The sequence below is a fragment of the Taudactylus pleione genome, unplaced genomic scaffold, assembly GCF_031769625.1.
Source record: "Taudactylus pleione unplaced genomic scaffold, aTauple2 ptg001515l, whole genome shotgun sequence".
Lineage (NCBI taxonomy): Eukaryota > Metazoa > Chordata > Amphibia > Anura > Myobatrachidae > Taudactylus > Taudactylus pleione.
The window spans coordinates 31462-175640 of NW_028285913.1; the positions used below are offsets into that span (position 1 = coordinate 31462).

The 144179-nt window shown below is 45.5% G+C and overlaps 1 protein-coding gene across 1 annotated transcript; it reads left to right on the forward strand.

Moving 5' to 3' along the window:
- The first annotated feature begins 18736 nt into the window (after positions 1–18736).
- Positions 18737–115347, forward strand: LOC148442442 (MAP/microtubule affinity-regulating kinase 4-like). The gene is made up of 14 exons (XM_088463934.1): positions 18737–18782; positions 18863–18928; positions 28155–28225; positions 36101–36157; positions 36267–36503; positions 44529–44648; positions 44733–44832; positions 50573–50682; positions 50766–50916; positions 87786–87997; positions 105134–105237; positions 112597–112833; positions 114138–114217; positions 115307–115347. Exons 1-14 carry the CDS (start codon positions 18755–18757, stop codon positions 115345–115347), a joined length of 1614 nt encoding a protein of 537 aa, XP_088320060.1. The 5' UTR covers positions 18737–18754.
- The last annotated feature ends 28832 nt before the right edge of the window (positions 115348–144179 follow it).

The window sequence follows — 144179 nt, forward strand, 5'->3', positions numbered from 1 at the left end:
AACAGGCAGTGAATCCTGAGGCTGCCTGGTGCTGAATGGGGTCCTACTGCATTGTGGGAGTTCAGCCAGGTAGTGTCTGATCTGAAGAGCGGTGCTGCAGGACGGCACTGACTATCACAGGTAAAGGTAAGTAGGGGGAGGGGGGGAGAGATGGAGGGGGAAATGTAGGAGCATAGCACAGTCTTTATATTTCTTTTTTAAATACTTATTACGTTATTTTGCCCCAACTACTTAAAAACCGGGACTTAGGCTTAGGGGTGCCTTGAAAAAATGATGTTAACCCTAAAGGTGCCTCGACTTGAGAAAGTTTGGCAACCACGGCTTCTGGCCGGAGCCCTACCACACGTGGCTAAAATGGCCGCCACAAAACTGAAGGGGTTAATCCTTGTACGCAGGGCGCCAATTTGAAATGTTATTAGCAGCGCCAGATGTTTAAACAAATGTATCATGAGGTGTGTGCAGCACTGAGCCAGGAGAGAAGACCCTAGCTTCAGTGCCGCATTCTGCAGGGCACAGGCTCAGTGTATGTATGCTCACATTTAATGTATTTAAAATGTGGATGAATACTTTAAATGTGCTTAACCTTTGTTTCCCTTGAAGTCCAGGGGATCTAGATCTCTCTGTGCATGGGGAGCTGGCCAGTGAGCTCATTATTGTCAGGGAACTCCGAAGAGCTTCCCCTCTGTGCCCAGGAGACTGCTGGCTGGGATCTTGTCTGGTTTGTTTTGGAGCACAGATTCGGGTAGAGGAGGCAGTTAGCAGATTCCTGGAAGTACGTTTTGGAGGGAACTTTTTTATTTTTCCATCCCAGGCATTGCCGGTGCCTGGGCGGGAACAAGCCCCGCGGGTGGGCTCAGGCACAGAGGAGTAACCACTTCCCTCTGTCCATTAGGCACAATGTTAAAGGTGAGCATGTCTTGTGCATGCTGGGCGCATTCACTTAACTTGATGGGGTAAGTTCGCCCTGTGCTTTTTACCCAATGTGGTATTGTGTATTGGATTAAGATAAAAGAAAAGAAATTGTGTATCTTTTTGGACATCAAGAAGGAATGAACTGCTGTAACATCTGTATGCTGTGATACCCCCAAGGGTAAGAGTCTTTTTGACCAATAAACATTTTGCCTTTAAGACTACTGCATCTGAATCCTGCGACAGCAGAATTTCACCAAACGATATTCCGTTCTCCAACTGGGATTAGGCCCAGTGTCTCCAAGCTCAAGTCCTCTGCCAGCTACAGTACAGGGCCGGGTCTATTGTGAAGGATCAGTGAGTATCCGCCGACACCAGTCAGGAGGTCTGGCCACAGCTTGTCTATGCATACGCAGCAGAGGCGATTCCAGGTGCCGACGTAGGCGCCTGAGATAAGTAGTTCCAACTGCTAGTGTAGGAGCCTGGGTAGAAATAAGCTGTCCCAAGTGCCGGTGAAGGAACTTGGTGCTGTCAACGGATATGGAGTAAGCAGGGTGCCCAGTAAGTAGTGACCAGGATATGGAGTAAGCGGGGTGCCCAGTAAGTAGTGACCAGGATATGGAGTAAGCAGGGTGCCCAGTAAGTAGTGACCAGGATATGGAGTAAGCAGGGTGCCCAGTAACAGTAAGTAGTGACCAGGATATGGAGTAAGCAGGGTGCCCAGTAACAGTAAGTAGTGACCAGGACATGGAGTAGGCAGGGTGCCCAGTAACAGTAAGTAGTGACCAGGACATGGAGTAAGCAGGGTGCCCAGTAACAGTAAGTAGTGACCAGGACATGGAGTAAGCGGGGTGCCCAGTAACAGTAAGTAGTGACCAGGATATGGAGTAAGCGGGGTGCCCAGTAACAGTAAGTAGTGACCAGGACATGGAGTAAGCAGGGTGCCCAGTAACAGTAAGTAGTGACCAGGATATGGAGTAAGCAGGGTGCCCAGTAAGTAGTGACCAGGATATGGAGTAATCAGGGTGCCCAGTAACAGTAAGTAGTGACCAGGACATGGAGTAGGCAGGGTGCCCAGTAACAGTAAGTAGTGACCAGGATATGGAGTAAGCGGGGTGCCCAGTAACAGTAAGTAGTGACCAGGACATGGAGTAAGCAGGGTGCCCAGTAACAGTAAGTAGTGACCAGGACATGGAGTAAGCAGGGTGCCCAGTAACAGTAAGTAGTGACCAGGACATGGAGTAAGCAGGGTGCCCAGTAACAGTAAGTAGTGACCAGGATATGGAGTAAGCAGGGTGCCCAGTAACAGTAAGTAGTGACCAGGACATGGAGTAAGCAGGGTGCCCAGTAACAGTAAGTAGTGACCAGGATATGGAGTAAGCGGGGTGCCCAGTAACAGTAAGTAGTGACCAGGACATGGAGTAATCGGGGTGCCCAGTAACAGTAAGTAGTGACCAGGACATGGAGTAATCGGGGTGCCCAGTAACAGTAAGTAGTGACCAGGACATGGAGTAAGCAGGGTGCCCAGTAACAGTAAGTAGTGACCAGGACATGGAGTAAGCGGGGTGCCCAGTAACAGTAAGTAGTGACCAGGATATGGAGTAAGCGGGGTGCCCAGTAACAGTAAGTAGTGACCAGGACATGGAGTAAGCGGGGTGCCCAGTAACAGTAAGTAGTGACCAGGATATGGAGTAAGCGGGGTGCCCAGTAACAGTAAGTAGTGACCAGGACATGGAGTAAGCGGGGTGCCCAGTAACAGTAAGTAGTGACCAGGATATGGAGTAAGCAGGGTGCCCAGTAACAGTAAGTAGTGACCAGGACATGGAGTAAGCGGGGTGCCCAGGAACAGTAAGTAGTGACCAGGATATGGAGTAAGCAGGGTGCCCAGTAAGTAGTGACCAGGATATGGAGTAAGCGGGGTGCCCAGTAACAGTAAGTAGTGACCAGGATATGGAGTAAGCAGGGTGCCCAGTAACAGTAAGTAGTGACCAGGATATGGAGTAAGCGGGGTGCCCAGTAACAGTAAGTAGTGACCAGGATATGGAGTAATCAGGGTGCCCAGTAAGTAGTGACCAGGATATGGAGTAAGCGGGGTGCCCAGTAACAGTAAGTAGTGACCAGGATATGGAGTAAGCGGGGTGCCCAGTAAGTAGTGACCAGGATATGGAGTAAGCGGGGTGCCCAGTAACAGTAAGTAGTGACCAGGACATGGAGTAAGCAGGGTGCCCAGTAACAGTAAGTAGTGACCAGGACATGGAGTAAGCGGGGTGCCCAGTAACAGTAAGTAGTGACCAGGACATGGAGTAAGCAGGGTGCCCAGTAACAGTAAGTAGTGACCAGGATATGGAGTAGGCAGGGTGCCCAGTAAGTAGTGACCAGGATATGCAGTAATCAGGGTGCCCAGTAACAGTAAGTAGTGACCAGGATATGCAGTAATCAGGGTGCCCAGTAACAGTAAGTAGTGACCAGGATATGGAGTAAGCGGGGTGCCCAGTAACAGTAAGTAGTGACCAGGACATGGAGTAAGCGGGGTGCCCAGTAACAGTAAGTAGTGACCAGGATATGGAGTAAGCGGGGTGCCCAGTAACAGTAAGTAGTGACCAGGACATGGAGTAAGCAGGGTGCCCAGTAACAGTAAGTAGTGACCAGGACATGGAGTAAGCGGGGTGCCCAGTAACAGTAAGTAGTGACCAGGATATGGAGTAATCAGGGTGCCCAGTAACAGTAAGTAGTGACCAGGATATGGAGTAAGCAGGGTGCCCAGTAACAGTAAGTAGTGACCAGGACATGGAGTAAGCGGGGTGCCCAGTAACAGTAAGTAGTGACCAGGATATGGAGTAATCGGGGTGCCCAGTAACAGTAAGTAGTGACCAGGACATGGAGTAAGCGGGGTGCCCAGTAACAGTAAGTAGTGACCAGGATATGGAGTAAGCAGGGTGCCCAGTAACAGTAAGTAGTGACCAGGATATGGAGTAGGCAGGGTGCCCAGTAACAGTAAGTAGTGACCAGGACATGGAGTAAGCAGGGTGCCCAGTAACAGTAAGTAGTGACCAGGATATGGAGTAAGCAGGGTGCCCAGTAACAGTAAGTAGTGACCAGGATATGGAGTAGGCAGGGTGCCCAGTAACAGTAAGTAGTGACCAGGACATGGAGTAAGCAGGGTGCCCAGTAACAGTAAGTAGTGACCAGGACATGGAGTAGGCAGGGTGCCCAGTAACAGTAAGTAGTGACCAGGACATGGAGTAAGCAGGGTGCCCAGTAACAGTAAGTAGTGACCAGGACATGGAGTAAGCGGGGTGCCCAGTAACAGTAAGTAGTGACCAGGACATGGAGTAAGCAGGGTGCCCAGTAACAGTAAGTAGTGACCAGGATATGGAGTAAGCAGGGTGCCCAGTAACAGTAAGTAGTGACCAGGACATGGAGTAAGCGGGGTGCCCAGTAACAGTAAGTAGTGACCAGGACATGGAGTAAGCGGGGTGCCCAGTAACAGTAAGTAGTGACCAGGACATGGAGTAAGCGGGGTGCCCAGTAACAGTAAGTAGTGACCAGGACATGGAGTAAGCAGGGTGCCCAGTAAGTAGTGACCAGGACATGGAGTAAGCAGGGTGCCCAGTAACAGTAAGTAGTGACCAGGATATGGAGTAATCGGGGTGCCCAGTAACAGTAAGTAGTGACCAGGATATGGAGTAATCGGGGTGCCCAGTAACAGTAAGTAGTGACCAGGACATGGAGTAATCAGGGTGCCCAGTAACAGTAAGTAGTGACCAGGATATGGAGTAATCGGGGTGCCCAGTAACAGTAAGTAGTGACCAGGATATGGAGTAAGCGGGGTGCCCAGTAACAGTAAGTAGTGACCAGGATATGGAGTAAGCAGGGTGCCCAGTAACAGTAATTAGTGACCAGGACATGGAGTAAGCAGGGTGCCCAGTAACAGTAAGTAGTGACCAGGACATGGAGTAAGCAGGGTGCCCAGTAACAGTAAGTAGTGACCAGGATATGGAGTAATCGGGGTGCCTAGTAACAGTAAGTAGTGACCAGGATATGCAGTAATCAGGGTGCCCAGTAACAGTAAGTAGTGACCAGGATATGCAGTAATCAGGGTGCCCAGTAACAGTAAGTAGTGACCAGGATATGCAGTAATCAGGGTGCCCAGTAACAGTAAGTAGTGACCAGGATATGGAGTAAGCGGGGTGCCCAGTAACAGTAAGTAGTGACCAGGACATGGAGTAAGCGGGGTGCCCAGTAACAGTAAGTAGTGACCAGGATATGGAGTAAGCGGGGTGCCCAGTAACAGTAAGTAGTGACCAGGACATGGAGTAAGCGGGGTGCCCAGTAACAGTAAGTAGTGACCAGGACATGGAGTAAGCGGGGTGCCCAGTAACAGTAAGTAGTGACCAGGACATGGAGTAAGCAGGGTGCCCAGTAACAGTAAGTAGTGACCAGGACATGGAGTAAGCGGGGTGCCCAGTAACAGTAAGTAGTGACCAGGATATGGAGTAAGCAGGGTGCCCAGTAAGTAGTGACCAGGATATGCAGTAATCAGGGTGCCCAGTAACAGTAAGTAGTGACCAGGACATGGAGTAAGCAGGGTGCCCAGTAACAGTAAGTAGTGACCAGGACATGGAGTAAGCGGGGTGCCCAGTAACAGTAAGTAGTGACCAGGATATGGAGTAATCGGGGTGCCCAGTAACAGTAAGTAGTGACCAGGACATGGAGTAATCGGGGTGCCCAGTAACAGTAAGTAGTGACCAGGACATGGAGTAAGCGGGGTGCCCAGTAACAGTAAGTAGTGACCAGGACATGGAGTAAGCAGGGTGCCCAGTAACAGTAAGTAGTGACCAGGACATGGAGTAAGCGGGGTGCCCAGTAACAGTAAGTAGTGACCAGGACATGGAGTAAGCGGGGTGCCCAGTAACAGTAAGTAGTGACCAGGATATGGAGTAAGTAGTGACCAGGATATGGAGTAGGCAGGGTGCCCAGTAACAGTAAGTAGTGACCAGGACATGGAGTAGGCAGGGTGCCCAGTAACAGTAAGTAGTGACCAGGACATGGAGTAAGCAGGGTGCCCAGTAACAGTAAGTAGTGACCAGGACATGGAGTAAGCGGGGTGCCCAGTAACAGTAAGTAGTGACCAGGACATGGAGTAAGCAGGGTGCCCAGTAACAGTAAGTAGTGACCAGGATATGGAGTAAGCAGGGTGCCCAGTAACAGTAAGTAGTGACCAGGACATGGAGTAAGCGGGGTGCCCAGTAACAGTAAGTAGTGACCAGGACATGGAGTAAGCGGGGTGCCCAGTAACAGTAAGTAGTGACCAGGACATGGAGTAAGCAGGGTGCCCAGTAAGTAGTGACCAGGACATGGAGTAAGCAGGGTGCCCAGTAACAGTAAGTAGTGACCAGGATATGGAGTAATCGGGGTGCCCAGTAACAGTAAGTAGTGACCAGGATATGGAGTAATCGGGGTGCCCAGTAACAGTAAGTAGTGACCAGGACATGGAGTAATCGGGGTGCCCAGTAACAGTAAGTAGTGACCAGGATATGGAGTAAGCGGGGTGCCCAGTAACAGTAAGTAGTGACCAGGATATGGAGTAAGCAGGGTGCCCAGTAACAGTAATTAGTGACCAGGACATGGAGTAAGCAGGGTGCCCAGTAACAGTTAGTAGTGACCAGGACATGGAGTAAGCAGGGTGCCCAGTAACAGTAAGTAGTGACCAGGATATGGAGTAATCGGGGTGCCTAGTAACAGTAAGTAGTGACCAGGATATGCAGTAATCAGGGTGCCCAGTAACAGTAAGTAGTGACCAGGATATGCAGTAATCAGGGTGCCCAGTAACAGTAAGTAGTGACCAGGATATGCAGTAATCAGGGTGCCCAGTAACAGTAAGTAGTGACCAGGATATGCAGTAATCAGGGTGCCCAGTAACAGTAAGTAGTGACCAGGACATGGAGTAAGCGGGGTGCCCAGTAACAGTAAGTAGTGACCAGGATATGGAGTAAGCAGGGTGCCCAGTAACAGTAAGTAGTGACCAGGACATGGAGTAAGCGGGGTGCCCAGTAACAGTAAGTAGTGACCAGGACATGGAGTAGGCAGGGTGCCCAGTAACAGTAAGTAGTGACCAGGACATGGAGTAAGTAGGGTGCCCAGTAACAGTAAGTAGTGACCAGGACATGGAGTAAGCGGGGTGCCCAGTAACAGTAAGTAGTGACCAGGACATGGAGTAAGCAGGGTGCCCAGTAACAGTAAGTAGTGACCAGGATATGGAGTAAGCAGGGTGCCCAGTAACAGTAAGTAGTGACCAGGACATGGAGTAAGCGGGGTGCCCAGTAACAGTAAGTAGTGACCAGGACATGGAGTAAGCGGGGTGCCCAGTAACAGTAAGTAGTGACCAGGACATGGAGTAAGCGGGGTGCCCAGTAACAGTAAGTAGTGACCAGGACATGGAGTAAGCAGGGTGCCCAGTAATTAGTGACCAGGACATGGAGTAAGCAGGGTGCCCAGTAACAGTTAGTAGTGACCAGGACATGGAGTAAGCAGGGTGCCCAGTAACAGTAAGTAGTGACCAGGATATGGAGTAATCGGGGTGCCTAGTAACAGTAAGTAGTGACCAGGATATGCAGTAATCAGGGTGCCCAGTAACAGTAAGTAGTGACCAGGATATGCAGTAATCAGGGTGCCCAGTAACAGTAAGTAGTGACCAGGATATGCAGTAATCAGGGTGCCCAGTAACAGTAAGTAGTGACCAGGATATGCAGTAATCAGGGTGCCCAGTAACAGTAAGTAGTGACCAGGACATGGAGTAAGCGGGGTGCCCAGTAACAGTAAGTAGTGACCAGGATATGGAGTAAGCAGGGTGCCCAGTAACAGTAAGTAGTGACCAGGACATGGAGTAAGCGGGGTGCCCAGTAACAGTAAGTAGTGACCAGGACATGGAGTAGGCAGGGTGCCCAGTAACAGTAAGTAGTGACCAGGACATGGAGTAAGTAGGGTGCCCAGTAACAGTAAGTAGTGACCAGGACATGGAGTAAGCGGGGTGCCCAGTAACAGTAAGTAGTGACCAGGACATGGAGTAAGCAGGGTGCCCAGTAACAGTAAGTAGTGACCAGGATATGGAGTAAGCAGGGTGCCCAGTAACAGTAAGTAGTGACCAGGACATGGAGTAAGCGGGGTGCCCAGTAACAGTAAGTAGTGACCAGGACATGGAGTAAGCGGGGTGCCCAGTAACAGTAAGTAGTGACCAGGACATGGAGTAAGCGGGGTGCCCAGTAACAGTAAGTAGTGACCAGGACATGGAGTAAGCAGGGTGCCCAGTAAGTAGTGACCAGGACATGGAGTAAGCAGGGTGCCCAGTAACAGTAAGTAGTGACCAGGATATGGAGTAATCGGGGTGCCCAGTAACAGTAAGTAGTGACCAGGATATGGAGTAATCGGGGTGCCCAGTAACAGTAAGTAGTGACCAGGACATGGAGTAATCAGGGTGCCCAGTAACAGTAAGTAGTGACCAGGATATGGAGTAATCGGGGTGCCCAGTAACAGTAAGTAGTGACCAGGATATGGAGTAAGCGGGGTGCCCAGTAACAGTAAGTAGTGACCAGGATATGGAGTAAGCAGGGTGCCCAGTAACAGTAATTAGTGACCAGGACATGGAGTAAGCAGGGTGCCCAGTAACAGTAAGTAGTGACCAGGACATGGAGTAAGCAGGGTGCCCAGTAACAGTAAGTAGTGACCAGGACATGGAGTAAGCGGGGTGCCCAGTAACAGTAAGTAGTGACCAGGACATGGAGAATACAGATGTTTGTATTGGAGAGAGGCCAAAGCGCAGTAGTTTTACAGTACAGGGTGAGTCTCCCATATCCATAATGCTTGGGACCAGGGGTATTTTGGATATCGGAATTTTCCTTAATTTGGAATATTTGCATGCTATAATGAGAGATCTTGGGAATGGGACCTAAATCAAAACACAGAATGCATTCATGTGTCACCTTTTACACACAGCCTGCAGGTAATTTTATGCAATATTTTCAATAATTTTGTGCCTTACACAAAGGGAATCTGTATGATTGGTTGGAATCCTGACACCAGACTAATGTTCCGGAGGGGGGGGTGGGTGCCTAACCCTAAGTCCCCCCTGGGAACCCTAATCCGCGCCCAGCGTCCCTTCAATCGGGATGCCGGACGTCGGGCTCCCGGCGTATGTCTAATGACAGCCGTCGGCATTTCGACGCCTGTCTTTAGACCCTTGCCGGAATATGACAGTCCGGAAGCCGGCTTCCCGACTGTATACCAAACAAAGTTTATGTACATTGAAGCATCAAAAATCAAAGGTGTTATTATCTCAGTCATGCTATAAAAAAAATCTGTATTTCGGAATATTTGGATATGGGAGAAAACCTGTAGTAGAGATTTCTATTTAAATTTAAGAACACTTTGGGAAAAAAAAAAACAACAATTATTCTAATATAAAAAAACTCTGGTTCACATATGTCAGGTGCACAAGTGATGTCACAGCAGCTCAAATGACAGATGTCACAGCAGCTCAAATGACTGATGTCACAGCTTTCTGACCTGAATTAGGAGCGTTTCATCTGTGTAAATTGCAGTTAGGATATGTCTCAGTGTTCATAACAAAAATAACAATTCAGAAAAGAACTGGTTGTTCTAACACACACACACACACACACACACACACACACACACACACACACACACACACACACACACACACACACACACACACACACACTACAATCACGTGCATGGTAAAAAGTATAATAAATTACCTTTGGTATTTAGGCTTCATAACATATCGGAACTGGTCACGATCGCTGTCTGACACTACACAAAGCGAGTGCATATCAGTTTCACCATTGCCTCCAGTGTTCACAAACACTTCATATCTGCACAATAATAGTGGAGTTACATGAGAGAGGTCATTCATACAGTACACTATTATGCATGGATTTCTTTAGATGCATCAACGAACATTATGCTAACGCTGGATACAATGGGGACAAGATGCATTCATTTTACACTCATTGTTCCCTGACCTCTGTACAGTACATACGAGCCCTACCACAGACACACAGGGTGAGTGACAAATACAGTGTACCATACACTCATTGTTCCCTGACCTCTGTACAGTACATACGAGCCCTACCACAGACACACAGGGTGAGTGACAAATACAGTGTACCATACACTCATTGTTCCCTGACCTCTGTACAGTACATACGAGCCCTACCACAGACACACAGGGTGAGTGACAAATACAGTGTACCATACACTCATTGTTCCCTGACCTCTGTACAGTACATACGAGCCCTACTACAGACACACAGGGTGAGTGACAAATACAGTGTACCATACACCATCCTGTCACTGAACGAACCTTTTCCATGGTGATCCATAAATAATCTCTCTGCCCTTACGCTTTACACATTTATAGGACACAGCTGCCACTAAAGAAGATCTATCAGTCTTATTGCAACAGGTTCCTTTAAATGTACGTTAGTGTTGGACAGGAAAATGTTACAGCAAGTGAAAATGCCGTTCTTACAGAGAGCTGTATTGATGACACCCATGCTGGTTGTATCCGTTCTGTGGGCCTGATTCACTAAGGATCGCTATTCTGCTGATAAACACGCAGCGCAGTTACTAATATCAGCGGTGATATGTAAATTTGTCCATTCACATTGCGATCGCAGCCTGACATAAGGACGCCCACTTCCCATTACTCACATCCGTATAATAGGGGAACATAGCGAAACAATCGGTAACATCGGACCCATACGCACAGGTCAGGCAGCTCAGACCTCACTCAGGAATTGTCAGCGCACGCTATGAGACCTCAGGCGGTGTCTGCTATCGCAGTGGTTAATTTATGCACGCCCATGCAACGTCGTTGAAACGCACTGGCAAGCCTGCATTCACCCGACCACCCCGCCTCCCCCACCCCCGTCACCTCCCACAAACGGCACTTCCTGTCTACCATTCTGCTCTGGGTCTGCGTAACCTCTGAAGTTCCTATAGCAATTACTTCTGCGCGCACCAGCAATGCGAATTTATCGACTGATTGTATGCGTATTAGCAACTGCGTTCCTTGGTGAACCAGGCTCTGAGTCTTCATCCTGCACAACACTTAAAGATATGTTTATCCAAGGTCCATTTATATTATATAGCAGGTATCTGCAGTAAGGTGAGGTGTAGTAGGAGCGGGGTCCTGTAGTGTATTATATAGGAGCAGGTATCTGGTGTAAGGTGCGGTGTAGTAGGAGCGGGGTCCTGTAGTGTATTATATAGGAGCAGGTGTCTGGTGTAAGGTGCGGTGTAGTAGGAGCGGGGTCCTGTAGTGTATTATATAGGAGCAGGTGTCTGGAGTAAGTTGAGGTGTAGTAGGAGCGGGGTCCTGTAGTGTATTATATAGGAGCAGGTATCTGGAGTAAGGTGCGGTGTAGTAGGAGCGGGGTCCTGTAGTGTATTATATAGGAGCAGGTATCTGGAGTAAGGTGCGGTGTAGTAGGAGCGGGGTCCTGTAGTGTATTATATAGGAGTAGGTATCTGGAGTAAGGTGAGGTGTAGTAGGTGCAGGGTCCTGTAGTGTATTATATAGGAGCAGGTGTCTGGAGTAAGGTGCGGTGTAGTAGGAGTGGGGTCCTGTAGTGTATTATATAGGAGCAGGTGTCTGGAGTAAGGTGAGGTGTAGTAGGAGCGGCGTCCTGTAGTGTATTATATAGGAGTAGGTATCTGGTGTAAGGTGCGGTGTAGTAGGAGCGGGGTCCTGTAGTGTATTATATAGGAGCAGGTATCTGGAGTAGGGTGCGGTGTAGTAGGAGCGGGGTCCTGTAGTGTATTATATAGGAGCAGGTATCTGGTGTAAGGTGAGGTGTAGTAGGAGCGGGGTCCTGTAATGTATTATATAGGAGCAGGTATCTGGAGTAAGGTGCGGTGTAGTAGGAGCGGGGTCCTGTAGTGTATTATATAGGAGCAGGTGTCTGGTGTAAGGTGCTGTGTAGTAGGAGTCGGGTCCTGTAATGTATTATATAGGGGCAGGTGTCTGATGTAATGTGAGGTGTAGTAGGAGCGGGGTCCTGTAGTGTATTATATAGGAGCAGGTATCTGGAGTAAGGTGAGGTGTAGTAGGAGCAGGGTCCTGTAGTATATTATATAGGAGCAGGTATCTGGTGTAAGGTGAGGTGTAGTAGGAGCGGGGTCCTGTAGTGTATTATATAGGAGTAGGTATCTGGAGTAAGGTGAGGTATAGTAGGAGCGGGGTCCTGTAGTGTATTATATAGGAGCAGGTATCTGGAGTAAGGTGAGGTGTAGTAGGAACGGGGTCCTGTAGTGTATTATATAGGAGCAGGTGTCTAGTGTAAGGTGAGGTGTAGTAGGAGCGGGGTCCTGTAATGTATTATATAGGAGCAGGTGTCTGGTGTAAGGTGCGGTGTAGTAGGAGCCGGGTCCTGTAGTGTATTATATAGGAGCAGGTATCTGGAGTAAGGTGCGGTGTAGTAGGAGCGGGGTCCTGTAGTGTATTATATAGGAGCAGGTATCTGGAGTAAGGTGAGGTGTAGTAGGAGCAGGGTCCTGTAGTGTATTATATAGGAGCAGGTATCTGGAGTAAGGTGAGGTGTAGTAGGAGCGGGGTCCTGTAATGTATTATATAGGAGCAGGTGTCTGGTGTAAGGTGCGGTGTAGTAGGAGCCGGGTCCTGTAGTGTATTATATAGGAGCAGGTATCTGGAGTAAGGTGCGGTGTAGTAGGAGCGGGGTCCTGTAGTGTATTATATAGGAGCAGGTATCTGGTGTAAGGTGAGGTGTAGTAGGAGCGGGGTCCTGTAGTGTATTATATAGGAGCAGGTATCTGGAGTAAGGTGAGGTGTAGTAGGAGCGGGGTCCTGTAGTGTATTATTTAGGAGCAGGTGTCTGGAGTAAGGTGAGGTGTAGTAGGAGCCGGGTCCTGTAGTGTATTATATAGGAGCAGGTATCTGGAGTAAGGTGAGGTGTATTCGGAGCAGGGTATTGTAGTGTATTATATAGGAGCAGGTATCTGGAGTAAGGTGAGGTGTAGTAGGAGCGGGGTCCTGTAGTGTATTATATAGGAGTAGGTATCTGGTGTAAGGTGAGGTGTAGTAGGAGCGGGGTCCTGTAGTGTATTATATAGGAGCAGGAATCTGGTGTACGGTGCGGTGTAGTAGCAGCGGGGTCCTGTAGTGTATTATATAGGAGCAGGTATCTGGAGTACGGTGCGGTGTAGTAGGAGCGGGGTCCTGTAATGTATTATATAGGAGCAGGTATCTGGAGTAAGGTTAGGTGTAGTAGGAGCGGGGTCCTGTAATGTATTATATAGGAGCAGGTATCTGGAGTAAGGTGAGGTGTAGTAGGAGCGGGGTCCTGTAGTGTATTATATAGGAGCAGGTATCTGGAGTAAGGTGAGGTGTAGTAGGAGCGGGGTCCTGTAATATGTTATATAGGAGCAGGTGTCTAGTGTAAGGTGCGGTGTAGTAGGAGCGGGGTCCTGTAGTGTATTATATAGGAGCAGGTATCTGGAGTAAGGTGCGGTGTAGTAGGAGCTGGGTCCTGTAGTGTATTATATAGGAGCAGGTATCTGGAGTAAGGTGAGGTGTAGTAGGAGCGGGGTCCTGTAGTGTATTATATAGGAGCAGGTGTCTGGAGTAAGGTGCGATGTAGTAGAAGCGGGGTCCTGTAGTGTATTATATAGGAGCAGGTATCTGGAGTAAGGTGCGGTGTCCTAGGAGCGGGGTCCTGTAGTGTATTATATAGGAGCAGGTGTCTGGAGTAAGGTGAGGTGTAGTAGGAGCGGGGTCCTGTAATGTATTATATAGGAGCAGGTATCTGGAGTAAGGTGCGGTGTAGTAGGAGCCGGGTCCTGTAGTATATTATATAGGAGCAGGTATCTGTTGTAAGGTGCGGTGTAGTAGGAGCGGGGTCCTGTAGTGTATTATATAGGAGCAGGTATCTGGAGTAAGGTGCGGTGTAGTAGGAGCTGGGTCCTGTAGTATATTATTTAGGAGCAGGTATCTGGTGTACGGTGAGGTGTAGTAGGAGCTGGGTCCTGTAGAGTATTATATAGGAGCAGATATCTGGAGTAAGGTGAGGTGTAGTAGGAGCGGGGTCCTGTAGTGTATTATATAGGAGCAGGTATCTGGAGTAGGGTGCGGTGTATTCGGAGCATGGTATTGTAGTGTATTATATAGGAGTAGGTATCTGGAGTAAGGTGAGGTGTAGTAGGAGCGGGGTCTTGTAGTGTATTATATAGGAGCAGGTATCTGGAGGAAGGTGCGGTGTAGTAGGAGCCGGGTCCTGTAGTGTTTTATATAGGAGCAGGTATCTGGTGTAAGGTGAGGTGTAGTTGGAGCGGGGTCCTGTAATGTATTATATAGGGGCAGGTATCTGGAGTAGGGTGCGGTGTGTTCGGAGCAAGGTATTGTAGTGTATTATATAGGAGCAGGTATCTGGAGTAAGGTGAGGTGTCTTAGGAGCGGGGTCCTGCAGTATTATATAGGAGCAGGTATCTGGAGTAAGGTGAGGTGTAGTAGGAGCGGGGTCCTGTAGTGTATTATATAGGAGCAGGTATCTGGAGTAAGGTGAGGTGTAGTTGGTGCAGGGTCCTGTAGTGTATTATATAGGAGTAGGTATCTGGAGTAGGGTGTGGTGTATTCGGAGCAGGGTATTGTAATGTATTATATAGGAGTAGGTATCTGGAGTAAGGTGCGGTGTAGTAAGTGCAGGGTCCTGTAGTGTATTATATAGGAGCAGGTATCTGGAGTAGGGTGCGGTGTATTCGGAGCAGGGTATTGTAGTGTATTATATAGGAGTAGGTATCTGGAGTAAGGTGAGGTGTAGTAGGAGCGGGGTCCTGTAATGTATTATATAGGAGCAGGTATCTGGAGTAGGGTGCGGTGTAGTAGGAGCGGGGTCCTGTAGTGTATTATATAGGAGCAGGTATCTGGTGTAAGGTGATGTGTAGTAGGAGCGGGGTCCTGTAGTGTATTATATAGGAGTAGGTATCTGGAGTAAGGTGAGGTGTAGTAGGAGCGGGTTCCTGTAATGTATTATATAGGAGCAGGTATCTGGAGTAAGGTGAGGTGTAGTAGGAGCCGGGTCCTGTAGTGTATTATATAGGAGCAGGTATCTGGAGTATGGTGAGGTTTATTCGGAGCAGGGTATTGTAGTGTAATTTATAGGAGCAGGTATCTGGAGTAAGGTGAGGTGTAGTAGGAGCCGGGTCCTGTAATGTATTATATAGGAGCAGGTATCTGGTGTAAGGTGAGGTGTAGTAGGAGCTGGGTCCTGTAGTGTATTATATAGGAGCAGGTATCTGGAGTAAGGTGCGGTGTAGTAGGAGCGGGGTCCTGTAGTATATTATATAGGAGCAGGTATCTGGTGTAAGGTGCGGTGTAGTAGGTGCAGGGTCCTGTAGTGTATTATATAGGAGCAGGTGTCTGGTGTAAGGTGAGGTGTAGTAGGAGCGGTGTCCTGTAGTGTATTATATAGGAGCAGGTATCTGGAGTAAGGGGAGGTGTAGTAGGAGCTGGGTCTGTAGTGTATTATATAGGAGCAGGTATCTGGAGTAAGGTGCGGTGTAGTAGGAGCGGGGTCCTGTAGTGTATTATATAGGAGCAGGTATCTGGAGTAAGGGGAGGTGTAGTAGGAGCTGGGTCTGTAGTGTATTATATAGGAGTAGGTATCTGGAGTAAGGTGAGGTGTAGTAGGAGCGGGGTCCTGTAGTGTATTATATAGGAGTAGGTATCTGGAGTAGGGTGCGGTGTATTCGGAGCAGGGTATTGTAGTGTATTATATAGGAGTAGGTATCTGGTGTAAGGTGCAGTGTATTCGGAGCTAGGTCCTGTAGTGTATTATATAGGAGTAGGTATCTGGAGTAGGGTGAGGTGTAGTAGGAGCGGGGTCCTGTAGTGTATTATATAGGAGTAGGTATCTGGAGTAGGGTGCGGTGTATTCGGAGCAGGGTATTGTAGTGTATTATATAGGAGCAGGTATCTGGTGTAAGGTGAGGTGTAGTAGGAGCCGGGTCCTGTAGTGTATTATATAGGAGTAGGTATCTGGAGTAGGGTGCGGTGTATTCGGAGCATGGTATTGTAGTGTATTATATAGGAGTAGGTATCTGGTGTAAGGTGAGGTGTAGTAGGAGCGGGGTCCTGTAGTGTATTATATAGGAGCAGGTATCTGGTGTACGGTGAGGTGTAGTAGGAGCCGGGTCCTGTAGTGTATTATATAGGAGCAGGTGTCTGGAGTAGGGTGCGGTGTAGTAGGAGCGGGGTCCTGTAGTGTATTATATAGGAGCAAGTATCTGGAGTGTAGTGTAGTAGGAGCGGGGTCCTGTAGTGTATTATATAGGAGCAGGTATCTGGAGTAAGGTGAGGTGTATTCGGAGCAGGGTATTGTAGTGTATTATATAGGAGCAGGTATCTGGAGTAAGGTGAGGTGTAGTAGGAGCGGGGTCCTGTAGTGTATTATATTGGAGCAGGTATCTGGTGTAAGGTGCGGTGTAGTAGGAGCGGGGTCCTGTAGTGTATTATATTGGAGCAGGTATCTGGTGTAAGGTGCGGTGTAGTAGGAGCGGGGTCCTGTAGTGTATTATATAGGAGCAGGTATCTGGAGTAAGGTGCGGTGTATTCGGAGCAGGGTATTGTAGTGTATTATATTGGAGCAGGTATCTGGTGTAAGGTGCGGTGTAGTAGGTGCAGGGTCCTGTAGTGTATTATATAGGAGTAGGTATCTGGAGTAAGGTGCGGTGTATTCGGAGCAGGGTATTGTAGTGTATTATATAGGAGTAGGTATCTGGATTAAGGTGAGGTGTAGTAGGAGCGGGGTCCTGTAGTGTATTATATAGGAGCAGGTGTCTGGAGTAAGGTGCTTTGTAGTAGGAGTCGGGTCCTGTAATGTATTATATAGGAGCAGGTGTCTGGAGTAAGGTGAGGTGTAGTAGGAGCGGGGTCCTGTAATGTATTATATAGGAGCAGGTATCTGGAGTAAGGTGCGGTGTAGTAGGAGCGGGGTCCTGTAGTGTAATATATAGGAGCAGGTGTCTGGAGTAAGGTGCTGTGTAGTAGGAGTCGGGTCCTGTAATGTATTATATAGGGGCAGGTGTCTGATGTAATGTGAGGTGTAGTTGGAGCGGGGTCCTGTAGTGTATTATATAGGAGCAGGTATCTGGAGTAAGGTGCGGTGTAGTAGGTGCAGGGTCCTGTAGTGTATTATATAGGAGTAGGTATCTGGAGTAGGGTGTGGTGTATTCGGAGCAGGGTATTGTAGTTTATTATATAGTAGCAGGTATCTGATCTAGGCCTAGAAACGCACCTTACTCCACACATTTACTAATCTGTTTTTGTGTAACTCTCAGCAAATCCGTCGTTGTGTGAATCAGGCGCAGTGTCTAGTAGCTGATTTGCTAAAGTAATTAGGTCCTAGCGCTGGGATCAGAGAAATATTGGGCCTGATCAGAGGTGGATGGATTGCAGAGCTGCACAAATGGTGTTAGATGCATTTGCGATCCCAGTACTGCGACCGACGTTGCAGGCTGGGATCTCCATTGCAACGTGATGGTTGCTCCTTTGGTGAGGCTGCTGGAGCTGAAGCCTCCTGCAGCCTGACCGGGTGCTGGCCATGTAATAGGCCTGGAATCTGCCTCCGCCGTTGCAGACCCTAGCCTCGTCCCTCCCGGGTTAGCGTATATATGAATCAGGCCCTTTGTCATTAGAGACCTAGGAAAGTCGTCTCATCTAAGGAAGCGGGAAAATCCGATTGTGTGTACATCCAAATCTTATATATAAAAGTCATTGGTCTGTTTGTCTGTCTGTCCGTTATGCATTCAGATACCCCTGCACAGATTGGGATGAAATCAACACCAGGTGGTCCAGTTGGGTCCTGGCCAGGTTTTAAGGGGGATTAGGGTCCCAGTCGGACCTCCCGTTGGCGTACGCTGGGCAGATCTGTGACCCGGGGATTCTGGGCAGATCCGTGACCCGGGGATTCTGGGCAGATCCGTGACCCGGGGATTCTGGGCAGATCCGTGACCCGGGGATTCTGGGCAGATCCGTGACCCGGGGATTCTGGGCAGATCCGTGACCCGGGGAGCCTGTACTGAGCCTTCCACTGTATAGATTTGGATAAATACAGAGGGGTGGCATTTGGCCTGAGATGCCTAATGGAGTGGTTGGGGTCCCGGTCGGACCTCACGGCGGAGTGCGCTGTGACCCAGGGAGCCTGTTCTGGACCTTCCACTGGATGGGTTTGGATGACATCACAACAAAACTTAATAACTTGAAGCTTTAAAACCAGGCAACGCCGGATACTTCAGCTAGTAGATAATATAGAGTAGCCGCACATTGCATTAAATCAAATGTTCTGTGGTAAATAGTTGAAAACTGAACCAATGGCTGCAAGATCCTCAATGTGTATGTGTACGTCTTGCAGATATGTGCATTAATCTTAATTGGATTAAAGAGGCTGAGGTTGGTTTACCGCCTGCTGTATTGTTCTCATACTGTACAAACAAAGGCTCTACGAGTCTGCTCTCCAGTGGTCCTGAGTTGAGCACAATGTCTCCGAACCCACCCTCTGCCCACTACCAAGCGCAGCAGTGGTCCCACGGTAAGCATCCTGTGTGACAACACATACTCCAACATAAGCTGATGTTACTAATAGTGTGAGGGGAGTAACCCCATCTGGGCACTGGTGGCTTCTCTATAAGTCCATGGCATGTATATATGCTACAGGTTATCACTGGCTAGTCTGTGTAACATTGTGATCGGTCACAACAATGTTTGACTTTCATTATTTTTCCACAGCTCTTCCGTGAAGTACGAATCATGAAAGGACTCAACCACCCAAACATAGGTGAGAGAATGATATGTGTAATGTGTGTGTTTCTGCATATTGTCAGCTGTCTCCATGGTCATGCTCTTTCTGTCCCACAGTAAAGCTGTTCGAGGTGATCGAGACGGAGAAAACTCTATATCTTATAATGGAGTATGCTAGTGGAGGTAAAGTCACACCTGTCACTCTCATCTCTCTCTCTCTCTGTGTATCGCACCTGTCACTCACATCTCTCTCTCTCTGTGTATCGCACCTGTCACTCACATCTCTCTCTCTCTCTCTGTGTATCGCACCTGTCACTCACATCTCTCTCTCTCTGCGTCACACCTGTCACTCACATCTCTCTCTCTCTGCGTCACACCTGTCACTCACATCTCTCTCTCTCTGCGTCACACCTGTCACTCACATCTCTCTCTCTCTCTGTGTATCGCACCTGTCACTCACATCTCTCTCTCTCTGCGTCACACCTGTCACTCACATCTCTCTCTCTCTGCGTCACACCTGTCACTCACATCTCTCTCTGCGTCACACCTGTCACTCACATCTCTCTCTCTCTGTGTGTATCGCACCTGTCACTCACATCTCTCTCTCTCTGCGTCACACCTGTCACTCACATCTCTCTCTCTCTGCGTCACACCTGTCACTCACATCTCTCTCTCTCTGTGTATCGCACCTGTCACTCACATCTCTCTCTCTCTGCGTCACACCTGTCACTCACATCTCTCTCTCTCTGCGTCACACCTGTCACTCACATCTCTCTCTGCGTCACACCTGTCACTCACATCTCTCTCTGCGTCACACCTGTCACTCACATCTCTCTCTCTCTGCGTCACACCTGTCACTCACATCTCTCTCTCCCTCTCTCTGCGTCACACCTGTCACTCACATCTCTCTCTCTCTGCGTCACACCTGTCACTCACATCTCTCCCTCTCTGCTTCACACCTGTCACTCACATCTCTCTCTCTCTGCGTCACACCTGTCACTCACATCTCTCTCTCCCTCTCTCTGCGTCACACCTGTCACTCACATCTCTCTCTCTCTGCATCACACCTGTCACTCACATCTCTCTCTCCCTCTCTGCGTCACACCTGTCACTCACATCTCTCTCTCTCTCTGCGTCACACCTGTCACTCACATCTCTCTCTCTCTCTGCGTCACACCTGTCACTCACATCTCTCTCTCTCTCCCTCTCTCTGCATCACACCTGTCACTCACATCTCTCTCTCCCTCTCTCTGCGTCACACCTGTCACTCACATCTCTCTCTCTCTCCCTCTCTGTGTATCGCACCTGTCACTCACATCTCTCTCTCCCTCTCTCTGCGTCGCACCTGTCACTCACATCTCTCTCTCCCTCTCTCTGCGTCACACCTGTCACTCACATCTCTCTCTCTCCCTCTCTCTGCGTCACACCTGTCACTCACATCTCTCTCTCTCTCCCTCTCTATGTGTATCGCACCTGTCACTCACATCTCTCTCTCTCTCCCTCTCTCTGCGTCACACCTGTCACTCACATCTCTCTCTCTCTGTGTATCACACCTGTCACTGACATCTCTCTCTCTCTGCGTCACACCTGTCACTCACATCTCTCTCTCTCTGCGTCACACCTGTCACTGACATCTCTCATCTCTCTGTGTATCGCACCTGTCACTCACATCTCTCATCTCTCTGTGTATCGCACCTGTCACTCACATCTCTCTCTCTCTCCCTCTCTCTGCGTCACACCTGTCACTGACATCTCTCTGTGTATCGCACCTGTCACTCACATCTCTCTCTCTCTGTGTATCACACCTGTCACTCACATCTCTCTCTCTCTGCGTCACACCTGTCACTCACATCTCTCTCTCTCTGCGTCACACCTGTCACTGACATCTCTCATCTCTGTGTATCGCACCTGTCACTCACATCTCCCTCTCTCTCCCTCTCTCTGTGTATCACACCTGTCACTCACATCTCCCTCTCTCTCCCTCTCTCTGCATCACACCTGTCACTGACATCTCTCATCTCTCTGTGTATCGCACCTGTCACTCACATCTCCCTCTCTCTGTGTATCGCACCTGTCAGTCATATCTCTCTCTCTGTGTATTGCACCTGTCACTCACATCTCTCTCTCTCTGCGTCACACCTGTCACTCACATCTCTCTCTCTCTCTCCCTCTCTCTGCGTCACACCTGTCACTCACATCTCTCTCTCCCTCTCTCTGCGTCACACCTGTCACTCACATCTCTCTCTCCCTCTCTCTGCGTCACACCTGTCACTGACATCTCTCATCTCTCTGCGTCACACCTGTCACTCACATCTCTCTCTCTCTCCCTCTCTGTGTGTATCACACCTGTCACTCACATCTCCCTCTCTCTGCGTCACACCTGTCACTGACATCTCTCATCTCTCTGTGTATCGCACCTGTCACTCACATCTCTCTCTCTCTGTGTATCACACCTGTCACTCACATCTCCCTCTCTCTGCGTCACACCTGTCACTGACATCTCTCATCTCTCTGTGTATCGCACCTGTCACTCACATCTCCGTGTATCGCACCTGTCAGTCATATCTCTCTCTCTGTGTATCGCACCTGTCACTTACATCTCTCTCTCTCTGTGTATCACACCTGTCACTCACATCTCTCTCTCTCTGCGTCACACCTGTCACTCGCATCTCTGATCTCTCTCCCTCTCTCTCCCTCTCTCTGCGTCACACCTGTCACTCACATCTCTCATCTCTCTGTGTATCGCACCTGTCACTCACATCTCTCTCTCTCTCTCTCTCTCTCTCTGCGTCACACCTGTTACTCACATCTCTCTCTCTGCGTCACACCTGTCACTCACATCTCTCTCTCTCTGCGTCACACCTGTTACTCACATCTCTCTCTCTCTGCGTCACACCTGTCACTCACATCTCTCTCTCCCTCTCTCTGCGTCACACCTGTCACTGACATCTCTCTCTCTCTGCGTCACACCTGTCACTCACATCTCTCTCTCTCTGCGTCACACCTGTCACTCACATCTCTCTCTCTCTGCGTCACACCTGTCACTCACCTCTCTCTCTCTCTGCGTCACACCTGTCACTCACATCTCTCATCTCTGTGTATCGCACCTGTCACTCACATCTCTCTCTCTCTGCGTCACACCTGTCACTCACATCTCTCTCTCTCTGTGTATCGCACCTGTCACTCACATCTCTCTCTCTGAGTCACACCTGTCACTCACATCTCTCATCTCTGTGTATCGCACCTGTCACTCACATCTCTCTCTCTCTGCGTCACACCTGTCACTCACATCTCTCTCTCTCATCTCTCTGTGTATCGCACCTGTCACTCACATCTCTCTCTCTCTGCGTCACACCTGTCACTCACATCTCTCTCTCTCTGCGTCGCACCTGTCACTCACATCTCTCTCTCTCATCTCTCTGTGTATCGCACCTGTCACTCACATCTCTCTCTCTCTGCGTCACACCTGTCACTCACATTTCTCTCTCTGCGTCACAGCTGTCACTCACATTTCTCTCTCTGCGTCACACCTGTCACTCACATCTCTCTCTCTGCGTCACACCTGTCACTCACATCTCTCTCTCTCTCTGCGTCATACCTGTCACTCACATCTCTCTCTCTCTCTGCGTCGCACCTGTCACTGACATATCTCTCTCTCTGCGTCGCACCTGTCACTCACATCTCTCTCTCTCATCTCTCTGTGTATCGCACCTGTCACTCACATCTCTCTCTCTCATCTCTCTGTGTATCGCACCTGTCACTCACATCTCTCTCTCTCTGTGTCACACCTGTCACTCACATCTCTCTCTCTGCGTCGCACCTGTCACTCACATCTCTCTCTCTCATCTCTCTGTGTATCGCACCTGTCACTCACATCTCTCTCTCTCTGCGTCGCACCTGTCACTCACATCTCTCTCTCTCATCTCTCTGTGTATCGCACCTGTCACTCACATCTCTCTCTCTCTGTGTCACACCTGTCACTCACATCTCTCTCTCTGCGTCGCACCTGTCACTCACATCTCTCTCTCTCTCTCTCTGCGTCACACCTGTCACTCACATCTCTCTCTCCCTCTCTCTGCGTCACACCTCACTCACTTCTCTCTCTCTCTGCGTCACACCTGTCACTGACATCTCTCTCCCTCTCTCTGCGTCACACCTCACTCACATCTCTCTCTGCGTCACACCTGTCACTCACATCTCTCTCTCTCTGCGTCACACCTGGTACTCACATCTCTCTCTCTGCGTCACACCTGTCACTCACATCTCTCTCTCTCTCTCTCTCTGCGTCACACCTCACTCACATCTCTCTCTCTCTGCGTCACACCTGGTACTCACATCTCTCTCTCTGCGTCACACCTGTCACTCACATCTCTCTCTCTCTCTCTCTCTCTCTGCGTCACACCTCACTCACATCTCTCTCTCTCTGCGTCACACCTGTCACTGACATCTCTCTCTCTCTGCGTCACACCTGTCACTCACATCTCTCTCTCTGCGTCACACCTGTCACTCACATCTCTCTCTGCGTCACACCTGTCACTCACATCTCTCTCTCCCTCTGTCTGCGTCACACCTGTCACTCACATCTCTCTCTCTCTCTCTGCGTCACACCTGTCACTCACATCTCTCTCTCTCTGCGTCACTCCTGTCACTCACATCTCTCTCTCCCTCTCTCTGCGTCACACCTGTCACTCACATCTCTCTCTCCCTCTCTCTGCGTCACACCTCACTCACATCTCTCTCTCTCTGCGTCACACCTGTCACTGACATCTCTCTCCCTCTCTCTCTGCGTCACACCTGTCACTCCCATCTCTCTCTCTCTCTGCGTCACACCTGTCACTCACATCTCTCTCTCTCTGCGTCACATCTGTCACTCACATCTCTCTCTCTCTCTCTCTCTCTCTCTGCATCACACCTGTCACTCACATCTCTCTCTCTCTCTCTCTGCGTCACACCTGCCACTCACATCTCTCTCTCTCTCTGCGTCACACCTGTCACTCACATCTCTCTCTCTCTGCGTCACACCTGTCACTCACATCTCTCTCTCTCTCTCTGCGTCACACCTGTCACTCACATCTCTCCCTCTCTCTTAGTAACGCCCGTCACTCACCTCTCTCCCTCTCTCTCTTAGTATGTAACACCCGTCACTCACCTCTCTCCCTCTCTCTCTTAGTATGTATCGCCCGTCACTCACCTCTCTCCCTCTCTCTTAGTAACGCCCGTCACTCACCTCTCTCCCTCTCTCTTAGTAACGCCCGTCACTCACCTCTCTCTTAGTAACGCCCGTCACTCACATCTCTCCCTCTCTCTCTTAGTAACGCCCGTCACTCACCTCTCTCCCTCTCTCTCTCAGTATGTAACATCCGTCACTCACCTCTCTCCCTCTCTCTTAGTAACGCCCGTCACTCACATCTCTCCCTCTCTCTCTTAGTAACGCCCGTCACTCACCTCTCTCCCTCTCTCTCTCAGTATGTAACATCCGTCACTCACCTCTCTCCCTCTCTCTCTTAGTAACGCCCGTCACTCACCTCTCTCCCTCTCTCTTAGTAACGCCCGTCACTCACCTCTCTCCCTCTCTCTCTTAGTAACGCCCGTCACTCACCTCTCTCCCTCTCTCTTAGTAACGCCCGTCACTCACCTCTCTCCCTCTCTCTCTTAGTAACGCCCGTCACTCACATCTCTACCTCTCTCTCTTAGTAACGCCCGTCACTCACCTCTCTCCCTCTCTCTCTTAGTAACGCCCGTCACTCACATCTCTACCTCTCTCTCTTAGTAACGCCCGTCACTCACCTCTCTCCCTCTCTCTCTTAGTATGTAACGCCCGTCACTCACCTCTCTCCCTCTCTCTCTTAGTAACGCCCGTCACTCACCTCTCTCCCTCTCTCTTAGTAACGCCCGTCACTCACATCTCTCCCTCTCTCTCTTAGTAACGCCCGTCACTCACATCTCTCTCTCTGCGTCACTCCTGTTCCTCACATCTCTCTCTCCCTCTCTCTGCGTCACACCTGTCACTGACATCTCTCTCTCTCTGCGTCACACCTGTCACTGACATCTCTCTCTCTCTGCGTCACACCTGTCACTCACATCTCTCTCTCTCTGCGTCACACCTGTCACTCACATCTCTCTCTCTCTGCGTCACACCTGTCACTCACCTCTCTCTCTCTCTGCGTCACACCTGTCACTCACATCTCTCATCTCTGTGTATCGCACCTGTCACTCACATCTCTCTCTCTCTGCGTCACACCTGTCACTCACATCTCTCTCTCTCTGTGTATCGCACCTGTCACTCACATCTCTCTCTCTGAGTCACACCTGTCACTCACATCTCTCATCTCTGTGTATCGCACCTGTCACTCACATCTCTCTCTCTCTGCGTCACACCTGTCACTCACATCTCTCTCTCTCATCTCTCTGTGTATCGCACCTGTCACTCACATCTCTCTCTCTCTGCGTCACACCTGTCACTCACATCTCTCTCTCTCTGCGTCGCACCTGTCACTCACATCTCTCTCTCTCATCTCTCTGTGTATCGCACCTGTCACTCACATCTCTCTCTCTCTGCGTCACACCTGTCACTCAAATTTCTCTCTCTGCGTCACAGCTGTCACTCACATTTCTCTCTCTGCGTCACACCTGTCACTCACATCTCTCTCTCTCTCTGCGTCACACCTGTCACTCACATCTCTCTCTCTCTCTGCGTCATACCTGTCACTCACATCTCTCTCTCTCTGTGTCGCACCTGTCACTGACATATCTCTCTCTCTGCGTCGCACCTGTCACTCACATCTCTCTCTCTCATCTCTCTGTGTATCGCACCTGTCACTCACATCTCTCTCTCTCATCTCTCTGTGTATCGCACCTGTCACTCACATCTCTCTCTCTCTGTGTCACACCTGTCACTCACATCTCTCTCTCTGCGTCGCACCTGTCACTCACATCTCTCTCATCTCTCTGTGTATCGCACCTGTCACTCACATCTCTCTCTCTCTGCGTCGCACCTGTCACTCACATCTCTCTCTCTCATCTCTCTGTGTATCGCACCTGTCACTCACATCTCTCTCTCTCTGTGTCACACCTGTCACTCACATCTCTCTCTCTGCGTCGCACCTGTCACTCACATTTCTCTCTCTCTCTCTCTCTCTGCGTCACACCTGTCACTCACATCTCTCTCTCCCTCTCTCTGCGTCACACCTCACTCACATCTCTCTCTCTCTGCGTCACACCTGTCACTGACATCTCTCTCCCTCTCTCTGCGTCACACCTCACTCACATCTCTCTCTCTCTGCGTCACACCTGTCACTCACATCTCTCTCTCTCTGCGTCACACCTGGTACTCACATCTCTCTCTGCGTCACACCTGTCACTCACATCTCTCTCTCTCTCTCTCTCTCTCTCTCTCTGCGTCACACCTCACTCACATCTCTCTCTCTCTGCGTCACACCTGTCACTGACATCTCTCTCTCTCTGCGTCACACCTGTCACTCACATCTCTCTCTCTGCGTCACACCTGTCACTCACATCTCTCTCTGCGTCACACCTGTCACTCACATCTCTCTCTCCCTCTTTCTGCGTCACACCTGTCACTCACATCTCTCTCTCTCTCTCTGCGTCACACCTGTCACTCACATCTCTCTCTCTCTGCGTCACTCCTGTCACTCACATCTCTCTCTCCCTCTCTCTGCGTCACACCTGTCACTCACATCTCTCTCTCCCTCTCTCTGCTTCACACCTCACTCACATCTCTCTCTCTCTGCGTCACACCTGTCACTGACATCTCTCTCCCTCTCTCTCTGCGTCACACCTGTCACTCACATCTCTCTCTCTCTCTCTCTCTGCGTCACACCTGTCACTCACATCTCTCTCTCTCTGCGTCACATCTGTCACTCACATCTCTCTCTCTCTCTCTCTCTCTGCATCACACCTGTCACTCACATCTCTCTCTCTCTCTCTCTGCGTCACACCTGCCACTCACATCTCTCTCTCTGCGTCACACCTGTCACTCACATCTCTCTCTCTCTGCGTCACACCTGTCACTTACATCTCTCTCTCTCTCTCTCTCTGCGTCACACCTGTCACTCACATCTCTCCCTCTCTCTTAGTAACGCCCGTCACTCACCTCTCTCCCTCTCTCTCTTAGTATGTAACACCCGTCACTCACCTCTCTCCCTCTCTCTCTTAGTATGTAACGCCCGTCACTCACCTCTCTCCCTCTCTCTTAGTAACGCCCGTCACTCACCTCTCTCCCTCTCTCTTAGTAACGCCCGTCACTCACCTCTCTCTTAGTAACGCCCGTCACTCACATCTCTCCCTCTCTCTCTTAGTAACGCCCGTCACTCACCTCTCTCCCTCTCTCTCTCAGTATGTAACATCCGTCACTCACCTCTCTCCCTCTCTCTTAGTAACGCCCGTCACTCACATCTCTCCCTCTCTCTCTTAGTAACGCCCGTCACTCACCTCTCTCCCTCTCTCTCTCAGTATGTAACATCCGTCACTCACCTCTCTCCCTCTCTCTCTTAGTAACGCCCGTCACTCACCTCTCTCCCTCTCTCTTAGTAATGCCCGTCACTCACCTCTCTCCCTCTCTCTTAGTAACGCCCGTCACTCACCTCTCTCCCTCTCTCTCTTAGTAACGCCCGTCACTCACCTCTCTCCCTCTCTCTTAGTAACGCCCGTCACTCACCTCTCTCCCTCTCTCTCTTAGTAACGCCCGTCACTCACATCTCTACCTCTCTCTCTTAGTAACGCCCGTCACTCACCTCTCTCCCTCTCTCTCTTAGTAACGCCCGTCACTCACATCTCTACCTCTCTCTCTTAGTAACGCCCGTCACTCACCTCTCTCCCTCTCTCTCTTAGTATGTAACGCCCGTCACTCACCTCTCTCCCTCTCTCTTAGTAACGCCCGTCACTCACCTCTCTCCCTCTCTCTCTTAGTAACACCCATCACTCACCTCTCTCCCTCTCTCTTAGTAACGCCCGTCACTCACATCTCTCCCTCTCTCTCTCAGTATGTAACATCCGTCACTCACCTCTCTCCCTCTCTCTCTTAGTAACGCCCGTCACTCACTCTCTCCCTCTCTCTCTTAGTAACGCCCGTCACTCACCTCTCTCCCTCTCTCTTAGTAACGCCCGTCACTCACCTCTCTCCCTCTCTCTCTTAGTAACGCCCGTCACTCACCTCTCTCCCTCTCTCTTAGTAACGCCCGTCACTTACCTCTCTCCCTCTCTCTTAGTAACGCCCGTCATCACCTCTCTACCTCTCTCTCTTAGTAACGCCCGTCACTCACCTCTCTCCCTCTCTCTCTTAGTAACGCCCGTCACTCACCTCTCTCCCTCTCTCTTAGTAACGCCCGTCATCACCTCTCTACCTCTCTCTCTTAGTAACGCCCGTCACTCACCTCTCTCCCTCTCTCAGGTGAGGTATTTGATTACCTGGTATCTCACGGTCGTATGAAAGAGAAAGAAGCACGTTCCAAGTTTCGGCAGGTGAGCAAGTCTCTTTTCCACAGTTCCTCACTCTCATTCTGTCTACTTTAGGGCTACAGCTCTACTAATGTCTGTGGCTACAGTGGCCCTGGAATTGGAGCGCTGGTGGTACGCTGTGTGTCCCTGAAATCACTGTGGCTCCCTGTGTGTGTAATATATGTGGCTGCAGAGGCCCTGGAATTGGAGCGCTGGTGGTACGCTGTGTGTCTCTGAAATCACTGTGGCTCCCTTTGTGTATCGCAAATTTCTACTTCAGGGTCCATAGGGGGTCCACAGGGTTGACCTTGGGGTATAGCTGGATCTGGATCCACGGGCACCACGCAGTTAAAGCTTTAGCTGCTCCCAGGATGCATTTGGGTCCGTCCTCCTCTTTACCCCGCCCCCGAGCCACAGGCACCTCAGTTTGAGTTGGTGCCCGGCCGGAGTCGGGTCACCTGCGCAGGGGGGGCTGCAGGAGCAGCCCCCAAAAGCTTTTTATTTTCAAAAAAAATAAAAAAAATGAGCCTGTTAGATTTTTTAAACAGAGGCTCTAGTGTGGCAGCGACGGTCTGTCTATGCAGACGCCCACGCTGCCGCTCTCCTTCCCCGCTGGCGCCGCGACGCCAGTACTGCACTGGGGATCGCGGCGGGAGGCCAGAGTCCGTACTAACCGGACTCTGGGTACCTCCCTGGACTGCTGCCGGAGTCGCCGGGGATAAGGTAAGCCGCGAGTCACCGATTAGCGGCGGCTTGCTGGTATTGCCTGCAAATGCAGTCCTTTGCCCCCGGTCCTAGGGGACAGACCGGGGGCTGCTAGCGGTGGCGGCGGGCTCCCCCTCTGAGGAGGAATACCCCGTGGGACCACTAGACCACCAGGGATATATTGGCAAGCGGGAAGCCGGCAAGCCCTGGGGTTAATAGGCTAGCCAGGGGAAGAAGCCTTCCCTGTCTTGCGGCTCCTCCCCTCAGCTCAGCGCGCCTTTCAGCACGCAGTCTGGCGTCGCTGAGCTGCAGACTCTTCGGCCACTACTCCTCTGAGGTCTCTGGGGGCCATTTTCTTTGTGGCAACGCAGATCTCAGGGAGCACGCGGACCGGTCCCCCTGTGTACCTCTCCCCTGATGTAAGGACAATGTATACAGCACTATAGCCCTCCCAGACACTGAATCTGGGAGGTGATTGTAGTGTAAAGGTGCAGTGAGTATATCTTCCTGCATGGTATGTGACTTTTGCTAGTGCTGCCTGTCTGTGCTAATTTTCCGGTTACTGTCAGCTTATACCTATCCCTTTACTTCTCCTACAAGCCCTACAGGTGTGTGGGGGAGGGGCGTTTCTACAGACCTCACCTATATAAATCACGTATTTGTGAGGTTCGTCACATACAGTTGTGTGCTACACAGTGCCATATTGTGGGCTGTTGTTCAGCACACCGGTGAGTGCGTTTACTTCTGCCCTGTTGCCAGATAGATTTTTTGTCTATATAATATATTCTGTCATGTCAGACGAGGAGGTTGAGCGCTCAGTGGCTCCGGTGTTGGCCTCCTGCGGACGCTGTTCTGCAGGAGTGGATAGGGAGGATTTGTCATGTGGCCTGCAGGATGGCCTGTGTAGTCGGTGCCAGGTGGCTCCTGGCCCATCCAGACCTTCTCTGACGCAGGAACCACCGTGGGCGATGTTTTCTCAAGTGCTGGTGTCTATTGCCGACCGTCTGTCGGTCCCAACTGCTCTCCCTACTAGGGCGTTACCCCAGCTGACCATCCCCCATTCCCCGGGTGTCACGCAGTTGTTGTGGAGTCCTCCTGGGTCTCAGTCTGTGGGTACATATGCAGGGTTGCCTATGTATATACAGGCTTCCCCTGTGCCGCAGCAGCCTGTGGTACCTTTTCAGGTCCCTATGGCGACTCCTCCACCCTGGGTGGATGTGCTCTCCAACTCTGTGCAAAATTTGGCGGCCGCATCCTCGGCTTTTCAGTCAATGTTGCAGACTGACATGCCTTCTAGGGTTTCAAAACGCCCACTCATGGCGCGGGCGGCTCAGGTATCGGACTCAGAGGGTTCCTCAGATGATGGGGAGGTCCCTGATGACACTGACTCGGACGCCTCGGTCCCGGAAATGGATACCAAGTCGTCCATTAATGTGCGAGCACTGGTTAGGGCGGTGCGAGCCATTCTTCTTATAGAGGATGAGGCACCGGCTCCTAAGTCGAAGTATCCTAGTTTAAAAAAATCTAAGGTGGCTTCTGCGGTGTTTCCCCTGTCGGATCCGTTGACGGATCATATGGCGGTAGTTTGGCAGGCGCCCAGTAAGAGATTCCTTCCTCAGAAGCGGTTGGCTTCTAATTACCCCTTCCCTGAGGCACATTGTAAAAAATGGGAAACTCCACCGGCGGTGGATTCCCATGTCACCCGTTTAACTCGGGGCGCTACCTTACCATTACCGTCTATATCCTCGCTGAAGGATCCCACGGACACGAAAGTTGAGACTTGCTTAAAGTCTATTTACTCCCTCTCCGGGGCGGTGGCCCGACCGTCCATGGCCATCTCCTGGGTGGCCAAGGCCATTGAGGGGTGGGCCAATGCATTGGAAAATACTTTCCCGGACGATGCTCCGGATGTCCAGAGGGCGTTGTTGGGACAGATGAGGGACGCTGCTTCTTACATTGGGGAAGCATCTTTAGATGCTAGTCTGCTGACTTCGCGGGTATCAGCTGCATCGGTGTCTGCCCGCCGATCCTTATGGTTGCGGTCCTGGAGAGCGGACTCTGATTCAAAGAAAGGCCTGGAGGCCTTACCTTTCAATGGGGAATTACTATTTGGTCCGGACTTGGACAAAATAGTGGATACCCTGGCTAAATCCAAGTCGGCTTTCCTCCCGTCGGCGGCACTGCCTGCTAAGGTTCGGAGTTCGGCTTTTCGTTCCTTTCGGGTTCAGGGTAAGGCAAAAGGTCAGTCCTTCCCGAGACGGTCGACGAGTAAGACTGCCTCTAAACCCAAGAAGCAAGCCTGGAGTGCTCGGCGCCCTTCTTCCAAGCAGGAAGATAAACCTGCGGCCTGATGGGACGGGCCTCCCTCTGAGGGACCTCAGAGTGGGAGGCCGACTTCTTCTATTTGCCCAGTGCTGGCACAATACCACCACGGATGCCTGGGTTCGAGAAGTGGTCTCCCAGGGGTACGCCCTGTCCTTTCGGCACAGACCACCTCACCAGTTTTTCTGCACGAGTCCTTCTCTGGACAAGACCAAGGCGTTACAGATTCAGGAGGCTATAGAGTCCTTGCTGAAAGCAGGGGTCATTGTTTCCGTTCCTCAATCACAACGAGGGACGGGGTATTATTCGTCTCTGTTTCTGGTGCAGAAACCCAATGGTTCTCATCGCCCTATCCTCAACTTGAAGTCTCTGAACAAATTCCTCAGAGTTCCCAAGTTCAGGATGGAAACGTTATGTTCCATCATTCTGGCGATGGAACTGGGGGATTATATGGTCTCCCTCGATATCCAGGACGCCTACCTCCATGTTCCGATAGCACCTTCGCACCAGCGGTATCTGAGGTTCGCTATCCTTCAACACCACTATCAGTTCCGGGCGCTACCCTTTGGTCTCTCCACGGCACCGAGGGTGTTCACGAAGATTATGGCGGTCATGGCCGCACATCTTCGGAACCAGAATGTACGGCTGCTGACGTATCTGGACGACCTCCTGTTGCTGGCGAGCTCCCCGGAGGTACTGCTTCAACATCTCCACCTGACGATCGCTTGCCTGCAAGCGCACGGGTGGTTGATAAATTGGAAAAAGTCCTCCCTGATTCCATCACAGCGGATGGTTCATTTGGGAGCCCTGCTGGATTCGCATCAGCAAAGGATCTTCCTGATTCGGCTATGAGAGTTCTGGGGTCCATGGTGTCGTCATTCGACATGGTGGAATTTACCCAGTTCCATTCCCGGCCCCTGCAGTGGCTGATTCTATCGGAATGGAACGTGTTACCTCACCGGATCCGCTCTCAGATGCTGGTGTTGTCCCCGGAGGTTCGACAGTCTTTGGCTTGGTGGCTTCAGACAGCTCATCTGGTCGAGGGGCGCCCCTTTTGGATCCTGGACTGGGTCCTGCTCACGACGGATGCCAGTCTCCGGGGTTGGGGGGCAGTGACCGGCTCATTGTCACTTCAGGGTCGTTGGTCAGCGGAAGAAGCACTTCTCCCCATCAACATCCTGGAACTGCGGGCAGTATACAGGGCCCTGCAGTCGTCCGGTCCCGCTCTTCAAGGAAGGGCGGTACAGGTGCAGCCCGACAACGCCACCACGGTGGCGTATATCAACCACCAAGGAGGAACTCGCAGTCGGGCAGCGATGTCGGAGGTGTCTCGCATCCTGACTTGGGCGGAGTGTCACATTCCAGCGATCTCAGCGGTCTTCATCCCCGGAGTCCTCAATTGGGAAGCGGACTTCCTCAGCCGTCACGACGTGCATCCCGGGGAATGGTCGCTTCACCCAGAGGTGTTTCAGCTATGGACCCCCTATGGACCCTGAAGTAGAAAACAAGAGAGATGGTAAGAACTTTGTTATCTCTGTTTCTACGAAGTCCATAGGGTCCACAGGGCGCCCGCCCTGACGCACCTGGCTTCAAATGGGCTGTGTGGCTGGTCACCGGTTTTCCGTCTCCCATTTCTGTGAGTGTGGTTTCTTGTGTGTTCCAGTCTTCCTTCTCTCTGTTTAGTCTCCTCCTCCGGCCTGGGCTGCTTACCAACTGAGGTGCTGTGGCTCGGGGGCGGGGTATAGAGGAGGACGGACCCAAGTGCATCCTGGTAGCAGCTAAAGCTTTAACTGCGTGGTGCCCGTGGATCCAGATCCAGCTATACCCCAAGGTCAACCCTGTGGACCCTATGGACTTCGTAGAAACAGAGATAACAAAGGTAAGTTCTTATCATATCTCTTGTTATCTGTGGCTACAGTGGCCCTGGAATTGGAGCGCTGGTGGTACTCTGTGTGTCCCTGAAATCACTGTGGCTCCCTTTGTGTATCGCGAATATCTGTGGCTGCAGTGGCCCTGGAATTGGAGCACTGGTGGTACGCTGTGTGTCTCTGAAATCACTGTGGCTCCCTTTGTGTATTGGGAATATCTGTGGCTGCAGTGGCCCTGGAATTGGAGCGCTGGTGGTACGCTGTGTGTCCCTGAAATCACTGTGGCTCCCTTTGTGTATCGCGAATATCTATGGCTGCAGTGGCCCTGGAATTGGAGCGCTGGTGGCTCCTGACTTTTTTCCAATATAAATTAGTTTTGAACCCACCAGTATGATCACTTATAATTGTCTTTTCCTTACAGCAGCTTACTGACCAGTTCTAGACCTCCGTACACAGGTTCCACCAATTACATAGTCTGACGGTAGAGATGAAAATAACATATAATAATTTATGCCATATATACTCCTTGATCTGCTATATACAGTCAGGTGCATAAATATTGGGACATTGACAGAATTTTCATATTTTGGCCTCTATTCACCACCACAATGGCTTTGAAATGAAACAAACAAGATGTGCTTTACCTGCAGACTTTCAGATTTAATTTGAGGGTAATTACATCCAAATCAGGTGAACGGTGTAGGAATTACAACGGTTTCTATATGTGCCTCCCACTTTTTAAGGGGCCAAAAGTAATGGGACAAACTAAACAATCCTAAATCTAACTTTCACTTTTTAATAATTTGTTGAAAATCCTTTGCAGGCAATTACAGCCTGAAGTCTGGAACGCATAGACATCACCAGACGCTGGGTTTCATCCCTGGTGATGCTCTGCCAGGCCTCTACTGCAAATGACTTCAGTTCCTGCTTGTTCTTGGGGCATTTTCCCTTCAGTTTTGTCTTCATCAAGTGAAATGCATGCTCAATCGGATTCAGGTCAGGGGATTGACTTGGCCATTGCATAACATTCCACTTTTTAGCCTTAAAAAACTCTTTGGTTGCTTTTGCAGTATGCTTCGGGTCATTGTCCATCTGCACCTTGAAGCGCCGTCCAATGATTTCTAAAACATTTGACTGAATATGAGCATATAATATTGCCCGAAACACTTCAGAATTAATTCTGCTGCTTTTGTCAGCAGTCACATCATCAATAAATACAAGGGAACCAGTTCCATTGGCAGCCATACATGCCCATGCCATGACACTACCACCACCATGCTTCACTGATGAGGTGGTATGTTTTGGATCATGAGCAGTTCCTTTCCTTCTCCATACTCTTCTCTTCCCATCACTCTGGTACAAGTTGATCTTTGTCTCATCTGTCCATAGGATGTTGTTCCAGAACTGTAATGGCTTTTTTAGATGTTGTTTGGCAAACTCTAATCTGGTCTTCCTGTTTTGTGGCTCACCAATGGTTTACATCTTGTGGTGAACCCTCTATATTCACTCTTGTGAAGTCTTCTCTTGATTGTAGACTTTGACACAAATACACCTACCTCCTGGAGAGTGTTCTTGATTTGGCCAACTGTTGTGAAGGGGTTTTTCTTCACCAGGGAAATAATTCTTCTGTCATCCACCACAGTTGTTTTCCGTGGTCTTCCGGGTCTTTTGGTGTTGCTGAGCTCTCCGGTGCGTTCTTTCTTTTTAAGAATGTTCCAAACAGTTGATTTGGCCACACCTAATGTTTTTGCTATCTCTCTGATGGGTTTGTTTTGATTTCTCAGCCTAATGATGGCTTGCTTCACTGATAGTGACAGCTCTTTGGATCTCATATTGAGAGTCGACAGCAACTGATTCCAAATGCAAATGTCACACCTAGAATCAACTCCAGACCTTTTACCTGCTTAATTGATAATGAAATAACGAGGGAATAGCCCACACCTGTCCATGAAATAGCTTTTGAGTTGATAGTCCCCTTAAAAAGTGGGAGGCACATATAGAAACCGTTGTAATTCCTACACCGTTCACCTGATTTGGATGTAATTACCCTCAAATTAAATCTGAAGGTCTGCAGGTAAAGCACATCTTGTTTGTTTCATTTCAAAGCCATTGTGGTGGTGAATAGAGGCCAAAATCTGAAAATTCTGTCACTGTCCCAATATTTATGCACCTGACTGTACTCTTATTAAATAATGCTGTAATGGCAGGTTATATAATCCATTTCTCATGGGGTTTTTTGTATCCAGCTGAATATGAGTGATCATTAAGGCTAGAGACCCACTTGAGAATCCACTAGTGGCTGTAATGGCCAATCTGACAATAACCACATTCCCATCAACTGTTGACCACTATTGGTTTCCACCCCAGACCACAATGACCTCCTTATACAGGTTGAGTCTCCCATATCCAAATATTCTGAAATACGGAATATTCCGAAATACGGAATATTTTTAGGATGACTGAAATAGTGAAAACTTTGATATTTGATGGTTCAATGCACACAAACTTTGTTTAAGGCACAAATGAATTAAAACTAAAGTATAAAATGACCTATAGGCTGTGTGTATAAAGTGTATATGACAAATAAATTTCATGTATGTACCCACACTTTGTTTGAGGCACAAAATTATTGAAAATATTGTATTAAATTACCTTCAGGCTGTGTTTAGATTTGTATATAAATCATAAATGCATTCTGTGTTTAGATTTGGGCCCTATACCTAAGACATTTAAATATGGTATGCAATTATTCCAAAATACGGAATATTCCGATATCCAAAATACCCTTGGTCCCAAGCATTTTGGATATGGGAGACTCAACCTGTATGTACATTTCATGCCGTGGTCGATGTCCATAACCTGATATTCGCCATTTCCCTCCTGACCTGCGCAGTGGGGGGAGAGACTACTGGAAAATAATACTGAGTCTCTTTCCGACCATATCGTACCAGGATTATTAAATGTGGACAATGATTAGATTCTTTTTTTCCCTATATTCTCCCAGATTGTTTCTGCTGTGCATTACTGTCACCAGAAGAACATTGTTCATAGAGATCTGAAGGTGAGAATGTAACTTTCTACAGTAGTGTCTCTCCAATACCACCCTCTGTATAATCCCCTCTCATTGTATAAAGGTCCTGGTTCCATCCATTTTCTCAATGTATCTGCAGGCTGAGAATCTTCTCCTGGACTCTGAGGCCAATATAAAAATTGCTGACTTTGGGTTCAGTAATGAGTTTACACCTGGTGGAAAGTTAGACACGTTTTGCGGGAGCCCACCCTATGCCGCTCCTGAGTTATTTCAGGGTAAGAGGTACAATGGGCCTGAGGTGGACGTCTGGAGCCTGGGGGTCATTCTTTACACGCTGGTCAGTGGATCCCTACCCTTCGACGGGCAGAACCTCAAGGTAAAGCTCTTAAATTTAAGGTTGGCAGGAAATGTGACACAATAGATCTCAGTAAGGCGACCATTTATCTCTACAAGGAAAGGATATTTATCATTCCTACTATTTTGTGGAGGACAATGGCCCTCATTCAGACCCACTCGCAAGCGGGCGCACGTACGTTAGGCGTACGTACAAAAATATTTAAATTCAATGGCTCGCTCGTATTTTCGTTCGCATCTAAAATTCCTCCCTAAACTCTGACGACCCCTCCTCTAACTAACGAGCGTACGAAATAGCGAGCGTACATCCCCGAAATGGCTTGAAAGGAACGCACGCACACGTATAAACAGGAAGTGGCCTTGTCAGATGTCGATTACCTGCTCCTTTATTCTGCCTACCTCCATCAATCGTATCATGCCAATCAATGTATCAATTACCTTAATTGTTTGTTTTTTTTCAACACAATGCAAGAAACTTTACTCTTGTCCGTGTTTGTGTTTACCCGCAGAATACGTACGGATGAAACATTCGCTTTTATTGTTCAAAAAACATGTGAACCACAATTAAACAATTGTACTATTGCTGTGGATCCCCGCATATTTCCCTGGGTTCATTTCTTTATTTAAATTTGCTTACGCATGTCACTGCATCAAGCCTATCATAACTCTCCAGAGATTTCTGGCCCTGTCGAACACATGACTCATACACTAACCAATAAAATTGCTCCTGTTAATTTCCAAAATACATTAGCCAATCAGAAAATTGGGCCACACTTTATCAAAAATGATTTTTAAGAAAAACACCATTGCCATCATGAGAGCCTCCGCATTCACCAGGCGCGAGCTGCTGGTGCTTACGGAGGTCATGGATCGCCGGATCACCAGCCAGCCTCAACCCATGACCAACCGGCAGAAGCGCTCCGCGTATGCGGAGGTACGGTCCCGCCTGCGGTCCTTCGGCTCACGCCGCAACATCGGGCAGCTGGAGCGCAGGTGGTCCGACCTGCAACGGCGAACGCCCCGCTTGCTGGCATGCTTTCGCATGCAGATCCTGGCAAGTAAGTGTTATGTATTGTGGTGTTAATGTTTGTGTTTGTGGGGCAAACTGCGTGTGCATGTTTTCCTGTCTGTTCTATTTATTATTTGTACTCATATCTGCGTCTGCATGTTTTCCTGTCTGTTCTATTTATTATTTGTACTCATATCTGCGTCTGCATGTTTTCCTGTCTGTTCTATTTATTATTTGTACTCATATCTGCGTGTGCATGTTTTCCTGTCTGTTCTATTTATTATTTGTACTCCTATCTGCGTGTGCATGTTTTCCTGTCTGTTCTATTTATTATTTGTACTCCTATCTGCGTGTGCATGTTTTCCTGTCTGTTCTATTTATTATTTGTACTCCTATCTGCGTGTGCATGTTTTCCTGTCTGTTCTATTTATTATTTGTACTCATATCTGCGTGTGCATGTTTTCCTGTCTGTCCTATTTATTATTTGTACTCATATCTGCGTCTGCATGTTTCCCCTCTATTTCTGATTTTTTAATTCTACTGCTATTTTTTTTTTTTTTTTTTTTTGTTTGGTTGCCCGGATTTGTCCATAAACTAAACGCAATTTCTTTGACATATTTTAGGGGGACAGCCAAGACTCCGCCGTCAACGTCCGTCCAGACGGCGTTCCCGCCCACTCTCCCCAACCCCCAGCCAACACTCCACCCCAAATCTTTCCCCTATTCCCCACTCCTCCCCATCCTTCCCAGACCCTCTCCCGGAAATGTCGGGCCTCCTTCCCCTCCGTCCCACTTCCCCCTCTCCTCCACCCACCCCTCTTCCAATTACCCCCTCCCCGGAGTCCAGCATAACTCCTCCCCATTCTTTGGGTAATGACGGATCCTCCGAGGAGGATCATGGAGGTTTGGCCGGAGCTCCCGATTTGTCTCCCGGTATGTTTTTTTTTTTTTTTTTTTAAATCACAAACTGTTTGTATGTAATCATGTGTCGTGCCTTTCTTCGTGTTTTTGTGGCTTGACTTTTGTTGATTGTGAAGGTTTGCCTTTACCTCTTCCTGGTGATTTAAACATACACATATCATACCTGTGGGAATTTGTACCTAGGCCTTGTATTTTTGCCAGCCCACCCTTTTTATTTTTGTTTTTGGGTTTAGGAGTGATTTTTTTTTTTTTTTTTAATTTTTCTGTGGATTCCCTATTGTTGTATTAACCCACACACTTTTCTCACCCACAGAGGAACAGAGGCGTCGGCAAGAGGTGGCGGATGTTGTGGGGCAGATGCGCCAACATGTAATCGGCCTTCTGGTGGCCCTCGACCGGCTGTCTGGCCTCCTTTGCCAGTAGTTTTTTTTTTTTGGTTCTATTTTCCAAATAAATTTATTCAGACAAATATCCGTTGTGGCTCATTTTTAAAAACCAAAACCAAGATAGTTTAGCATGACATAAGTAGACTGTTCCTGCAAGGATTTCCCTTTTTTAAAAGTTAGATTGTGTTTTGTCTTTGTATGTCAAACAGACACAAGAAACACATAACAGTAACAATGTCATTTCCCTTTTTGGGTGTAGTGTCAATTACAGATTTCTACATTTTCCAGGTTCCTACTTGGTGCGCAAGCTGCTTAGGCCAATCTTACAAATCCCAAGGTTGGGCCAGGCTTCCTTTTGGTGTGGATTGGGAAGCTGAAAACATATTTCAGTTGTGCTCAACTGGCGTCAGTACTGGTTTACCCCTTAGTCAAATGTAACTTGTGTTAACCTGGTTACACTTGCTGTTAACGTCCCAAAAAAGGAAGACCATTTCACTCTTCAAACATTTATTCACAACATAACAGAGAAAACAAAGTGGTCACTCCCAAAAAAAATACACAGTGATAAATTCAAATACAACACATACCAAGAAATAATTAAATAAAAACACAAAATCAAGAACTGGTTGACGAAGGACCATGCCAACATGATTCCACAAACATGGCGTTGCGATATGGGTTCCAGAATATATGCCCAAAAGGACCAGATCCAGGTTTGGTAAGGGTAGCAGGAAGTAGTGAGCGTTGGAGTGCCAAAGATTATGTGAACAAACAGAAGATGGTGAGAAAAATAAAAATAAATTAGATGTTCGCCAAAAAACACAAACACATTAGGTATAAACACTGGAGTTTTGTTCAAACTTACCTAAAAAATCTGGCCACCACATCATCGCGTATGGCCCCCCCACATACTGACCTTCGACCAACCTCGGGGGGGCCATCCTCAGGTAAGGCATCCTCTGGCTGCATTGGGACACCACTCCTTATGGCAATGTTGTGAAATATCCCACACAGGACCACAATTTTCGACACCATATCCGGCACATACATGAGCTCGCCACCAGAGTGGTGGAGGCATCTGAATCGGCCTTTTAAAAGGCCGATACAGCGCTCCACCACTTGCCTGGTGGCTGTAAGTGCGGAATTATACGCACTTTGTGGCCCTGGTGTGGGAGCCAAATAAGGAGTGAGCAGCCAGGACATGCAAGGGTATCCACTGTCTCCTGTGAACAAAAATAGACCACATCAGGAACACTGTGTATCAAGCTTAACATTGTTATGTACTAAAGGTCTCCACTTACCCAGAAGCCACGCATCACCAGCTTGTAGGTTGGTTAATTTCTGCCATATCCCTGATTGCCGGATGACGAAGGAGTCATGAGCACTTCCGGGTAATTTAGCATTCAGGGACAGGATCTGGAGGGAGGCATCACATACCACCATTACATTCAGGGAGTGATAGTGTTTCCTGTTTCTAAATATGGCCTCCAGCCGTGCTGGAGGCTGAAGTGGTATGTGAGTACCATCCACAACCCCTATGATGTGTGGGAAGCCAGCTATTTGGTAAAAATTGGCCTTGGCCACACTAAGGGCACCCATATCCAAAGGCATTTTAATAAAATGATGGAGGTGCTTGAAAAGTGCCTCCATCACTGCCCTCAGGATCCGGGAAAAGGAGGATTGGGAGATGCCCGCCACTATTCCCACCGTTGTTTGAAACGATCCTGAGGCACAGAAATGTAACACCGCCATAAATTGCGTCAGTGGTGGTATTGCTGTTGGACTGTCAATTTGCCGCTCAAGATCACTTTCTATTAATGAGAGAGTGTCTATGATGATTTTGGGAGGTAGACGGTAGCGTCTTAAAACCTCATCTTCGGGCATTCCAAAAAGGGTGACACGTGTTCGAAATATCTGGGGCCTTGCATGCCTACGATGCCTACGCCTGGGACGAGTTTGAGGTTGGTCGTCTTCCGGGAGCAGGGCCAGAACAATTCGCCCCAGATCTACCTGAAATTCAAAGTTTACAATGTAAGGCTTTTGACCCACCCCAAAAGTAACAAAAAACAACTTAGCTTTCTGATACCATCCATAGCTGCTTACATGCCGGGGTATTGTCATGATACGTATAAACTGTAAAAAAGCCAACAATGAGACTTCAAAAATTTAGAGGGTGTTTTTTTTGTTTACAAATTGTTGCAAGCCAACACAGAAAATAGCGGAAACACACATTTGGCCATCGATGAAAACGACATTGCACACCGTACGTCAAATAGGGTTCAAATGGACCCAAAAAATGGAAAAGGGAAAAGCAAAACTGGATTATATGATGAATAAGCCGTCAAAAATGCGGTAATTAATTCGCAAATGCAAGTCGCTACACCAACAGTCAAAAATGCGGTAATTAATTCGCAAATGCAAGTCGCTACACCAACAGTCAAAAATGCGGTAATTAATTCGCAAATGCAAGTCGCTACACCAACAGTCAAAAATGCGGTAATTAATTCGCAAATGCAAGTCGCTACACCAACAGTCAAAAATGCGGTAATTAATTCGCAAATGCAAGTCGCTACACCAACAGTCAAAAATGCGGTAATTAATTCGCAAATGCAAGTCGCTACACCAACAGTCAAAAATGCGGTAATTAATTCGCAAATGCAAGTCGCTACACCAACAGTCAAAAATGCGGTAATTAATTCGCAAATGCAAGTCGCTACACCAACAGTCAAAAATGCGGTAATTAATTCGCAAATGCAAGACAAAAAATGGACTTACCCAACTCGAATATATAAGATTTCCACAAAAAACTTCTTTGGGTCCGAAAACCAAAAAAAACTAAAAAAGATGAAATGAGTGTTAAACAAATTAACGAACCACAAAACAGAAGAATACACCAATTGGACACAAATTTGAATGCACAAAACTTACCAAATCAGGAAAGGATGTGGAAAAAATGAAAAAAATGCGAACGGAAAAACCAAAGAAATGTAGCAAAAACAAACAAAAAAACAACTCTGCCAAATCCTCCAAACGCAACCAACCAAATCCAAACCACTTAACCGACAACACTCCAACAACCCCACCTCGACTCCACACACACCAAGCCATAAATAGTGTTTATTTTCCCGCACAAATTAAGGATGAATCATAGGGACGCACAATCAATGATGCGGCCGCAAACTAAGGACGCATGTATAAATACGTCACGAAATCACATAGAATTTCTGGATGATTTCATGCTGGAAGCAGAGACATGGCTTCAGACCAGGGAAACAATGGCCAAAAATCCGGCGGTAAGGCCTTCATGCATTTTGGCTCAATGATTATTTTAAAACAAATATATTGGGCAAGTTGTGAAGTGGCTAAATCTGCATATTTACCCAAATAGGTGAGGAGGATGACATGGAAGAGACTGCTGGCCCCAGTCAACCCGCCAAAGCTGGCAAAAAAAAAAGGCAGCCACATTTCACAAGCAAGGAGATGGAGGTTTTGATCCAGAAGTGCGTTGACATCCTGCCCCAGGCAGCCAGGAATATGAGCCAAAGCCAGAAGTGGAGAATGTGGGAGGAGGTCGCCGTTGCTGTCAATAGGGTGGGTGATTATGTCCGTCTAGCCCGGGATGTCAAACGGCGGTAAGTAAACACTTTCCCATCCTATAAACAAACCCCATTGTAAAAAAAAGGATAATGGTTCCAATTTCATTCCACAGATGGGCAGACTTCAAATATCGTCTCAAACAAAAACTTGCCGACAGGGCTAGGCATGCAAGGGGGACAGGTGGGGGTCCCACCCCTGTGTCATTGGAGTTGACAGACTTAGAAGAGATGGCACAGGGGTGTGTGCAGGCTGTGGAGGTGTTTGGCGTGTCCAACATGGATACGGACATGCCAGACTTTGCGGCTCCTCATGTTGGCCAAGGTAAGTCTTGTGATGTCACCAACTCAGAAATGCTATTGTGCCAATATGTAGATTCTAATGTGAGTCTTTTCTCCAATTTCCTAACAGAGACAGAGGCGGATGAGTCTGCTCCAGAGGGGAGCCTTGGGCGCAGAATTTCTGCTGGCTCTGCAGGGGAGGAACCAGTACATCCGGCTGAGGACCCTGCAGAAGCCAGTCCAGGGCGTGCCCCCTCGCAGGCAGTGGGCCTCCTCACAGAACTCAATTTTAAATTGGATTGCCATACGGAGATTCTGCAGAGGATGGACGCCAGTCTGCTACGGGTGGCTGAGGCCCTGGAGCAAAATGCTGCGGCCAACGTGACCATTGGTCAGGCCCTGGCGGCAAATACCAGGGCCAACATCCGCATCGCCGATGCCCTGGAGCAGCTCGTTCGCCAGCACATGGTGGAGCCAACCTCCCTTCCTGCCGGAACATCCGGATCCTCCACCTCTGGCACAACATCAGCCAATCCTCCAAATGTGCCTAGCCCTGTGCCTAGTCCAGAGGCCACAACATCTGCCTCTGGACAGGCCAGCCCGATGGCATCCCGGACCCGGTCTGGCGCCCACCCTCACCCAGCCAAACGGGCGAGAAAACGGTGACAGCAATGGCGACTTTTCCCACACTCCTTCTGTGCTTGGCTCATATTCCTTTCTGGTCAAAACTTCCCTCTCCTTTCTTGTGAAATGTTTTTAAATTTTGGTATTTACGTTGATGTTACCAGTTATGGCTTTTTTTTTTTTTGGATCAAATATCTTGGCCACAAAAAAAGGCAACAAAATATTAGGCCAATTTGTTTGTGTGTAAACAATAAATTAAAAACAAAACACTGACATTGTATTGTGACATTATTGTACAAATGGGTTACATTTAATCCTGGCCTTAAACGCAAAAACTGACCCTCTTTTAAAAAAAAAAGGCCTCTTTAAGGAACGTTTAAAAAATCACATAGCGATGCAAATTCCACAGTAAACCAAAAAAAAGGGGAGCTAATTAAAAGATGATGACATTATTGTTACAATAGGCCATAACCACCAAATTGTGGCCAAAATAAAACACCAAAAATGTACGCTAATTGATTATGTAATCATGACATTAGCAGCTCTGATTTCCACCTGCGTACGCTTTTGTGCTATCCCAATAAACTGCTTTCCAAACACATACCAAGCCGGATTTCAATCCAACACTAATTACTTTACTGACCAGCCGCGATTAATCGCTGCACCATCGTGGAGTCCCGGGACGGAGGAGAAGGCCATCGCCAATGTGGTCGAGTAATCCTGACCCTAAGCTGTGCGAGCATTTTGAAGGGAAAGCGGATGTTTCAGTGACGTATGAGACGGTCCGAACACATTTGACGTTCGCATCTGCTAATGTATGTACGCCCCGAAAACGCCTCGCCACGCCTGCGTTTTTTCATCTCCACCCCCGTCAACACCCAAAAACGCCCTGTTCTGTCAATCACATTTGACATGTCACTTCCTGTACGCTATTTTAGGAACGAGAGAAAAAAAGCTCGCAATCTGCCGTACGCACATGCGCAGTGTAACACCGACGCATGCGCGGTTAGTCAACATCGGAACGCAACGAGCGTACTGTTGTTAACGTGCGGCTCTGAATGAGGGCCAATGTCCACAGCACACAGACAGCCGCCTAACGCTGCTCTCGCCCTGTTCAATAGATGTGGATTTTCTTCTGGTAAAGGTAGTGAGGTTAGTTAGATGATGATGATGATGGGAAGATGTAGGACAAAGATATAGAATGATAATTGGTGACCTGTCCACATTTCACAGGAGCTGAGGGAACGTGTCCTACGTGGCAAATACAGAGTACCTTTCTATATGAGCACGGACTGTGAGAGTGTCCTTCGGCGGTTCCTGGTGCTAAATCCCACCAAACGGTGCACTCTCGAGGTGAAGACAATGCTTTCTCCTCTGTCTCTTTTCTACTGTCTGACTGTCTTTTCTGCACTTTCTGACTCTCACCATCTTTCTCAGCAAATAATGAATGACAAGTGGATGAACATTGGATTTGAAAGTGATGATCTGAAACCATACAAAGAGCCAGAAGAAGACCACGCAGATCCCAAACGTATTGGTGAGGATGGAAACAGAATCTGATAGATGTATTCAGTAATCATCTTATAACCTGTGAGCAGCATCTGAAAGGACCTATGTATAACAGAGACCCCTCCTGTCCTATACTGACTGTGTGCTGCGCAGCAAGACCCCTCCTGTCCTATACTTACTGTGTGCTATGCAGCAAGACCCCCCCTGTCCTATACTTACTGTGTGCTGCGCAGCAAGACCCCCCCCTGTCCTATACTTACTGTGTGCTGCGCAGCAAGACCCCCTCCTGTCCTATACTGACTGTGTGCTGTGCAGCAAGACCCCTCCTGTCCTATACTTACTGTGTGCTGCGTAGCAAGACCCCTCCTGTCCTATACTGACTGTGTGCTGCGCAGCAAGACCCCCTCCTGTCCTATACTGACTGTGTGCTGCGCAGCAAGACCCCCTCCTGTCCTATACTGACTGTGTGCTGCGTAGCAAGACCCCCTCCTGTCCTATACTGACTGTGTGCTGCGCAGCAAGACCCCTCCTGTCCTATACTGACTGTGTGCTGTGCAGCAAGACCCCCTCCTGTCCTATACTGACTGTGTGCTGCGTAGCAAGACGCCCTCCTGTCCTATACTGACTGTGTGCTGCGCAGCAAGACCCCCCGTCCTATACTTACTGTGTGCTGCGCAGCAAGACCCCCCCCTGTCCTATACTTACTGTGTGCTGTGCAGCAAGACCCCCTCCTGTCCTATACTGACTGTGTGCTGCGTAGCAAGACCCCCTCCTGTCCTATACTGAATGTGTGCTGCGTAGCAAGACCACCCCTGTCCTATACTTACTGTGTGCTGCGCAGCAAGACCCCTCCTGTCCTATACTGACTGTGTGCTGCGTAGCAAGACCCCTCCTGTCCTATACTGACTGTGTGCTGCGTAGCAATACCCCTCCTGTCCTATTCTTACTGTGTGCTGCGTAGCAAGACCCCCCCCTGTCCTATACTTACTGTGTGCTGCGCAGCAAGATCCCCCCTGTCCTATACTTACTGTGTGCTGCGCAGCAAGACCCCCCCCTGTCCTATACTTACTGTGTGTTGCGCAGCAAGACCCCTCCTGTCCTATACTGACTGTGTGCTGCGCAGCAAGACCCCTCCTGTCCTATACTGACTGTGTGCTGTGCAGCAAGACCCCCCCTGTCCTATACTGACTGTGTGCTGCGCAGCAAGACCCCTCCTGTCCTATACTTACTGTGTGCTGCGCAGCAAGACCCCCCCTGTCCTATACTTACTGTGTGCTGTGCAGCAAGACCCCCCCTGTCCTATACTTACTGTGTGCTGTGCAGCAAGACCCCTCCTGTCCTATACTTACTGTGTGCTGTGCAGCAAGACCCCTCCTGTCCTATACTTACTGTGTGCTGTGCAGCAAGACCCCTCCTGTCCTATACTGACTGTGTGCTGCGCAGCAAGACCCCCTCCTGTCCTATACTGACTGCGTGCTGCGCAGCAAGACCCCTCCTGTCCTATACTTACTGTGTGCTGCGCAGCAAGACCCCTCCTGTCCTATACTTACTGTGTGCTGCGCAGCAAGACCCCTCCTATCCTATACTTACTGTGTGCTGCGCAGCAAGACCCCTCCTTTCCTATACTGACTGTGTGCTGCGCAGCAAGACCCCCCCTGTCCTATACTGACTGTGTGCTGCGCATCAAGACCCCTCCTATCCTATACTTACTGTGTGCTGCGCAGCAAGACCCCTCCTATCCTATACTTACTGTGTGCTGCGCAGCAAGACCCCTCCTTTCCTATACTGACTGTGTGCTGCGCAGCAAGACCCCCCCTGTCCTATACTGACTGTGTGCTGCGCAGCAAGACCCCCCCCTGTCCTATACTTACTGTGTGCTGTGCAGCAAGACCCCCTCCTGTCCTATACTGACTGTGTGCTGCGTAGCAAGACCCCCTCCTGTCCTATACTGAATGTGTGCTGCGTAGCAAGACCACCCCTGTCCTATACTTACTGTGTGCTGCGCAGCAAGACCCCTCCTGTCCTATACTGACTGTGTGCTGCGTAGCAAGACCCCTCCTGTCCTATACTGACTGTGTGCTGCGTAGCAATACCCCTCCTGTCCTATTCTTACTGTGTGCTGCGTAGCAAGACCCCCCCCTGTCCTATACTTACTGTGTGCTGCGCAGCAAGATCCCCCCTGTCCTATACTTACTGTGTGCTGCGCAGCAAGACCCCCCCCTGTCCTATACTTACTGTGTGTTGCGCAGCAAGACCCCTCCTGTCCTATACTGACTGTGTGCTGCGCAGCAAGACCCCTCCTGTCCTATACTGACTGTGTGCTGTGCAGCAAGACCCCCCCTGTCCTATACTGACTGTGTGCTGCGCAGCAAGACCCCTCCTGTCCTATACTTACTGTGTGCTGCGCAGCAAGACCCCCCCTGTCCTATACTTACTGTGTGCTGTGCAGCAAGACCCCCCCTGTCCTATACTTACTGTGTGCTGTGCAGCAAGACCCCTCCTGTCCTATACTTACTGTGTGCTGTGCAGCAAGACCCCTCCTGTCCTATACTTACTGTGTGCTGTGCAGCAAGACCCCTCCTGTCCTATACTGACTGTGTGCTGCGCAGCAAGACCCCCTCCTGTCCTATACTGACTGCGTGCTGCGCAGCAAGACCCCTCCTGTCCTATACTTACTGTGTGCTGCGCAGCAAGACCCCTCCTGTCCTATACTTACTGTGTGCTGCGCAGCAAGACCCCTCCTATCCTATACTTACTGTGTGCTGCGCAGCAAGACCCCTCCTTTCCTATACTGACTGTGTGCTGCGCAGCAAGACCCCCCCTGTCCTATACTGACTGTGTGCTGCGCATCAAGACCCCCCCTGTCCTATACTGACTGTGTGCTGCGCAGCAAGACCCCTCCTGTCCTATACTGACTGTGTGCTGCGCAGCAAGATCCCCCCTGTCCTATACTTACTGTGTGCTGTGCAGGAAGACCCCTCCTGTCCTATACTGACTGTGTGTTGCGCAGCTAGACCCCTCCCTTAAAATGTGTTCTAATATATTATTGATGCACTTGCGCCAAACATTTCTTCTCGGTGCTCCAGGTCTCGTCTGACTCGACTAACGATGAGCATCTTTTTCTACCGTAAATGTGTATTTGTTGCAAAGTGATGCACCGACCACTTCCTGAGACTGCACTGATTAATGTGATATGTGACACCGAGGCTGAATCTGTATGCGCAGTCCTACATTGTGCTTCCTATACAGACTCAGGAGCACACAGATATACAGGTGTCACATATCACATTACTCAGCACAGTCTCCATATACAGACTCAGGAGCACACAGATATACAGGTGTCACATATCACATTACTCAGCGCAGTCTCCCATATACAGACACAGGAGCACACAGATATACAGGTGTCACATATCACATTACTCAGCGCAGTCTCCCATATACAGACTCAGGAGCACACAGATATACAGGTGTCACATATCACATTACTCAGCGCAGTCTCTCATATACAGACTCAGGAGCACACAGATATACAGGTGTCACATATCACATTACTCAGCGCAGTCTCCATATACAGACTCAGGAGCACACAGATATACAGGTGTCACATATCACATTACTCAGCGCAGTCTCTCATATACAGACTCAGGAGCACACAGATATACAGGTGTCACATATCACATTACTCAGCACAGTCTCCTATATACAGACTCAGGAGCACACAGATATACAGGTGTCACATATCACATTACTCAGCACAGTCTCCTATATACAGACTCAGGAGCACACAGATATACATGTGTCACATATCACATTACTCAGCACAGTCTCCATATACAGACTCAGGAGCACACAGATATACAGGTGTCACATATCACATTACTCAGTGCAGTCTCCTATATACAGACTCAGGAGCACACAGATATACAGGTGTCACATATCACATTACTCAGCGCAGTCTCCTATATACAGACTCAGGAGCACACAGATATACAGGTGTCACATATCACATTACTCAGCACAGTCTCCCATATACAGACTCAGGAGCACACAGATATACAGGTGTCACATATCTCATTACTCAGCGCAGTCTCCCATATACAGACTCAGGAGCACACAGATATACAGGTGTCACATATCACATTACTCAGCGCAGTCTCCTATATACAGACTCAGGAGCACACAGATATACAGGTGTCACATATCACATTACTCATCACAGTCTCCTATATACAGACTCAGGAGCACACAGATATACAGGTGTCACATATCACATTACTCATCACAGTCTCCTATATACAGACTCAGGAGCACACAGATATACAGGTGTCACATATCACATTACTCATCACAGTCTCCTATATACAGACTCAGGAGCACACAGATATACAGGTGTCACATATCACATTACTCAGCACAGTCTCCCATATACAGACTCAGGAGCACACAGATATACAGGTGTCACATATCACATTACTCAGCGCAGTCTCCCATATACAGGCTCAGGAGCACACAGATATACAGGTGTCACATATCACATTACTCAGCGCAGTCTCCTATATACAGACTCAGGAGCACACAGATATACAGGTGTCACATATCACATTACTCAGCGCAGTCTCCTATATACAGACTCAGGAGCACACAGATATACAGGTGTCACATATCACATTACTCAGAGCAGTCTCCTATATACAGACTCAGGAGCACACAGATATACAGGTGTCACATATCACATTACTCAGCGCAGTCTCCCATATACAGACTCAGGAGCACACAGATATACAGGTGTCACATATCACATTACTCAGCACAGTCTCCTATATACAGACTCAGGAGCACACAGATATACAGGTGTCACATATCACATTACTCAGAGCAGTCTCCCATATACAGACTCAGGAGCACACAGATATACAGGTGTCACATATCACATTACTCATCACAGTCTCCTATATACAGACTCAGGAGCACACAGATATACAGGTGTCACATATCACATTACTCAGCGCAGTCTCCTATATACAGACTCAGGAGCACACAGATATACAGGTGTCACATATCACATTACTCAGCGCAGTCTCCCATATACAGACTCAGGAGCACACAGATATACAGGTGTCACATATCACATTACTTAGCTCGGTCTCGGGGAGCGTTTGTTGCATCCGTTTGCGACGAAGATGCAATTTTGGGCAAAAATAAATGGTCGGATGAAGCTGACTCAGACCGGAACTGGTGACTTACGCCAGGCATCTTGTGCCGTATGTCGTATTAAGGCTGATAACTATGTTAATGGTTATATGTTTATTGAGCTGATTCATTGTTATGATCCAAAACAGAATATATCTTCCATTGTACGTGACCAAGCGCCTGATTCAGCGTTGTACGTAGACCTGATGGAGAGTGGACTGAGCTTGCACATACTGAGTCCTGTGAGATCGCATTCAGTCCCCCAAGCCGCAGCATGATTGACAGGTTGCGGATGTTTCGGGACGGGGCAGTGCTTTCCCAGAAATCGGGGGCGTGTTGGTCCCGTTATCTCTGAGTGCAGAGATCAGTGTCTGCGTCTTCCCATGCAGATTTATTGGCCTCGCAAGCGGACAGGAGTTGGCTATTCCAAATAAGCCTTGGCTTTCTCAGATGGCGGCAGCAAGCGATCTCACATCCTGCGCTCTCAGCTGCGGCCTCTGTGAATCAGGCCCCAAGGCTGCCATGATGCTTTATGTGAGCTCCGTTATTGATCTTCCTTATTGTCTTTCCTCTAGAGGTCATGTTGGACATGGGGTACTCACGTGAGGAAATTAAAGATGCGCTAAGCTCCAATAAGTATAATGAAGTTATGGCCACGTACCTGCTCCTGGGAAGGAAAGCTGAGGTCGGTGCATTTCCCCATCCCTGTCGTTCGCTGTAATATCACCGTGAGAGACCCCTCATTACTCTGTCTGGCTCTTGTTATAGAACGAAGGAGGGGAGTCTCGTTCCGATAGCACGCTCACACTTTCTCGGTCTCGAGTCACATCCGATGTCACTAATGGCTCCACCAAGTCCTCATCAACCCACAACAAGAACCAGCGAGGTTATCAGAGGCAAAGGAGGCACAGTGATTTCTGTGAGTATGGCACACTGAGCAGGTAGGTGGCTAGTTTCCACGGTGCGTCTGAAGACGCTCCGAGACGGATAACCGCCGCTTCCAGCGGGCAGCTCTGTAGGACAATCATCGATCGCGGCATTGTAGCATGCACATCTCAATCAGGACCCTAATGTGTATTATAGCCCATAATTACAAGATCCCTATATTGGTGGCAGATCCTTTATTAAAGTATAATCTGTATTACGCACAGTGGCACACAGAACATAGGCATGCTGCATATCATTTTATTCAGTAGAAGCTGCTCGTACCTTCTAGTCGCACAAAAAGACGCTACCGAGTCACGCCACGGCAAGTCGTGCCTAAAACATCTTTTTCTCCTTCAGGGTCCATAGGGGTCCACAGGTTGACCTTGGGTATAGCTGGATCCTGGATCCTCGGGCACCACGGAGTTAAAGCTTTTAGCTGCTCCCAGGATGCACTTGGGTCCATCCTCCCCTATACCCCGCCCCCGAGCCACAGGCACCTCAGTTTAAGATGGTGCCCGGCCGGAGTCGGGTCACCCGGCGGGGGGGGGGGGGGGGGTTGCAGGAGCAGCCCCCTAAAGTTTTTTTAACTTAGTTAAATTTATTTATTTTTTTGATTATAGTTTTTTTCTCCAGAGCGGCAGCGATGGGCTGTCTGTACAGATGCCCACGCTGCCGCTCCCTCTACCTGCTGGCACCGCGACGCCAGCACTGAACTGGGGATCGCGGCGGGGGAAGCCAGAGTCTGTACTAGCCGGACTCTGGTTTCCCCCGGGACTGCTGCCTGAGACGCCGGGGAGATCAAGGTAAGCCGCGCACCGCTGATTAGCGGCGGTGCGCGGGTTCCTTTTAAATGCAGTCCCATGCCCCCGGTCTGTCCCGCTAGCGGTGGCGGCGGGCTCCCCCTCCAGTGGAGGCATACCCCGCCAGCCAACTAGACCACCAGGGTGAATAACGCGGCAAGCGGGATGCCGGCAACCCGGGGGTTAATATGCTAGCCATGGGAGGAAGCCTTCCCTGTCTAGCAGCTCCTCCCTTCAGCTCAGCGCGCCTTTCAGCTAGTAGTCTGGCGTCGCTGAGCTGGAAATACTCGGCCACTCCTCCTCTGAGGTCTCCAGCGGCCATTTTCTCTGTGGCAGCGCAGATACTCTCAGGGAGCACGCGGTTGCCAATGTATATACAGTCCACCCCTGTGGCGCAGCCGGCTGTGGTGCCGTTTCAGGCTCCTGTGGCAGCTCCTCCACCCTGGGTGGATGCGCTTTCCCACACTGTCCAAGATTTGGCGGCAGCATCTTCGGCTTTTCAGTCGATGTTGCGCAGTGACGTGCCCTCCAGGGCGTCTAAACGCACAGTTATGGCGCAGGCTGCGCATTTTTCGGACTCTGAAGGGTCCTCGGATGATGGTGAGGTGCAGGATGACTCAGCCTCAGATGCCTCAGTCCAGGAGGTAGACACTAAGTCTTCCATCAATGTGCGGGCTCTGGTTAGGGCGGTGCGGGCCATTCTTCTGATTGAGGATGAGGCACCCGCTCCCAAGTTGAGGTATCCTAGTTTTAAAAAAGCTAAGGTTACTTCTGCAGCGTTCCCCTTGTCTGATCAGTTGACGGATCACATGGCGGAGGCCTGGCAGATGCCCAGTAAGCGATTCCTGCCACAGAAGCGGTTGGCGTCCAATTATCCGTTTCCGGAGGCGCATTGTAAGAAATGGGAAACTCCGCCTGCGATTCCCATGTCACACGCCTCATCAGGAGTGCTACTTTGCCATTGCCGTCTATATCCTCGCTGAAGGATCCTACGGACAGGAAGGTGGAGACTTGTCTAAAGTCTATTTACTCTCTCTCAGGGGGCTGTAGCTCGGCCGGCCATGGCCATCTCCTGGGTGGCCAAGGCCATTGAGGGTTGGGCCAACACCTTGGAGGATACGTTTACGGATGAAGCTCCGGATGTCCAGAGGGCGTTGTTAGGACAGATGAGAGATGCCGCTTCCTACATTGGAGAAGCATCTTTGGATGCTAGCCTGCTGACCTCTAGGGTTTCGAAGGGCCGTTCAGGTGCAGTTAGACAACACCACCACGGTGGCGTACATCAATCTCCAGGGAGGGACTCGCAGTCGAGCTGCGATGTCGGAGATGTCCCGCGTCCTGGCTTGGGCCGAGCGCTATCTTCCAGATCTCTCGGCAGTCTTCATCCCGGGAGTCCTCAATTGGGAGGCAGACTTCCTCAGCCGTTACGACGTGCATCCCGGGGAATGGTCGCTTCATCCAGAGGTATTCCAACTGCTCGTGGACAAGTGGGGGCTGCCAGAGCTGGACCTGATGGCGTCCCGTCGCAATCACAAGCTGCCCGTGTACAGGACAAGGGACGCAGGCGCAAGTCTGATAGACGCGCTGTCGGTGAAATGGCTGTTTCACCTGGCTTACTTTTTCCCTCTGATATCTCTGCTTCCTCGGGTCCTGCGCAAGTTCAAGCAGGACGGAGGCACACTCATCCTGGTGGACCCAGCGTGGCCCAGAAGGCCGTGGTACTCTGCGGAGCCTGTCCATCGACGCTCCGTACCTCCTGCCTCAATGGCGGGACCTGTTGTCTCAGGGGCCCTGTCTTCACCTGGATCTGGGTCGACTATCTTTGACGGCGTCGCTCTTGAGACAGCCGTCCTGAGGTCATACAGCACGTACCAGTGCCTAATCACCTATATATACACATACAGCACGTACCAGTGCCTAATCACCTATATATACACATACAGCACGTACCAGTGCCTAATCACCTATATATACACATACAGCACGTACCAGTGCCTAATCACCTATATATACACATACAGCACGTACCAGTGCCTAATCACCTATATATACACATACAGCACGTACCAGTGCCTAATCACCTATATATACACATACAGCACATACCAGTGCCTAATATCCTATATATACACATACAGCACGTACCAGTGCCTAATCACCTATATATACACATACAGCACGTACCAGTGCCTAATCACCTATATATACACATACAGCACGTACCAGTGCCTAATCACCTATATACACACATACAGCACGTACCAGTGCCTAATCACATATATATACACATACAGCACGTACCAGTGCCTAATCACCTATATATACACATACAGCACGTACCAGTGCCTAATCACCTATATATACACATACAGCACGTACCAGTGCCTAATCACCTATATATACACATACAGCACGTACCAGTGCCTAATCACCTATATATACACATACAGCACGTACCAGTGCCTAATCACATATATATACACATACAGCACGTACCAGTGCCTAATATCCTATATATACACATACAGCACGTACCAGTGCCTAATCACCTATATATACACATACAGCACGTACCAGTGCCTAATCACCTATATATACACATACAGCACGTACCAGTGCCTAATCACCTATATATACACATACAGCACGTACCAGTGCCTAATCACCTATATATACACATACAGCACGTACCAGTGCCTAATCACCTATATATACACATACAGCACGTACCAGTGCCTAATCACCTATATATATACACATACAGCACGTACCAGTGCCTAATCACCTATATATACACATACAGCACGTACCAGTGCCTAATATCCTATATATACACATACAGCACGTACCAGTGCCTAATATCCTATATATACACATACAGCACGTACCAGTGCCTAATCACCTATATATACACATACAGCACGTACCAGTGCCTAATCACCTATATATACACATACAGCACGTACCAGTGCCTAATCACCTATATATACACATACAGCACGTACCAGTGCCTAATCACCTATATATACACATACAGCACGTACCAGTGCCTAATCACCTATATATACACATACAGCACGTACCAGTGCCTAATCACCTATATATATACACATACAGCACGTACCAGTGCCTAATCACCTATATATACACATACAGCACGTACCAGTGCCTAATATCCTATATATACACATACAGCACGTACCAGTGCCTAATCACATATATATATATATATATACAGCACGTACCAGTGCCTAATCACCTATATATGCACATACAGCACGTACCAGTGCCTAATATCCTATATATACACATACAGCACGTACCAGTGCCTAATCACCTATATATACACATACAGCACGTACCAGTGCCTAATCACCTATATATACACATACAGCACGTACCAGTGCCTAATCACCTATATATACACATACAGCACGTACCAGTGCCTAATATCCTATATATACACATACAGCACGTACCAGTGCCTAATCACATATATATATATACACATACAGCACGTACCAGTGCCTAATCACCTATATATACACATACAGCACGTACCAGTGCCTAATCACCTATATATACACATACAGCACGTACCAGTGCCTAATCACCTATATATACACATACAGCACGTACCAGTGCCTAATATCCTATATATACACATACAGCACGTACCAGTGCCTAATCACATATATATACACATACAGCACGTACCAGTGCCTAATCACCTATATATACACATACAGCACGTACCAGTGCCTAATATCCTATATATACACATACAGCACGTACCAGTGCCTAATCACCTATATATATACACATACAGCACATACCAGTGCCTAATCACCTATATATACACATACAGCACGTACCAGTGCCTAATCACATATATATACACATACAGCATGTACCAGTGCCTAATCACATATATATACACATACAGCACGTACCAGTGCCTAATCACATATATATACACATACAGCACGTACCAGTGCCTAATCACCTATATATACACATACAGCACGTACCAGTGCCTAATCACCTATATATACACATACAGCACGTACCAGTGCCTAATATCCTATATATACACATACAGCACGTACCAGTGCCTAATCACATATATATACACATACAGCACGTACCAGTGCCTAATCACCTATATATACACATACAGCACGTACCAGTGCCTAATCACCTATATATACACATACAGCATGTACCAGTGCCTAATCACATATATATACACATACAGCATGTACCAGTGCCTAATCACATATATATATACATACAGCACGTACCAGTGCCTAATATCCTATATATACACATACAGCACGTACCAGTGCCTAATCACCTATATATACACATACAGCACGTACCAGTGCCTAATATCCTATATATACACATACAGCACCTACCAGTGCCTAATCACATATATATATATACAGCACGTACCAGTGCCTAATCACATATATATACACATACAGCACGTACCAGTGCCTAATATCCTATATATACACATACAGCACCTACCAGTGCCTAATCACCTATATATACACATACAGCACGTACCAGTGCCTAATCACCTATATATACACATACAGCACGTACCAGTGCCTAATCACATATATATACACATACAGCACGTACCAGTGCCTAATATCCTATATATACACATACAGCACGTACCAGTGCCTAATATCCTATATATACACATACAGCACGTACCAGTGCCTAATATCCTATATATACACATACAGCACGTACCAGTGCCTAATCACCTATATATACACATACAGCACGTACCAGTGCCTAATATCCTATATATACACATACAGCACGTACCAGTGCCTAATCACCTATATATACACATACAGCACATACCAGTGCCTAATCACCTATATATACACATACAGCACGTACCAGTGCCTAATCACCTATATATACACATACAGCACGTACCAGTGCCTAATCACCTATATATACACATACAGCACGTACCAGTGCCTAATCACCTATATTTCTACTTCAGGGTCCATAGGGGGTCCACAGGGTTGACCTTGGGGTATAGGTTGGGAACCAAATCCGGGCACCACGCAGTTAAAGCTTTTAGCTCCCAGGATGCACTTGGGTCCACTCTCCCTATAACCCCGCCCCCCAGCCAGAGGCACCTCAGTTTAAGTTGGTGCCCGGCCGGAGTCGGGTCACCGTTACTGCAGGGGGGCTGCTTAGCAGCCTCTAAGCTTAAAAGAGTTTTGTTTTATTATTTTTTTACTACTCTTCAGAGCGGCAGCATCAGACTGTCCAATGGACGTCTGAGCTGCCGCTCCTACACCCCGCCGGCGCTGCGACGCCAGTACAGATCTGGGGATCGCAGCGGGACCCCAGAGTCTGTACTAGCCGGGCTCTGGAGGAATCCCTGGGCTGCTGCCGGATCGACGGGGACAGGTAAGTCGCGTGGTCACCGCTTGCGGTGACCCGCGTGTACATGCAGCCTTATGCCTCCGGTCTCTGGGGACAGACCGGAGGCGCTAGCGGTGGCGGCGGGCTCCCCCTCCATGGAGGCATACCCCGCGTGTCCACAGCCCACCAGGGATTATAGCGGCAGCGGGAGCCGGCATCCCGGGGGGTTAATTGCTAGCCAGGGGAGGAAGCCTTCCCTGTCTAGCGGCTCCTCCCCTCAGCTCAGCGCGCCTTTCAATACTACAGTCTGGCGTCGCTGAGCTGCTTCCTCCGCGGGCCACGCTTCTTCTGAGGTCTCCAGCGGCCATTTTCTCTCTGTGGTGCTGCAGAACTCTTAGGATGTCAGTGAGCCCAGTCCCCCTGCGTACCTGGCCATTTTGGGTCAGTGTACACAGCGCTGTAGCCTTCCCAGACACTGAATCTGGGCAGTTGAATGTAGCGACATTGTGCAGTATATTATATGTCATGCTTATGTATGTATATATATTTTTCTGCATTGTATGTGACTTATGCTAGTGCTGACTGTCTGCTTTTTCTCTCACCTGTCAGTGTATATCTATCCCTTTTCTTTATCTGCCCTAATACAGGTGTACCTGGGGTGGTTCTGAGACCTCACATATATATATTTGTTAATATCTGTGAGGTTTGTCACATACTGTTGCGTGCTGCACGTTGCCATATTTTAGATGGAACTGTGAGTTGCGTACGCTGATAATGGGTTCCTGCAGCTAATCTTAGCGTCAGTCAGGACCGGTATGGCGCTGCTTAATATTTCCGTCAAGATAGTCAGATATATCTGACCAGGAGATTGCACACGATACTGCACCCATTATTGCTATCCTGCAAGTCATAGCCTGCAGGAATTAGTGCGGAGGATTTTAACTCAGAAAGGTTTACGTATGCGGCACCATCTGGTGCCGGGCCCCTTGCACGACCCCCTTAAAGGGCGTTGTTTCTCAGGATCCTCTCCTTTGAGGATCGCCGGGCGGGCCCCATTGTCGTCACTCGCTTGGAGTTACTTCACCATACTGCCCTTTTGAACTCGGGGTATCTCGCAATTTCTTGCAATTTACCCCTGTGTCACAGACTATCGCTCCCTGCCGGGGTTTTTCACAGTACATGAATTACCTCCGATACCACATCGGTCTGTCATTCCCCTTGCAGGGATTACCACAACGGCCACCCTGGTGGATGTCGTTTTATACGAAATACTAATTGGCGTGATATACGCCCTGTGGTTACTGACCAGTGGCTCTGCCGTGAACTGGATGGTATATTCGGCTCTTTCCCTCTCACATGGGGGGGAGCCGATCTCAAGTATTATTATCCCTGCTTTGGGGCTGGTAGCCAGGCTCATTCTGGATATAGAGAATGTCGATCCTGCACCTGTATCATACATCTCCCGTTTTCTGCCCAGCGGGTGGATCTCATAGCGGGAGTCTGGCTGTCCCCAGATACGAGGAGTCACAAAGGCCTCCTGTTTCCCATTCCCTGAGGGTCCTCACAAGTAATGGAAATCCCCTTCTGGGATGGATTTGTATGTTAATCATCGGGTTACAGGCATTAATACGCCTCCCATCCCGGCCTGGACGGATTTTACGGATCCGTAGGTGGTAACTTTGCCTGAAATCAATGTACTCGTTTTCAGGGCCTGTTGCCCGTCCTACCATGGCCATCGCATGGTGATGCTTTTGTGACGTTTTTCCCCTCCAACACGTCTGAGGTTCAAATATCTTTTTGCCGCTCACAAAATATGCAGTGGTCATATGTGGGATTACCTCATGGGATGCCGGTCTTCTAACTTTCAGGGTTTCGGCGGCATCTGTATCCGCCGCAGTACCCTATGGCTGCGTTATGGGAAAGCAGAGGTGCACACTCCTTCCAGGGGGAAGTTCTTGTTTGGTCCCGACCTTGACAAGATCGTTGCATCATTGGCAGTATCACTAATGGGGAGATACCGTCTTTAGCTACTCCCACTACATTCGGACTAACTCTGTTAAGTCTTTTTGTCCTCAGGGTCAGCCTAAAGGCCTGTTTTTTCCTAGGCTGTCGGCCTCCACGGGGGCCACCATATCCAGTACCGAGCAGTCCTGGACTTCCGGACGACCCTGTTTCTACACCTGAGGATATACCCTCAGCCTGACGGGACAGGTCTACATCTGGGGAATTTCCAGAGTGAGGTACTGATTCTCAACGGCCTCTCATTGCTCATGCAGCCTCCTCACAGGCATTGGTACACGGGCCCTTCTTCAGAACTGATCAGGGCCTTACAATCCCAGAAAGCTATACAGTCTTTGTGGTAAGCAGAGCTATTTCGGCCAACCTCACTATCTCAGTGAGGGACTGGTTGTTCTACTTTCTTTTTGGGGCGGTGACCGACTGGTCCTCCTTTGCCTATACTCTGTCTCAAATCCCTGAATCAGATTCCAACGGTGCCTTGACTCAGGTGGAATCGTCCATGCTCCATCATCCGATGTTTGGAACCTGGGGATTTTATGGTATATCCGAGTATTCAGGATACGTACCTACGGGTACATACAGAGCCCTCTCATCAGCATGGGTTCAGGTTTGCTGTGCCACAGCAACACTTGTAAGTTTCGGGCTCTGCCTTTTGGGGCTGTCCTCAACTCCACCGGGGTTTACCAGCTTTATGGATTTTCTGACAGTTCACCTGTTCAGTGTATCCGAATGCTCCTTTCTCTGGACGGTCTCCTACTTTTAGCAGGATCACCAAGGTACTTTACCGCCAGGTCAGGATAACCGGGGCTTCTTCTCGTCACAGAAAAGTCCTCCCTGCATCCCTCACAGGGTTTTCTTCATCTGGGAGCACTGCTGGATTCTCAGAATCTGAGAATTTTTCTGGCGTAAGACAAGATCTCCACTCTTCAACTTCGAGGGTGCGGATATCTACGCAGTCGACATATGTCATTACTCTTTGTGATGCGCGGTCTACCAGAGTGTCTACCTTTTGGTAGGGTGGAATGTGCTCAGTTCCATTCCAGGCCTTGCCATAATTGACTCCCCTCCAGATGGATCGAGTTTTTTCCATCGGATCACTGTTCGAACGATGATACTTTCTACGGAGGCGAGTTGGTCTCTGTCCGGGTGGCTATGGCCATCTCGTCCAGGGTGTTCTTTGCTAAAGACAGTGTCTGGTCCGCATTCATTTCGGGGCAGTTGGACGTCTGTCGCTTCTGCCCTGCCACTTACCTTGTTGATACTTTAAGCTGTCTTGGACTTTCACTCTGGCCTAACCCATTTGTCACGGTTAACCTGAATAGGTTCAGTCCGACAGTGTCACAACAGTGGCTTCCATCTAGGCAACACTGGTAGTTGGGTGGCAATGTTAGGAATGTCACCCATTCTGACATAGTCCAAGGGTCTTCTCCTGGCCAACTCTGCGGTGTTTATTCCCGGAGCTCTCCATTGGGAAGCGGGCTTCCTCAGCCGTCACGGCGTGCATCCCGGGGACTAGTCTCTTCTCCAAGAGAGGTTTCAACTCCTGGTGAGCAGAGGGGGCCTCCCTGAGGGGATTGATCCCCATGGCCTTCTGACTCGATCACACATTACCGGTGTTACAGTCCAGCTCTAGGAGTACTGAAGCTACCTTCAGTGACTCTTTGTCAGTGAAGTGGTCCTTCCACTTTGTGTACCTGTGTCCTCCGGTCTCCCTTCTTCCTCGAGGTCTTCGGAAGTTTAATTCGAGACGGAGGGGCTTTCCTTCTGGGGGCTCCAGGTCGTCCCAGACATCACTGGTACTAAGATTTTCGGAGTCTCCTCCTCGATGCTCCGTTCCTACTGCTTCACTATCTGGACCTGTTGTCTCAGGGTCCTTGTTTTTCCCTGGATCTGGATCGCTTGTCTTTAACTGCGCCCCTACTGTGGTCCTCGGGCTTCCCTGGCTCTGTCTTCATTGAGATGTTTAGAGCAGATAGGCCAGACTTTGCTGGGATCTGCCACGGACTGTGGCATACATAATTCTTATGGTATCGTACCTGTCGATACGATCCTCCGGTGTCCAGGATTTCCAGATATTCTGGCATTCCTTCCAGCTGGCTTGGGTTTCACCCTTGGCCTGGCCTTCCTGACAGTGCGGATCTCTACACTGTCGGTATGGTTAAGATATGGAATTGCTCCGCTCTGGTATCCAGTTCATCCTTTGGAGTGTTTTCTGGATTATGTCTCCACTTATCCTCCCTAGGGACTCCTGGGGAGTTAGTAGTGGTTCTTTGTTCCCTCCGGGGACAGTCCATGGAACCGCTGGTTGTGATAGCCATTACATGGTCTATTGTTTAAGCTCTCTCTCTCTCTCTCTCTCAGGGTGTTTAAATCAACCAGGAGAGTGTCTGAATGGGGAGCGTTCTCATGTGGCTCCCTCTTCTGGAGGGCATCATGTCAGGGTGTGAGTTGCTCTCGCCCTGTGTTTCTTCTTAAAGTGGTTTTTAGGTTCCATATTATTCTGGAACTTATGGTATGGCCATTCAGTTCCCAGTCCTCTCGGCTGTTGTGGCCTCATGGACTGTGGTCCGGCCTCTTTGGCTTTATGTGATCCGTTCAAGTTCCTTATGGTAAGCGGACTCCTTATTGGTGGTCTGCGGTTTCTGGTTTTAACAGGAAACGATGGCCGGCCTATAATGAAATGTTGACTGGATGGCCTCGTATGTCTTCCTCAGGGGCCTACCCATGGGTGGGCATTTCTGTCATTGAGGCTTGTTTATTTCTCGGGCCGTGTAACCCTCGTGGGCGGCTCGTCGTGGCGCCTCGGCTGTTTTGCCTTACTAGGTGTCCACGTGGTCTTCTGTCCATACCTTTTTAAGGTTCTAGGCATTGGTTTCCTTTGCCTCTCAGGATGCTTCCTTTTTGGCGACGGATTCTCCTCTCAGCACAGGAGCGTCCCCACCCTTGGTTGAACTGCTTTGGGACATCCCCAAGGTCAACCCTGTGGACCCCCTATGGACCCTGAAGTAGAAAACAAGAGATATGGTAAGAACTTACCTTTGTTATCTCTGTTTCTACGAAGTCCATAGGGTCCACAGGGCGCCCGCCCTGACGCACCTGGCTTCATATGGGCTGTGTTACTGGTCACCGGCTTCCCGTCTCCTTTTCTGTGAGTATGGTTCTAGAGTGTTCCAGTTTTCTCTCTCTTTTTCTCTCCTCCTCCGGCCTTTGGCTACTTACAATCTGAGGTGCCTCTGGCTGGGGGGCGGGGTTATAGGGAGAGTGGACCCAAGTGCATCCTGGGAGCTAAAAGCTTTAACTGCGTGGTGCCCGGATTTGGTTCCCAACCTATACCCCAAGGTCAACCCTGTGGACCCTATGGACTTCGTAGAAACAGAGATAACAAAGGTAAGTTCTTACCATATCTCTTGTTATACACATACAGCACGTACCAGTGCCTAATATCCTATATATATACACATACAGCACATACCAGTGCCTAATATCCTATATATACACATACAGCACGTACCAGTGCCTAATCACCTATATATATACATACAGCACATACCAGTGCCTAATCACCTATATATACACATACAGCACGTACCAGTGCCTAATCACCTATATATACACATACAGCACGTACCAGTGCCTAATCACCTATATATACACATACAGCACATACCAGTGCCTAATCACCTATATATACACATACAGCACATACCAGTGCCTAATCACCTATATATACACATACAGCACATACCAGTGCCTAATCACCTATATATACACATACAGCACGTACCAGTGCCTAATCACCTATATATACACATACAGCACATACCAGTGCCTAATATCCTATATATACACATACAGCACGTACCAGTGCCTAATCACCTATATATATACACATACAGCACGTACCAGTGCCTAATCACCTATATATACACATACAGCACGTACCAGTGCCTAATCACCTATATATACACATACAGCACGTACCAGTGCCTAATCACCTATATATACACATACAGCACGTACCAGTGCCTAATATCCTATATATATACACATACAGCACGTACCAGTGCCTAATCACCTATATATACACATACAGCACGTACCAGTGCCTAATCACCTATATATATATACATACAGCACGTACCAGTGCCTAATCACCTATATATACACATACAGCACGTACCAGTGCCTAATATCCTATATATACACATACAGCACGTACCAGTGCCTAATCACCTATATATATATACATACAGCACGTACCAGTGCCTAATATCCTATATATACACATACAGCACGTACCAGTGCCTAATCACCTATATATACACATACAGCACGTACCAGTGCCTAATCACCTATATATACACATACAGCACGTACCAGTGCCTAATATCCTATATATACACATACAGCACGTACCAGTGCCTAATATCCTATATATACACATACAGCACGTACCAGTGCCTAATATCCTATATATATACATACAGCACGTACCAGTGCCTAATCACCTATATATATACACATACAGCACGTACCAGTGCCTAATCACCTATATATACACATACAGCACGTACCAGTGCCTAATCACATATATATATACATACAGCACGTACCAGTGCCTAATCACCTATATATACACATACAGCACATACCAGTGCCTAATATCCTATATATACACATACAGCACGTACCAGTGCCTAATCACCTATATATATACACATACAGCACGTACCAGTGCCTAATCACCTATATATACACATACAGCACGTACCAGTGCCTAATCACCTATATATACACATACAGCACGTACCAGTGCCTAATCACCTATATATACACATACAGCACGTACCAGTGCCTAATATCCTATATATATACACATACAGCACGTACCAGTGCCTAATCACCTATATATACACATACAGCACGTACCAGTGCCTAATCACCTATATATATATATACATACAGCACGTACCAGTGCCTAATCACCTATATATACACATACAGCACGTACCAGTGCCTAATATCCTATATATACACATACAGCACGTACCAGTGCCTAATCACCTATATATATATACATACAGCACGTACCAGTGCCTAATATCCTATATATACACATACAGCACGTACCAGTGCCTAATCACCTATATATACACATACAGCACGTACCAGTGCCTAATCACCTATATATACACATACAGCACGTACCAGTGCCTAATATCCTATATATACACATACAGCACGTACCAGTGCCTAATATCCTATATATACACATACAGCACGTACCAGTGCCTAATATCCTATATATATACATACAGCACGTACCAGTGCCTAATCACCTATATATACACATACAGCACGTACCAGTGCCTAATCACCTATATATACACATACAGCACGTACCAGTGCCTAATCACATATATATATACATACAGCACGTACCAGTGCCTAATCACCTATATATATATATATACATACAGCACGTACCAGTGCCTAATCACCTATATATACACATACAGCACGTACCAGTGCCTAATCATCTATATATACACATACAGCACATACCAGTGCCTAATATCCTATATATACACATACAGCACGTACCAGTGCCTAATCACCTATATATACACATACAGCACGTACCAGTGCCTAATCACCTATATATACACATACAGCACGTACCAGTGCCTAATCACCTATATATACACATACAGCACGTACCAGTGCCTAATCACCTATATATATACACATACAGCACGTACCAGTGCCTAATCACCTATGTATATACACATACAGCACGTACCAGTGCCTAATCACCTATATATACACATACAGCACGTACCAGTGCCTAATCACCTATATATACACATACAGCACGTACCAGTGCCTAATCACCTATATATATACACATACAGCACGTACCAGTGCCTAATCACCTATATATATACACATACAGCACGTACCAGTGCCTAATCACCTATATATACATATACAGCACGTACCAGTGCCTAATCACCTATATATACACATACAGCACATACCAGTGCCTAATCAACTATATATACACATACAGCACGTACCAGTGCCTAATATCCTATATATATACACATACAGCACGTACCAGTGCCTAATCACCTATATATACACATACAGCACGTACCAGTGCCTAATCACCTATATATACACATACAGCACGTACCAGTGCCTAATCACCTATATATACACATACAGCACGTACCAGTGCCTAATCACCTATATATACACATACAGCACGTACCAGTGCCTAATCACCTATATATACACATACAGCACGTACCAGTGCCTAATATCCTATATATACACATACAGCACGTACCAGTGCCTAATCACCTATATATACACATACAGCACGTACCAGTGCCTAATCACATATATATATATATATATATACACATACAGCACGTACCAGTGCCTAATCACCTATATATACACATACAGCACATACCAGTGCCTAATCACCTATATATACACATACAGCACATACCAGTGCCTAATCACCTATATATACACATACAGCACGTACCAGTGCCTAATCACATATATATATACACATACAGCACGTACCAGTGCCTAATATCCTATATATACACACATACAGCACGTACCAGTGCCTAATCACATATATATACACATACAGCACGTACCAGTGCCTAATCACCTATATATATACACATACAGCACGTACCAGTGCCTAATATCCTATATATATACACATACAGCACGTACCAGTGCCTAATCACCTATATATACACATACAGCACGTACCAGTGCCTAATCACCTATATATATACACATACAGCACGTACCAGTGCCTAATATCCTATATATATACACATACAGCACGTACCAGTGCCTAATCACATATATATACACATACAGCACGTACCAGTGCCTAATCACCTATATATATACACATACAGCACGTACCAGTGCCTAATCACCTATATATACACATACAGCACGTACCAGTGCCTAATCACCTATATATATACACATACAGCACGTACCAGTGCCTAATATCCTATATATACACATACAGCACGTACCAGTGCCTAATCACATATATATATATACACATACAGCACGTACCAGTGCCTAATATCCTATATATACACATACAGCACGTACCAGTGCCTAATATCCTATATATATACACATACAGCACGTACCAGTGCCTAATCACATATATATATACACATACAGCACGTACCAGTGCCTAATCACATATATATACACATACAGCACGTACCAGTGCCTAATCACCTATATATACACATACAGCACGTACCAGTGCCTAATCACCTATATATACACATACAGCACGTACCAGTGCCTAATATCCTATATATATATATACATACAGCACGTACCAGTGCCTAATCACATATATATACACATACAGCACGTACCAGTGCCTAATCACATATATATACACATACAGCACGTACCAGTGCCTAATATCCTATATATACACATACAGCACGTACCAGTGCCTAATCACATATATATACACATACAGCACGTACCAGTGCCTAATATCCTATATATATACACATACAGCACGTACCAGTGCCTAATATCCTATATATATATATACATACAGCACGTACCAGTGCCTAATCACATATATATACACATACAGCACGTACCAGTGCCTAATATCCTATATATACACATACAGCACGTACCAGTGCCTAATCACCTATATATACACATACAGCACGTACCAGTGCCTAATATCCTATATATACACATACAGCACGTACCAGTGCCTAATCACATATATATACACATACAGCACGTACCAGTGCCTAATATCCTATATATACACATACAGCACGTACCAGTGCCTAATCACCTATATATACACATACAGCACGTACCAGTGCCTAATCACATATATATACACATACAGCACGTACCAGTGCCTAATCACCTATATATACACATACAGCACATACCAGTGCCTAATCACCTATATATACACATACAGCACGTACCAGTGCCTAATCACATATATATATACACATACAGCACGTACCAGTGCCTAATCACATATATATACACATACAGCACGTACCAGTGCCTAATCACCTATATATACACATACAGCACGTACCAGTGCCTAATCACCTATATATACACATACAGCACATACCAGTGCCTAATCACATATATATACACATACAGCACGTACCAGTGCCTAATCACATATATATACACATACAGCACGTACCAGTGCCTAATATCCTATATATACACATACAGCACGTACCAGTGCCTAATCACCTATATATACACATACAGCACGTACCAGTGCCTAATATCCTATATATACACATACAGCACGTACCAGTGCCTAATCACCTATATACACACATACAGCACGTACCAGTGCCTAATATCCTATATATATACACATACAGCACGTACCAGTGCCTAATATCCTATATATACACATACAGCACGTACCAGTGCCTAATATCCTATATATACACATACAGCACGTACCAGTGCCTAATCACCTATATATATATACACATACAGCACGTACCAGTGCCTAATCACCTATATATATACACATACAGCACGTACCAGTGCCTAATCACCTATATATACACATACAGCACGTACCAGTGCCTAATCACATATATATACACATACAGCACGTACCAGTGCCTAATATCCTATATATACACATACAGCACGTACCAGTGCCTAATCACATATATATACACATACAGCACGTACCAGTGCCTAATCACCTATATATACACATACAGCACGTACCAGTGCCTAATATCCTATATATACACATACAGCACGTACCAGTGCCTAATATCCTATATATACACATACAGCACGTACCAGTGCCTAATATCCTATATATACACATACAGCACGTACCAGTGCCTAATCACCTATATATACACATACAGCACGTACCAGTGCCTAATCACCTATATATACACATACAGCACGTACCAGTGCCTAATCACCTATATATATACACATACAGCACGTACCAGTGCCTAATATCCTATATATACACATACAGCACGTACCAGTGCCTAATATCCTATATATATATATATATATACACATACAGCACATACCAGTGCCTAATCACCTATATATACACATACAGCACATACCAGTGCCTAATATCCTATATATACACATACAGCACGTACCAGTGCCTAATCACCTATATATATACACATACAGCACGTACCAGTGCCTAATCACCTATATATACACATACAGCACGTACCAGTGCCTAATATCCTATATATACACATACAGCACGTACCAGTGCCTAATCACCTATATATATACACATACAGCACGTACCAGTGCCTAATATCCTATATATACACATACAGCACGTACCAGTGCCTAATCACCTATATATACACATACAGCACGTACCAGTGCCTAGTATCCTATATATACACATACAGCACGTACCAGTGCCTAATATCCTATATATACACATACAGCACGTACCAGTGCCTAATCACCTATATATACACATACAGCACGTACCAGTGCCTAATCACCTATATATACACATACAGCACGTACCAGTGCCTAATCACCTATATATACACATACAGCACGTACCAGTGCCTAATATCCTATATATACACATACAGCACGTACCAGTGCCTAATCACCTATATATACACATACAGCACGTACCAGTGCCTAATCACCTATATATATATATATACACATACAGCACGTACCAGTGCCTAATATCCTATATATACACATACAGCACGTACCAGTGCCTAATATCCTATATATACACATACAGCACGTACCAGTGCCTAATCACCTATATATACACATACAGCACGTACCAGTGCCTAATCACATATATACACATACAGCATGTACCAGTGCCTAATCACCTATATATACACATACAGCACGTACCAGTGCCTAATATCCTATATATACACATACAGCACGTACCAGTGCCTAATATCCTATATATATACACATACAGCACGTACCAGTGCCTAATCACATATATATATATATACACATACAGCACGTACCAGTGCCTAATCACATATATATATACACATACAGCACGTACCAGTGCCTAATCACCTATATATACACATACAGCACGTACCAGTGCCTAATCACCTATATATACACATACAGCACGTACCAGTGCCTAATCACCTATATATACACATACAGCACGTACCAGTGCCTAATATCCTATATATATACACATACAGCACGTACCAGTGCCTAATCACCTATATATATACACATACAGCACGTACCAGTGCCTAATATCCTATATACACACATACAGCACGTACCAGTCTCTAATCACCTATATATACACATACAGCACGTACCAGTGCCTAATCACCTATATATACACATACAGCACGTACCAGTGCCTAATCACCTATATATACACATACAGCACGTACCAGTGCCTAATCACATATATATACACATACAGCACGTACCAGTGCCTAATCACCTATATATATACACATACAGCACGTACCAGTGCCTAATCACCTATATATACACATACAGCACGTACCAGTGCCTAATCACATATATATATATACATACAGCACGTACCAGTGCCTAATATCCTATATATATATACACATACAGCACGTACCAGTGCCTAATATCCTATATATATACACATACAGCACGTACCAGTGCCTAATCACATATATATATATACATACAGCACGTACCAGTGCCTAATATCCTATATATATACACATACAGCACGTACCAGTGCCTAATCTCCTATATATACACATACAGCACGTACCAGTGCCTAATCACCTATATATACACATACAGCACGTACCAGTGCCTAATATCCTATATACACACATACAGCACGTACCAGTGCCTAATCACATATATATATATACATACAGCACGTACCAGTGCCTAATATCCTATATATATACACATACAGCACGTACCAGTGCCTAATCACCTATATATATACATACAGCACGTACCAGTGCCTAATATCCTATATATATACACATACAGCACGTACCAGTGCCTAATCACCTATATATATACACATACAGCACGTACCAGTGCCTAATCACCTATATATACACATACAGCACGTACCAGTGCCTAATCACCTATATATACACATACAGCACGTACCAGTGCCTAATCACATATATATACACATACAGCACGTACCAGTGCCTAATATCCTATATATACACATACAGCACGTACCAGTGCCTAATATCCTATATATACACATACAGCACGTACCAGTGCCTAATCATCTATATATACACATACAGCACGTACCAGTGCCTAATATCCTATATATACACATACAGCACGTACCAGTGCCTAATCACCTATATATACACATACAGCACGTACCAGTGCCTAATCACCTATATATACACATACAGCACGTACCAGTGCCTAATCACCTATATATACACATACAGCACGTACCAGTGCCTAATATCCTATATATACACATACAGCACGTACCAGTGCCTAATCACATATATATACACATACAGCACGTACCAGTGCCTAATCACCTATATATATACACATACAGCACGTACCAGTGCCTAATATCCTATATATACACATACAGCACGTACCAGTGCCTAATATCCTATATATACACATACAGCACGTACCAGTGCCTAATCACATATATATATACACATACAGCACGTACCAGTGCCTAATCATCTATATATACACATACAGCACATACCAGTGCCTAATCACCTATATATACACATACAGCACGTACCAGTGCCTAATATCCTATATATACACATACAGCACGTACCAGTGCCTAATCACCTATATATACACATACAGCACGTACCAGTGCCTAATCACCTATATATACACATACAGCACATACCAGTGCCTAATCACCTATATATATACACATACAGCACGTACCAGTGCCTAATCACCTATATATATACACATACAGCACGTACCAGTGCCTAATATCCTATATATACACATACAGCACGTACCAGTGCCTAATCACCTATATATATATACACATACAGCACGTACCAGTGCCTAATATCCTATATATACACATACAGCACGTACCAGTGCCTAATCACCTATATATATACACATACAGCACGTACCAGTGCCTAATCACCTATATATACACATACAGCACGTACCAGTGCCTAATCACCTATATATACACATACAGCACGTACCAGTGCCTAATCACCTATATATACACATACAGCACGTACCAGTGCCTAATCACCTATATATACACATACAGCACGTACCAGTGCCTAATCACCTATATATATATATATACACATACAGCACGTACCAGTGCCTAATCACCTATATATATACACATACAGCACGTACCAGTGCCTAATCACCTATATATATATACACATACAGCACGTACCAGTGCCTAATCACATATATATATATACACATACAGCACGTACCAGTGCCTAATCACCTATATATATACACATACAGCACGTACCAGTGCCTAATCACCTATATATATATACACATACAGCACGTACCAGTGCCTAATCACCTATATATATACACATACAGCACGTACCAGTGCCTAATCACCTATATATACACATACAGCACGTACCAGTGCCTAATCATCTATATATACACATACAGCACGTACCAGTGCCTAATCACCTATATATACACATACAGCACGTACCAGTGCCTAATCACCTATATATACACATACAGCACGTACCAGTGCCTAATCACCTATATATACACATACAGCACGTACCAGTGCCTAATCACCTATATATATACATACAGCACGTACCAGTGCCTAATCACCTATATATACACATACAGCACGTACCAGTGCCTAATATCCTATATATACACATACAACACGTACCAGTGCCTAATCACCTATATATACACATACAGCACGTACCAGTGCCTAATATCCTATATATACACATACAGCACGTACCAGTGCCTAATCACCTATATATACACATACAGCACGTACCAGTGCCTAATCACATATATATACACATACAGCACGTACCAGTGCCTAATCACCTATATATACACATACAGCACGTACCAGTGCCTAATCACATATATATATATACACATACAGCACGTACCAGTGCCTAATCACCTATATATACACATACAGCACATACCAGTGCCTAATCACATATATATATATACACATACAGCACGTACCAGTGCCTAATCACCTATATATATATACACATACAGCACGTACCAGTGCCTAATCACCTATATATACACATACAGCACGTACCAGTGCCTAATCACCTATATATACACATACAGCACATACCAGTGCCTAATATCCTATATATACACATACAGCACGTACCAGTGCCTAATATCCTATATATACACATACAGCACGTACCAGTGCCTAATCACCTATATATACACATACAGCACGTACCAGTGCCTAATCATCTATATATACACATACAGCACGTACCAGTGCCTAATATCCTATATATACACATACAGCACGTACCAGTGCCTAATATCCTATATATACACATACAGCACGTACCAGTGCCTAATATCCTATATATACACATACAGCACGTACCAGTGCCTAATATCCTATATATACACATACAGCACGTACCAGTGCCTAATCACCTATATATACACATACAGCACGTACCAGTGCCTAATCACCTATATATACACATACAGCATGTACCAGTGCCTAATCACCTATATATACACATACAGCACGTACCAGTGCCTAATCACCTATATATACACATACAGCACATACCAGTGCCTAATATCCTATATATACACATACAGCACGTACCAGTGCCTAATCACCTATATATACACATACAGCACGTACCAGTGCCTAATCACCTATATATACACATACAGCACGTACCAGTGCCTAATCACCTATATATACACATACAGCACGTACCAGTGCCTAATCACCTATATATATACACATACAGCACGTACCAGTGCCTAATCACCTATATATACACATACAGCACGTACCAGTGCCTAATCACCTATATATATACACATACAGCACATACCAGTGCCTAATCACCTATATATATACACATACAGCACGTACCAGTGCCTAATCACCTATATATACACATACAGCACGTACCAGTGCCTAATCACATATATATATACACATACAGCACGTACCAGTGCCTAATCACCTATATATACACATACAGCACGTACCAGTGCCTAATCACCTATATATACACATACAGCACGTACCAGTGCCTAATCACCTATATATATACACATACAGCACGTACCAGTGCCTAATATCCTATATATACACATACAGCACGTACCAGTGCCTAATCACCTATATATATACATACAGCATGTACCAGTGCCTAATCACCTATATATACATACAGCACGTACCAGTGCCTAATATCCTATATATACACATACAGCACGTACCAGTGCCTAATCACCTATATATACACATACAGCACGTACCAGTGCCTAATCACCTATATATACACATACAGCACGTACCAGTGCCTAATCACATATATATACACATACAGCACGTACCAGTGCCTAATCACCTATATATACACATACAGCACGTACCAGTGCCTAATCACCTATATATATACATACAGCACGTACCAGTGCCTAATCACCTATATATACACATACAGCACGTACCAGTGCCTAATATCCTATATATACACATACAGCACGTACCAGTGCCTAATCACCTATATATATACATACAGCACGTACCAGTGCCTAATATCCTATATATACACATACAGCATGTACCAGTGCCTAATATCCTATATATACACATACAGCATGTACCAGTGCCTAATCACCTATATATACATACAGCACGTACCAGTGCCTAATATCCTATATATATACACATACAGCACGTACCAGTGCCTAATATCCTATATATACACATACAGCACGTACCAGTGCCTAATCACCTATATATACACATACAGCACGTACCAGTGCCTAATCACCTATATATACACATACAGCACGTACCAGTGCCTAATCACCTATATATACACATACAGCACGTACCAGTGCCTAGTATCCTATATATACACATACAGCACGTACCAGTGCCTAATCACCTATATATACACATACAGCACGTACCAGTGCCTAATCACATATATATACACATACAGCACGTACCAGTGCCTAATCACCTATATATACACATACAGCACGTACCAGTGCCTAATATCCTATATATACACATACAGCACGTACCAGTGCCTAATCACCTATATATACACATACAGCACGTACCAGTGCCTAATATCCTATATATACACATACAGCACGTACCAGTGCCTAATCACATATATATACACATACAGCACGTACCAGTGCCTAATCACCTATATATATATATATATATACACATACAGCACGTACCAGTGCCTAATCACATATATATACACATACAGCACGTACCAGTGCCTAATATCCTATATATACACATACAGCACGTACCAGTGCCTAATCATCTATATATACACATACAGCACGTACCAGTGCCTAATCACCTATATATATATATATATATACACATACAGCACATACCAGTGCCTAATCACCTATATATATACATACAGCACGTACCAGTGCCTAATATCCTATATATATACACATACAGCACGTACCAGTGCCTAATCATCTATATATACACATACAGCACATACCAGTGCCTAATATCCTATATATACACATACAGCACGTACCAGTGCCTAATATCCTATATATACACATACAGCACGTACCAGTGCCTAATATCCTATATATACACATACAGCACGTACCAGTGCAGGCACCCTCCATCATCCCCGAAGATTGACCAGCATGTTCAGGTGATGATTGTTGTGGAAAGTGACCAGCGGGACCGCACATCACTGGTCGTTTTTGACATTATATTGCACAATTACTGAACGATTTATGAGCGATTTGAACAATTACGATGTTGTGCTCATGTTAATCGCCCAGTGTGTATGCACCTTTTAGATGGGTTAAAGTGTTTCTTACCCCACTCATCAATAAGAAATGTTACTTGCCCTATTGCCACAAAGTTTTCAGGTCCAACAAGCTCCCCATTTTATTACCTGCCGTATAGAACCTATGGCTAAGTTTAGTGCGAGCAGACTGCGTCCTGGCCATAAATAGCTGCTGAGGGTGATCTCTAGAGTCTGTTTGGGCTTTTTCAGGGCTCTAGAGGGGTTTCTTTGAGTTTGAGCCTCATGGGAGGCAAACTTACATTCCAAATCTAACTGGAATTGAAGGAACTGCTTATTCAAATGGGCTTCTTCTGGATGGCCGTACCATGGCGCGCAGCCTTCCAGGTGCACCATTAACTAAATATGGATGTGTCACCCAGGGAATGAGTATCGTTATATAACGTCAGGGAGGCCATTAGTGCCTGCTCGGCTTCAGAGGAACGCACTAAGTGATATTTATAAGGTTGGGAGTCCCACAGCAAAGAGATTGGTCAGACCAAGTTATTGGAAAAATCTTAAAATACTTAGTCAGTTGGAGGGCCCATTTATCAGATCATAGCATGTGAATCCGAGGTTGGTATAATAGGTATAATCCCTCTGGTCTGGGAAATAAGAACGCCATACATTGTAAAGAACAAAGGAGAGGACGTAGACCTCATCAGGTAGATTTGTTGAGTATGGTGTCAGGGGCCAAGTTAAAATCACCCAGGATAACCAGGTGACCTTTTCTGACCCTCTTCCTCGCACACCTGAAGAAATGGAATCTGATGATAAGGGTATAAAGTGACCCCAGAGTACCCTCAGAAATCTGGGACGTAAGGGTGGACGCAGTAGAGGAGCAAAATAAAATGTCAACCCAATTTCTTTTACAGGGGGCAGCTCGCCGTGTCGCAGAGTGGGTATAGGCAGCGAGAGCTATAGATGAGAAGGGCAACAGCGCTGGTCTTATGGGCATTGATGTAGCAGGGACAAGTCTCCTTTTTTAGGAAAATTAAACCCCCCTCAGATTTAGAGAAAAAACTTGTTCTGTAAATACAAATGTAAAATAGGGGGAGCTGCAATTCCCAGGGAGAGGGGGGGGGCAGGACAACAGGGTAACATAGAAGGGGAAACCGAATCAGCCTGGAGTATTGCCAAAGGGAAAGGACTACGGCTAATTAGGCAATGTGGGAAGGACAAGGGCCATGTAAACCATAGCATGAATAGGGAACGGGAAAAGCTGCATCCTGAGGAAAGCTTTACTCTGACAATGCTAGGGCATAAACCAAAGCATTAGGGCGTTCGGGGGCAACGACAGTGGTATATCGTGACCAGCAGTCTGAAAGGTGCATACTAAGACAATACACAAGGCAACAATGGAGGGCTCACTGGTAGCATCGCCAAGGACAGTCTTACCCAACCCTGGGACTAGTCAGAGGTGACGGGTTGAGGAAGCTTCGGTGTAGAAGACGCTACAATCTGCCATTTCGTCGTTAGTTTGACTTCCGCCTCATAGGAAGATTCAACGTAGGTGGAGCCGACTTCATGAATAAGGAACTTCACCAGAAATCCATCTGTACAAGAAATCCCGTAGCCGGAGAGCAGCCATGACGTGCTGATAGCAGCAATGCGCCAACAAGTCAGGAAGAGCCGAGCCACCTTCACATTCTCTCAGTAGCGGGTCCCCTGTGCATTGTCCGCTTTCAGGAGGTCATCCTGTCTTCTAGGGAGGGCAGGGGGTTACAGGACAGGGTGGGGGCATAGCTTAGGGCTTGGCAGTGTAAACAGACTCCATGCAGCAGGATTTTATCACTATTACTAAATCCTGCGTCAGAATCATCCAACAGTGTATGTCTCATTCCATGAAAATTACTCGCCCCTGAGTAACCTGACTGGACTTACTTCACCACGCCTGTTACCTGCCAACTACGCAGTGGGAGGAGTCAGTATTTCGCTGCCAACAACAGGCTCCTACACTGGCGCCCTGAATCGCTTAGTGACAGCTAATTCTCACTGGTCCCTAAAACTGGGTACGCACCTGGGCGCCGACCTATCTAACGATTGGTAAGTGCATATACACTTACCAATCATTCGGGTAGTATATCTGCCAGCAGAGCTATTTGGATATGACCGCCCACCAGTGACTTCTGCTGCAGACATATCGGGCTGGGTTACGGGTCGGCCATACAGACAGACAGATGAAACGATATATCTGCTACATACATCATCATCTGCTGTGCTGCAGCGCCAATCAGATATGTCTGTGAACAAAGTCGCTAACAAGACCTATAGTATATATTGGGTGTAGACACCCGCCATGCACATCAGTGGAATGGGCGATATATCTGTCAGTGTGTACCCAGCGTTACTCTGTGCCCCTAAGCAGGGGGTAGCTGGCAGAGGGCTTGAGCTTGGAGATGACGTTTTGCGCTCTTCAGGTGGTCACAGGATATGCCGCCTCTCATGGTCTGGGCTGGCCGCCCTCTCCACCCTGGATTACCAAGAGCCATCGTTCACAGCCCCCCAGCGTGCGGCCACTCACAGACCCGCAGCACGGAACAATACTTTCAGCTGCAGCAGCTCCGTGCACGCTGACTAGCACAGTTCCCAGAGCAGTTTGGAATCCCCTGGTAATGCCCCTGATAAATGCGCTACACCCCTCCAACACGTTGTAATATTTCCATTACACAGAATGAAATCTTGTTTCTGCATGTCGTTCTGACCTTTGGTAGGGTTACTAGGATGAGTTAAATATAGGACAAATCTTATATATAAAAGTCATTGGTCTGTTTGTCTATCTGTCCGTTATGCATTCAGATACCCCTGCACAGATTGGGATGAAATCAACGCCAGATGGTCCAGTTGGGTCCTGGCCAGGTTTTAAGGGGGATTAGGGTCCCAGTCGGACCTCCCGTTGGCGTACGCTGGGCAGATCTATGACCCGGGGATTCTGGGCAGATCTATGACCCGGGGATTCTGGGCAGATCTATGACCCGGGGATTCTGGGCAGATCAGTGACCCGGGGATTCTGGGCAGATCAGTGACCCGGGGATTCTGGGCAGATCAGTGACCCGGGGATTCTGGGCAGATCTGTGACCCGGGGATTCTGGGCAGATCTGTGACCCGGGGATTCTGGGCAGATCTGTGACCCGGGGATTCTGGGCAGATCCGTGACCCGGGGATTCTGGGCAGATCCGTGACCCGGGGATTCTGGGCAGATCCGTGACCCGGGGATTCTGGGCAGATCAGTGACCCGGGGATTCTGGGCAGATCAGTGACCCGGGGATTCTGGGCAGATCAGTGACCCGGGGATTCTGGGCAGATCAGTGACCCGGGGATTCTGGGCAGATCCGTGACCCGGGGATTCTGGGCAGATCCGTGACCCGGGGATTCTGGGCAGATCCGTGGCCCGGGGATTCTGGGCAGATCCGTGGCCCGGGGATTCTGTTCTGGACCTTCCACTTGATGGGTTTGGATGACATCACAACAAGACTTAATAACTTGAAGCTTTAAACCCAGGCAACGCCGGATACTTCAGCTAGTAGTTAATAAATATAAAAAAAGAAACTATTATATACAGTCAGGTGCATAAATATTGGGACAGTGACAGAATTATCATATTTTGGCCTCTAGTCACCACCACAATGGCTTTGAAATGAAACAAACAAGATGTGCTTTACCTGCAGACTTTCAGACTTAATTTGAGGGTACTTACATCCAAATCAGGTGACCGGTGTAGGAATTACACAAAATATGAAAATTCTGTCAATGTCTCAATATTTATACACCTGACTGTATGCACTTTATTGTATAATGTTAGTGAATGTCTAATTGTATAGCTTAGTTATTACACATATTTGTATAGGGAACACCTTGCGTCTCTAGGTCAGGGGTGGGGAAGTTTTTTTCTACCGAGGGCCATTTTGATATATATAACATTATTTGCAAGTCCGGTGCAGGCCATAACCCCCATCTGATGTCACGGGGCCACAATCGCCGGTGATTACAGCAGTGCCTGGAGCATCCTGAGGTTCCCATCCCTGATGTAGAGGGACACACAGAGAGGGACAGCGGTGTGACCGTCTGTAGCATCCTAAGGACACTGCAGGTGGCGCTGCTGCACACATTCTGGCTGCAGGTGCTATTATAGGCAGAGGAGGCTATCAGGGAAAAGATCTGAGGCCAGACCTAATGACTCCGGGGGTCTTATACAGCCCCTGGGCCTGAGGTTCCCATCCCTGACGTAGAGGGACACAGAGAAGGACACACAGGGACAGCGGTGTGACCGTCTGCAGCATCCTAAGGACACTGCAGGTGCTATTATAGGCAGAGGAGGCTAGCAGGGAAAAGATCTGAGACCTAATGACTCCGAGGGTCTTATACAGCCCCTGGGCCTGATGTTCCCCATCCCTGACGTAGAGGGACACTGCAGGTGCTATTATAGGCAGAGGAGGCTATCAGGGAAAAGCTCTGAGGCCAGACCTAATGACTCCGGGGGTCTTATACAGCCCCTGGGCCTGATGTTCCCCATCCCTGACGTAGAGGGACACTGCAGGTGCTATTATAGGCAGAGGAGGCTATCAGGGAAAAGCTCTGAGGCCAGACCTAATGATTCCGGGGGTCTTATACAGCCCCTGGGCCTGAGGTTCCCCATCCCTGACGTACAGGGACACTGCAGGTGCTATTATAGGCAGAGAAGGCTATCAGGGAAAAGCTCTGAGGCCAGACCTAATGACTCCGGGGGTCTTATACAGCCCCTGGGCCTGATGTTCCCCATCCCTGACGTAGAGGGACACTGCAGGTGCTATTATAGGCAGAGGAGGCTATCAGGGAAAAGATCTGAGACCTAATGACTCCGAGGGTCTTATACAGCCCCTGGGCTTGAGGTTCCCATCCCTGACGTAGACGGACACATAGAGGGACACTGCAGGTGCTATTATAGGCAGAGGAGGCTAGCAGGGAAAAGATCTGAGGCCAGACCTAATGACTCTGGGGGTCTTATACAGCCCCTGGGCCTGAGGTTCCCCATCCCTGACGTAGAGGGACACATAGAGGGACACTGCAGGTGCTATTATAGGCAGAGGAGGCTAGCAGGGAAAAGATCTGAGGCCAGACCTAATGATTCCGGGGGTCTTATACAGCCCCTGGGCCTGAGGTTCCCCATCCCTGACGTACAGGGACACTGCAGGTGCTATTATAGGCAGAGAAGGCTATCAGGGAAAAGCTCTGAGGCCAGACCTAATGACTCCGGGGGTCTTATACAGCCCCTGGGCCTGAGGTTCCCCATCCCTGACGTAGAGGGACACATAGAGGGACACTGCAGGTGCTATTATAGGCAGAGGAGGCTAGCAGGGAAAAGATCTGAGGCCAGACCTAATGACTCCGGGGGTCTTATACAGCCCCTGGGCCTGAGGTTCCCATCCCTGACGTAGAGGGACACGTAGAGGGACACACAGGGAGACAGTGGTATGACCGTCTGTAGCATCCTAAGGACACTGCAGGTGGCGCTGCTGCACACATTCTGGCTGCAGGTGCTATTATAGGCAGAGGAGGCTAGCAGGGAAAAGATCTGAGACCTAATGACTCCGGGGGTCTTATACAGCCCCTGGGCCTGAGGTTCCCCGTCCCTGACGTAGAGGGACACTGCATGTGCTATTATAGGCAGAGGAGGCTATCAGGGAAAAGCTCTGAGGCCAGACCTAATGATTCCGGGGGTCTTATACAGCCCCTGGGCCTGAGGTTCCCCATCCCTGACGTACAGGGACACTGCAGGTGCTATTATAGGCAGAGGAGGCTATCAGGGAAAAGCTCTGAGGCCAGACCTAATGACTCCGGGGGTCTTATACAGCCCCTGGGCCTGATGTTCCCCATCCCTGACGTAGAGGGACACTGCAGGTGCTATTATAGGCAGAGGAGGCTATCAGGGAAAAGCTCTGAGGCCAGACCTAATGATTCCGGGGGTCTTATACAGCCCCTGGGCCTGAGGTTCCCCATCCCTGACGTACAGGGACACTGCAGGTGCTATTATAGGCAGAGAAGGCTATCAGGGAAAAGCTCTGAGGCCAGACCTAATGACTCCGGGGGTCTTATACAGCCCCTGGGCCTGATGTTCCCCATCCCTGACGTAGAGGGACACTGCAGGTGCTATTATAGGCAGAGGAGGCTATCAGGGAAAAGATCTGAGACCTAATGACTCCGGGGGTCTTATACAGCCCCTGGGCCTGAGGTTCCCCATCCCTGACGTAGAGGGACACATAGAGGGACACTGCAGGTGCTATTATAGGCAGAGGAGGCTAGCAGGGAAAAGATCTGAGGCCAGACCTAATGACTCCGGGGGTCTTATACAGCCCCTGGGCCTGAGGTTCCCATCCCTGACGTAGAGGGACACGTAGAGGGACACACAGGGAGACAGTGGTATGACCGTCTGTAGCATCCTAAGGACACTGCAGGTGGCGCTGCTGCACACATTCTGGCTGCAGGTGCTATTATAGGCAGAGGAGGCTAGCAGGGAAAAGATCTGAGACCTAATGACTCCGGGGGTCTTATACAGCCCCTGGGCCTGAGGTTCCCCATCCCTGACGTACAGGGACACTGCAGGTGCTATTATAGGCAGAGAAGGCTATCAGGGAAAAGCTCTGAGGCCAGACCTAATGACTCCGGGGGTCTTATACAGCCCCTGAGCCTGAGGTTCCCCATCCCTGACGTAGAGGGACACTGCAGGTGCTATTATAGGCAGAGGAGGCTATCAGGGAAAAGCTCTGAGGCCAGACCTAATGACTCCGGGGGTCTTATACAGCCCCTGGGCCTGAGGTTCCCCATCCCTGACGTAGAGGGACACTGCAGGTGCTATTATAGGCAGAGGAGGCTAGCAGGGAAAAGATCTGAGGCCAGACCTAATGATTCCGGGGGTCTTATACAGCCCCTGGGCCTGAGGTTCCCCATCCCTGACGTACAGGGACACTGCAGGTGCTATTATAGGCAGAGAAGGCTATCAGGGAAAAGCTCTGAGGCCAGACCTAATGACTCCGGGGGTCTTATACAGCCCCTGGGCCTGAGGTTCCCCATCCCTGACGTAGAGGGACACATAGAGGGACACTGCAGGTGCTATTATAGGCAGAGGAGGCTAGCAGGGAAAAGATCTGAGGCCAGACCTAATGACTCCGGGGGTCTTATACAGCCCCTGGGCCTGAGGTTCCCATCCCTGACGTAGAGGGACACGTAGAGGGACACACAGGGAGACAGTGGTATGACCGTCTGTAGCATCCTAAGGACACTGCAGGTGGCGCTGCTGCACACATTCTGGCTGCAGGTGCTATTATAGGCAGAGGAGGCTAGCAGGGAAAAGATCTGAGACCTAATGACTCCGGGGGTCTTATACAGCCCCTGGGCCTGAGGTTCCCCGTCCCTGACGTAGAGGGACACTGCATGTGCTATTATAGGCAGAGGAGGCTATCAGGGAAAAGCTCTGAGGCCAGACCTAATGATTCCGGGGGTCTTATACAGCCCCTGGGCCTGAGGTTCCCCATCCCTGACGTACAGGGACACTGCAGGTGCTATTATAGGCAGAGGAGGCTATCAGGGAAAAGCTCTGAGGCCAGACCTAATGACTCCGGGGGTCTTATACAGCCCCTGGGCCTGATGTTCCCCATCCCTGACGTAGAGGGACACTGCAGGTGCTATTATAGGCAGAGGAGGCTATCAGGGAAAAGCTCTGAGGCCAGACCTAATGATTCCGGGGGTCTTATACAGCCCCTGGGCCTGAGGTTCCCCATCCCTGACGTACAGGGACACTGCAGGTGCTATTATAGGCAGAGAAGGCTATCAGGGAAAAGCTCTGAGGCCAGACCTAATGACTCCGGGGGTCTTATACAGCCCCTGGGCCTGATGTTCCCCATCCCTGACGTAGAGGGACACTGCAGGTGCTATTATAGGCAGAGGAGGCTATCAGGGAAAAGATCTGAGACCTAATGACTCCGGGGGTCTTATACAGCCCCTGGGCCTGAGGTTCCCCATCCCTGACGTAGAGGGACACATAGAGGGACACTGCAGGTGCTATTATAGGCAGAGGAGGCTAGCAGGGAAAAGATCTGAGGCCAGACCTAATGACTCCGGGGGTCTTATACAGCCCCTGGGCCTGAGGTTCCCATCCCTGACGTAGAGGGACACGTAGAGGGACACACAGGGAGACAGTGGTATGACCGTCTGTAGCATCCTAAGGACACTGCAGGTGGCGCTGCTGCACACATTCTGGCTGCAGGTGCTATTATAGGCAGAGGAGGCTAGCAGGGAAAAGATCTGAGACCTAATGACTCCGGGGGTCTTATACAGCCCCTGGGCCTGAGGTTCCCCATCCCTGACGTACAGGGACACTGCAGGTGCTATTATAGGCAGAGAAGGCTATCAGGGAAAAGCTCTGAGGCCAGACCTAATGACTCCGGGGGTCTTATACAGCCCCTGAGCCTGAGGTTCCCCATCCCTGACGTAGAGGGACACTGCAGGTGCTATTATAGGCAGAGGAGGCTATCAGGGAAAAGCTCTGAGGCCAGACCTAATGACTCCGGGGGTCTTATACAGCCCCTGGGCCTGAGGTTCCCCATCCCTGACGTAGAGGGACACATAGAGGGACACTGCAGGTGCTATTATAGGCAGAGGAGGCTAGCAGGGAAAAGATCTGAGACCTAATGACTCCGGGGGTCTTATACAGCCCCTGGGCCTGAGGTTCCCCATCCCTGACGTAGAGGGACACTGCATGTGCTATTATAGGCAGAGGAGGCTATCAGGGAAAAGCTCTGAGGCCAGACCTAATGATTCCGGGGGTCTTATACAGCCCCTGGGCCTGAGGTTCCCCATCCCTGACGTACAGGGACACTGCAGGTGCTATTATAGGCAGAGGAGGCTATCAGGGAAAAGCTCTGAGGCCAGACCTAATGACTCCGGGGGTCTTATACAGCCCCTGGGCCTGATGTTCCCCATCCCTGACGTAGAGGGACACTGCAGGTGCTATTATAGGCAGAGGAGGCTATCAGGGAAAAGCTCTGAGGCCAGACCTAATGATTCCGGGGGTCTTATACAGCCCCTGGGCCTGATGTTCCCCATCCCTGACGTAGAGGGACACTGCAGGTGCTATTATAGGCAGAGGAGGCTATCAGGGAAAAGATCTGAGACCTAATGACTCCAAGGGTCTTATACAGCCCCTGGGCCTGAGGTTCCCATCCCTGACGTAGACGGACACATAGAGGGACACTGCAGGTGCTATTATAGGCAGAGGAGGCTAGCAGGGAAAAGATCTGAGGCCAGACCTAATGATTCCGGGGGTCTTATACAGCCCCTGGGCCTGAGGTTCCCCATCCCTGACGTACAGGGACACTGCAGGTGCTATTATAGGCAGAGAAGGCTATCAGGGAAAAGCTCTGAGGCCAGACCTAATGACTCCGGGGGTCTTATACAGCCCCTGGGCCTGAGGTTCCCCATCCCTGACGTAGAGGGACACATAGAGGGACACTGCAGGTGCTATTATAGGCAGAGGAGGCTAGCAGGGAAAAGATCTGAGGCCAGACCTAATGACTCCGGGGGTCTTATACAGCCCCTGGGCCTGAGGTTCCCATCCCTGACGTAGAGGGACACGTAGAGGGACACACAGGGAGACAGTGGTATGACCTTCTGTAGCATCCTAAGGACACTGCAGGTGGCGCTGCTGCACACATTCTGGCTGCAGGTGCTATTATAGGCAGAGGAGGCTAGCAGGGAAAAGATCTGAGACCTAATGACTCCGGGGGTCTTATACAGCCCCTGGGCCTGAGGTTCCCCATCCCTGACGTACAGGGACACTGCAGGTGCTATTATAGGCAGAGAAGGCTATCAGGGAAAAGCTCTGAGGCCAGACCTAATGACTCCGGGGGTCTTATACAGCCCCTGGGCCTGAGGTTCCCCATCCCTGACGTAGAGGGACACTGCAGGTGCTATTATAGGCAGAGGAGGCTATCAGGGAAAAGCTCTGAGGCCAGACCTAATGACTCCGGGGGTCTTATACAGCCCCTGGGCCTGAGGTTCCCCATCCCTGACGTAGAGGGACACATAGAGGGACACTGCAGGTGCTATTATAGGCAGAGGAGGCTAGCAGGGAAAAGATCTGAGGCCAGACCTAATGACTCTGGGGGTCTTATACAGCCCCTGGGCCTGAGGTTCCCCATCGCTGACGTAGAGGGACACATAGAGGGACACTGCAGGTGCTATTATAGGCAGAGGAGGCTAGCAGGGAAAAGATCTGAGGCCAGACCTAATGACTCCGGGGTCTTATACAGCCCCTGGGCCTGAGGTTCCCATCCCTGACGTAGAGGGACACGTAGAGGGACACACAGGGAGACAGTGGTATGACCGTCTGTAGCATCCTAAGGACACTGCAGGTGGCGCTGCTGCACACATTCTGGCTGCAGGTGCTATTATAGGCAGAGGAGGCTATCAGGGAAAAGATCTGAGACCTAATGACTCTGGGGGTCTTATACAGCCCCTGGGCCTGAGGTTCCCCATCCCTGACGTACAGGGACACTGCAGGTGCTATTATAGGCAGAGGAGGCTATCAGGGGAAAGCTCTGAGGCCAGACCTAATGACTCCGGGGGTCTCATACAGCCCCTGGGCCTGAGGTTCCCATCCCTGAGGTAGAGGGACACTGCAGGTGCTATTATAGCCAGAGGAGGCTATCAGGGGAAAGCTCTGAGGCCAGACCTAATGACTCCGGGGGTCTTATACAGCCCCTGGGCCTGAGGTTCCCATCCCTGACGTAGAGGGACACAGAGAAGGACACACAGGGACAGCGGTGTGACCGTCTGCAGCATCCTAAGGACACTGCAGGTGCTATTATAGGCAGAGGAGGCTAGCAGGGAAAAGATCTGAGACCTAATGACTCCGAGGGTCTTATACAGCCCCTGGGCCTGAGGTTCCCCATCCCTGACGTAGAGGGACACATAGAGGGACACTGCATGTGCTATTATAGGCAGAGGAGGCTAGCAGGGAAAAGCTCTGAGGCCAGACCTAATGACTCCGGGGGTCTTATACAGCCCCTGGGCCTGAGGTTCCCCATCCCTGACGTAGAGGGACACATAGAGGGACACTGCAGGTGTTATTATAGGCAGAGAAGGCTATCAGGGAAATGCTCTGAGGCCAGACCTAATGACTCCGGGGGTCTTATACAGCCCCTGGGCCTGAGGTTCCCCATCCCTGACGTAGAGGGACACATAGAGGGACACTGCAGGTGTTATTATAGGCAGAGAAGGCTATCAGGGAAATGCTCTGAGGCCAGACCTAATGACTCCGGGGGTCTTATACAGCCCCTGGGCCTGAGGTTCCCCATCCCTGCTCTAGGTTGATTCTTGATACATATAAGCAGCGTTATTATTGTAATGTGACTGTTTCCTAATTCAATTTGTCGGTGAAATCTGCCTAATGGTAGCGAAGAAATAAAACCTGCCATCAGTTGAATCGTACCTGGAATATGATTAAATGATGACTATTCTATATACGCAAGGAGCTTTCACAGTATCATTACCATCACTCCTACATTGTAAGAGGGTTTTCCCAAGTAGAGCCATTACCACATAGGCACAGATATAAAAGGTATACCATGTGACGGGTACATTCTATACACCAAGGTAATTGGTAACCTAGAGTCCCTATTAGAGGCATTGTGAGTAACAGATCATATGTCTAACAGGAAGCAACAGCCGCAATCTATCCGCCCGCTGTGCCCGTCAGGTCCCTGCAAAACCAGAACATCCTAATACTGCATTTGTGCCATGAGTGTTACTACTTAAATGACCTCTACCCCAAAAGCCTTACAGACCCCCCTCTGCGTTTCGTGCCATGATGATGTAATAGTGGTCAGTGGGAATTGCTCCTGGATTATGGACAGTGGTGCAAATTCTCTGGCCATTGTGAGCACTTATTTATAATAGTGAAATTCCAGCGATCACCCCCTCCCCCTCCCATTACCCGCTATAACATGCAGGACTGCGGTGGCACGAGAATTGCTGCCGTATTTCCTGCATCTGTCGGGATTACACTCGGCGCAGTTTACTTGTGAATGAAGCTTTACTGAGTGAGTCTCTTAAGCTGGTTACACACTAAACCATGTGTGTTCGGACGCGGCAGACATGGTAGGGGTGCCGGCATTGGTAAGTGCGTACACACTTGCTGATGCTGGCAATGACGTACCACAGCGGTGGGGGGGGGGGTCCATATTGCATTCGGCAGCACAGCACCACTAGCGATATCCCCAGATTATACTGCATGTACAAACGACTGGGGATACCGTTAATTACCCGCGGGAGCGCGCATACTTAACGATATAGTGCGTAGACACTGAAAGATAAACTAAATTGTCGTAATGATGTGTAGTTATCAGCAATATCGTTTAAAATATCGTCTAGTGTGTATGCAGCTTTACTGAGCCATGATGGATGCGGACCTAGGCCTCCCCCTGCAGATCTGTGATGCTATGTTCTTCTCCTTCTCACAGGTGGTCCTGCTCCTGCCCCCTCACAAGCCAAGAGGAGTCCCCCTGGTGTAGATGATGGTACGGTTGGTGAGCGCCTCGCCCCCAGGAGGGGCAGCGGATCAGTGGGTGGGGGTAGCCGGCCTCCCCCTCCTTCCAGCCCTATGGTTAGCCACGCCCACAACCCCAACAAGGCAGAAATTCCAGAGCCACGCAAAGAGGCCCCGCCCACAACTGTAAGTACACGACCCGCCCACCATGTGTGCTGGGTGGTGATAAGGACTGAACAACCTTGTGCTGACTGTCTGTAACCTAATGTATCAGCGCTGCAAATACAGCATTTATTACATTCATGTCGTCACCTCATCTATGGGACCCATAGCCAGAGACTGCGCTGAGAAATGTGATATGTGACACCTGTATATCTGTGTGCTCCTGAGTCTGTATATAGGAGACTGCGCTGAGTAATGTGATATGTGACACCTGTATATCTGTGTGCTCCTGAGTCTGTATATAGGAGACTGCGCTGAGTAATGTGATATGTGACACCTGTATATCTGTGTGCTCCTGAGTCTGTATATGGGAGACTGCGCTGAGTAATGTGATATGTGACACCTGTATATCTGTGTGCTCCTGAGTCTGTATATGGGAGACTGCGCTGAGTAATGAGATATGTGACACCTGTATATCTGTGTGCTCCTGAGTCTGTATATAGGAGACTGCGCTGAGTAATGTGATGTGTGACACCTGTATATCTGTGTGCTCCTGAGTCTGTATATGGGAGACTGCGCTGAGTAATGTGATATGTGACACCTGTATATAGGAGACTGCGCTGTGTAATGTGATATGTGACACCTGTATATCTGTGTGCTCCTGAGTCTGTATATAGGAGACTGCGCTGAGTAATGTGATATGTGACACCTGTATATCTGTGTGCTCCTGAGTCTGTATATAGGAGACTGCGCTGAGTAATGTGATATGTGACACCTGTATATATGTGTGCTCCTGAGTCTGTATATAGGAGACTGCGCTGAGTAATGTGATATGTGACACCTGTATATCTGTGTGCTCCTGAGTCTGTATATAGGAGACTGCGCTGAGTAATGTGATATGTGACACCTGTATATCTGTGTGCTCCTGAGTCTGTATATAGGAGACTGTGATGAGTAATGTGATATGTGACACCTGTATATCTGTGTGCTCCTGAGTCTGTATATGGGAGGCTGCGCTGAGTAATGTGATATGTGACACCTGTATATCTGTGTGCTCCTGAGTCTGTATATAGGAGACTGTGCTGAGTAATGTGATATGTGACACCTGTATATCTGTGTGCTCCTGAGTCTGTATATAGGAGACTGTGCTGAGTAATGTGATATGTGACACCTGTATATCTGTGTGCTCCTGAGTCTGTATATAGGAGACTGCGCTGAGTAATGTGATATGTGACCCCTGTATATCTGTGTGCTCCTGAGTCTGTATATTGGAGACTGCGCTGAGTAATGTGATATGTGACACCTGTATATCTGTGTGCTCCTGAGTCTGTATATAGGAGACTGTGCTGAGTAATGTGATATGTGACACCTGTATATCTGTGTGCTCCTGAGCCTGTATATGGGAGACTGCGCTGAGTAATGTGATATGTGACACCTGTATATCTGTGTGCTCCTGAGCCTGTATATGGGAGACTGCGCTGAGTAATGTGATATGTGACACCTGTATATCTGTGTGCTCCTGAGTCTGTATATGGAGACTGCTCTGAGTAATGTGATATGTGACACCTGTATATCTGTGTGCTCCTGAGTCTGTATATAGGAGACTGTGCTGAGTAATGTGATATGTGACACCTGTATATCTGTGTGCTCCTGAGTCTGTATATAGGAGACTGCGCTGAGTAATGTGATATGTGACACCTGTATATCTGTGTGCTCCTGAGTCTGTATATGGGAGACTGCGCTGAGTAATGTGATATGTGACACCTGTATATCTGTGTGCTCCTGAGTCTGTATATAGGAGACTGCGCTGAGTAATGTGATATGTGACACCTGTATATCTGTGTGCTCCTGAGTCTGTATATAGGAGACTGCGCTGAGTAATGTGATATGTGACACCTGTATATCTGTGTACTCCTGAGTCTGTATATGGGAGACTGTGCTGAGTAATGTGATATGTGACACCTGTATATCTGTGTGCTCCTGAGTCTGTATATAGGAGACTGTGCTGAGTAATGTGATATGTGACACCTGTATATCTGTGTGCTCCTGAGTCTGTATATAGGAGACTGTGCTGAATAATGTGATATGTGACACCTGTATATCTTTGTGCTCCTGAGTCTGTATATAGGAGACTGTGCTGAGTAATGTGATATGTGACACCTGTATATCTGTGTGCTCCTGAGTCTGTATATAGGAGACTGCGCTGAGTAATGTGATATGTGACCCCTGTATATCTGTGTGCTCCTGAGTCTGTATATAGGAGACTGCGCTGAGTAATGTGATATGTGACACCTGTATATCTGTGTGCTGCTGAGTCTGTATATAGGAGACTGTGCTGAGTAATGTGATAGGTGACACCTGTATATCTTTGTGCTCCTGAGTCTGTATATAGGAGACTGCGCTGAGTAATGTGATATGTGACACCTGTATATCTGTGTGATCCTGAGTCTGTATATAGGAGACTGCGCTGAGTAATGTGATATGTGACCTGTATATGTGTGTGCTCCTGAGTCTGTATATGGGAGACTGTGCTGAGTAATATGATATGTGACACCTGTATATCTGTGTGCTCCTGAGTCTGTATATAGGAGACTGCGCTGAGTAATGTAATATGTGACACCTGTATATCTGTGTGCTCCTGAGTCTGTATATAGGAGACTGCGCTGAGTAATGTGATATGTGACACCTGTATATCTGTGTGATCCTGAGTCTGTATATAGGAGACTGCGCTGAGTAATGTGATATGTGACCTGTATATGTGTGTGCTCCTGAGTCTGTATATGGGAGACTGTGCTGAGTAATATGATATGTGACACCTGTATATCTGTGTGCTCCTGAGTCTGTATATGGGAGACTGCGCTGAGTAATGTAATATCTGTGTGCTCCTGAGTCTGTATATGGGAGACTGTGCTGAGTAATATGATATGTGACACCTGTATATCTGTGTGCTCCTGAGTCTGTATATGGGAGACTGCGCTGAGTAATGTAATATCTGTGTGCTCCTGAGTCTGTATATAGGAGACTGCGCTGAGTAATGTGATATGTGACACCTGTATATCTGTGTGCTTCTGAGTCTGTATATAGGAGACTGCGCTGAGTAATGTAATATGTGACACCTGTATATCTGTGTGCTCCTGAGTCTGTATATAGGAGACTGTGCTGAGTAATGTGATATGTGACACCTGTATATCTGTGTGCTCCTGAGTCTGTATATGGGAGACTGCGCTGAGTAATGTGATATGTGACACCTGTATATCTGTGTGCTCCTGAGTCTGTATATGGAGACTGCGCTGAGTAATGTGATATGTGACACCTGTATATCTGTGCGCTCCTGAGTCTGTATATAGGAGACTGCGCTGAGTAATGTGATATGTGACACCCTGTATATCTGTGTGCTCCTGAGTCTGTATATGGGAGACTGCGCTGAGTAATGTGATATGTGACACCTGTATATCTGTGTGCTCCTGAGTCTGTATATGGAGACTGCGCTGAGTAATGTGATATGACACCTGTATATCTGTGTGCTCCTGAGTCTGTATATAGGAGACTGCGCTGAGTAATGTGATATGTGACACCTGTATATCTGTGTGCACCTGAGTCTGTATATAGGAGACTGCGCTGAGTAATGTGATATGTGACCCCTGTATATCTGTGTGATCCTGAGTCTGTATATAGGAGACTGCGCTGAGTAATGTGATATGTGACCTGTATATGTGTGTGCTCCTGAGTCTGTATATGGGAGACTGTGCTGAGTAATATGATATGTGACACCTGTATATCTGTGTGCTCCTGAGTCTGTTTATGGGAGACTGTGCTGAGTAATGTGATATGACACCTGTATATATGTGTGCTCCTGAGTCTGTATATGGGAGACTGTGCTGAGTAATGTGATATGTGACACCTGTATATCTGTATGCTCCTGAGTCTGTATATGGGAGACTGCGCTGAGTAATGTGATATGTGACACCTGTATATCTGTGTGCTCCTGAGTCTGTATATGGGAGACTGCGCTGAGTAATGTGATATGTGACACCTGTATATCTGTGTGCTCCTGAGTCTGTATATAGGAGACTGTGCTGAGTAATGTGATATGTGACACCTGTATATCTGTGTGCTCCTGAGTCTGTATATGAGAGACTGCGCTGAGTAATGTGATATGTGACACCTGTATATCTGTGTGCTCCTGAGTCTGTATATGGGAGACTGCGCTGAGTAATGTGATATGTGACACCTGTATATCTGTGTGCTCCTGAGTCTGTATATAGGAGACTGTGGGGTACTTCCAGAGTCTGACACGGAACTATCCCCAAAGGATGAGCAGCACAAGTCCAGTGTTTACATTCCGGGCCTGCTCCGAGCAGTAAAAGAGGTGTTGGTCATTGAGGAGGAGGTTGCCCCTCCGGCTGTTAAATCTAAACACTCCTTGTTTAAGAGGGTTAAAAGTTCTACAGCCATTTTCCCTCCGTCAGATCAGTTAGTGGATCATCTGGAGGAGGCGTGGAAGGCTCCGGCGAGGCGGTTCCAGCCACAAAAGCGTCTGGCTAATGCATACCCCTTTCCTGAGGAGTACTTCAAGAAATGGTTTTCACCTCCTGTAGTGGACTCCCATGTAACACGCTTAGTCAGAAGTGCGACCTTACCTATGCCTTCCATTGCATCCTTAAAGGACTCAACTGACCGGAAGGTGGAAAACTGCCTAAAGTCCATTCACTCCTTGTCTGGAGCAGTGGCCATACCCTCTATGGCTATCTCTTGGGTAGCTAGGGCCGTGGAATCCTGGGCAGATCTGTTGGAGGAGTCCCTGTCTCCTGATGCTTCAGAGGACCAGTTGTCCCTGGTGGGAAATATACATGACTCGGCTACCTATATGAATGAGGCAGCTTTGGATGTCAGTTTGTTATCCTCCAGAGTGTCAGCCGCGGCTGTCACAGCGCGCAGGTCTTTATGGCTCCGGTCCTGGAGGGCGGATGCGGACTCTAGGAAGGGACTGGAAGTTTTACCCTACAACGGGAAAGTATTGTTTTGCCCAGATCTGGACAAGATCGTGGACACTTTAGCAGTGGCCAAGTCGGCTCGTCTGCCATCAGCCTCGGTCCCCTCTGGTTCCCGAACACCATCCTTTCGGCCCTACAGAGCGCAGGCTAGGCTTAAAAGCCAGTCATTTCCCAAGCAGACGGCTGTCAGGAAGACTGGCAGACCCAAAAAGCAAGCTTCGAGGACAAGGCTTCCAGCCTCTAAACCAGACGACAAATCCACAGCATGACGGGACCGGCCTCCCTTTGGGGGACCCCACAGTGGGAGGCCGACTTCTTCAGTTTGCCCAGTACTGGCATCAAACCACAACAGATGCCTGGGTAAGAGAAGTGGTCTTTCGGGGTTATGCCCTCTCGTTTCGCAGCAGACCATTTCACCAATTCTTCCACTCGCATGTCTCCAACAAGGACAAAGTCTTATTGATACAAGAAGCGGTATGTTCCCTGCGCAAGGCAGGAGTGACTGTCCCAGTACCAGAGCCCCAGCGGGGCATGGGGTTTTATTCCAAATTGTTTTTGATGCAAAAGCCCAATGGGACCTACCGCCCTATCCTGAGTTTCTAGTGCCTAAACAGGTTTCTCAGGGTTCCTAGTTTCCGGATGGAGACTACGGGGTTAATGGCTGCCACAGCACTGAAGTGGTTAACCCCCGTGCTGTGCCGCCTTTTTTAAAAGGACAAAAAGGCGCCTGGCGCCCGGTGTAAATATATACTCTGCACTACGCGCTGAGTGTTAATAAGTGTGTTTTTTAATGTTTTACATGTCGCTGCCAGGATCCACTGCACTGGGGGAGTGTAGGTAGAGTGTGGCTGCACGCTGGGAGCCACTGCGATCAGCGCTGAAACAGTTACGGTCCCAGTGAGGACACAGGGTCTGATTCAGTGCCGGACGCTACTTGCGAACGGTCGTTCAGAAAAAGGGGCCAGCTATTTAAATTGAACGCTCGCTCTTTGCGGTCTTTTGACGCCTCTATGACAGAGCGAGCGAACGAAACATGCGCTCGCTATTTTGTAAAGATGCCCCCTGGCCGTTCGCATCATACGTCATCTCCGTTATTTATTAGATTAATCGAGTACATCGAAAGGCGTCTGAACTGCTCGCAGTGCTTGTGGTAGGTTTTACTTCCCGCAATCACTGCGAGCAGTTCAGGCTAAAAGACAACCAAGTGACGTGGTCGATGACGCTGCTTTGTTAATTATGCACACCCATTAAACGCCCGTTTTGACTGTTTGGCACGCCTGCGTTCGGATGTCCACTCCCCGTTCTCAAGCACCTTCCCCTGTTACCACCCACAAACGCCTCATTCTGTCACTCAAATTAGCAGGCCCTCGCTGTGTTGCGAGCGCACGATTTTCGACCGCAATGACTGGTTGGCGCATGCGCATTACAACCCATACGCATGCGCAGATGTGCAAACATCGCTCGGAGCGAGCAAGCGTCCGCTTACGAGCGGCTCTGAATCAGGCCCACAGTTTAAAAGCACACTGCACATGGTTTATAATAAACTGTATTAAAATATATATGTATTGCTGTAATGCACTGCAGCTGCTCTGCAATGCATTAGTGCATGAAGCAACGTATATATTTTAATAGAAAATGCACTTCTTGAATATGCCTGTATAAACATGACAAGCTTGTGACTGCAGAAACTAAATGCTGATTGTGATTTCCTAGCAGGAGGTCTGATGAATAGTAAGACCTGTTGTGGTCAGTGAACTCTGGCTGGAAGTTCTCTGTGTGAAGGTGTGAATGGTGTCATATAGCCAAACACTTCAGATACAGAACTGTCTTTTGAAAAGACAATTTGTTGTTAAGAACCTTTTGGATGTCACTGAATGTGTTAAGGTTGGAAATGCCAAACTGATTGATACTTCCATTGGGAAGGATGAATGTCATTTACTATTTCCTTTGAAATTTTATATTTTGTTATATTATGTGAGACAGCATGATTGGTCGTACCAGGGCGGATTTACCCCCCTGTGATATTGTGTGTAAAAATGATATAAAAAATAGGGACTGTGAGCCCTGTATGTATACATCCTTGTGAATCCTGTGTGGAGAAGAATTGCTGTAACATCTTGTACTGTATGCTAATATTCCCCTTCAATCCGAAGGGAGGGTATTTTTTAAGACTGAGAGCAATAAACACCTTTTGCCTTTACTTCGACTATATCCGTACCCTGCGACAACAGAATTGCGCCAAACGCTATTCCGTTCTCCTGCTGTTCTGGATAAGAACTCAGCGTCTCCAAGTTCAAGCCCTCTGCCAAGCTACCGTGCAGACCTGGTCCATTGCGAGGGATCAGGTGGGAATAGCCGACACCAAACAGGAGGTGTGTCCGCAGTTACTCGACGCATACGCAGCAGAGCGGTTCCAGGCGCCGGCGGTAGGAGCCTGAGGGTAACTTAAAAAGAAGTTCCAAACGCCGATGGTAGAGTTTGGTGGTGGCAGGATCGTTAAACGCCCACGGCGCAGTGGGCGGAGTCAGTGACAGGCGGTCACTGACGGTGAGTGGGAGTCCAAAAGCGCTAACCCGTGACCAGGGCCAGCCTAGACGAAAGGCGTCCGGTCACAAAGACGCCACTCACTATCATACTGGTTATGGAACCGGGGCTATGGAACCGGGGGTTTCATGGTGTCCCTGGACATCCAGGATGCCTATCTGCATATCCCGATTTCGGCTTTGCATCAACGTTTTCTCAGGTTTGCTGTGCAACAGCAACACTTCCAGTTCCAGGCGTTACCCTTTGGCCTATCCACGGCCCTCGGGTATTTACAAAAATTAGGGCAGTAATGGCGTCCCATCTGCGGATGCAGGAGATCCGCCTATTACCATATCTGGACGATCTGTTGCTCCTGGCAGGATCTCCAGAGGTACTTCTCCATCACCTCCAGATGACCATCTCGGTGCTTCAGTCGCATGGATGGGTAATAAATTGGGAGAAGTCGTCTCTAACTCTGTCGCAGAGGATGCTGCATCTAGGAGCTCTATTGGACTCACAGCAGCAAAGGATCTTCCTGACATCAGACAAGATCTCGGTGTTGCAGACGCGGGTATGCAGAAGTCGCCGGGTCTCTGCATGCAGTAATGCAGTTGCTGGGGTCGATGGTGTCAACGTTCGACATGGTGGAGTATGCCCAATTCATTTGAGACCTCTACAGACAATGATCCTTTCCCAGATCACCTCGGAAATTGAAAGCACAGACAATTGTGCTCTCCCCGGAAGTCAGGTGGTCTCTGACTTGGTGGTTGCAAACTCAGCATCTCACCCAGGGCCGCCCATTTTGGATAGCGGACTGGACCCTACTGACAACGGATGCCAGTCTGCGGGGTTGGGGCGCAGTGTCAGGTCCCCACTCCTTTCAGGGTCGGTGGACGCTGGAGTAAACTGTCCTTCCAATCAATATATTGGAACTAAGGGCAATCTTCCTGGGTCTCACGAGAGTAAGACACATCCTACAAGGAAGTCCTATGCAGGTGCAGTCAGACAACGCCACGACGGTTGCGTACATCAACCACCAGGGAGGAACTCGAAGTCAGGCAGCCATGCCAGAAGTGTCACGCATCCTGACATGGGCAGAAGGCCATCTGCCCGCCTTATCTGCAGTGTTCATACCCAGAGTCCTCAATTGAGAAGCGGACTTACTCAGCCGTCACGACGTGCATCCAGGGGAGTGGTCTCTAAACCAGGAGGTGTGTCAACTCCTGGTGGGGTCTTCCGGACGCGGACCTAATGGCCTTCCGACACAGTTACAAGCTACCAGTGTACCGATCGAGGACAAGAGATGCAGGCGCTCTACTAGTAGATGCTCTGTCGGTCATGTGGACCTTTTCGGTTTGTGTACCTTTTTCCTTCGGTGTCCCTTCTTCCTCGCGTACTCAGAAAGTTCAAGCAGGAAGGAGGCAAGCTCCTGCTGGTGGCTCCAGCATGGCCACGGAGGCACTGGTACTCAGACCTTCAGAGTCTGTCGATAGACACTCCGTGGTTGTTACCTCAACGTCGGGACATGTTGTCACAGGGTCCCTGCCTTCACCCGGATCTGGGTCGCTTGGCTTTGACGGCATGGCTCTTGAGGCTTCCTTCTTAAGGTGAAAGGGCTTCTCAGGTGCAGTGGTTAACACCTTGAGTGCACAGAAGCCAGCCTCTGCCAGGATTTACCACAATGTGGCACTCCTAAACGGTATGATCCTTGGACGTTTAGGATTTCCAGGATACTGGCTTTCCTCCAGGCAGACTTGGACCTAGGACTCCGCCTGGCTTCACTGAAGGTACAGGTCTCGGCCCTGTCTGTGTGGTTTCAGAGACTGATTGCGACTCTGCAGGATGTGCACACCTTTTTACTAGGTGTGCTGCGGATTCAGCCACCCTTTATGCTTCTGGTGGAGCCTTGGGATTTAGCGGTTGTCCTTCGAGTCTTGCAGGGCCTGCCTTTTGAACCACTGGAATCAGTGGATTTGAAATGGCTTATGTTGAAGACAGTCTTCCTTCTTTCCATTGCTTCGGCTAGACGAGTGTCAGATTTGGGGGCTCTTTCATGTCGCTCTCCGTATCTGGTGTTCCACCAGGACAGGGCGGTACTTCGTACTCGCCCTGGTTTCCTTCCTAAGGTGGTGACATGTTTCCACATTAATGAGGAAATTGTGGTTCTGGCTTTTCTTGGGCCGGGTCTTTCAGCAGGTGAGGCCTCTTTGGATGTGGTGCGAGCCCTCAGAATTTATGTGGACTGTTCTGGGTCCTACTGGAAGTCAGTCCCTCTTTGTCCTTTTTGGGTTCCATAAAAGGGGTTGGCCTGCCACGAAGCAGACTTTGGCACGATGGCTTTGGCTGACTATTTCGGAGGCCTACTCTAGGGAGGGCCTTCCAGCTCCGCCTTCTGTATCTGCTCATTCTACTAGGTCTGTGGGCCCTTCGTGGGCAGCTCGGCACGGTGCCTCGGCTATACAGCTTTATAAGGCGGCCACCTGGTCTTCAGTCGAGACCTTTGTGAGGTATTATTTATTTGATACCTTCGCCTCTCAGGGTGCTTCCTTTGGGCGATGGGTCCTCCTTTCTGTACAGGAGCATACCCACCCTTAAGGGGAACTGCTTTGGGACATCCCCAAGGTCACCTGTGGACCCTAAGGAACCCGTAGTAGAAAAGAGGAGATATGGTAAGAACTTACCTTTATCTCCCTTTCTACGAGGTTCTTAGGGTCCACAGGGCACCCGCCCTTACACAGGAGCTACGTTGTTGTCTGGTCTACAGTCTCTGTCTCCTTCCTAGCGAGAATGTGATTCTTGTATGTTCTAGACTTCCTTCTCTCTCTCACAGTACTCTCCTCCAGCCTCTGGCTTGCTACTAAACTGAGTAATGCCCTGGCTGGGAGGCGGGGTATGGAGGGGGACCAGTGCATCTTGGGGGAAAGAAATTAACTAACTGCATGGTGCCCGATGCCTACGTCATCACCTATAGCCCAAGGTCACCTGTGGACACTAAGGACCTCGTAGAAAGGGAGATAACAAAGGTAAGTTCTTACCATATCTCCTCTTATCAGTTGTCCGAACAGGAAAGCATTTGCTCTTTGCACAATACTATATTTCTGCAAAAGTCCAGTCCACAGACCTGGTCACTGACATGAACCATATACCAGACCGTTCATTACAATGTCACCTGTCTGCTCCCAACATCTCTGGAAAATCTCACTTCCCAGGGAGTGTTTCCATTATTATTAAATTTGCACTAGTGATAGCACACTTCGCCCCCTCTGACCAACATCAGCATTAAGTCACCAAAGAGTTTGTATAATCATTGAGTTCTGATGTCATCACTTTAGTCTATTAAAAGGAATAACAAACACCCCATTTATTAGTAATCCTATTGAGATTAGGGGCGAAATGTAATGTGGTCTGAGGTTTATGGCGAATATGATGCGAGTTTGTACTGAAAATCGCTTGATGTAATAGAGTGCGAGTCACAGAGGTGAGTTGGAGGGTGAGAGTATGTCACAGATGTGAGGTGGAGGGTGCGAGGTGGAGGGTGCGAGTATGTCACAGATGTGAGGTGGAGGGTGCGAGTATGTCACAGATGTGAGGTGGAGGGTGCGAGTATGTCACAGAGGTGAGTTGGAGGGTGCGAGTATGTCACAGAGGTGAGGTGGAGGGTGCGAGTATGTCACAGAGGTGAGGTGGAGGGTGCGAGTATGTCACCGATGTGAGGTGGAGGGTGCGAGTATGTCACCGATGTGAGGTGGAGGGTGCGAGTATGTCACAGACGTGAGGTGGAGGGTGCGAGTATGTCACAGACGTGAGGTGGAGGGTGCGAGTATGTCACAGACGTGAGGTGGAGGGTGCGAGTATGTCACAGACGTGAGGTGGAGGGTGCGAGTATGTCACAGACGTGAGGTGGAGGGTGCGAGTATGTCACAGACGTGAGGTGGAGGGTGCGAGTATGTCACAGACGTGAGGTGGAGGGTGCGAGTATGTCACAGACGTGAGGTGGAGGGTGCGAGTATGTCACAGACGTGAGGTGGAGGGTGCGAGTATGTCACAGACGTGAGGTGGAGGGTGCGAGTATGTCACAGACGTGAGGTGGAGGGTGCGAGTATGTCACAGACGTGAGGTGGAGGGTGCGAGTATGTCACAGACGTGAGGTGGAGGGTGCGAGTATGTCACAGACGTGAGGTGGAGGGTGCGAGTATGTCACAGACGTGAGGTGGATGGTGCGAGTATGTCACAGACGTGAGGTGGAGGGTGCGAGTATGTCACAGACGTGAGGTGGAGGGTGCGAGTATGTCACAGACGCGAGGTGGAGGGTGCGAGTATGTCACAGACGCGAGGTGGAGGGTGCGAGTATGTCACAGACGCGAGGTGGAGGGTGCGAGTATGTCACAGACGCGAGGTGGAGGGTGCGAGTATGTCACAGATGCGAGGTGGAGGGTGCGAGTATGTCACAGATGTGAGGTGGAGGGTGCGAGTATGTCACAGAGGTGAGTTGGAGGGTGCGAGTATGTCACAGATGTGAGTTGGAGGGTGCGAGTATGTCACAGATGTGAGTTGGAGGGTGCGAGTATGTCACAGATGTGAGGTGGAGGGTGCGAGTATGTCACAGATGTGAGGTGGAGGGTGCGAGTATGTCACCGATGTGAGGTGGAGGGTGCGAGTATGTCACCGATGTGAGGTGGAGGGTGCGAGTATGTCACAGACGTGAGGTGGAGGGTGCGAGTATGTCACAGACGTGAGGTGGAGGGTGCGAGTATGTCACAGACGTGAGGTGGAGGGTGCGAGTATGTCACAGACGTGAGGTGGAGGGTGCGAGTATGTCACAGACGTGAGGTGGAGGGTGCGAGTATGTCACAGACGTGAGGTGGAGGGTGCGAGTATGTCACAGAGGTGAGGTGGAGGGTGCGAGTATGTCACAGAGGTGAGGTGGAGGGTGCGAGTATGTCACAGAGGTGAGGTGGAAGGTGCGAGTATGTCACAGAGGTGAGGTGGAAGGTGCGAGTATGTCACAGAGGTGAGGTGGAGGGTGCGAGTATGTCACAGAGGTGAGGTGGAGGGTGCGAGTATGTCACAGATGTGAGGTGGAGGGTGCGAGTATGTCACAGACGTGAGGTGGAGGGTGCGAGTATGTCACAGACGTGAGGTGGAGGGTGCGAGTATGTCACAGACGTGAGGTGGAGGGTGCGAGTATGTCACAGACGTGAGGTGGAGGGTGCGAGTATGTCACAGACGTGAGGTGGAGGGTGCGAGTATGTCACAGAGGTGAGGTGGAGGGTGCGAGTATGTCACAGAGGTGAGGTGGAGGGTGCGAGTATGTCACAGAGGTGAGGTGGAGGGTGCGAGTATGTCACAGAGGTGAGGTGGAAGGTGCGAGTATGTCACAGAGGTGAGGTGGAAGGTGCGAGTATGTCACAGAGGTGAGGTGGAGGGTGCGAGTATGTCACAGAGGTGAGGTGGAGGGTGCGAGTATGTCACAGATGTAAGGTGGAGGGTGCGAGTATGTCACAGATGTGAGGTGGAGGGTGCGAGTATGTCACAGATGTGAGGTGGAGGGTGCGAGTATGTCACAGATGTGAGGTGGAGGGTGCGAGTATGTCACAGAGGTGAGTTGGAGGGTGCGAGTATGTCACAGAGGTGAGGTGGAGGGTGCGAGTATGTCACAGATGTGAGGTGGAGGGTGCGAGTATGTCACAGATGTGAGGTGGAGGGTGCGAGTATGTCACCGATGTGAGGTGGAGGGTGCGAGTATGTCACCGATGTGAGGTGGAGGGTGCGAGTATGTCACCGACGTGAGTTGGAGGGTGCGAGTATGTCACAGACGTGAGGTGGAGGGTGCGAGTATGTCACAGATGTGAGTTGGAGGGTGCGAGGTGGAGGGTGCGAGTATGTCACAGATGTGAGGTGGAGGGTGCGAGTATGTCACAGATGTGAGGTGGAGGGTGCGAGTATGTCACAGATGTGAGGTGGAGGGTGCGAGTATGTCACAGATGTGAGGTGGAGGGTGCGAGTATGTCACCGATGTGAGGTGGAGGGTGCGAGTATGTCACCGATGTGAGGTGGAGGGTGCGAGTATGTCACAGACGTGAGGTGGAGGGTGCGAGTATGTCACAGACGTGAGGTGGAGGGTGCGAGTATGTCACAGACGTGAGGTGGAGGGTGCGAGTATGTCACAGACGTGAGGTGGAGGGTGCGAGTATGTCACAGACGTGAGGTGGAGGGTGCGAGTATGTCACAGACGTGAGGTGGAGGGTGCGAGTATGTCACAGACGTGAGGTGGAGGGTGCGAGTATGTCACAGACGTGAGGTGGAGGGTGCGAGTATGTCACAGAGGTGAGGTGGAGGGTGCGAGTATGTCACAGATGTGAGGTGGAGGGTGCGAGGATGTCACAGAGGTGAGTTGGAGGGTGCGAGTATGTCGCAGATTTGAGTCCATGCGAGTTTAATTGCAAGTTGCGAGTTTCACAGAAGCCTTCACAGATTAGTGAGATTGAGATGGGGAAAAATAATGTGGGGTCCTCCCCCCAAAAGCACAACCAGCATCGGGCTTGGTTGTGAAAATACGGGGGTAAAAAGACGTAAGGGTCTCTCGTATTTTCATAAACCAGCACCAGGCTCTGTGAGCTGGTCCTGGCTGTGGAAATACAGGGGACAAAATGAGTAGGGGTCCCGCATTTTATCCAGAGCCAGCACCTGGTTTTAACTAACGGGAGTGTAATGCCACAGCCAGGGTACACGCTTCACGGGGTCCCCCAGCCAAAGCATTAACCACCACACAGTAGTCAGCCCCGGCCAGGGATCCTTGTGGAGGTGTACCCCAGGACGGGGCTATCCCCTGCATCCCTGGCCGGTGGATGCGGGGTTGATTGTGTAAAAAAAAATAGATAAAAAATAATATTGTCTTTTACAGTAGGACTAGAGGTCCCAGCATGCTGGTACTTGGAGAAACACAACTACCAGTATGCGGGGCATTAAAAAATAGCAGGACACAAGCACCGTATGTTGGGTATATTTAGTACCCATACACTCCTAATTACATTGTGCGACTTTCCATGGGAAAACATCTGAGTGATGTGAGTTTGTAGTATGCAAGTATTGAAAGTCTGAGAAACATGCGAGTTTCATGTTCTCGCGCCCTATTCCATGTGCGAGGTCTGAGAATGTGCGAGTTTCATGTTCTCGCGCCCTATTCCATGTGCGAGGTCTGAGAATGTGCGAGTTTCATGTTCTCGCGCCCTATTCCATGTGCGAGGTCTGAGAATGTGCGAGTTTCATGTTCTCGCGCCCTATTCCATGTGCGAGGTCTGAGAATGTGCGAGTTTCATGTTCTCGCGCCCTATTCCATGTGCGAGGTCTGAGAATGTGCGAGTTTCATGTTCTCACGCCCTATTCCATGTGCGAGGTCTGAGAATGTACGAGTTTCATGTTCTCGCGCCCTATTCCATGTGCGAGGTCTGAGAATGTGCGAGTTTCATGTTCTCGCGCCCTATTCCATGTGCGAGGTCTGAGAATGTGCGAGTTTCATGTTCTCGCGCCCTATTCCATGTGCGAGGTCTGAGAATGTGCGAGTTTCATGTTCTCGCGCCCTATTCCGTGTGCGAGGTCTGAGAATGTACGAGTTTCATGTTCTCGCGCCCTATTCCATGTGCGAGGTCTGAGAATGTACGAGTTTCATGTTCTCGCGCCCTATTCCATGTGCGAGGTCTGAGAATGTGCGAGTTTCATGTTCTCGCGCCCTATTCCATGTGCGAGGTCTGAGAATGTGCGAGTTTCATGTTCTCGCGCCCTATTCCATGTGCGAGGTCTGAGAATGTGCGAGTTTCATGTTCTCGCGCCCTATTCCATGTGCGAGGTCTGAGAATGTGCGAGTTTCATGTTCTCGCGCCCTATTCCATGTGCGAGGTCTGAGAATGTGCGAGTTTCATGTTCTCGCGTCCTATTCCATGTGCGAGGTCTGAGAATGTGCGAGTTTCATGTTCTCGCGTCCTATTCCATGTGCGAGGTCTGAGAATGTGCGAGTTTAGCCCAAAACGCTCCCACTCTATTACATTTAGCCCTAGAAGTTTTCTCATCCATGTATTTTACAGCAGTCTCAATTACGCAAGCGCACTCACATACGCTCTCACTCGCACTCATACGCTCTCACTCGCACTCATACGCTCTCACCCGCACTAACAAGCGCACTCACATACCCTCTCACTCGCACTCACATACCCTCTCACTCGCACTAACAAACACATACACAAACACTCACACAGACTCATTCGCACACACTCACATACGCTCACTCGCACACACACACTCACATACGCTCACTCGCACACATACGCTCGCTCACTCGCACACACACACTCACATACGCTCACTCGCACACACAAATACTCTCACATACACTCACCCGCACACACACACACTCACATACGCTCACTCGCACACACAAATACTCTCACATACGCTCACCCGCACACACACACTCACATACGCTCATACGCTCACTCGCGCACACACACACTCACATACGCTCACTCGCACACACAAATACACACACACACAAATACACACATACACTCACTTGCACACACAGGGCCTGATTTAGAGTTGTGCATTAACCATCGGGTTAGAATACATCTCCGATGTTTTGGGGTCTGCGCATGTGCAGAATGGGTCCTGTGATCTCGCTCGCAGACCTCCCCCAAGCCGCAGCATGATTGACGTGCTTCGGCGTTTGGGGTGCGGCGCTGGTTACCACTCCCGGAAACGGTCATGTCGCACCAATTTTCCAGGAGCGATGAGGCCAGTGTCTGCGTCAGTGGATGCAGGTTTACTGGCCTTGCAAGTGACTAAGGGCCTGATTCAGACCCACTCGCGAGTGGCTGTCCGCTCGCAAGTGGGTCGATGGTGTGCACTGAGCATGCGCACGACGGAGGGAGCTCCGTCGTGCACATGCGCGAGACGCGACGAGCGAAGGACTTTCCTTCGCTCGTTGTGTCTGATCAAAGGGGGTGTGCTGTCGATGTTGATTGACAGCACGCCCCCTTTGGTGGGCGTGCCGGGGGCATGCCTCCCAGACGGGGGCGTTCCCAAGGGAACGCCTACCGTCAGAAGCCGGCCCACTGACATCACTAGTGATGTCAGTGGGAGTGATTTTGGCTCTGATAGAGCCAAAATCACTCCGGGCCATGCGGTTCAGAAACTCAACCGCAGGCTCCGGCTCGCAGTGGCGATGGTCGCGATGGTCAAGACCATCACGACCATCAACCTGCACGCTCGTATAGGCTGTGGGTGGTGACCCACAGCTATACGAGCATCCAGGAGGATGCTCCATTTTTATGGAGGACGGCCCTCATTCAGAGCAAGCGCTCTGCTCAGAGCGTCCGGCTCTGAATGAGGGCCAAAGCTTCTACTTCTGCAGTCTGGCCAAAGGATGGTGATCCTCTGCTGCAACCTCTCGCAGCGCTGGTATCGCAGATGCAGCTACAGATACCTCCTGCTGCATTAGCATTTTACATGGACGAATTGTGTGCGGCTCTGTATTTCCGCTCATCTGATGCCCCCAGTCACACATACTCATATATATAACTCAGGGTATTATTAGTCATGATAATAATTATCAAGCTGTGACTTTAATAATAATGCATGTAATTATCAGATAAACACGCCTCCCGGTGTGATGGGCCGAAGGAACACGTATGTTTGCACAGACCGCCATGGTTCCGAGCGTCATTCTCTCCTCCACAATGGAAAAGAGAACAGGTGAGTCATGTGATTCCCAGCGATCAGCGTTATACCGTGTTCTATCCTAGCGTGGAGCTAACAATGAGTAACGTGATAATATTGCTGTGTTATACTCTGCGGATGTTTCTGAGGGGGCATATTTAGGATGTGTATAGATGATGCCTCTACTGAATATATTGGGAGCCTATAGAAACCTTACCGAGTCACATGTCCCATTAAGGCTTCTTAGACATGATCTGAAATTTCACAAAACCTACTGAATTTTTGCCACTCAAACTTAAAAAAGCTCAGACCTCAGTTGCATAGACTGCATGTGTGTATTCCACACCCGGGGGTAAGGCAGGGTGCTGGAGGCATGGCCGGCCAGGGAGGGGGCTTGTCCTCGTGACACCAATGGCTGGTATGGGAGTAATAACATGAATAATACACAATGGTGGGCAGATCAGAAGCACCCAACAACACTATAGACGCTATGCTGGGCACAGAGACACACCAGCACATCCCCTACAGAGTGATGAACCCCGGTTACAGGCACAGTGCCAACCACAGGAATAGAGTGTCAGCTCTTCAACCCTAATTTAGATAACGCTACTGACTCCAGGAGACGTACTTTTACTGCTCACCCCGGACAAGCAGAGACACAGCACGAACAGGGAGACTACATCACAGGGCCTAACGTTCAGGACCTTTCCCCCAGCCCTCCGGCGTCTCACCCTCCGGACCAGCCCCTGCCCCTTACTGGCAACTTTGCTTTCTCCATACTTACCCCACCGGATCCCCTCCTGGCACGGCCCAGCTCCCGATGAGTGAGCCCAGAGACCTCTTGCTCACGGTCGGACACAGCTTGCAGCGGCTGCTACAGTCACTTCCTCACACCTCGCCAGTGCGCAACGCCACCCTCTCTGCTGGACTTCCGCGGTGCCCATGGCACGTGCCACCCTTGCTCTGTATTAGAAACACCCCTGCCCGTACCCTTAGCTTGGCAATGTGAGTTCACAATGATGTGCCTAGCATCTCTTATAACCCTACGTGTTTCGTCTCCTCATGAGACTTCATCAAGGATATATCTTAGATAGATGTACAAATGTCACAATGTAAGTCAGATGGCAAAATACAGATACTGCTCCGCCAGGTAACTCGGTATTTCACCTTCAAGTTGTGTATTATCACCTTGTAAAGGTTTAAAGATGCATCATAAATCTGTCACTTAAGGAAATGTCAAATGGCCTCCAACTAGTTCAATATGTGTTACCTGTATCTGACACCTGTAATAATGCAGGAATAGTGTATTATATAGATGTACAGGATGTAGCTCTCTCCTATGTGGTGTTACCTGTACTATAATAATGCAGGAATAGTGTATTATATAGATGTACAGGATGTAGCTCTCTCCTATGAGGTGTTACCTGTACTATAATAATGCAGGAATAGTGTATTATATAGATGTACAGGATGTAGCTCTCTCCTATGTGGTGTTACCTGTACTATAATAATGCAGGAATAGTGTATTATATAGATGTACAGGATGTAGCTCTCTCCTATGAGGTGTTACCTGTACTATAATAATGCAGGAATAGTGTATTATATAGATGTACAGGATGTAGCTCTCTCCTATGTGGTGTTACCTGTACTATAATAATGCAGGAATAGTATATTATATAGATGTACAGGATGTAGCTCTCTCCTATGAGGTGTTACCTGTACTATAATAATGCAGGAATAGTGTATTATATAGATGTACAGGATGTAGCTCTCTCCTATGAGATGTTACCTGTACTATAATAATGCAGGAATAGTGTATTATATAGATGTACAGGATGTAGCTCTCTCCTATGAGGTGTTACCTGTACTATAATAATGCAGGAATAGTGTATTATATAGATGTACAGGATGTAGCTCTCTCCTATGAGGTGTTACCTGTACTATAATAATGCAGGAATAGTGTATTATATAGATGTACAGGATGTAGCTCTCTCCTATGAGGTGTTACCTGTACTATAATAATGCAGGAATAGTGTATTATATAGATGTACAGGATGTAGCTCTCTCCTATGTGGTGTTACCTGTACTATAATAATGCAGGAATAGTATATTATATAGATGTACAGGATGTAGCTCTCTCCTATGAGGTGTTACCTGTACTATAATAATGCAGGAATAGTATATTATATAGATGTACAGGATGTAGCTCTCTCCTATGAGGTGTTACCTGTACTATAATAATGCAGGAATAGTGTATTATATAGATGTACAGGATGTAGCTCTCTCCTATGTGGTGTTACCTGTACTATAATAATGCAGGAATAGTGTATTATATAGATGTACAGGATGTAGCTCTCTCCTATGAGGTGTTACCTGTACTATAATAATGCAGGAATAGTGTATTATATAGATGTACAGGATGTAGCTCTCTCCTATGAGGTGTTACCTGTACTATAATAATGCAGGAATAGTATATTATATAGATGTACAGGATGTAGCTCTCTCCTATGAGGTGTTACCTGTACTATAATAATGCAGGAATAGTGTATTATATAGATGTACAGGATGTAGCTCTCTCCTATGTGGTGTTACCTGTACTATAATAATGCAGGAATAGTGTATTATATAGATGTACAGGATGTAGCTCTCTCCTATGAGGTGTTACCTGTACTATAATAATGCAGGAATAGTGTATTATATAGATGTACAGGATGTAGCTCTCTCCTATGAGATGTTACCTGTACTATAATAATGCAGGAATAGTGTATTATATAGATGTACAGGATGTAGCTCTCTCCTATGTGGTGTTACCTGTACTATAATAATGCAGGAATAGTGTATTATATAGATGTACAGGATGTAGCTCTCTCCTATGAGATGTTACCTGTACTATAATAATGCAGGAATAGTGTATTATATAGATGTACAGGATGTAGCTCTCTCCTATGTGGTGTTACCTGTACTATAATAATGCAGGAATAGTGTATTATATAGAAGTACAGGATGTAGCTCTCTCCTATGTGGTGTTACCTGTACTATAATAATACAGGAATAGTGTATTATATAGATGTACAGGATGTAGCTCTCTCCTATGAGGTGTTACCTGTACTATAATAATGCAGGAATAGTATATTATATAGATGTACAGGATGTAGCTCTCTCCTATGTGGTGTTACCTGTACTATAATAATGCAGGAATAGTGTATTATATAGATGTACAGGATGTAGCTCTCTCCTATGAGGTGTTACCTGTACTATAATAATGCAGGAATAGTATATTATATAGATGTACAGGATGTAGCTCTCTCCTATGTGGTGTTACCTGTACTATAATAATGCAGGAATAGTGTATTATATAGATGTACAGGATGTAGCTCTCTCCTATGAGGTGTTACCTGTACTATAATAATGCAGGAATAGTGTATTATATAGATGTACAGGATGTAGCTCTCTCCTATGTGGTGTTACCTGTACTATAATAATGCAGGAATAGTGTATTATATAGATGTACAGGATGTAGCTCTCTCCTATGTGGTGTTACCTGTACTATAATAATGCAGGAATAGTGTATTATATAGATGTACAGGATGTAGCTCTCTCCTATGAGGTGTTACCTGTACTATAATAATGCAGGAATAGTGTATTATATAGATGTACAGGATGTAGCTCTCTCCTATGTGGTGTTACCTGTACTATAATAATGCAGGAATAGTGTATTATATAGATGTACAGGATGTAGCTCTCTCCTATGAGGTGTTACCTGTACTATAATAATGCAGGAATAGTGTATTATATAGATGTACAGGATGTAGCTCTCTCCTATGTGGTGTTACCTGTACTATAATAATACAGGAATAGTATATTATATAGATGTACAGGATGTAGCTCTCTCCTATGTGGTGTTACCTGTACTATAATAATGCAGGAATAGTGTATTATATAGATGTACAGGATGTAGCTCTCTCCTATGAGGTGTTACCTGTACTATAATAATGCAGGAATAGTGTATTATATAGATGTACAGGATGTAGCTCTCTCCTATGAGGTGTTACCTGTACTATAATAATGCAGGAATAGTGTATTATATAGATGTACAGGATGTAGCTCTCTCCTATGAGGTGTTACCTGTACTATAATAATGCAGGAATAGTGTATTATATAGATGTACAGGATGTAGCTCTCTCCTATGAGGTGTTACCTGTACTATAATAATGCAGGAATAGTATATTATATAGATGTACAGGATGTAGCTCTCTCCTATGTGGTGTTACCTGTACTATAATAATGCAGGAATAGTGTATTATATAGATGTACAGGATGTAGCTCTCTCCTATGAGGTGTTACCTGTACTATAATAATGCAGGAATAGTATATTATATAGATGTACAGGATGTAGCTCTCTCCTATGTGGTGTTACCTGTACTATAATAATGCAGGAATAGTGTATTATATAGATGTACAGGATGTAGCTCTCTCCTATGAGGTGTTACCTGTACTATAATAATGCAGGAATAGTGTATTATATAGATGTACAGGATGTAGCTCTCTCCTATGAGGTGTTACCTGTACTATAATAATGCAGGAATAGTATATTATATAGATGTACAGGATGTAGCTCTCTCCTATGTGGTGTTACCTGTACTATAATAATACAGGAATAGTGTATTATATAGATGTACAGGATGTAGCTCTCTCCTATGAGGTGTTACCTGTACTATAATAATACAGGAATAGTATATTATATAGATGTACAGGATGTAGCTCTCTCCTATGTGGTGTTACCTGTACTATAATAATGCAGGAATAGTGTATTATATAGATGTACAGGATGTAGCTCTCTCCTATGAGGTGTTACCTGTACTATAATAATGCAGGAATAGTGTATTATATAGATGTACAGGATGTAGCTCTCTCCTATGAGGTGTTACCTGTACTATAATAATGCAGGAATAGTGTATTATATAGATGTACAGGATGTAGCTCTCTCCTATGAGGTGTTACCTGTACTATAATAATGCAGGAATAGTATATTATATAGATGTACAGGATGTAGCTCTCTCCTATGTGGTGTTACCTGTACTATAATAATGCAGGAATAGTATATTATATAGATGTACAGGATGTAGCTCTCTCCTATGAGGTGTTACCTGTACTATAATAATGCAGGAATAGTATATTATATAGATGTACAGGATGTAGCTCTCTCCTATGTGGTGTTACCTGTACTATAATAATACAGGAATAGTGTATTATATAGATGTACAGGATGTAGCTCTCTCCTATGTGGTGTTACCTGTACTATAATAATGCAGGAATAGTGTATTATATAGATGTACAGGATGTAGCTCTCTCCTATGTGGTGTTACCTGTACTATAATAATGCAGGAATAGTATATTATATAGATGTACAGGATGTAGCTCTCTCCTATGTGGTGTTACCTGTACTATAATAATGCAGGAATAGTGTATTATATAGATGTACAGGATGTAGCTCTCTCCTATGAGGTGTTACCTGTACTATAATAATGCAGGAATAGTGTATTATATAGATGTACAGGATGTAGCTCTCTCCTATGTGGTGTTACCTGTACTATAATAATGCAGGAATAGTGTATTATATAGATGTACAGGATGTAGCTCTCTCCTATGAGGTGTTACCTGTACTATAATAATGCAGGAATAGTGTATTATATAGATGTACAGGATGTAGCTCTCTCCTATGAGGTGTTACCTGTACTATAATAATGCAGGAATAGTATATTATATAGATGTACAGGATGTAGCTCTCTCCTATGAGGTGTTACCTGTACTATAATAATGCAGGAATAGTGTATTATATAGATGTACAGGATGTAGCTCTCTCCTATGAGGTGTTACCTGTACTATAATAATGCAGGAATAGTATATTATATAGATGTACAGGATGTAGCTCTCTCCTATGTGGTGTTACCTGTACTATAATAATGCAGGAATAGTGTATTATATAGATGTACAGGATGTAGCTCTCTCCTATGTGGTGTTACCTGTACTATAATAATGCAGGAATAGTATATTATATAGATGTACAGGATGTAGCTCTCTCCTATGTGGTGTTACCTGTACTATAATAATGCAGGAATAGTGTATTATATAGATGTACAGGATGTAGCTCTCTCCTATGTGGTGTTACCTGTACTATAATAATGCAGGAATAGTGTATTATATAGATGTACAGGATGTAGCTCTCTCCTATGTGGTGTTACCTGTACTATAATAATGCAGGAATAGTGTATTATATAGATGTACAGGATGTAGCTCTCTCCTATGTGGTGTTACCTGTACTATAATAATGCAGGAATAGTGTATTATATAGATGTACAGGATGTAGCTCTCTCCTATGTGGTGTTACCTGTACTATAATAATGCAGGAATAGTATATTATATAGATGTACAGGATGTAGCTCTCTCCTATGTGGTGTTACCTGTACTATAATAATGCAGGAATAGTATATTATATAGATGTACAGGATGTAGCTTTCTCCTATGAGGTGTTACCTGTACTATAATAATGCAGGAATAGTATATTATATAGATGTACAGGATGTAGCTCTCTCCTATGTGGTGTTACCTGTACTATAATAATGCAGGAATAGTGTATTATATAGATGTACAGGATGTAGCTCTCTCCTATGAGGTGTTACCTGTACTATAATAATGCAGGAATAGTGTATTATATAGATGTACAGGATGTAGCTCTCTCCTATGTGGTGTTACCTGTACTATAATAATGCAGGAATAGTATATTATATAGATGTACAGGATGTAGCTCTCTCCTATGAGGTGTTACCTGTACTATAATAATGCAGGAATAGTGTATTATATAGATGTACAGGATGTAGCTCTCTCCTATGTGGTGTTACCTGTACTATAATAATGCAGGAATAGTATATTATATAGATGTACAGGATGTAGCTCTCTCCTATGAGGTGTTACCTGTACTATAATAATGCAGGAATCGTGTATTATATAGATGTACAGGATGTAGCTCTCTCCTATGTGGTGTTACCTGTACTATAATAATGCAGGAATAGTATATTATATAGATGTACAGGATGTAGCTCTCTCCTATGAGGTGTTACCTGTACTATAATAATGCAGGAATAGTGTATTACTATAGATGTACAGGATATAGCTCTCTCCTATGTGGTGTTACCTGTACTATAATAATGCAGGAATAGTATATTATATAGATGTACAGGATGTAGCTCTCTCCTATGAGGTGTTACCTGTACTATAATAATGCAGGAATAGTGTATTATATAGATGTACAGGATGTAGCTCTCTCCTATGAGGTGTTACTTACCTGTCGCCGGTTTATTTGTGATATCGCAGTAATATGTCTCATTTCTCTCCCAGCTCATCTGCCTCTCGCCCACCTGCCCCATCACCCTCCACACAGAGCATCGCTGAGCGGAGCTGCCTCTCCCGGGGATCCAACGTCCGCAGCACTTTCCATGGTGGCCATGTCAGAGATCGGAGGGGGCAGAACCCACCTCCCAGCTCGCCTACACACCCTCACGAGGGTTTAAACCAGAGCCGGACCCGAGCCACCTCAAACCTGTTTAGCAAACTGACCTCCAAACTGACTCGCAGGTAACTGATACAAAGGTGAGGGAACCTGGATAACCCCCAACACCCCCCCACACACACACCTATGGGGCACAGACCGACTAATGACCTGCGTGCAGAAATTATTAGTACGTAGCCGCACCACAACTCCCAGCATGCTTCTCAGCAGCCTCCTGAGCACGGTGCCGGGTATTATACAGCAGCCTCCTGAGCACGGTGCGGGGTATTATACAGCAGCCTCCTGAGCACTGTGCGGGGTATTATTCTGCGGCCTCCTGAGCTCGGTGCGGGGTATTATACAGCGGCCTCCTGAGCACGGTGCGGGGTATTATACAGCGGCCTCCTGAGCACGGTGCGGGGTATTATACAGCGGCTTCCTGAGCACGGTGCCGGGTATTATACAGCAGCCTCCTGAGCACGGTGCGGGGTATTATACAGCAGCCTCCTGAGCACGGTGCGGGGTATTATACAGCAGCCTCCTGAGCACGGTGCGGGGTATTATACAGCAGCTTCCTGAGCACGGTGCGGGGTATTATACAGCGGCTTCCTGAGCACGGTGCGGGGTATTATACAGCAGCCTCGTGAGCACGGTGCGGGGTATTATACAGCAGAATCCTGAGCACGGTGCGGGGTATTATACAGCAGCCTCCTGAGCACGGTGCGGGGTATTATACAGCAGCCTCCTGAGCACGGTGCATGATATTATACAGCAGCCTCCTGAGCACGGTGCGGGGTATTATACAGCAGCCTCCTGAGCACGGTGCGGGGTATTATACAGCAGCCTCCTGAGCACGGTGCGGGGTATTATACAGCAGCCTCCTGAGCACGGTGCGGGATATTATACAGCAGCCTCCTGAGCACGGTGCGGGGTATTATACAGCGGCCTCCTGAGCACGGTGCGGGGTATTATACAGCAGCCTCCTGAGCACGGTGCGGGGTATTATACAGCAGCTTCCTGAGCACGGTGCGGGGTATTATACAGCAGCCTCCTGAGCACGGTGCGTGATATTATACAGCAGCCTCCTGAGCACGGTGCGTGATATTATACAGCAGCCTCCTGAGCACGGTGCGGGGTATTATACAGCAGCCTCCTGAGCACATTATATGATTTGTCTTACATGAAATAGAACTTTGCAGTCAGACAATGACACAGACTGGGAATGTTAGCGCCAGCCGCCATCTTGTTACCTCTCTGTCTACTGACTGCACCCCGGAAGCCTTTTGAGTTTTCTTTTCCTTCATCCGTCTACTCATATTTATTTCTCTCCCCCTCCCCTCCCCCCACCCTGTCCTCCTCCCTGTCTTCCTTCTCTCTGCCTCCTCTCCAGGGTCGCTCTTGACCCCTCTAAGAGACAGGCGTCTCACCGCTGTGTATCTGGAGTGTCTCTCCCTCAGGACAGCAAGATCAGTAAGTGTATCGCTGTAATCTCCCCATGCTGCTTTATGCTGGTACTAACACCCCTGTATATATGGGCAGAAGGCAACCCCCCCCCCCTCTTACTCATTGTTTACTGCTAGAAGGGCTGGTAATACATGCTGGGACTTTTAGTTCTTCTGGTCAGAATGTGGCACTTTGCTGTTTGGCTTGGCTGAATTTAGAGCCTAGACCTCAGCCATAGAATTCATATGACTGTTATTTATTAGACTACAATCTAGGCGTATGTTGGATGTGCTGAGGGTCTGACCCTTAGAACTGTGCGCCTGATTCAGAGCCGCTCGCTAAGATGTATACTCTCGCTGCTGCCAATGGTATGCAGTGTGTGCATGTGCATACCTTAGCGAATGATCACAATGCATTCGCTCGCTGCGCATAGACAGCCCAGCTGAGTCAGCGCCACAACCAGCTCACGACACAAGCAATCCAGCAATCATCCTCACCTGGGAGGTTTGACTCCCCCATTTAGGATGTGTATTCCAATGAGCACACACTTCTATGAATTAGCAGCTCTGCCATTTTGGGAGTGACCGCAATCTCACTCTGTGAGAGTGCTGAATCTGCAGTTAACCACAGGGTGTGATGGCATACCATATCTGTATTACGCAAGGAACACGTCCATTTCATTGCTTTTTTTAGTTTGAGTGGCAGAAATTCAGTAGGTTTTGTGAAATTTCAGATCATGTGTTAGAAGCCTTAATGGGACATGTGAAACCGTAAGGTATTCTGTCTATATGTGTGTGTGTATGTATATACTGTATGTATACACTCACATGCTGTATATTTACTCACACACCCACACACAATATATATACACACATACAGACTGTATATATACACACATATTGTGTATATATACTCACATGCACACACATACAATATATATATATATATATATATATATATATATATATACACACATACAGACTGTATATATACACACATATTGTGTATATATACTCACATGCACACACATACAATATATAAATACACACATACAGACTGTAACAAGCTATTATAATCCTGCACTGATATAAATGTCTGTTTTATTTCCTCTTCCAGAGAATGAGTTATTGGTTCTTAATGACCTAAGTACTCCGTAATGATACTATTTAATACCTATGATATTTCTTCTTCAGGGTCCATAGGGCTCCACAGGGAGACATTTGGGTGACGGTGGGACCTGGAGGACGGACACCAATAGCAAAGCTTTTCAATCCCAGGATGCTCCGGTCCTTCCTCCTATACCCCGCCCACAGCCTGAGGGCACTTCCGTTTCGTTGGTGTCTGGCAGGAGCTGGATCACCGTTATAACAGCCTTATGCAGCCCAAGCTTTTATTTATTTTATTTTTTTATTTAATTTTTATTTCTACCAGAAGGGTGAGCAGCACCAGACTGTCTTCCGGACATCTGCGCTGCCACCCATCACCCCTCCGGGGCGCCGTGACACCAAGCCTGCGCTAGGTACTCCCGGCGGGTATCCAAGGGGGACTAGCTAGCAGGCTCCCCGGCCCCCCACACTGCAGCCCGGAACCCAGGGGACAGGTAAGGCGGACCCACGTATTAATGCAGTCTTGTCTCCTGTCTCAGGAGGTGCTGATGTGGACACTGGCTCGCCCACTACTCCAATAGACCACCAGGGCATTAACATACTGGCGCAGAGACATATTATAAAGGCATGGGGAGCCGGTGGTTAACGTCTACCAGGGGATAAGGCGCTCTCCCTGCAGCCCCTCCCTCAGCTCAGGGGGCCTTTCCACTGCGGTCTTGGTGTTCCCTGCGCTGCTCCTCCCTCCCCCCCCCCCCCCTCAGAGATGCGCGGCAGCCATTTTAGGCAAGCAGTCTCCGGGAATGGCTGGGTCCAGTCTCCCTGTATACCTCTCCCACGGGTCACGTTATACAGTGCTGTATCCTACCAGCCACTGCGGTTTGTGTAGTTGATAATGGTGCCCAGTGCCGACATGTAATGTTCTTTTCTGATTTGTATGTGACTTATGCTAGCGCTAATCTCCGTTTTTCTATACTGTCAGTGACCGGGTATAGCAAAAGAAAGGGATGGTTATAACTAAGGTATAGGGTCATTGTACCTCATACTTTATACCACGTTACACACTACATTGTGCCATATCTAATGCAGTTACACGCTCCCTGATGTCATATCTAGCGCTGTTGCACACTTGTGCCATATATAGTGCTGTCACTCCAGGGGGGCCACCTGTACCGCGGTTGCACACTACATTGTGCTATATATTGCGCTGTTCCACATTACCTTGTGCCATATATAGTTTTGTTGCCTATTATATTGGGTCATTATAGTGCTGTTGCATACTACATGGTGTCCTATATAGCGTGTTGCATATTATATTGGGTCATATATAGCGCTGTTGCATATTATATTGGGTCATATATAGCGCTGTTGCCTATTATATTGGGTCATGTATAGCGCTGTTGCATATTATATTGGGCCATATGTAGCGCTGTTGCATACTACATGGTGTCCTATATAGCGTGTTGCCTATTATATTGGGTCATATATAACGTGTTGCATATTATATTGGGTCATATATAGCGCTGTTGCCTATTATATTGGGTCATATATAGCGCTGTTGCATATTATATTGGGCCATATATAGCGCTGTTGCATATTATATTGGGCCATATATAGCGCTGTTGCATATTATATTGGGTCATATATAGCGCTGTTGCATATTATATTGCGTCATATATAGCGCTGTTGCATATTATATTGGGTCATATATAGCGCTGTTGCATATTATATTGGGTCATATATAGCGTGTTGCATATTATATTGGGTCACATATAGCGTGTTGCATATTATATTGGGCCATATATAGCGTGTTGCCTATTATATTGGGTCATTATAGTGCTGTTGCATACTACATGGTGTCCTATATAGCATGTTGCATATTATATTGGGTCATATATAGCGCTGTTGCATATTATATTGGGTCATATATAGCGCTGTTGCCTATTATATTGGGTCATGTATAGCGCTGTTGCATATTATATTGGACCATATGTAGCGCTGTTGCATACTACATGGTGTCCTATATAGCGTGTTGCCTATTATATTGGGTCATATATAACGTGTTGCATATTATATTGGGTCATATATAGCGCTGTTGCATATTATATTGGGTCATATATAGCGTGTTGCATATTATATTGGGTCACATATAGCGTGTTGCATATTATATTGGGCCATATATAGCGTGTTGCATATTATATTGGGTCATATATAGCGCTGTTGCATATTATATTGGGTCATATATAGCATGTTGCATATTATATTGGGCCATATATAGCGCTGTTGCATATTATATTGGGTCATATATAGCGTGTTGCATATTATATTGGGTCATATATAGCGTGTTGCATATTATATTGGGTCATATATAGCGTGTTGCATATTATATTGGGTCATATATAGCGCTGTTGCATATTGTATTGGGTCATATATAGCGCTGTTGCATATTATATTGGGTCATATATAGCGCTGTTGCGTATTATATTGGGTCATATATAGCGCTGTTGCATATTATATTGGGCCATATATAGCGCTGTTGCATATTATATTGGGTCATATATAGCGTTGTTGCATACTACATGGTGTCCTATATAGCGTGTTGCATATTATATTGTGTCATATATAGCGCTGTTGCATATTATATTGGGTCATATATAGCGTGTTGCATATTATATTGGGTCATATATAGCGCTGTTGCATATAATATATTGGGTCATATATAGCGCTGTTGCATATTATATTGGGTCATGTATAGCGCTGTTGCATATTATATTGGATCATATATAGCGCTGTTGCATATTATATTGGGTCATATATAGCGTGTTGCCTATTATATTGGGTCATACATAGCGCTGTTGCCTATTATATTGGGTCATATATAGCGCTGTTGCATATTATATTGGGCCATATATAGCGCTGTTGCATGCTACATGGTGTCCTATATAGCGTGTTGCATATTATATTGGGTCATATATAGCGCTGTTGCCTATTATATTGGGTCACATATAGCATGTTGCATATTATAGTGGGTCATATATAGCGTGTTGCATATTATATTGGGTCATATATAGCGCTGTTGCATACTACATGGTGTCCTATATAGCGTGTTGCATATTATATTGTGTCATATATAGCGCTGTTGCATATTATATTGGGTCATATATAGCGTGTTGCATATTATATTGGGCCATATATAGCGTGTTGCATATTATATTGGGCCATATATAGCGCTGTTGCATACTACATGGTGTCCTATATAGCGTGTTGCATATTATATTGGGTCATATATAGCGCTGTTGCATATTATATTGGGTCATATATAGCGCTGTTGCATATTATATTGGATCATGTATGGCGCTGTTGCCTATTATATTGGGTCATATATAGCGTGTTGCATATTATATTGGGTCATATGTAGCGCTGTTGGCTATTATATTGGGTCATATATAGCGCTGTTGCATATTATATTGGGCGATTTGTAGCGCTGTTGCATACTACATGGTGTCCTATATAGCGTGTTGCATATTATATTGGGTCATATATAGCGCTGTTGCATATTATATTGGGCCATATATAGCGCTGTTGCATATTATATTGGGCCATATATAGCGCTGTTGCATATTATATTGGGTCATATATAGCGCTGTTGCATATTATATTGGGTCATATATAGCGCTGTTGCATATTATATTGGGTCATATATAGCGTGTTGCATATTAAATTGGGTCATATATAGCGCTGTTGCATATTATATTGGGTCATATATAGCGTGTTGCATATTATATTGGGCCATATATAGCGTGTTGCATATTATATTGGGTCATATATAGCGCTGTTGCATATTATATTGGGTCATATATAGCGCTGTTGCATATTATATTGGGCCATATATAGCGCTGTTGCATATTATATTGGGTCATATATAGCGTGTTGCATATTATATTGGGTCATATATAGCGCTGTTGCATATTATATTGGGCCATATATAGCGCTGTTGCATATTATATTGGGCCATATATAGCGCTGTTGCATATTATATTGGGTCATATATAGCGCTGTTGCATATTATATTGGGTCATATATAGCGTGTTGCATATTATATTGGGCCATATATACCGCTGTTGCATATTATATTGGGTCATATATAGCGTGTTGCATATTATATTGGGCCATATATAGCGCTGTTGCATATTATATTGGGTCATATATATAGCGTGTTGCATATTATATTGGGTCATATATAGCGTGTGGCATATTATATTGGGTCATATATAGCGCTGTTGCATATTATATTGGGTCATATATAGCATGTTGCATATTATATTGGGCCATATATAGCGCTGTTGCATATTATATTGGGTCATATATAGCGTGTTGCATATTATATTGGGTCATATATAGCGCTGTTGCATACTACATGGTGTCCTATATAGCGTGTTGCATATTATATTGGGTCATATATAGCGCTGTTGTATATTATATTGGGTCATATATAGCGCTGTTGCATATTATATTGGGCCATATATAGCGCTGTTGCATATTATATTGGGTCATATATAGCGCTGTTGCATACTACATGGTGTCCTAAATAGCGTGTTGCATATTATATTGGGCCATATTTAGCGTGTTGCATATTATATTGGGTCTCATATATACCGCTGTTGCATATTATATTGGGTCATATATAGCGCTGTTGCCTATTATATTGGGTCATATATAGTGCTGTTGCCTATTATATTTGGTCATATATAGCGTGTTGCCTATTATATTGGGTCATATATAGCGTGTTGCATATTATATTGGGTCATATATAGCGCTGTTGCATACTACATGGTGTCCTATATAGCGCTGTTGCATATTATATTGGGTCATATATAGCATGGTGCATATTATATTGGGCCATATATAGCGCTGTTGCATACTACATGGTGTCCTATATAGCGTGTTGCATATTATATTGGGTCATATATAGCGCTGTTGCATATTATATTGGGTCATATATAGCGCTGTTGCATATTATATTGGGTCATGTATAGCGCTGTTGTCTATTATATTGGGTCATATATAGCGTGTTGCCTATTATATTGGGTCATATATAGCGCTGTTGCATACTACATGGTGTCCTATATAGCGTGTTGCATATTATATTGGGCCATATATAGCGTGTTGCATATTATATTGGGCCATATATAGCGCTGTTGCATATTATATTGGGTCATATATATAGCGTGTTGCATATTATATTGGGTCATATATAGCGTGTTGCATATTATATTGGGTCATATATAGCGCTGTTGCATACTACATGGTGTCCTATATAGCGTGTTGCATATTATATTGGGCCATATATAGCGCTGTTGCATATTATATTGGGTCATATATAGCGCTGTTGCATATTATATTGGGTCATATATAGCGCTGTTGCATATTATATTGAGTCATATATAGCGCTGTTGCCTATTATATTGGGTCATATATAGCGCTGTTGCCTATTATATTTGGTCATATATAGCGTGTTGCATATTATATTGGGTCATATATAGCGTGTTGCATATTATATTGGGTCATATATAGCGCTGTTGCATACTACATGGTGTCCTATATAGCACTGTTGCATATTATATTGGGCCATATATAGCGCTGTTGCATATTATATTGGGTCATATATAGCGTGTTGCATATTATATTGGGTCATATATAGCGCTGTTGCATACTTCATGGTGTCCTATATAGCGCTGTTGCATATTATATTGGGTCATATATAGCGCTGTTGCATATTATATTGGGTCTTATATAGCGCTGTTGCATATTATATTGGGTCATATATAGTGTGTTGCATATTATATTGGGCCATATATAGCGTGTTGCATATTATATTTGGTCTCATATATACCGCTGTTGCATATTATATTGGGTCATATATAGCGTGTTGCATATTATATTGGGCCATATATAGCGCTGTTGCATATTATATTGGGTCATATAAAGCGTGTTGCATATTATATTGGGTCATATATAGCGCTGTTGCATACTACATGGTGTCCTATATAGCGTGTTGCATATTATATTGGGCCATATATAGCGCTGTTGCATATTATATTGGGTCATATATAGCGCTGTTGCATATTATATTGGGTCATATATAGCGCTGTTGCCTATTATATTGGGTCATATATAGCGTGTTGCATATTATATTGGGTCATATATAGCGTGTTGCATATTATATTGGGTCATATATAGCGCTGTTGCATACTACATGGTGTCCTATATAGCGTGTTGCATATTATATTGTGTCATATATAGCGCTGTTGCATAATATATTGGGTCATATATAGCGTGTTGCATATTATATTGGGCCATATATAGCGTGTTGCATATTATATTGGGCCATATATAGCACTGTTGCATACTACATGGTGTCCTATATAGCGTGTTGCATATTATATTGGGTCATATATAGCGCTGTTGCATATTATATTGGGTCATATTTAGCGCTGTTGCATACTTCATGGTGTCCTATATAGCGCTGTTTCATATTATATTGGGCCATATATAGCGCTGTTGCATATTATATTGGGTCATATATAGCGTGTTGCATATTATATTGGGTCATATATAGCGCTGTTGCATATTATATTGGGACATATATAGCGCTGTTGCATATTATATTGGGTCATATATAGTGTGTTGCATATTATATTGGGTCATATATAGCGCTGTTGCATATTATATTGGGTCATATGTAGCGTGTTGCATATTATATTGGGCCATATATAGCGTGTTGCATATTATATTGGGTCATATATAGCGTGTTGCATATTATATTGGGTCATATATAGCGCTGTTGCATACTACATGGTGTCCTATATAGCGTGTTGCATATTATATTGGGCCATATATAGCGCTGTTGCATATTATATTGGGTCATATATAGCGCTGTTGCATATTATATTGGGTCATATATAGCGCTGTTGCATATTATATTGGGTCATATATAGCGCTGTTGCCTATTATATTGGGTCATATATAGCGCTGTTGCCTATTATATTTGGTCATATATAGCGTGTTGCATATTATATTGGGTCATATATAGCGTGATGCATATTATATTGGGTCATATATAGCGCTGTTGCATACTACATGGTGTCCTATATAGCGCTGTTGCATATTATATTGGGTCATATATAGCATGTTGCATATTATATTGGGCCATATATAGCGCTGTTGCATACTACATGGTGTCCTTTATAGCGTGTTGCATATTATATTGGGTCATATATAGCGCTGTTGCATATTATATTGGGTCATATATAGCGCTGTTGCATATTATATTGGGTCATGTATAGCGCTGTTGCCTATTATATTGGGTCATATATAGCGTGTTGCCTATTATATTGGGTCATATATAGTGCTGTTGCATACTACATGGTGTCCTATATAGCGCTGTTGCATATTATATTGGGTCATATATAGCGCTGTTGCATATTATATTGGGTCATATATAGCGTGTTGCATATTATATTGGGTCACATATAGCGTGTTGCATATTATATTGGGCCATATATAGCGTGTTGCCTATTATATTGGGTCATTATAGTGCTGTTGCATACTACATGGTGTCCTATATAGCATGTTGCATATTATATTGGGTCATATATAGCGCTGTTGCATATTATATTGGGTCATATATAGCGCTGTTGCCTATTATATTGGGTCATGTATAGCGCTGTTGCATATTATATTGGGCCATATGTAGCGCTGTTGCATACTACATGGTGTCCTATATAGCGTGTTGCCTATTATATTGGGTCATATATAACGTGTTGCATATTATATTGGGTCATATATAGCGCTGTTGCATATTATATTGGGTCATATATAGCGTGTTGCATATTATATTGGGTCACATATAGCGTGTTGCATATTATATTGGGCCATATATAGTGTGTTGCATATTATATTGGGTCATATATAGCGCTGTTGCATATTATATTGGGTCATATATAGCATGTTGCATATTATATTGGGCCATATATAGCGCTGTTGCATATTATATTGGGTCATATATAGCGTGTTGCATATTATATTGGGTCATATATAGCGTGTTGCATATTATATTGGGTCATATATAGCGTGTTGCATATTATATTGGGTCATATGTAGCGCTGTTGCATATTGTATTGGGTCATATATAGCGCTGTTGCATATTATATTGGGTCATATATAGCGCTGTTGCGTATTATATTGGGTCATATATAGCGCTGTTGCATATTATATTGGGCCATATATAGCGCTGTTGCATATTATATTGGGTCATATATAGCGTTGTTGCATACTACATGGTGTCCTATATAGCGTGTTGCATATTATATTGTGTCATATATAGCGCTGTTGCATATTATATTGGGTCATATATAGCGTGTTGCATATTATATTGGGTCATATATAGCGCTGTTGCATATAATATATTGGGTCATATATAGCGCTGTTGCATATTATATTGGGTCATGTATAGCGCTGTTGCATATTATATTGGATCATATATAGCGCTGTTGCATATTATATTGGGTCATATATAGCGTGTTGCCTATTATATTGGGTCATACATAGCGCTGTTGCCTATTATATTGGGTCATATATAGCGCTGTTGCATATTATATTGGGCCATATATAGCGCTGTTGCATGCTACATGGTGTCCTATATAGCGTGTTGCATATTATATTGGGTCATATATAGCGCTGTTGCCTATTATATTGGGTCACATATAGCATGTTGCATATTATAGTGGGTCATATATAGCGTGTTGCATATTATATTGGGTCATATATAGCGCTGTTGCATACTACATGGTGTCCTATATAGCGTGTTGCATATTATATTGTGTCATATATAGCGCTGTTGCATATTATATTGGGTCATATATAGCGTGTTGCATATTATATTGGGCCATATATAGCGTGTTGCATATTATATTGGGCCATATATAGCGCTGTTGCATACTACATGGTGTCCTATATAGCGTGTTGCATATTATATTGGGTCATATATAGCGCTGTTGCATATTATATTGGGTCATATATAGCGCTGTTGCATATTATATTGGATCATGTATGGCGCTGTTGCCTATTATATTGGGTCATATATAGCGTGTTGCATATTATATTGGGTCATATGTAGCGCTGTTGGCTATTATATTGGGTCATATATAGCGCTGTTGCATATTATATTGGGCGATTTGTAGCGCTGTTGCATACTACATGGTGTCCTATATAGCGTGTTGCATATTATATTGGGTCATATATAGCGCTGTTGCATATTATATTGGGCCATATATAGCGCTGTTGCATATTATATTGGGCCATATATAGCGCTGTTGCATATTATATTGGGTCATATATAGCGCTGTTGCATATTATATTGGGTCATATATAGCGCTGTTGCATATTATATTGGGTCATATATAGCGTGTTGCATATTAAATTGGGTCATATATAGCGCTGTTGCATATTATATTGGGTCATATATAGCGTGTTGCATATTATATTGGGCCATATATAGCGTGTTGCATATTATATTGGGTCATATATAGCGCTGTTGCATATTATATTGGGTCATATATAGCGCTGTTGCATATTATATTGGGCCATATATAGCGCTGTTGCATATTATATTGGGTCATATATAGCGTGTTGCATATTATATTGGGTCATATATAGCGCTGTTGCATATTATATTGGGCCATATATAGCGCTGTTGCATATTATATTGGGCCATAGATAGCGCTGTTGCATATTATATTGGGTCATATATAGCGCTGTTGCATATTATATTGGGTCATATATAGCGTGTTGCATATTATATTGGGCCATATATAGCGCTGTTGCATATTATATTGGGTCATATATAGTGCTGTTGCATATTATATTGGGTCATATATAGCGCTGTTGCATATTATATTGGGTCATATATAGCGTGTTGCATATTAAATTGGGTCATATATAGCGCTGTTGCATATTATATTGGGTCATATATAGCGTGTTGCATATTATATTGGGCCATATATAGCATGTTGCATATTATATTGGGTCATATATAGCGCTGTTGCATATTATATTGGGTCATATATAGCATGTTGCATATTATATTGGGCCATATATAGCGCTGTTGCATATTATATTGGGTCATATATAGCGAGTTGCATATTATATTGGGTAATATATAGCGCTGTTGCATACTACATGGTGTCCTATATAGCGTGTTGCATATTATATTGGGTCATATATAGCGCTGTTGTATATTATATTGGGTCATATATAGCGCTGTTGCATATTATATTGGGCCATATATAGCGCTGTTGCATATTATATTGGGTCATATATAGCGCTGTTGCATACTACATGGTGTCCTAAATAGCGTGTTGCATATTATATTGGGCCATATTTAGCGTGTTGCATATTATATTGAGTCTCATATATACCGCTGTTGCATATTATATTGGGTCATATATAGCGTGTTGCATATTATATTGGGCCATATTTAGCGCTGTTGCATATTATATTGGGTCATATATATAGCGTGTTGCATATTATATTGGGTCATATATAGCGTGTTGCATATTATATTGGGTCATATATAGCGCTGTTGCATATTATATTGGGTCATATATAGCATGTTGCATATTATATTGGGCCATATATAGCGCTGTTGCATATTATATTGGGTCATATATAGCGTGTTGCATATTATATTGGGTCATATATAGCGCTGTTGCATACTACATGGTGTCCTATATAGCGTGTTGCATATTATATTGGGTCATATATAGCGCTGTTGTATATTATATTGGGTCATATATAGCGCTGTTGCATATTATATTGGGCCATATATAGCGCTGTTGCATATTATATTGGGTCATATATAGCGCTGTTGCATACTACATGGTGTCCTAAATAGCGTGTTGCATATTATATTGGGCCATATTTAGCGTGTTGCATATTATATTGGGTCTCATATATACCGCTGTTGCATATTATATTGGGTCATATATAGCGCTGTTGCATATTATATTGGGTCATATATAGCGCTGTTGCCTATTATATTGGGTCATATATAGCGCTGTTGCCTATTATATTTGGTCATATATAGCGTGTTGCATATTATATTGGGTCATATATAGCGTGTTGCATATTATATTGGGTCATATATAGCGCTGTTGCATACTACATGGTGTCCTATATAGCGCTGTTGCATATTATATTGGGTCATATATAGCATGGTGCATATTATATTGGGCCATATATATCGCTGTTGCATACTACATGGTGTCCTATATAGCGTGTTGCATATTATATTGGGTCATATATAGCGCTGTTGCATATTATATTGGGTCATATATAGCGCTGTTGCATATTATATTGGGTCATGTATAGCGCTGTTGCCTATTATATTGGGTCATATATAGCGTGTTGCCTATTATATTGGGTCATATATAGCGCTGTTGCATACTACATGGTGTCCTATATAGCGTGTTGCATATTATATTGGGCCATATATAGCGTGTTGCATATTATATTGGGCCATATATAGCGCTGTTGCATATTATATTGGGTCATATATATAGCGTGTTGCATATTATATTGGGTCATATATAGCGTGTTGCATATTATATTGGGTCATATATAGCGCTGTTGCATACTACATGGTGTCCTATATAGCGTGTTGCATATTATATTGGGCCATATATAGCGCTGTTGCATATTATATTGGGTCATATATAGCGCTGTTGCATATTATATTGGGTCATATATAGCGCTGTTGCATATTATATTGGGTCATATATAGCGCTGTTGCCTATTATATTGGGTCATATATAGCGCTGTTGCCTATTATATTTGGTCATATATAGCGTGTTGCATATTATATTGGGTCATATATAGCGTGTTGCATATTATATTGGGTCATATATAGCGCTGTTGCATACTACATGGTGTCCTATATAGCGCTGTTGCATATTATATTGGGTCATATATAGCATGTTGCATATTATATTGGGCCATATATAGCGCTGTTGCATACTACATGGTGTCCTATATAGCGTGTTGCATATTATATTGGGTCATATATAGCGCTGTTGCATATTATATTGGGTCATGTATAGCGCTGTTGCCTATTATATTGGGTCATATATAGCGTGTTGCCTATTATATTGGGTCATATATAGCGCTGTTGCATACTACATGGTGTCCTATATAGCGTGTTGCATATTATATTGGGTCATATATAGCGCTGTTGCATATTATATTGGGCCATATATAGCGCTGTTGCATATTATATTGGGCCATATATAGCGCTGTTGCATATTATATTGGATCATATATAGCGCTGTTGCATATTATATTGGGTCATATATAGCGCTGTTGCATATTATATTGGGTCATATATAGCGTGTTGCATATTATATTGGGTCATATATAGCGCTGTTGCATATTATATTGGGTCATATATAGCGCTGTTGCATACTTCATGGTGTCCTATATAGCGCTGTTGCATATTATATTGGGCCATATATAGCGCTGTTGCATATTATATTGGGTCATATATAGCGTGTTGCATATTATATTGGGTCATATATAGCGCTGTTGCATACTTCATGGTGTCCTATATAGCGCTGTTGCATATTATATTGGGTCATATATAGTGCTGTTGCATATTATATTGGGTCTTATATAGCGCTGTTGCATATTATATTGGGTCATATATAGTGTGTTGCATATTATATTGGGTCATATATAGCGCTGTTGCATATTATATTGGGTCATATATAGCGTGTTGCATATTATATTGGGCCATATATAGCGTGTTGCATATTATATTGGGCCATATATAGCGTGTTGCATATTATATTTGGTCTCATATATACCGCTGTTGCATATTATATTGGGTCATATATAGCGTGTTGCATATTATATTGGGCCATATATAGCGCTGTTGCATATTATATTGGGTCATATAAAGCGTGTTGCATATTATATTGGGTTATATATAGCGCTGTTGCATACTACATGGTGTCCTATATAGCGTGTTGCATATTATATTGGGCCATATATAGCGCTGTTGCATATTATATTGGGTCATATATAGCGCTGTTGCATATTATATTGGGTCATATATAGCGCTGTTGCCTATTATATTGGGTCATATATAGCGTGTTGCATATTATATTGGGTCATATATAGCGTGTTGCATATTATATTGGGTCATATATAGCGCTGTTGCATACTACATGGTGTCCTATATAGCGTGTTGCATATTATATTGTGTCATATATAGCGCTGTTGCATATTATATTGGGTCATATATAGCGTGTTGCATATTATATTGGGCCATATATAGCGTGTTGCATATTATATTGGGCCATATATAGCACTGTTGCATACTACATGGTGTCCTATATAGCGTGTTGCATATTATATTGGGTCATATATAGCGCTGTTGCATATTATATTGGGTCATATTTAGCGCTGTTGCATACTTCATGATGTCCTATATAGCGCTGTTGCATATTATATTGGGCCATATATAGCGCTGTTGCATATTATATTGGGTCATATATAGCGTGTTGCATATTATATTGGGTCATATATAGCGCTGTTGCATATTATATTGGGACATATATAGCGCTGTTGCATATTATATTGGGTCATATATAGTGTGTTGCATATTATATTGGGTCATATATAGCGCTGTTGCATATTATATTGGGTCATATGTAGCGTGTTGCATATTATATTGGGCCATATATAGCGTGTTGCATATTATATTGGGTCATATATAGCGTGTTGCATATTATATTGGGTCATATATAGCGCTGTTGCATACTACATGGTGTCCTATATAGCGTGTTGCATATTATATTGGGCCATATATAGCGCTGTTGCATATTATATTGGGTCATATATAGCGCTGTTGCATATTATATTGGGTCATATATAGCGCTGTTGCCTATTATATTGGGTCATATATAGCGCTGTTGCCTATTATATTTGGTCATATATAGCGTGTTGCATATTATATTGGGTCATATATAGCGTGATGCATATTATATTGGGTCATATATAGCGCTGTTGCATACTACATGGTGTCCTATATAGCGCTGTTGCATATTATATTGGGTCATATATAGCATGTTGCATATTATATTGGGCCATATATAGCGCTGTTGCATACTACATGGTGTCCTTTATAGCGTGTTGCATATTATATTGGGTCATATATAGCGTGTTGCATATTATATTGGGCCATATATAGCGCTGTTGCATATTATATTGGGTCATATATAGCGTGTTGCATATTATATTGTGTCATATATAGCGTGTTGCATATTATATTGGGTCATATATCGCCTGTTGCATATTATATTGGGTCATATATAGCGCTGTTGCATACTACATGGTGTCCTATATAGCGTGTTGCATATTATATTGTGTCATATATAGCGCTGTTGCATATTATATTGGGTCATATATAGCGTGTTGCATATTATATTGGGTCATATATAGCGCTGTTGCATATAATATATTGGGTCATATATAGCGCTGTTGCATATTATATTGGGTCATGTATAGCGCTGTTGCATATTATATTGGATCATATATAGCGCTGTTGCATATTATATTGGGTCATATATAGCGTGTTGCCTATTATATTGGGTCATACATAGCGCTGTTGCCTATTATATTGGGTCATATATAGCGCTGTTGCATATTATATTGGGCCATATATAGCGCTGTTGCATGCTACATGGTGTCCTATATAGCGTGTTGCATATTATATTGGGTCATATATAGCGCTGTTGCCTATTATATTGGGTCACATATAGCGTGTTGCATATTATAGTGGGTCATATATAGCGTGTTGCATATTATATTGGGTCATATATAGCGCTGTTGCATACTACATGGTGTCCTATATAGCGTGTTGCATATTATATTGTGTCATATATAGCGCTGTTGCATATTATATTGGGTCATATATAGCGTGTTGCATATTATATTGGGCCATATATAGCGTGTTGCATATTATATTGGGCCATATATAGCGCTGTTGCATACTACATGGTGTCCTATATAGCGTGTTGCATATTATATTGGGTCATATATAGCTCTGTTGCATATTATATTGGGTCATATATACCGCTGGTGCATATTATATTGGATCATGTATGGCGCTGTTGCCTATTATATTGGGTCATATGTAGCGCTGTTGGCTATTATATTGGGTCATATATAGCGCTGTTGCATATTATATTGGGCCATTTGTAGCGCTGTTGCATACTACATGGTGTCCTATATAGCGTGTTGCATATTATATTGGGTCATATATAGCGCTGTTGCATATTATATTGGGCCATATAGAGCGCTTGGGCCATATATAGCGCTGTTGCATATTATATTGGGTCATATATAGCGCTGTTGCATATTATATTGGGCCATATATAGCGCTGTTGCATATTATATTGGGTCATATATAGCGTGTTGCATATTATATTGGGCCATATATAGCGTGTTGCATATTATATTGGGCCATATATAGCGCTGTTGCATACTACATGGTGTCCTATATAGCGTGTTGCATATTATATTGGGTCATATATAGCTCTGTTGCATATTATATTGGGTCATATATACCGCTGTTGCATATTATATTGGATCATGTATGGCGCTGTTGCCTATTATATTGGGTCATATGTAGCGCTGTTGGCTATTATATTGGGTCATATATAGCGCTGTTGCATATTATATTGGGCCATTTGTAGCGCTGTTGCATACTACATGGTGTCCTATATAGCGTGTTGCATATTATATTGGGTCATATATAGCGCTGTTGCATATTATATTGGGCCATATATAGCGCTGTTGCATGTTATATTGGGTCATATATAGCGCTGTTGCATATTATATTGGGTCATATATAGCGCTGTTGCATATTATATTGGGTCATTTATAGCGCTGTTGCATATTATATTGGGTCATATATAGCGTGTTGCATATTAAATTGGGTCATATATAGCGCTGTTGCATATTATATTGGGTCATATATAGCGTGTTGCATATTATATTGGGCCATATATAGCGTGTTGCATATTATATTGGGTCATATATAGCGCTGTTGCATATTATATTGGGTCATATATAGCGCTGTTGCATATTATATTGGGCCATATATAGCGCTGTTGCATATTATATTGGGTCATATATAGCGTGTTGCATATTATATTGGGTCATATATAGCGCTGTTGCATATTATATTGGGCCATATATAGCGCTGTTGCATATTATATTGGGCCATATATAGCGCTGTTGCATATTATATTGGGTCATATATAGCGCTGTTGCATATTATATTGGGTCATATATAGCGTGTTGCATATTATATTGGGCCATATATAGCGCTGTTGCATATTATATTGGGTCATATATAGCGCTGTTGCATATTATATTGGGTCATATATAGCGCTGTTGCATATTATATTGGGTCATATATAGCGCTGTTGCATATTATATTGGGCCATATATAGCGCTGTTGCATATTATATTGGGTCATATATAGCGTGTTGCATATTATATTGGGTCATATATAGCGCTGTTGCATATTATATTGGGCCATATATAGCGCTGTTGCATATTATATTGGGCCATATATAGCGCTGTTGCATATTATATTGGGTCATATATAGCGCTGTTGCATATTATATTGGGTCATATATAGCGTGTTGCATATTATATTGGGCCATATATAGCGCTGTTGCATATTATATTGGGTCATATATAGCGCTGTTGCATATTATTTTGGGTCATATATAGCGCTGTTGCATATTATATTGGGTCATATATAGCGTGTTGCATATTAAATTGGGTCATATATAGCGCTGTTGCATATTATATTGGGTCATATATAGCGTGTTGCATATTATATTGGGTCATATATAGCGCTGTTGCATATTATATTGGGTCATATATAGCGCTGTTGCCTATTATATTGGGTCATATATAGCGCTGTTGCCTATTATATTTGGTCATATATAGCGTGTTGCATATTATATTGGGTCATATATAGCGTGTTGCATATTATATTGGGTCATATATAGCGCTGTTGCATACTACATGGTGTCCTATATAGCGCTGTTGCATATTATATTGGGTCATATATAGCGCTGTTGCATATTATATTTGGTCATATATAGCGCTGTTGCATATTATATTGGGTCATGTATAGCGCTGTTGCCTATTATATTGGGTCATATATAGCGTGTTGCCTATTATATTGGGTCATATATAGCGCTGTTGCATACTACATGGTGTCCTATATAGCGTGTTGCATATTATATTGGGTCATATATAGCGCTGTTGCATATTATATTGGGCCATATATAGCGCTGTTGCATATTATATTGGGCCATATATAGCGCTGTTGCATATTATATTGGGTCATATATAGCGCTGTTGCATATTATATTGGGTCATATATAGCACTGTTGCATATTATATTGGGTCATATATAGCGCTGTTGCATATTATATTGGGTCATATATAGCGTGTTGCATATTATATTGGGTCATATATAGCGCTGTTGCATATTTTATTGGGTCATATATAGCGCTGTTGCATACTTCATGGTGTCCTATATAGCGCTGTTGCATATTATATTGGGCCATATATAGCGCTGTTGCATATTATATTGGGTCATATATAGCGTGTTGCATATTATATTGGGTCATATATAGCGCTGTTGCATATTATATTGGGTCTTATATAGCGCTGTTGCATATTATATTGGGTCATATATAGTGTGTTGCATATTATATTGGGTCATATATAGCGCTGTTGCATATTATATTGGGTCATATATAGCGTGTTGCATATTATATTGGGCCATATATAGCGTGTTGCATATTATATTGGGCCATATATAGCGTGTTGCATATTATATTTGGTCTCATATATACCGCTGTTGCATATTATATTGGGTCATATATAGCGTGTTGCATATTATATTGGGCCATATATAGCGTTGTTGCATATTATATTGGGTCATATAAAGCGTGTTGCATATTATATTGGGTCATATATAGCGTGTTGCATATTATATTGGGTCATATATAGCGCTGTTGCATACTACATGGTGTCCTATATAGCGTGTTGCATATTATATTGGGCCATATATAGCGCTGTTGCATATTATATTGGGTCATATATAGCGCTGTTGCATATTATATTGGGTCATATATAGCGCTGTTGCCTATTATATTGGGTCATATATAGCGTGTTGCATATTATATTGGGTCATATATAGCGTGTTGCATATTATATTGGGTCATATATAGCGCTGTTGCATACTACATGGTGTCCTATATAACGTGTTGCATATTATATTGTGTCATATATAGCGCTGTTGCATATTATATTGGGTCATATATAGCGTGTTGCATATTATATTGGGCCATATATAGCGTGTTGCATATTATATTGGGCCATATATAGCACTGTTGCATACTACATGGTGTCCTATATAGCGTGTTGCATATTATATTGGGTCATATATAGCGCTGTTGCATATTATATTGGGTCATATTTAGCGCTGTTGCATACTTCATGGTGTCCTATATAGCGCTGTTGCATATTATATTGGGCCATATATAGCGCTGTTGCATATTATATTGGGTCATATATAGCGTGTTGCATATTATATTGGGTCATATATAGCGCTGTTGCATATTATATTGGGTCATATATAGCGCTGTTGCATATTATATTGGGTCATATATAGTGTGTTGCATATTATATTGGGTCATATATAGCGCTGTTGCATATTATATTGGGTCATAAATAGCGTGTTGCATATTATATTGGGCCATATATAGCGCTGTTGCATATTATATTGGGCCATATATAGCGCTGTTGCATGTTATATTGGGCCATATATAGCGCTGTTGCATATTATATTGGGTCATATATAGCGCTGTTGCATATTATATTGGGTCATATATAGCGCTGTTGCATATTATATTGGGTCATATATAGCGTGTTGCATATTAAATTGGGTCATATATAGCGCTGTTGCATTTTATATTGGGTCATATATAGCGTGTTGCATATTATATTGGGCCATATATAGCGTGTTGCATATTATATTGGGTCATATATAGCGCTGTTGCATATTATATTGGGTCATATATAGCGCTGTTGCATATTATATTGGGCCATATATAGCGCTGTTGCATATTATATTGGGTCATATATAGCGTGTTGCATATTATATTGGGTCATATATAGCGCTGTTGCATATTATATTGGGCCATATATAGCGCTGTTGCATATTATATTGGGCCATATATAGCGCTGTTGCATATTATATTGGGTCATATATAGCGCTGTTGCATATTATATTGGGTCATATATAGCGTGTTGCATATTATATTGGGCCATATATAGCGTGTTGCATATTATATTGGGCCATATATAGCGTGTTGCATATTATATTTGGTCTCATATATACCGCTGTTGCATATTATATTGGGTCATATATAGCGTGTTGCATATTATATTGGGCCATATATAGCGCTGTTGCATATTATATTGGGTCATATAAAGCGTGTTGCATATTATATTGGGTCATATATAGCGTGTTGCATATTATATTGGGTCATATATAGCGCTGTTGCATACTACATGGTGTCCTATATAGCGTGTTGCATATTATATTGGGCCATATATAGCGCTGTTGCATATTATATTGGGTCATATATAGCGCTGTTTCATATTATATTGGGTCATATATAGCGCTGTTGCCTATTATATTGGGTCATATATAGCGTGTTGCATATTATATTGGGTCATATATAGCGTGTTGCATATTATATTGGGCCATATATAGCACTGTTGCATACTACATGGTGTCCTATATAGCGTGTTGCATATTATATTGGGTCATATATAGCGCTGTTGCATATTATATTGGGTCATATTTAGCGCTGTTGCATACTTCATGGTGTCCTATATAGCGCTGTTGGATATTATATTGGGCCATATATAGCGCTGTTGCATATTATATTGGGTCATATATAGCGTGTTGCATATTATATTGGGTCATATATAGCGCTGTTGCATATTATATTGGGTCATATATAGCGCTGTTGCATATTATATTGGGTCATATATAGTGTGTTGCATATTATATTGGGTCATATATAGCGCTGTTGCATATTATATTGGGCCATATATAGCGTGTTGCATATTATATTGGGCCATATATAGCGTGTTGCATATTATATTGGGCCATATATAGCGCTGTTGCATATTATATTGGGTCTCATATATACCGCTGTTGCATATTATATTGGGTTATATACAGCGTGTTGCATATTATATTGGGCCATATATAGCGCTGTTGCATATTATATTGGGTCATATATAGCGTGTTGCATATTATATTGTGTCATATATAGCGTGTTGCATATTATATTGGGTCATATATAGCGTGTTGCGTATTATATTGGGTCATATATAGCATGTTGCATATTATATTGGGCCATATATAGCGCTGTTGCATACTACATGGTGTCCTATATAGCGTGTTGCATATTATATTGGGTCATATATAGCGCTGTTGCATATTATATTGGGTCATATATAGCGTGTTGCATATTATATTGGGTCATATATAGCGTGTTGCATATTATATTGGGTCCTATATAGCGCTGTTGCATATTATATTGGGTCCTATATAGCGCTGTTGCATATTATATTGGGTCATATATAGCGTGTTGCATATTATATTGGGTCATATATAGCGTGTTGCATATTATATTGGGTCATATATAGCGCTGTTGCATATTATATTGGGCCATATATAGCGTGTTGCATATTATATTGGGTCATATGTAGCGTGTTGCATATTATATTGGGTCATATATAGCGCTGTTGCATATTATATTGGGCCATATATAGCGCTGTTGCATACTACATGGTGTCCTATATAGCGTTAGCGTGTTGCATATTATATTGGGTCATATATAGCGCTGTTGCATATTATATTGGGTCATGTATAGCGCTGTTGCATATTATATTGGGTCATATATAGCGCTGTTGCATATTATATTGGGTCATATATAGTTTTGTTGCCTATTATATTGGGTCATATATAGCGCTGTTGCATATTATATTGGGTCATATATAGCGCTGTTGCATATTATATTGGGTCATATATAGCGTGTTGCATATTATATTGGGTCATATATAGCACTGTTGCATATTATATTGGGTCATATATAGCGCTTTTGCATATTATGTTGGGTCATATATAGCGTGTTGCATATTATATTGGGCCATATATAGCGCTGTTGCATATTATATTGGGTCATATATAGCGTGTTGCATATTATATTGGGTCATATATAGTGCTGTTGCATATTATTTTCGGTCATATATAGTGTGTTGCATATTATATTGGGTCATATATAGCGCTGTTTCATATTATATTGGGTCATATATAGCGCTGTTGCATATTATATTGGGTCATATATAGCGCTGTTGCATATTATATTGGGTCATATATAGTGCTGTTGCATATTATATTGGGTCATATATAGCATGTTGCATATTATATTGGGTCATATATAGAGCTGTTGCATATTATATTGGGCCATATATAGCGTGTTGCATATTATATTGGGCCATATATAGCGCTGTTGCATATTATATTGGGTCATATATAGCGTGTTGCATATTATATTGGGTCATATATAGCGTGTTGCATATTATATTGGGTCATATATAGCGTGTTGCATATTATATTGGGTCATATATAGCGCTGTTGCATATTATATTGGGCCATATATAGCGTGTTGCATATTATATTGGGCCATATATAGCGTGTTGCATATTATATTGGGTCATATATAGCGCTGTTGCATATTATATTGGGTCATATATAGCGTGTTGTATATTATATTGGGCCATATATAGCGCTGTTGCATATTATATTGGGTCATATATAGCGTGTTGCATATTATATTGGGTCATATATAGCGCTGTTGCATATTATATTGGGTCATATATAGCGTGTTGCATATTATATTGGGTCATATATAGCGTGTTGCATATTATATTGGGTCATATATAGCGCTGTTGCATATTATATTGGGCCATATATAGCGTGTTGCATATTATATTGGGCCATATATATAGCGTGTTGCATATTATATTGGGTCATATATAGCGCTGTTGCATATTATATTGGGTCATATATAGCGTGTTGCATATTATATTGGGCCATATATAGCGCTGTTGCATATTATATTGGGTCATATATAGCGTGTTGCATATTATATTGGGTCATATATAGCGCTGTTGCATATTATATTGGGTCATATATAGCGCTGTTGCCTATTATATTGGGTCATATATAGCGCTGTTGCCTATTATATTGGGTCATATATAGCGTGTTGCCTATTATATTGGGTCATGTATAGCGCTGTTGCCTATTATATTGGGTCATATGTAGCGTGTTGCATATTATATTGGGTCATATATAGCGCTGTTGCATATTATATTGGGTCATGTATAGCGCTGTTGCATATTATATTGGGTCATATATAGCGCTGTTGCCTATTATATTGGGTCATATATAGTTTTGTTGCCTATTATATTGGGTCATATATAGCGCTGTTGCATATTATATTGGGTCATATATAGCGCTGTTGCATATTATATTGGGTCATATATAGCGTGTTGCATATTATATTGGATCATATATAGCGCTGTTGCATATTATATTGGGTCATATATAGCGCTTTTGCGTATTATATTGGGTCATATATAGCGTGTTGCATATCATATTGGGCCATATATAGCGCTGTTGCATATTATATTGGGTCATATATAGCGTGTTGCATATTATATTGGGTCATATATAGCGCTGTTGCATATTATAATCGGTCATATATAGTGTGTTGCATATTATATTGGGTCATATATAGCGCTGTTTCATATTATATTGGGTCATATATAGCGCTGTTGCATATTATATTGGGTCATATATAGCATGTTGCATATTATATTGGGTCATATATAGTGCTGTTGCATATTATATTGGGCCATATATAGCGTGTTGCATATTATATTGGGCCATATATAGCGCTGTTGCATATTATATTGGGTCATATATAGCGTGTTGCATATTATATTGGGTCATATATAGCGCTGTTGCATATTATATTGAGTCATATATAGCGTGTTGCATATTATATTGGGTCATATATAGCGTGTTGCATATTATATTGGGTCATATATAGCGCTGTTGCATATTATATTGGGCCATATATAGCGTGTTGCATATTATATTGGGCCATATATAGCGTGTTGCATATTATATTGGGTCATATATAGCGCTGTTGCATATTATATTGGGTCATATATAGCGTGTTGCATATTATATTGGGCCATATATAGCGCTGTTGCATATTATATTGGGTCATATATAGCGTGTTGCATATTATATTGGGTCATATATAGCGCTGTTGCATATTATATTGGGTCATATATAGCGCTGTTGCCTATTATATTGGGTCATATATAGCGTGTTGCCTATTATATTGGGTCATATATAGCGTGTTGCCTATTATATTGGGTCATGTATAGCGCTGTTGCCTATTATATTGGGTCATATGTAGCGTGTTGCATATTATATTGGGTCATATATAGCGCTGTTGCCTATTATATTGGGTCATATATAGCGCTGTTGCATATTATATTGGGCCATATATAGCGCTGTTGCATACTACATGGTGTCCTATATAGCGTTAGCGTGTTGCATATTATATTGGGTCATATATAGCGCTGTTGCATATTATATTGGGTCATGTTTAGCGCTGTTGCATATTATATTGGGTCATATATAGCGCTGTTGCATATTATATTGGGTCATATATAGTTTTGTTGCCTATTATATTGGGTCATATATAGCGCTGTTGCATATTATATTGGGTCATATATAGCGCTGTTGCATATTATATTGGGTCATATATAGCGCTGTTGCATACTACATGGTGTCCTATATAGCGTGTTGCATATTATATTGGGTCATAAATAGCGTGTTGCATATTATATTGGGCCATATATAGCGCTGTTGCATATTATATTGGGTCATATATAGTGCTGTTGCATATTATATTGGGTCATATATAGCGTGTTGCATATTATATTGGGCCATATATAGCGCTGTTGCATATTATATTGGGTCATATATAGTGCTGTTGCATATTATATTGGGTCATATATAGCGTGTTGCATATTATATTGGGCCATATATAGCGTGTTGCATATTATATTGGGCCATATATAGCGTGTTGCATATTATATTGGGTCATATATAGTGCGGTTGCTTATTATATTCGGTCATATATAGCGTATTGCATATTATATTGGGTCATATATAGCGCTGTTGCATATTATATTGGGTCATATATAGCGTTGTTGCCTATTATATTGGGCCATATATAGCGCTGTTGCCTATTATATTGGGTCATATATAGCGCTGTTGCCTATTACATTGGGTCATATATAGCGCTGTTGCCTATTATATTGGGTCATATATAGCGCTGTTGCCTATTATATTGGGTCATATATAGCGCTGTTGCCTATTATATTGGGTCATATATAGCGCTGTTGCCTATTATATTGGGGTATGTATAGCGCTGTTGCCTATTATATTGGGTCACATATAGCGTGTTGCCTATTATATTGGGTCACATATAGCGTGTTGCCTATTATATTGGGTCATATATAGCGCTGTTGCGTATTATATTGGGTCATATATAGCGCTGTTGCGTATTATATTGGGTCATATATAGCGTGTTGCGTATTATATTGGGTCATATATAGCGCTGTTGCGTATTATATTGGGTCATATATAGCGCTGTTGCGTATTATATTGGGTCATATATAGCGCTGTTGCGTATTATATTGGGTCATATATAGCGCTGTTGCGTATTATATTGGGTCATATATAGCGCTGTTGCATATTATATTGGGTCATATATAGCGCTGTTGCATATTATATTGGGTCATATATAGCGTGTTGCATATTATATTGGGCCATATATAGCGTGTTGCATATTATATTGGGCCATATATAGCACTGTTGCATACTACATGGTGTCCTATATAGCGTGTTGCATATTATATTGGGTCATATATAGCGCTGTTGCATATTATATTGGGTCATATTTAGCGCTGTTGCATACTTCATGGTGTCCTATATAGCGCTGTTGCATATTATATTGGGCCATATATAGCGCTGTTGCATATTATATTGGGTCATATATAGCGCTGTTGCATATTATATTGGGTCATATATAGCGCTGTTGCATATTATATTGGGTCATATATAGTGTGTTGCATATTATATTGGGTCATATATAGCGCTGTTGCATATTATATTGGGTCATAAATAGCGTGTTGCATATTATATTGGGCCATATATAGCGCTGTTGCATATTATATTGGGCCATATATAGCGCTGTTGCATGTTATATTGGGCCATATATAGCGCTGTTGCATATTATATTGGGTCATATATAGCGCTGTTGCATATTATATTGGGTCATATATAGCGCTGTTGCATATTATATTGGGTCATATATAGCGTGTTGCATATTAAATTGGGTCATATATAGCGCTGTTGCATATTATATTGGGTCATATATAGCGTGTTGCATATTATATTGGGCCATATATAGCGTGTTGCATATTATATTGGGTCATATATAGCGCTGTTGCATATTATATTGGGTCATATATAGCGCTGTTGCATATTATATTGGGTCATATATAGCGCTGTTGCATATTATATTGGGCCATATATAGCGCTGTTGCATATTATATTGGGTCATATATAGCGTGTTGCATATTATATTGGGTCATATATAGCGCTGTTGCATATTATATTGGGCCATATATAGCGCTGTTGCATATTATATTGGGCCATATATAGCGCTGTTGCATATTATATTGGGTCATATATAGCGTGTTGCATATTATATTGGGCCATATATAGCGCTGTTGCATATTATATTGGGTCATATATAGCGCTGTTGCATATTATATTGTGTCATATATAGCGCTGTTGCATATTATATTGGGCCATATATAGCGCTGTTGCATATTATATTGGGTCATATATAGCGTGTTGCATATTATATTGGGTCATATATAGCGCTGTTGCATATTATATTGGGCCATATATAGCGCTGTTGCATATTATATTGGGCCATATATAGCGCTGTTGCATATTATATTGGGTCATATATAGCGCTGTTGCATATTATATTGGGTCATATATAGCGTGTTGCATATTATATTGGGCCATATATAGCGCTGTTGCATATTATATTGGGTCATATATAGCGCTGTTGCATATTATATTGGGTCATATATAGCGCTGTTGCATATTATATTGGGTCATATATAGCGTGTTGCATATTAAATTGGGTCATATATAGCGCTGTTGCATATTATATTGGGTCATATATAGCGTGTTGCATATTATATTGGGTCATATATAGCGCTGTTGCATATTATATTGGGTCATATATAGCGCTGTTGCCTATTATATTGGGTCATATATAGCGCTGTTGCATATTATATTGGGTCATGTATAGCGCTGTTGCATATTATATTGGGTCATATATAGCGCTGTTGCCTATTATATTGGGTCATATATAGCGCTGTTGCATATTATATTGGGTCATGTATAGCGCTGTTGCCTATTATATTGGGTCATATATAGCGTGTTGCCTATTATATTGGGTCATATATAGCGCTGTTGCATACTACATGGTGTCCTATATAGCGTGTTGCATATTATATTGGGTCATATATAGCGCTGTTGCATATTATATTGGGCCATATATAGCGCTGTTGCATATTATATTGGGCCATATATAGCGCTGTTGCATATTATATTGGGTCATATATAGCGCTGTTGCATATTATATTGGGTCATATATAGCACTGTTGCATATTATATTGGGTCATATATAGCGCTGTTGCATATTATATTGGGTCATATATAGCGTGTTGCATATTATATTGGGTCATATATAGCGCTGTTGCATATTTTATTGGGTCATATATAGCGCTGTTGCATACTTCATGGTGTCCTATATAGCGCTGTTGCATATTATATTGGGCCATATATAGCGCTGTTGCATATTATATTGGGTCATATATAGCGTGTTGCATATTATATTGGGTCATATATAGCGCTGTTGCATATTATATTGGGTCTTATATAGCGCTGTTGCATATTATATTGGGTCATATATAGTGTGTTGCATATTATATTGGGTCATATATAGCGCTGTTGCATATTATATTGGGTCATATATAGCGTGTTGCATATTATATTGGGCCATATATAGCGTGTTGCATATTATATTGGGCCATATATAGCGTGTTGCATATTATATTTGGTCTCATATATACCGCTGTTGCATATTATATTGGGTCATATATAGCGTGTTGCATATTATATTGGGCCATATATAGCGCTGTTGCATATTATATTGGGTCATATAAAGCGTGTTGCATATTATATTGGGTCATATATAGCGTGTTGCATATTATATTGGGTCATATATAGCGCTGTTGCATACTACATGGTGTCCTATATAGCGTGTTGCATATTATATTGGGCCATATATAGCGCTGTTGCATATTATATTGGGTCATATATAGCGCTGTTGCATATTATATTGGGTCATATATAGCGCTGTTGCCTATTATATTGGGTCATATATAGCGTGTTGCATATTATATTGGGTCATATATAGCGTGTTGCATATTATATTGGGTCATATATAGCGCTGTTGCATACTACATGGTGTCCTATATAACGTGTTGCATATTATATTGTGTCATATATAGCGCTGTTGCATATTATATTGGGTCATATATAGCGTGTTGCATATTATATTGGGCCATATATAGCGTGTTGCATATTATATTGGGCCATATATAGCACTGTTGCATACTACATGGTGTCCTATATAGCGTGTTGCATATTATATTGGGTCATATATAGCGCTGTTGCATATTATATTGGGTCATATTTAGCGCTTTTGCATACTTCATGGTGTCCTATATAGCGCTGTTGCATATTATATTGGGCCATATATAGCGCTGTTGCATATTATATTGGGTCATATATAGCGTGTTGCATATTATATTGGGTCATATATAGCGCTGTTGCATATTATATTGGGTCATATATAGCGCTGTTGCATATTATATTGGGTCATATATAGTGTGTTGCATATTATATTGGGTCATATATAGCGCTGTTGCATATTATATTGGGCCATATATAGCGTGTTGCATATTATATTGGGCCATATATAGCGTGTTGCATATTATATTGGGCCATATATAGCGCTGTTGCATATTATATTGGGTCTCATATATACCGCTGTTGCATATTATATTGGGTTATATACAGCGTGTTGCATATTATATTGGGCCATATATAGCGCTGTTGCATATTATATTGGGTCATATATAGCGTGTTGCATATTATATTGTGTCATATATAGCGTGTTGCATATTATATTGGGTCATATATAGCGTGTTGCATATTATATTGGGTCATATATAGCATGTTGCATATTATATTGGGCCATATATAGCGCTGTTGCATACTACATGGTGTCCTATATAGCGTGTTGCATATTATATTGGGTCATATATAGCGCTGTTGCATATTATATTGGGTCATATATAGCGTGTTGCATATTATATTGGGTCATATATAGCGTGTTGCATATTATATT

What these genes read in the sequence shown, in the direction of transcription:
- LOC148442442 (XM_088463934.1), top strand. Translation starts at nt 18,755, where the DNA reads ATGAAAGGACTCAACCACCCAAACATAG. An exon ending in TCCTGGGAAGGAAAGCTGAG is followed by an intron (nt 50,683 to 50,765) that starts GTCGGTGCATTT and finishes CTCTTGTTATAG; the next exon opens with AACGAAGGAGGGGAGTCTCG. An exon ending in AAGAGGCCCCGCCCACAACT is followed by an intron (nt 87,998 to 105,133) that starts GTAAGTACACGA and finishes TGTAATTATCAG; the next exon opens with ATAAACACGCCTCCCGGTGT.